General features: G+C 42.5%; 3 protein-coding genes across 6 annotated transcripts in view; 1 reads left to right on the top strand and 2 right to left on the bottom strand.

Moving 5' to 3' along the window:
- The window catches only part of ATP4B (ATPase H+/K+ transporting subunit beta), a 7,742-nt gene extending 2,512 nt beyond the window's left edge, over positions 1-5,230 (bottom strand). For both annotated transcript variants that reach the window (XM_063393560.1, XM_063393561.1), the window contains exons 1-4: positions 3,671-5,230; positions 2,123-2,251; positions 887-1,000; positions 1-110 (exon numbers count right to left, since the gene is read on the bottom strand). The exon at positions 1-110 is cut by the window's left edge and continues 90 nt beyond it. In XM_063393560.1, the coding sequence (XP_063249630.1) occupies positions 1-110; positions 887-1,000; positions 2,123-2,251; positions 3,671-3,782 (465 nt within the window). In that variant the 5' untranslated portion in view covers positions 3,783-5,230. The remainder of the gene's footprint in view (positions 111-886; positions 1,001-2,122; positions 2,252-3,670) is intronic.
- A 25,108-nt stretch (positions 5,231-30,338) lies between these two features.
- Positions 30,339-96,299, top strand: TMEM255B (transmembrane protein 255B). Of its 3 annotated transcripts, XM_063392716.1 has the most exons (10): positions 30,774-30,909; positions 37,463-37,605; positions 42,127-42,189; positions 43,256-43,323; positions 57,397-57,486; positions 80,950-81,030; positions 84,889-84,974; positions 87,754-87,913; positions 92,760-92,903; positions 95,660-96,299. In XM_063392716.1, coding segments are annotated over exons 1-10 (1,005 nt in total). In that variant the 5' UTR covers positions 30,774-30,907; the 3' UTR covers positions 95,828-96,299. The 3 variants fall into 3 exon arrangements, with proteins under 3 accessions (XP_063248787.1, XP_063248788.1, XP_063248786.1); XM_063392717.1 differs by lacking the exons at positions 30,774-30,909; positions 43,256-43,323 and adding an exon at positions 30,339-30,490; XM_063392718.1 differs by lacking the exons at positions 30,774-30,909; positions 42,127-42,189; positions 43,256-43,323 and adding an exon at positions 30,339-30,490.
- Positions 96,300-100,422: 4,123 nt separating this feature from the next.
- On the bottom strand, positions 100,423-140,660 carry GAS6 (growth arrest specific 6). Its single transcript, XM_063392715.1, has 15 exons — positions 140,343-140,660; positions 139,814-139,980; positions 125,867-125,891; positions 125,033-125,095; positions 120,470-120,592; positions 118,751-118,870; positions 116,631-116,756; positions 115,269-115,390; positions 115,036-115,154; positions 114,462-114,651; positions 108,861-109,025; positions 107,188-107,356; positions 105,417-105,589; positions 104,390-104,615; positions 100,423-101,007 (listed from the first exon to the last, which is right to left on the bottom strand). The coding sequence occupies exons 1-15, from the start codon at positions 140,410-140,412 to the stop codon at positions 100,856-100,858; spliced, it is 2,010 nt and encodes a 669-aa protein (XP_063248785.1). The 5' UTR covers positions 140,413-140,660; the 3' UTR covers positions 100,423-100,855.
- Between the last annotated feature and the right edge of the window lie 3,519 nt (positions 140,661-144,179).

Below are 144,179 nucleotides of genomic sequence, written 5' to 3'. Positions count from 1 at the left end.
GGTAAATTTGCAGGACAGTTTTGTTTTATTCGGGCCATCAAAGGTGTCCTGGATGAAGTAGGTATTATTGGTGCAGTTGATGTTCAGATGCTGAGCAGCTGGTGTGTATGCTAGATGTGTGAAGGAAGAAAGAAAAAAATCCCCTCTGAAGCTTTTCATATGCAAATTATACATCCCTACATCAGGCTGGAGATTCTCTCATGGGAGACTGTACTTCAAGTGAAGTTGGGATTAGATGGAACAAGGAAAGTTTAAACTGTTTAGGGCTTTGGTTCAGTTTTGGTTTTTTTTTAACATCCAAACAAAGCAAAAGGAAAGATCGAATTAAGACTGGCAGCTTGTGTTGATAGCTCCATATAAAGTCAATTTCAAATATAATTTTTCTCAGTATGTGTGTGAGAAACATGAAGAATTAAGGCACAACAGGAATATAAATGTGCTAAGATGTGAACAGGCAAATGGAGCACATAAGCTACTTTAACTGTATTCCCTGAAGATACCATGCTTTAGGAGATTTATTGTGGCATTTTGATGTTTGTAGTCATAGACTAATTAGATTAATTTAGATGAGACTAATTTTGAAGACCTTTTGTCTTCCCTCTTCCGCCAGACTTTCTATTGGTCTATTTATTTTAAAGCTGTTTAGGAATAAATGAAGTAAAAGCCCTGAAGCAGAGCCTGGATTTTAATAGATGTATACATATGTTTGATTTATAGATTCATGAGGTGATTTGCTCATCCCTTTTGGAAGATGCACTTTCCACTCAGAATCTGTGATTTGAGACGACAAATGTAAAATGGAAGCACTGACTTAAGGTCCTCAGATCTAGTATGGGAGATAAGGCAGCACATTTTTTCAGTATTATGCAAGAAACTTCATTTTTACCTGTCAGAAAAGTGTGAAGAGTTGTCACTAAGCCTTCCCAGGTTTTGTTGTCGGATACGTTGTAATAAATCTGTAGTCCTCTGTACCCGTACACATCGGGTCGTAAGGTTACACCTTCATGAGGAAGAAAGGGGAAGACAAAGCAGAGGAGAGGTGCCAGGCACAGATTTGTTTATTCAAATTGACAGTAGCAATTGTGCTGCATCCAGACTCATTTGAAGTGTATAAGATCCTCCAGCCTTTTTGGGGAGGATTTAACCATGTACAGAAACCACCTCAGCTGTGAGTTGTTCAACCAAAACCCGAAAGCCTGTGCTGCTGCTGAATTATTTTCTTTTCACATATATCCATGCTGTTACAAGAACAGCTTGTAAAATCATTCCAGCAATTGCACTGGATTTCCCCAGGACTTGTTAGCAATGTTAGCAGCTTTTGAAAAAGACACACATAATATGTCACAGGAATTATTTTCCTAGCAAACACCAAACTTGCTGAATACTGGGAGTGGAAACTTCAAAATACAAAAGCATCTGGCAGAATCATTTTTAGGGCTTTTTTTTCCCCCTCCCACTGTGAAAACAAGCCATTGGGGTGTGAAGTTTTAGCAGTGTGAACTGATGGTCTCTGGTCATCTCCCTTGTCTCTATTCATGTCCCACAAATCTGTATTCCTAATCCCACATCTTTGTTTTATTTTTACTTCCTTGACTGCTGGCACAGCTCATCCTGCTGGCAAGATATGTCTGCTCTCTCAGGGACTTTCCATGGTGCTGGGCAAGCGTGGAAATACCCACCCCAGGCTGCTCACCCCATTGCCTCTACGTCCTGCTGGGCTCCCCAAAGGCCTCTGTGGTGCTTGGGGGTTTGGACTAGAACCTAGGACTTCCCCAGGGAATGACCCCTGCCCGTGGGGAGAGAAGGTGACCTGCTACAGGCAGGCATTGATTGTCCCAATAGCAAGATGAAATAAATGAAATATATATATATAAAATTTTCAAATTACATATTTATAACTATGGGGATATATAAATATATTCATACATCAATATGCAAATAAATGTGCCAGATTTTTTTTAAAGCCTGAAAGTGTTTTCAGGCAGAGGTTAGACTTTGCAGGGATTGTCTGGGCAGAATTGACCTGATTTATTCCACGTTGGTCTCCCCTCAGCCCTGGGCTCTGCCAATGCCTCTCAGCCCAGCCCAGCCCTGTGCAGCTGCTGTGGGACCCTGGCAGTACCTGGGGATTTCAGCTGGTCTTGGTAATCCGGCTCGTACGGATTAATTGTACTCATTAATGAATAAAGGGAGAGTGCAAACAGCCCCGACATCACCACGTAGAAGGCCAGGTAGTAGAGGCTGATCCACACTGTGGGAAAGAATAAGGGCAGAATTTCAGATTTTGAGCAAGGCCTTGCAGTGCTCTCTCTGCAGCCAGGATGATCCTGGCAGCAGCAGCTGTGTCCATTCCACCCTTGTCCCCAGGGAAGTTCTCCCTGTAAAGAGACAGGTGCTTTGGAGCATTTTCTCTACACTCAAAAAAAGATTCTTATAGAAAAAAGTTGTATAGTTTTACAAGGATTTTTGAAGGGGTTGGTGCCGTGCTCAGATTATTTAAAGTTTAAATGTTATTTGGCATCTTGAAATAATTCCAAGTATTAAGAGCATTTATTTACTTACACATGAACTAAGCAACACATGATGAGTTTTTTCTTCAACAAACACAATTTGCTCCTCGTGTTATTTGGGTGACAGATGACAGTACTTCAGGTGTGTTGGTTTTAGACCTGAATATTTTCATTGCCTTATACAGCTGAAATCACCAACAGCAAAATGTGCCATCTTGCTGCTTTATTGTGCTGTGAGGTAATGTAAGATTATCGATGTGTTTCTGTCTGAATGTGCCTAAAGTGTCTTACACGCGGCTGGTGCTGTATGAGCAGCCAGTGGTTGTTTTGGAGAGGTGCTATTAGAAACCTCTGCTTGAAATCATAGGTGCCTTGTAGCACCTTCTTTACCAACTGGAAAGGCTCACATTTCATCTGTAAAATTCTGGTTTTAGGAGTGGTCAGTAAACTACATGCACAGGCAGCAAAAAATCACTGGAAACTTGCAGCTACTCCTACAGTCTGTGGGAAGAGTCTGGATCTTCCTTACAATGGTCCTGGCTTCCCTTCCCAGAATAGCTCATAATACAGATCATCATTGCAGACACAAGATGAAGTTTGGCTGTGGGAAGGGAGGCTCAGCTGAAACACTTGCTAGTATAAAATATATGCTGGTATGAAATACCTGCTAGTATGAAATACATGTTGGTATGGAATACATGCTAACACGCAGTGATGAGACACAAGATCTACTGAACAAACAATAATCCAGAAAGGAATTTCAGAAAAGCAAAACTTATTTCCAAAGAATTGGATAAACTCACCAATTAAGCAAATTTTTCCATGTACCTGAACCCCCTTTTAATTAGCAATGTAAAACCACACTATAACCATCAGCTATTAACCCCCAGCTATTAATAAGTTTCCTGTTAATGTGATTATTTTTCTCCTTTTGACATATTTGGTTCAAAACCAGTTTAAAGTCATATATTTGCAGAACTACATGGATCAATGTTTTGATCTACTTGATCCAGCTCATGGAGCTGCCCAAAAAGTGGCTTAGAAGCACATATGAGAACTGCTGGCTTCATTGTGTCCCACTCTTTAGGACGACATCCCCCCACAGCCCAGTTTTGAAGCATACCAGAAGGGAGGGAAGAATCTTGCTCGTGAAAACCTACCCCAGTTAATCAAGGACCTTCCCAAGAAGAGCTTTGTTTCTGGATTCCAGACAAAACGACGGAAATCTGCCATACGTTCGCTGCAGGTCTTCTTTTCATTTAAAGTTGCCATTTTCTCAGAAAAGTTCCCAAAAATGTGTCCACCTTGGAAACTAAGAAATTCAACTGGTGCCCAGACAGTCGACCAAGAAAAAGACTTTGGGTTTTATACCTTCTTCTCCACTGAAGGTCACTGAGATTGCTTCCTGTGCCAATGAAAGCCCCTGCTGGCCACTATCAGCCTTTATAAAGGTGTTGATAACGCTGGCAAGGGAAAGTTTGTTCCTATCAGATGCCCTTCTCCTTTCTCTTGGCTGCCTTGGCAGGTCAGCAGAGTTACGCATTTTGCCCAGTGCCCGTAGGCTCTGTGATAGACTCTGTGTGATAGCCATTATCAGAGCAGATAAGGCAACAGAGAACTTGTTTCTATCTGGGTTTTCTTTTTTTTTTCTTTTTTTCCAAGTAACCTGCAAGTAGTAGACACAGTTCTCCCACTACACTATGTAGCCATTTGTTGGGACATAGGGTATTGCAGAAAATAATTAATGACTTGTTAAATATGCAACTACTTTTGGGAGCTGTTTGCAAGCGGAGGGAAGACAAGAAGGTGGTTGGGATTTACTAAGGGTGCACCTCATCCAGCAGTCTGTGAGACAAGTGGGCTGGTCGGCAAACACGGAGGCTTTCCAATTCCACATCACCCAGTTTGGCATCAGCAGAGCGGGTGACACAGCAGCCAGGTGGGGAGCTGAGCTTTGGCTGGGGAAGGGCCAGGGGACAGAGGGCAGCTGGATGGCAGCTGGGACCACAGTGCAGCACTCAGCACACGGACATCCAGCTGCAACCAGTATGGAGTGGTGTCCCTGAGGGGCCAGTTCTGATACTGGGACACAGACCAACTCAGTCAAGCCAGAATCATAGAGTCACAGGATGGTTTGGGTGGGAAGGGACCATAAAGATTACCTAGTTCCACCCCCGCTGCCATGGACCAGGACACTTTCCACTAGACCAGCTTGCTCAGGGATCCATCCAACCTTGTCTTGAACACTTCCAGGGATGGGGCACCTACAGCTTCTCTGGAAAATCAGTTTCATTGTCTCGCCACCTTCACAACAAAGAATTTCTTCCTAGCATCTGATCTACACCTGCTCTCCTTCAGCTTGAGGCCATTACCCCTTGTCCCTGAGCATGCAATAGGGCTCTCTTGTTTCACATCACAAAACACCCTGATGGGCTGGCCTCCCCTCTTCCATGACCCAGACCTGAGAACGCAAGCAAAAATATCAATTATATGTTTGGTGAGATCCAAGTGGCAGCATGAGGGGCTCAGAGGGGACACTTGGCTGTGTGCTGCATGCTGTGTATGTGGACAGCCTGCTCCCGTGCCATGCCACCTTCATGGACTTGTTCCCTGTCCCTCCTCTGTTTTGCAGCAACAGAGACCATGAAGAGAGAAGGGCCATCAGGAGCAGAACCTTTGTAAGTACAAGAGTTCTCAGTATAGAAATTTCCCATTGGGAACCCATTTCCCATTTCCACCACCTTACAAACAAGCTCACTTGGGACTTGGTGAACTGCCAGATGCTTGGCATGGCTGAGCTATGGGCAGCATCCATGGGCAGAATCTGGGATTCTCCTGGCAAATTTGCACATGACTGAAAATGTGCTCTGCCTGCCTGAAGTGGTTTATCAAGGTAGGATGGAGCAATTGCTGTTCTGTGGGCTCTGTTAAAGGACTCCTGGACACTGCAGTAATTTGTCAGGGTACTTTTTACTGACTAGTAGGCAACTCTTCATGGTCCCACAGGAGGGCTGGTCTAAGCTCATTCTTGCTTTACAGTCCATTAGGATTTACCCAGCGACCCCTTCCCTCACCTGCCCCACAGGGCTGTCCATCCCTGCCCAAATGCCCTGGCATTGTGGCCATTGTAGCCAGCCCTGGTCCCATTGCAGTGCCAATCCCTTGTCCCATAGCCTTTTTTTGTGTTTAATGTGTCCCAAACTGCCCGAGGAGGGACTAATGTTTGCTTTCCTTGGCCAGTTTTTAACGCCTGCACCACTGACCTTGGGCTGGCCACTGAGGGGAAGGACAGCTGAGAGGAAAGGTCACACAGGGGAGAGGGAAGGCTGCTCAGGAACATGGAGTGGCACAAGGCTGGAGGGGAGACTGTGGGCTGGCTGCTCCTCCTGCACATCCCAGGCATGGTGGTGGGCAGGGCTAGGCAGGATCCATTGCACTTTTTCTCTCTTGCTGATCAAGGCACCGGCAAGACAAAGCCTGGGCTCAGGGAGACCAAACTGCTCCAAAAGAAACCAACGCAGAATGTGTTTGCAAGGATCACACTCCTGTGACCAGAGTAGCTGAATGATTTGCACAGACAGGGAGGTGAAGCCCCTTCCTCCCTCCATGGTTTGCACAATTAACAACTTGAGTAATAAGCTTGAAGGCCACTTTTGCAGCACTGTGCCTAAAAGGTTGGATCCAGGCTGAGATGTTATCCCTTGGAGATGTTGTCCTGAGCAGACCTGTGTGCCAGCACTCCTTGGCACACCAGGCCTGGCTTTATCCCAGGCTTCTTGCATGCCATACCAGCCTGAACTGCTCTAAGTTCACCCAGCACTGACTGGGAACTCGGTGTCAATGTTAATAAAACATTAACTTTGTTTACTCATGATAAGGGCCCTTACAGATTCCTCCCTCTTGTGGAGGCTGTGCAGGAGGTGGTGGTGAGTACCAGGAGGGACAGCTCGCTGCCTGAAGCCTCACTGGAGTACTGCCAGCACTGGGATGGGGCTCAGCCTGCTGGGTGGCTCTGTGATGCTGCCTCTCCTAGCACCAGCATTGTCTCCTGAAGGAGGCGTTCACCCCCTGATCCCTTGGTGACTCCCCAGTGTGCAGCACAGACTGCATCAGCTGGGAGGAGAATCCATCCTGGTACAGCAAGGTGTGGGGGGGCATCCCACGGGCTCCCTCCCAACCTGGGGGTTGTACACTAGGCTGGCATTGGAAGTTCATCTCCCTTCCATGGCAGAAATGAGGTTTATGCCTCTGCCTTTGGCCCATGTCTGTCTTCTGTATTAAAAAGTCAGAGGCTGACTGGACATGTCAGACTTTCTCTGCCTTTCTCATGGAGGGGGCAAAAATTTCTCCTGAAAGTTTTCTGAAGTAAAAAACTTAGTATGTAAGAGAATCCCAGTCCCTCAGACAGTGTGGCACAGTGAAGGAACAGCCTTTGCATCCAGCTTTCTATCTAATTTCAGAGTTTGAGGTGTGATTTTTTTGTGTGTGTTATGTTTTTTCCTTTGCTGCATTGTGTTTCACTAATAACCCCTCTCATTTGCCTCTCCTGTATTTTGCAGTTTGACAGAAGAAAATACACTGGCATTTTTTCAAGCTAGGGAACACAATTATTCTGTGTTTGAAATAAAGACATCTGATCTGCAGCCTGAGCAATTCAGGGAAGCAAAACAGGGAAAACGTCTTGGAGTTGAACTGAACTGATGCTCCCATTGTTTTCAGCCTCAGGGAAAGCAATAAGAGCAAGGAAGGCAATAGTGCTGTGCTGGGTTTATGATAGCTCAGCATGGTCAGGCAGTGGAAAAGGCAAAGCAGCCTCTCTTCAGGGCTTGGCTGGTCTCTGCTCGTGTTTGTCAGGGGCTGCAGACCCCATCATGAGCCTAGCCAGATCCCTCTACTCCCCCTCTGCCTCCTGGGAATCCAGAGGAAATTACTGCTATGAAAAACTGCTAAAATGAATGCAAAAATAAACCTAGCAAAGCCCAGAGGTGTTTCTTTCAGACACAGTTTAGTGCCAAATCCTGCTGTTTTGGGGCAACTTACTACTGCTTGAGGTGTATTTCAGATGATGGCAAAAACCAGGGTCCTTGGGAACATTAAACATCCCATGAAACATCTCCAGCTGTTCTGACTTCATCACCTTTCACTGAAGGGGTGTCTCTTCTGCAAAGGCTATCACAGGCCATAGAGTTTCAGGTGGTGTTGCAAGAAAATAAGCCACATGCCCAGCTGAATACCCATCTGCAAAGCTGCACCCTAGCTCTCATTCCACTCAAAATCGTGTTTGTGGACCACAGGGATGCTCATCAAGTAAAGCCAAGAATTTATTGATCACATAAATGAAATTTTAAGAGTCTATTCATTATTACTCCAAATCCAGCTGTTACAGGAGAGAGTAACACAGTAGAAACCATACCCACATTTTTGGCCTCTGCACTTTTTTCTTAATTTTCCATTCCCCCATCCACCACTTCTTGGGGCCCTAAGGTGGTGGGGCATTGTGGCTGGCAGGGACAGCCAGAGGCAGGGATATCCAGGGACATCCATAGACATCCCCCAGCTGGCTCAGCCTTCAAAGGTGGGCTTCTCCCAGCCTGACCTCCCCATGGCTGTTGTGGCACTGTCACCTCGTGAGATATTGCTCTCCTCTACCTTTTGTTCCTTCCTTTATCCTCCTTACTTCGAGGACTGTTGCCATACTGCTTAGCCAAGATATTAATAATTTAATAACTTTGCAGTCTTACTCTCTAGGCCAGTTACCTTAAACTCTGTTACTGCCATTTTCTGTTGAACTTCTCCCAGCTTGTCAGTGGCTTGGGGGTAATAAGGTGTCCAAAATTGAATGGTGTTCAAGATGTGGCCTCACCAACCTGAAATCCTCTAAAATCCATGGCAATGTGCCCACTGGCTTAAGTTTACTTTGGGATCTGGCCTAAAGAGAAGAATATTGCTTTGTCAGCTTGGTAGCATAATGTCTCAGCATGAGCCACTCAAAATTACATATGGATTTTGTTTTTTACACAGCCCTATTAAGTTGCATATTCAAGTGTATTTAGAGGATGTAACCTGATGTCAGTCAAAGTGGACACTCCCTGACCATGGTGGAGCCTTGCCAAACCCTGGTGAGAAGATGACTGGTTTCTGGTTTTTTGTCACATACTCAGAACCTGGTCCCCAGCAGGCACTGAAAGCTCCTGCCCCACCCAACACCACTTAGTTGGGAGCCCAACTAAGGTAAGGAAGGCTGGAGCCATCAGGGTTTGCCTGCACACAGCAGGTTTGCAAAGCCTTTGGCTGTGTTGGTTTGGACCTTAACTCTGCAACAGACTGTGCAGGGAAAGGTCAGCTCCAACCAGGTGAGAAATCAATGCCAGTGGAAGGCATTGTCTCAAACTGTGGCTGTTAAAATGTCACTGGGAAAATCTGCTTTTACAGATGTCTGCCTTCATTGAAAATTGCCCTCAAATATGCATGGCTGGTTCCTCCATTGATGTCAGTCTGATTAATACCATATTTGTTAAGAGCTAAATCCCCATAGGCCTTATTTCCCCAACAGATAACAATCAAGTATATATATGTATATATATATATATAAATATTTAACAGAATTTTTAAAAATACATATATATTCTTTATTTTCCCTCCAGGCTGATATCAGGAAGCAAGGGCTAGAAAGTGTAGAATTATCTTCCAGTACAACCCCAGTGACTGTTCAGCTGTTAATGAGCTCAGTTTAGCATGCAGACATCCTTTTACAGTCCTTGTCCCTCTGCAGCTACTCAGCTGTCCTCCTGGCTTTGTTACAACAAACCAATGCTCTTTTTATTGATGTGGCTCCTGTCGCTGCATAAAAAAATACTTGGTTGAATAAAGTATTCTGAGTTATCAAAAAGATGGAATGGTGCTATGCTATAAAGCACCCCAAACTCATTTTCTTTTTTCCAAAGACTCAACTCCCACTACAGCAGGGCTGACAGTGGGGCTGTGTGGTGCTGTCCTGCCCCCACACAAGCAGCAGCAGTGGGGTGCTGGCATGGGCAGCCACCACAGCATCCCTCTGGGGCTGCCCACAAGGCTGGAGGAGAGGGGGATCAGCCCCCAGGGCCCTCCATGGTGACCTGCACATCCCTGCACCGCTCTAGACCGTGGCCAATCTCACTTTGCACATCTCCAGAACAAGGGGCATTTTTAACTGGTGTCTAAGTGATTCAGGAAACAGCCAAAAGAATGCGTTCAGTCTTCATCCAGAGGCAGAAATATTTCTCTTGTTCCAATAAATGTTGGTCAGTGGGAAAAGATGATGGGGACTTTTCCTGACAGTGACTGTAAGCACTAAGATCCTCCAGAGAAAAGGAAGTGAGAGAAATTTGAGGACAAGGGCTGAGAACAAGCAGATTTTAGTATCAAATTATCTCTGTGTTGTACCTACTTGTACAGCCATTAAACCTAAGCTACACTGTCTTCTGAGAAAATCTTATCTTCAGCAACCTGGCATTAAAAAGGTACACAGTTAAAGATTAAATAGTTCTGCTTTTGGCTACTTAGCTACAGGACTTACAAAACTGAGTTTTCAGAGAGGCAAGGTGAACAGTTTTAATGGAGATGCTATTAATTCAAATGTTGTCTGAATCAACATTTCAAAGGAAGGCTAGAAATTAGAAAAATTATATAGAAATTATAATTATAGAAATTTACTATAAAACTGAGGTTTTCACTAAAACAGGTTAGGAGCATTTATGGCACTTTTATGTTCCACTGTCATCCTGCTGAGATTGGAACATTTCAGAATATGGCTATGCATTTGAATTTCAGTATCAGTACATCTTAATATTGATCTGAGTGCCTGGGATCAGCATCCATAATGGATAATGAAGCTTATGATCCCAAGGCACCCTCATGAAATACCATTATTTAGAATTTACTACTGCTATAAGCAGAAATTGTGAAGATATTTGTGAATGGGTTTCAAAATACATTCCAGTTGTTATAAAGAACTTGTTCTGTTCCTAAGCTATAGTACTGGATCAAAGATGTATTTTTTTGCATTTATAAATTGCTGTGAATGTGTAGCTAGATTTATTCCTTCCTAGAAATAAGTATTAAGGTTGGTGGATTTGGCAGAGTGTGTGGCAAAGACCACCAACCACATCACAAAACAATGAACCTACTTCTGATCTGACAAGTACAGCATTGTCTGAAAGCCAAACTTGAACCTGAAACCCTCAACAGAAGAGAGAAAACAACTGATTCAGCCTTCAGTCTACCCCAATTACTTTAAAGACCCTGTCTGAGACTCATGACACAGAGTTCAATAAAAATCCCACTCCCCCAGCCACTCATCCTGTACTCCTGCTGGGTAGGACTCTTCTTGCTGAGGATGTTCTGTGGAGTGAGAGACATCTGTATAATGACAGTTCTCAGAAAACTGCTGTTATCAGGGGAAAAAAACAACAAAGAGAAGGAAAGGGAGAGATCACAGAATTGTTCATTGGCATCTTTTAAACAAAGGAGCCTAATTTATCTTTTTAGGTAGTTTGTACAAACAGCAATCAACCAGAGGCACACATGGCAGGTCTGTTGGGGGAGGGGAGACACAGACATAGCAGGCATTCATGAGACTCATCAAAAAGTTATTTTGGTCATGGCCTTGTTTGATAGTTCCAGAAAGGCTTTTTTCAGCCCTAAAACACACATGTCCAGAAATAGATTTTATCTAGTATTTTTATTTTCCTCCCTGGCCAGATTTTCATAATGTTTTAAAATTCCATTGCAATCTCCCTTCTTCAGCTGTGACAACAGTAGCATCATTCAGTGCACCAGGACAACAGAGCTGAGCAGGCTATTCCTTCCCACGGCCCCAGGGACAGCAGCACCCTCTTAAGGGGGTGTACAGGACAGAAGGTGTCACTGATGATCTTTGATTTCTGTGCCCCTGTAAACAGCTGCTTTTCCTCGACTCAGTAAAGTCACTGTAAATGCCAATACTGCAAAATGCAGTTATCGATGTATGAATCATTAGCAGGTGGCTCTGAGGATGGGTAACATGATCTGCAGACTTTCAGTAAGAGGTCACAGGACCTGAGGTGAGGCCAAGGTGCTCTTGGGGACACACAGCACTGTGGTTGCCTGCTGGGCTCCAAAGCTGGGCATGGGATGCAGCTGGGTGGGAGAAAGGCTGTCAGCTACTCCTGCAGAGGATGGCTGGGGTCTGAAGCTCCACAGTATTTAGCTGCTCCCCTCCAGTCTCCCAGAACTACTGCAGCTGAGACTGTTTCCAAGCCCTCCTATGTCCCAGTGACCCCGTTTGCCTCAATGCACTTAATTGCCACTTTTTCTAACCTTGGATTATTTCCACAGAGGTGTTTCTGCTGCTGGGCTGGTGGAGGCAGTATCTGGCAGTGCTGAGTAGATGGAGAGAATGTCCCTGGACCTTTGGGGCAGCAGCCTGGCCTGCAGCCCCAGAGGGAGCTGTGGGGCAGTGCTGGGGCTGCAGCAGCTCCTCACATGCCTGTTCTCCAGGCAGTGCAGAGCCACAGGCACACTTCCCCAGGCCCCCTCGCAGCAAGAGGCACCCTGATGACAATGACCATGTTACAGCCAAAAAGCTGGGGAAATGTGGGTTATTTCTGGTTTCACACACATCCTCAGAGACCCAGAGCTCTGGCACTGAGACCTGGATGAAGCTGATGAGACTTGAAAGAGAGAAGAAAGCTTTCAGTGCACCTTGAGGATAGCAAGGAGAGCAGTTTTGCTGCCTAATGAAGTTGCTTATGCTTTCTCCTCACTTCTCTTTCTGTTGGTCTGTTTCTCTCCTGCATTTCGTCTTCTAATCCCTTGCCCCTCTCTTCTGCTTTTACAGCTGCTCAGAGATCCTGCTGCCCATCCAGTGTTCTCTCCCACCACACATCCCACTTGTCTTTGCCTGTGTCCAGCTGTGCTTTGTGCTGCTGTCAGCGGGGTGCAACTGGCCTTGTTCCTGGACATAGCAACCATCCTCACATCACACATTGCTGTTGATTGCTGGTTTGGGGATTTCCATCTCAGTCATATTGGCTGTTCCAGGGGCAGTCAGAGCCCAGACCACAGGGCAAAGTGCATTCATTACCTGTGCACCTCATAAGCTGCCACCCAAAAGCCCTTCATAGAAGATGTGCTTGTGCTCAGCAAGTGAGAAAATGCTTGCTAGGCTTGTGATGGAAAGTGTTTGTTGTCTAAGTGCCTGAAAAATGTGGGCTCCCTAAAACTTTGTCTTATTTAGAAAGTAATCTAAAATAATTTTTGGAAGTATCCAGAATGTTCCTAGTCAAATATCTATTTATATCCCCAAAGTGCACTGCAGGACTCAGAGATACTAACACTCATCCAGAGCTGCTGCACCCCCTGGACATGCTGGACAGAGGCAGGGTAGCTGTGTGTATACATACACACCCACTGCTGATTCCTCTGTGGTGCCATTCTATTCAAATGGCAAAAGTCTGGCTGTTTGGATCCTATATTGCTGGAGATGCGGGAGGGGGATTATGGATTTAGGCTGACATCACTTCTCTATTTATGTCCACAAGGAATGCATGCACATGTGTCTGGACCTTCCTAAACATTCTGCAAACACATTTATAAATCAATGTCATTTCAGCCAGCCAGCCAGGAGGATCAATATTCACCATCAGTGTCCTGAGCAGCATTGATCCCCCTCATACCTGCACAACAGGGACTAAAAGCTGTGTGGTAGCTGTTAGAAGCTGTCCTTCAAGCTATGTGTTTTAAGGATGCACATGTGCACTGATCTGAAGGATTAAGGGATAACTTGGTGAATATACACCTTCCTCCTAGACAGTGAGAAGGGATGAGAAAGCAGGTTGTAACCTACTGTCACATCTGTCACCTGGTACTGTACTTCCAGACCAACAGCATTAGTGAGACAGTTCAGGGTGGAGAAGAGCAGATGGAGAGACCTGTCAGGCAATTTTTTTCAACATGGGAGTAATAGCTGCTGTGGGAGGACCCACCAGCAAATCAGCCCTGCTTCTGGAGGTGAGGATCTGCCTGTACAGGTGACCTCAGCACAGAGCAGGGAGAAGAAAAGCTTTTTCATATTGGTGTGTTTGACCCTAATTATTGGTCACCTTGCAGAAAGGACATGATTATAAGAAAAAAATCTATATACTTATTAAAAATTGTGCAGTCATTTTTACATTGAAGCTCCTTTTACTGCTACTTAGAGGACTTTACTGTCTCAAAGCTAGGGAAATTGAATTTCTCTGCATCTAGGTGTGAAGCACTGAGTATCAACATTTTATGTGCTTATGCCCTCCTTGGGAACTTTATCCACAGGTTTTCCATTCAGTTGTAAATAGTTTCTGAAACTGCAGTTATGAGCTCACTGTACAAAGACTGGGAAGCATTTCTTGATGTGTGTTGTACAGCAAGGAATAGGGAAACCAGGGTGGCTTCCTCTAGCCAAACTAGGGTGGCTTTCTCTGGCCTCCAACAGCAGTGTGAAGCCAAATGGAAAAGGTAAGGAAGAGCTTTTCAGGGACAGCACTGAAAGCAGTCTCTCAGCATCCCTCCCTTTTTATTCTCAGGGTTGATCTTGAATAGACTTTCCTGTTGTCAAACCAATTACAATCAGTAAATAATGTCAATCTGACTATTTGAGGAGCAACCTGGGCAGGGCAGATAAGGTGTCACCAGTGGGGTGCCAAACGAGCTGAACACGATCATGTGTCCTTTGGGTCCCAGGAGCAGGGCTTGCAGGCTGGGATGAAGGCACAGTCTCCCCAGCACACACTTTGCACACAAAACGTTTTGGGGTTTTTTGTACCAATGGTTTGCAGGACATCTCAGAACAGCAATGTGGATTTTTCCCCTGCTCAGGTGGCTGAGCCTTGTGGGGATTCTTGATCTAACACCCACCAGACTGGGAACTGCTCTGCATCCTGAGACCCCTCTCCCAGCAGGAAACAAGGGGGGACCCCTCTGGCTTCATCAAGCCCCACTATGTGCCACGGGGCTGGAAGCCCTGGAGCTGATTGCTCAATCCCTGTGCTCAAGCAGCCACTGCAGGCTGGGCTGGGGGGGAGAGGCAGCATGTCTGGGCATAAGGTGAGGGCCCAAATGACTCCAAGGGATAACCAGACAGACAGACACTTTTATCCTCTGAACCAGTGATGATGACTCTCTTTTCAACTGGTCTGTGTCTTTCTGAGCCCCGGTGATCTTGGAGCCTACAAAGAAAATATCTCTGCAGCCCACAAATTATGTGCATATTGTGTGTATAGGTATTTTTCTATCCTTTGAAGCTTCTGCCTGACAGGATCATTTGCTGCCCTGTGCTGCTTGGATTAGAAGACACAGCTGGCAACTGCTCCCTGCTGGCTTTCTTACTGCCATTCGTGCACTTACTGATCTCCCTCAAGCTATCCCCTCTCATCTTCTCTTCAAACAGAAGAGCATTCCTGGATTTATTGGTTTCTGGTGCAGAAGCCTTTCAGTACCTTTGGTTATCCTCACTGATGATTCACTGGTGCATCAGGAGCATCTTCACATCTTTTCCAGTTCTGCTGTAGCTTTCTGGATGTGGGGAGCAGCACACAGTATCCAGCTTAAGAAACATCTGCCCCTAAAATCAATGTGTCTGTTCAATATTACTGGTGCCTATTGGTGATGTACAGAGAAGAAAGCAGGATGCATCCAGGAGGGGCATTAAATCCCAATAAATAAATGATACATTTCCCAGCAGACCAGTCTGGGCTATCAAATGTCCTTTCATAAGAAGGGAGTGTAAAGCTTTCTGTCCTGCTGGGAGAAGGTCCCCCTGCAAGCAGCATTAACATCCTGGGAGGCATCACCAGCCACTGTGTGTCACTGCTGGATTCTGATGGGAAACTTCACCTCTTCATTCCTGGACCTCCGTAGTTTCTTTAGACGAGTTTCAGTTCTTTCAGGACATTGATGAAATATTGTGACACAAATCAGCATATTTGCTTTCTATTCAGGAAACCACCCATTATGCCCCCACTTTTCCTCAACATATGCTGTATGGACTGTGTAGAGAAGAAAAGCCATGCTCTTCTGTATAGTGGGATAAACTGAGAAGCACAATCCATGACAAGAGAGGAAGGAAACTGACTTACTTTTTACTAGATATCTCCTTCTGGAAGTGCTTGGTTGCAAGACCTCAGCAATTGATTCTTGTAGGGATCAGTGCCAGGGCTGCCTGCTGAACAGTCTATTAAAGCTGTTCACAGAAGATCAAAACTGATTTTGTAGATAAAAGAAAACTGAGCTGGACTGAACTACTCCAGGACACCCATCTGTTTGTGAACCTACTGGAAAGCTGGAAAGGAAGCTGGCCTACGTGCAGACTCGATGTTGTCTCTGTGAATGGCCCATCTGGGTTTTTGAAGCTGACACTCCTCAGACAAGCTGCCCCATGATGAGCAGAGTCAGCAGGGGCTGTTTCCCATGTTTCTCTCCCTGTATAATTTCTCTGGTGCTTCCCAATGTGATTGACCTCTCCTTGAAACCCTTCTGCAGTGAATGCATTTACTACCTCTCCCTTCATTGTCTGGTTGTTTTTCCCCAGATATGTTATCCTTGAGATTTCCAGCCCTCTGCAAAGTGTGATTATGTTTGGCCACTGGGTTCAAGTGTTATTACAGGGGATTGATAGGCAGCACAATTGCATAAGTCCCAGCTTCAGCAGAAACAAGGATAAAAATGCCCCAGAGAGAACAAAAAGGAGAAAAATAACCTCACTTAAGAAACCTCCATACATTCAGTGGTTAAAAGCAGAGCCTTCCCAGGCAACTTCCACTTAAAGAAGTGGAAGAACATCCTTGCACTGCAGGCAGAGTTATCACATGAGGCTTGACCTTCAGATGCTGTATTAACAGATAGATTATCTTCCTACCAGCTAATAATCTGCAAAAGAAAAGGGCCTAACAACTATTCATAACACAGACACTCTAAAAGAACCTGTTTAGCGCCTCTGATGTCGATTTTGGAGTGCAGAAGAATGGTAGGCGTATCACTTAGTGGGACTGCAGTTTCGAAGGCGCCAGATCTCTCCCAGGTTTCAACAGGCAGATCAGCTACATGGAGGAGTTTCATCTGGAGCTGCACATGCAAATCCCTGTTGTACTTTATTCACCTCACCTAACCCAAGCCCACCAGCCCTCAGCCTCTGCATATGGGTCGGTGTGCCTGTGTAGATGCTGATGTACCATGTCCTACCCCAGAGGTGTAAACTCTGGTTTATTTCTGCCAGGAACCAGCTCCTCTCAGGGGGTTGTCAGGGCCCCTCAGAATGCAGGGGTTTGTTTTCTCAGTTCAGTAAATGTGACCCTGGAACCAGGGTCCTAGAGACCAGAGCATTTCTGCAGGTGAGCTCAGCTTCTCGGTGACTGACATTCTGGGGGGTAGGTATCTCTGTTTTCACCCAGGAAAAGGGGCAGAAGATCTCAGGTTTCTTCTGATACAGCATGAAAAGTATTTTTTTCCATGCAACTGATTCTTCCTTTGAGGCCTTAGAGCCTCTTTCTTCAGTGATGCCTTTTAGAGCACATAACATATTAAGCTAAGGTTTTCTAAAGGAATAAGATACTACTACAGATAGTCTTAGGGCTCCTAACTGGCAACCTAAGCAAGCCAGCATTATTTATAAATGAGAGCAAAGTAATTGATAGCAGCAATACAGACTTGGTATTCAATTTCTCTGTCTGAAATTTCTGGCACTGCTGTACTCAGCACTGCAACTCAAAACTGGCTGCCACAGGGTATTTAGTGATCTAATAAGCAATATTAATTTTATTTTCATTGGGTATTTGCTATCTATTAGAGTAGCATGCTTGCAGTACTTAGGGATTTGAGGTATTTTTGCTCCTCTGGAGAAGTCTTGCTCCAGTCTTTCTTGCTCGTTTCCCAACTTCCAGACCAGTTTCTTACATGGCAGATGCTTGCCAGTTTTCCCCTTTCATGATCTGTAATATGAATAGAGGGATTTATTATCTCTTTCATTTATTCCTTTACTCTGCTCCAGGCTCCAAGTGATGGCCTAATGATTTTCCTGGCAAGAGGAGCTGTCTCCTAGGAATTTGAAAAAGAAATGTATTTACTTCAATGGCTTTAATGCAGTTCCTGTCTGGTTGCATGGAGGGTTGATGTGAGGGTTTTTAGAAGACAATGACTGCATATATGAAGCATTTCTTAGGAGTCCTTTTCATAACCTGTGGCATGCACTGCTTACACTATGCCAGAGTCTCTGGAGCACAATTCAAAATCCTTGCTTCACCTAACACCTGTGGGCTGGCAGCCCCCATGACATTTTGTATTTGCCCTGCTGAGGACAGGCAGGGCAATGATTCCCACTTTGTAGCTCACAGTGCCTTTGCTGTGGGGCCTGCCCAGCTGCTCGAGGGCTGCCACCACATGAAGCCCGTGCTGGTTCAGAAACTTCACCAGCTATCATCAGTGCCTGTAGGAGCTGCTGCTGCTCTTGGCCAATGCTGGGTTGCAACAAAGAAAGGAAAGGAGTTCCAGAAAGAAATGAAAGTTTCAGGAAAGAGCAGCACTATGACGAGCAGTGCAGCCAAAATCCCCAAACAATCTGTGGCAAAAACAATAGGAAATCACTCATGGCCTTGGGGCAGGTCAGTTGCAATTACAGAGAAGCAATGCAGAAGATGAAAAGCAGATAAGGGAAGAGATGGAGCATGATCAGAAGCAGTTAATAATCAGACAGAAGGTACAATTAAGAGTGACTGTTCTGTGATGCCAAGTAGAGGAAGGGAGATAATTCAATTCCAGTTGCACTTCCAGAGCACCACAACACCCTGCCTTCCATTTATTTAGACAGCACTACCAAATACACATCATCATTATAGAAAGAAGAACTATTTTCTCTCTTATTCACTGTGCAATTAATGGAAAAGTTATCTTTTATTTGTAAAGTCACTGTAAGGTTGGGGTCAATTTATGTCTTGCTGAAAGCACAGCTGCTATCTGAGGAGTTAAAACAACAGGGCATTTATTACCTGTCTCCCACATGCCTCTTCCTAAATCATTCCTCCACCATTCTCCCTCCCTGCCAAGGTCTTGTCCTGGCCTCTTGTCCCATATGACACTTGTACCCTCATGTCTGTGCCTGCCCTTGCACAGACACCCTGAACACCTCAGAGGGTGTTCAGCCACTTGTGTTACATGCTCTGAGCTGAAGTGCAGGTGTCCCTCTTTGGCCAGGGTTTGAGCATTGTTAGTGAAGCACCTGCCAGGAAGCCTTCACAGGCAGCACGGCTGCTTCAGCTACATTTCAGATGAGAAAATCAAAATTGAAACCCCTAGGATAAGAGGCACCAAGTTATGATTTTCATGTCCCACCTTCCTTTAATTTGTGTTTCCCCTTGGGTTTAGGCTTTCTAAAGCAGACTCTGGTCCTTTTATCCTCACATGAGAAGTCTGTACTTGTTGGATGCTGCATGTACAGCAAGTAAGCAGCAGACTAATTCTACGTGAAAAGAAGTTTCCACAAATATCTGTCATATATAAATAGATGAAGGGGTAATATTAGATTAAAGACCTGGTAGCCTTGCTTGGTAGGGGAAGTGTAGGGTGCTGTGTAGTAGAACATTTTTAAGAAAATAAGAAAATTGTACCTTGTAAATCAACAAGCAGCTTCTCGTTAAAAGCCAAAAGCCTAAGTAAGAAGTTAAAAATGTAACAAAATATTCTAGGAAGGAAATTTTTCATGTTAAGTGCTTCATGCTTTTATTTATGTTCACTATAGTTGAAAGGGCAATAAAAAGGAAGACATAGATGTCCAAAGCAGAGCTGAACACCCAAATGCATGCACATGAAGAATTTCTCATAATTAAAAGTCTCTGAAGGCTGGGTTAGATTAAGCTTTGCTGACAACAGGTGGTCATAATCTTCCAAACTGATGAAGGCAGTTTTGTTCTGATGTATGCAAGTCCTCTAGATTTATAAGGATTCTGTAGTAATTAAAAGTATTGAGTGTTTATGTTTAGAAAGAACAACATAAATAAATCTGAATGTTTTATTTTTTAATTTGACTTCTTCCAAAAGCTGTTTACATTATAGCAGGAGCCTTGGTCTCATCACTTGTTTTATTCCTATAGTTCATACTGCTTTCATTTAATTTTTCACATTAAATGGTTTTTTTCCCAGTGAGCTGGAAAGGCCTTGTGTTTATCTTAGATAACAATTACACACATGAACAAGTCAGGAATCTGATATACACATAGAATTTTAACTCTTCAAACCATAGCAAACCGGATGTTTCATCATGAGCTAAAGATCCTTCAAATTCTGTCCAAATTTAATTCAGACCTCTGAAAGAGAGGCAGTCTAGGGGCTTTTATGCAGGGTATATGTATTTAGGCCTTCCCCCAAGGCATTTCAAATGTTGAGCACACCGAGGAGGGACAATGTAGAGTGGTTTATATCCCCTAATGTAGTTTCAGTACCAATCCTTAAGCTGATTCTCCTCACCCTAAAAGACCATGGCATTTCATACTGAGTACTCAAAACCAACTTAAAATGGCCAAAGGAACAGAAGGAATTTGTCTTTGCAGGTTGGATTTTGCAGTCATCATGTCAGATGTAACATAGAAACATCTCAGATTGGAAGGATCCATAAGGATCACCAACTGCAGCTCCCTGCTCCTTGCAGGACTACCTAAAATCAAGCCATGTGACTGAATGCATCACTCAGATGTTGCTTGACCTCTGATGGGTGTGTTGCTCTAACTACTGTCCTGGGGAACCTGTTCCAGGGCCTGACCACCCTCTCAGTAAAGAACCTTCTGCTATTCTGAACTTCCCTGACAGCTTCATTCCATGTTCTTGTGTCCTACAGTTGAGCAGCAGGGAAAGGAGATCAGCACCTCTTCCTCTGCTGATGCCCTTGAGGAAGGTTTGGACTGTGATGAGGTCACCCCTCAGCCTTGTCTTCTCCCAGCTGAACAAAGCAAGTGACCTCAGCCACCCCTCCTGAATCTGGCACTCAAGGCCTTTCACCACTCTTGGTCACCCTCCTCTGAACATACTCTAATATTTCTCCTCTCCTGTACTACAAATGAATTAAATTGGGGCTGAGTTTCTGCCCAGAGATGCTTGTGCCAGAGACATGTTCCAAAGGCATCCAGGAGAGAGAAGCTCTTGTATTTCTGTATCTCACCATGGCCAAGGGTTACTGAGGACCTGAATCAATGTGAGCCTGCTGTTAATGGTAAGGACAAATCATTGTCCTGTTACTCTCTGCTCATAACAAGGTAAATAAAAGATTTGAGGAAAAAATTGCCAGCGGCTTGCAGAGAGGTTTCCCATGTGCTGATATCAAATAACTTTCACATTAATGCCACAGTTTCTGTTGGTGTTCCAGCTTAGTTCCAGCTCTGAGTGTGTTCAGGAGACCTGTGTTCACTCTGAACCCCGAACAACACCAATAACTCCCTTGTTTTGTTCTGACCTGTGTGAACTTCTGGTTTCCAAAGCTTTAGGCTTACCTCATTTCATCTGGCTAATCTAAAGTGTGCCAAATTCTGACATCATGTATAAAAACTCTAGTATGGAGAAAGGGCCAGAATCAAAATCTTGAATTATCCTAAGTGTACTGTCAGAATAAAGAGCCCTTGGAACTGATGCCACTTCCCTGATGCATGCCATTGTACTTAGCAGGAACTTGGATGCAAAGGAAATGAAAAATAACAGCAGACTTGGTTTTGGACATAAATGCACTTGAGTCGCTAAAAAGTGACATTGGAAATGTGCATCTTCAACCTGTGTTCAGGAAGCCCTCCAGGGACAAGGGTCAAGTGAATCAGTAAACTTGGTCATTACTAAAGGAGTTGTGCTGAGAGAAGAATGCCTTTAAATTGGAAGAATCTAAATCTAAATTTAACAGTGAAATGAAGGCACTTTTGAAAGTTTTATGAAAGGACAAAAGCCATTTCTTTTGTCTGTGAGGCAAAAGGAATGTCCCATTTATCATGCTATCTGTTTACTACAGTCACCTCATCTCCAAATACCACCTATTTTTGCCTTTAGAAATCTATGAAATCGAGCACAAATCTGGGCTCCATTTGCACACTTATGTTCGCAGGTGCTTCGGTGTATCCAGCCCACACAGTTTCACCTCTCACTCTGCTTTTACCCCATCCATATTTCAGTGACATTTCTTTTCACTGACACTGAAAAAACATGATAGGCAGACTGATTTCCTGCTCTCATTCTATTCCTCTTATGCATCTGCTTTCATACATCCACAGGCAAAGAATATCTCTTGTTCTGCTACCCAGTGCTGTAGTTTGTTTGCTGAGGAGGAATAGAACAGCCAACTAAAAGGGGGCTCTCTTCAGTGGCTGCACAGAGTGCACCACTCCTCCTATGCCACAGCATTTTGTCTCATTTTGAGCTGACCCTCCCACTCCCCTGTGCAGAGTTTTATTCCAGGGTAGCAGAAAGTTCTCCACAGAGACCAAGCAAGACTGAAGAGCTTGGATTTTGTCCTGGCTCCTTCAGGAGCACCCTCTTCACCTCTACACAGAATACATCTGGTGACTTGAGGGCTCCATCTGTGGAGGTGCACGGACAGAAAGCGGGTCTTATACTGAGGATGCAACCCTTGCAAATACCAGAAACTCTTGGTCATTTTAATCCAGTCTCAACATCTACTCATGGCTTAGATCTTCCCAGCTTAGAGAGATTTCTCTTGGTTTCTTGTGTGTGCTGTCCTGTCCTGTTGAAAATTCTGTCTTTTGGTCTAACCACATAAGGCACAGTGACTCTGCTGCTTAAGTGACAGCTCTGTGGTCAGGAGGAGTGTCTATGACTGACACCCAAAGGACAGAAAAAAATTAGGGGCAGAAGAAACAAGGAACTGATAAGTGCTTCCTAGACTGAGTTTATTGCTATTATTAGCATCAAAATGTGATAATTTCACAGAATACTTTGGACAATGAAGTCAAAAGGAAATAGAGGAAGACATGTAATATGTTCCACTTAACCACTCTGAATTTGAGGGCTTCAGAGCTGTAAAAAAAAAAAAAGGATGGGGAAGGGCCAGGATAGGAGAACATTATTAAAAATCTCCAAATAAAGTTTTCTCCTTTGTGAAACACTTTGGGCTGCAATGGCTCTACATCTTTTGTCTTCCTGTATGTCTAAACATCCATGGCAGCAAGCCATAGTCCATCTCCTGGACAGTTAAATCTCCCTGGCAGCAAGTCATGGTCCACTAACTACTTTTAACTCTTTTTTTCCTTATTGACAACATACCATTTTACAAAACAAAGAACATGTAAGACTCTGAACTGCTGCTGAAAGTGTCTTTGCCTTGACGGTAGAGAATGCATTTTAAAACTTGTCACCTTTTTTTAATTTCAACCCTACATCTCCTCTTTATCTCCATAAGCAGCCCATGTCACCATATGCACCATTAATTCTGGTACTTTCCAATCAAGCATAAGAAATAAACTAGGCTGTAGCCCTTCCTTTGTGCTGCCATAATGAACCAAGCTAGGCATTGGGAAGACAGAGTGCTGGCATTTCAACTTTTAATGGGAGAATTTCTTTCCCACAGAAAGTATCAGCAGGGAATGGAGGATCATCCTCCCTTTCAAAACTAAAGGCCAAGTTCCTCAGCTTTTTTGAGCCAGCATGGTACAGCCACACATGGGATGGTTTAGAGGTGACTCTTACAGGGCTGAAGGCTGAGCTGAAGCGGTGGCCACTGTAACTCACTGTTCTAGCTGAGCAACCTCGGATCTGACACTCGGAACCCACCTGCTGTTTGCATGTCCTGTATAGTCTCCAGCTAAATTCCACTGGTTCATCTCATTCACTGCCTTATTCTATCAACTAGCTAGGAATCCTCATCCCCCCAAGCATGATGCAATGTCCTGCAGGAGGACCCAGCCTCCAAGTCAGGTTTTATGGTCTTTCCTCTGTTACACCTTCACATATTTATTAAATCCTAAACACAAGCACAACTGTAAGAATTGGCAAGCTGCTTCTCTCATGTATCAAAGAAGTGCTGCAGTTGTGATCTTTTCAATGGATGTGAGTGCTGTGAAAATGCTGAAACACTGGACTGTGGTAATAGCCTTCCATCTTATTCCCCTCTAAATAGGTGGCTGGTTCCTAAGGACCCTCTGAGAGGGAGAAAGAGACTCACTCAATAGTACTGGAATACCTCTCCATGGCTGGTAGATTTTCTTCTAGAACAAGCTTCAAAGTTGACCCATCTGTCTCTACTCACCCTCTGCCTCTTCTCTCTCCTTCCCAGCTGAGCCACCTGACCACATCCTACAGACTTTGCTGTTCCCCTTACCAAGACATTTTGGATTCAGAGGAAACTGCAGTGCCTGTCAGAATATGGCTCTAATTCCATATTTCATTGTCCAGAGTTTATGAAGAGTACAGCGAGTTCCTGAAGTTAAAGGAGTACATCAGTGAAACAATTAGGAGATCTGTTTGACAAATGTTGCGGTACTTTACAGCTCTTGAGGGGTTGTCAGTGTGGAACTTGGCTCTTGACTCTCCTCATTTCCCATTAAACTTGTGAAACTGCCTGTCCGGGGAAAGGAGAACTTCATAAGTGAGACTTTAAAACTCAACCAAGCAAAGCTGCTCAGAATACACAGAGGAAACAACCTTGCCTGGATGGCATAAGTGAGGTGCAAGGAGCTCTTTTCCCTCACTGAGACTGTGCTACACATTGTCCTTGACTTTGTGTCACTACAGCAGACAGGGATGGAGGGCATCTAGCTAAATAAGGCACCAACTGGCATGAGAAAATGTACAGGGTGTCTCACTTAACTTCTGGGCTTCAAAAAACTGAATTTGAAAGGATAGTATAATTCACTGTGCTACCAAAGAAAATTTTTAAGATGTTTTGAACTAGGAAAAATAGTTAATCAAACTTTATGTTAACTATTTCGAAGTGTAATTGAAATTATGCCTGTTATAAAAATTTCTTTACTACATCTGCATTCCAGATTGATTTACTCTTTTGGTAATGGCATAATTCTGAAATTCAAGAGCCATTTTCCAGAGAAGTTTCCTCATGCATTCCAAAACTTGATGTTTTATTTATACCAGTCCAAACAGTTCCTGTTTGGACTGGTATAAATACCTCTGTGTAGACACTTCCACCCATATACAAATTAATGTAACTATTCACAATACCAACCAAGATTTTTTTTGTTTTTTTCTTCAGTCATGCTTCTGATGTGTTATTGTTGGTACCTTTCAAACACACCTTTATCAGTCATGTTGCAGCTTATATAAACTTAGGCTCTATCAGTATATTGACAATATTTCAAAAACAGGTACTTCTCTGAAAACCTTTTCGTTACTTCAGTTTTCAGAGATTTGTTGTCTTGATATGGTTATGAGGTACAGCACAAGAATGGTCTCCAGTACATCATCCACACTTTCCATTATCTAGCTTTATTAGCAAATAAATCAAATAAATAACACAATGGCTTTTGGTACCATGTAGCAGTTGTTTGTTTGTTATTTTCTTGGGGTGTTTTTGTAAGGGCAATGTACCTGTCCTCAGGTATATTCTCCTGTGACTTTAAATCTACTTGACATTTAACTTGACTTTTATCTTGCTCTTTTCTGTTTGCCTCTTGCTCCCATTGGGATATTCCATGTCCTCACACAGCACACATGGAATTCCTTGTCACAACATGTGAATGCTGAAAGTTTATAGAATTCAAAAACTGACTGCACAAATAGTAGGTGAAAAGTGTACTGTAGGAAATTAAAGAATTTAAACCTGCTTTTGACAAACATAAACCACAAATGAGTGTGTCATTCACTTATTTCCAATGCCTCCGAACAATGTTGTAAATAGCTTCACCTTTTCAAGTCCCTTTTAAAGAAGTGAGGCAGAGTTTTTTAAATCTTGTGCTAATAAAACACCTGGATACTGATTGGCACCAGGAAACAGAATTTTTGGAGAGAATTGCCCAGAAATTGTCTTTTAATAGCCATATTTTATAACCAGTAGTCAAATATTCAGTGGCCATTTATCTCAACCTGAAGGCTACTTCTGTTGTTACTTTCACTTCCTGCATGATCCCCTTATACTGCTTAGGTGAACTAAGGCAATGCACTTCTCAAGGGACTGTACCAGTAACCATGCCAATAAATACTATTTATGTACTATGAACCAAGTTTTTACTTGCCTTGCTTTCATGACCCTGTGTGACTGGGCAAGGCAGCTAATTAAGCATCCTGAATTTCTCCTCTGCAATGACTGGCTTACCTTTCTGCTGGGCATCCAAATAATGAGAGGAGGAGACAGTTCCCAGCCTTTTGAGGGATACAGTAGTAGTCCAAGTACTGTGGTGTAGAGTTAAGAGAGTTAAGTGCATTGGGCCATTTAAGCTGCCTCACACTGGTAGTCTCTGTGACTGAGTTCAGAGTTCTCAGTGTACTTTTCCCTCACTGAGACTGTGCTACACATATATATACTGGTATAAATAAAACATCAAGTTTTGGAATGCATGAGGAAACTTCTCTGGAAAATGGCTCTTGAATTTCAGAATTATGCCATTACCAAAAGAGTAAATCAATCTGGAATGCAGATGTAGTAAAGAAATTTTTATAACAGGCATAATTTCAATTACACTTCGAAATAGTTAACATAAAGTTTGATTAACTATTTTTCCTAGTTCAAAACATCTTAAAAATTTTCTTTGGTAGCACAGTGAATTATACTATCCTTTCAAATTCAGTTTTTTGAAGCCCAGAAGTTAAGTGAGACACCCTGTACATTTTCTCATGCCAGTTGGTGCCTTATTTAGCTAGATGCCCTCCATCCCTGTCTGCTGTAGTGACACAAAGTCAAGGACAATGTGTAGCACAGTCTCAGTGAGGGAAGAGAAACACTGGAAATTACAGTAGTACAGAAGAGATGAAACAAGCAGCTGCAGAGTAATACTTACCAATGGTCCTGGAATATGGAAAGTGCTGAGGTGCTGTCTGGTATTGTTAAGTCTGGTATTGGTCACTGATGGCCTTGGATATAAAGTACATTAAAATAGCAGAAAATATGAAGTTAGGAGAAAGTCTTGAGTATTTTGGAGGAATTGTGTTGTTAGACAGACTTATACTTCAAAATTATCTTGAAAAATATTTGTTTTGGTTGTGGAGTTACCCACACTGGAGATACTCAAGAACAGTTTGGATGTAAGCCTGTGCAATGTGTTCTAGAATGATCCTGCCTGAGCAGGGAGGTTGGACCAGGTGATCCCCTGTGGTGCCTTCCAACCTGTGATTCTGTGAATATTGCCCAGTCACTGTGTGTCACCCTTGAAGGAAGATATGGCCCACAAAGAGTGTGATGACACAGGCTTGAGGGAAGCAAAAGGAATGTCTGCTAGCCTAGAAAATGATCTGAAAAGAAAGATCAAACAGATTGATCATGTCAAAAATAAAGAAGACAATACTTCAGGAACACACAGGATTGAAATCTCACGAATGACCAACCACAGTTCCAAAGAATGCACTACAATAGTGATGGCCTGTAGGAAAAAAGGCAAAAATCCATAAAACCTGCAGTGTGCCATAGAAAGGGAGGAGAAGAAATCAAGGACATGATGGACACCTTCAGGCTTAGCTCTGACAAGGCACTTTTTGGGTGAGAATGCAAACATTATCTTGACAAATATGCCACAAACACACATATTACAAGAACTCTTAACAGCCTTTGCCAGCCTAACCCTGCAGTGTGGGAACTCCTTCTGGGCCGAAATCTAGCAAATTTTTTAATTTTGACATTTGAACAAGGTACATGAACCAGGCACCTGAGAAACAAAGTTCTTAAGAATACTAATTAAGAAAATTCAGGTCCAAGTTACACATCAAAATGGTGGGAAAACCTACAGATTTTTGGCTTTTGAGACATTCAGCAACATAAATATAAAAAGAAGTACTATCACACTTGTGATGCATTGAACTAATTAACAAGGATTACATAACATCCAGAACACACCTGTTGAGCACTATTCTCATTGGTATCATGTAGTGATACATAGATCCTTCCTCAATTTCACTGAAGTGGGGTGAGGGGACTCCAAAATTACACTAAAAGCTCCCACTGTTAGTTTTTAAGTGTGTAAGCTCCATTTCAACACATTTTTAACATGCTAGTATGTTCCTGTTCCCGCTGCCCTCAGTAACAGCAATTGTGATTGCAGCAATAGAACTGTGCCTACCAACTTTGTGATGGCCACACACTTTATGACCAGATGTACATTCCTTAAACCTCAAAATATCAGTGATCTTGCCCCCAGACTGGTCCTTGTGGTGCCCCTCAGGTGGCCTGCCTTTATCTTGGCTGCTCCTTAGCAATTGCCACACCTGATGTTGACCCATACTTGCAGCTGTCCTCCCCGTGTTGAGACTTCTCTAAAGGACCCTATTAATGTGTGGGCATCCAGACAGATTTGCTTCCCTGCAATGCTTTTGCCTGAGCAATCACCTTATCAGACATCTTGGTAGTCTGACATGATCTAGCTTTGATGAACCATAATGTAGCTGAACCCATTTTTCACTTACCTCTAAGAATTTTCTCAGTCAAATTAACAGGGCATGGAGTTGCTGTTTCTCTCCCTCCCTCTGCCTTTTTAGAAGACAGATTTCCTGTTCTCCAACAGTCTCCAATAACAGCATTTCAACCCCAATTTCACTGATTTATCAAAAGTGTTGCTCAGGACTTGACACCATAGATACCAATTTTTTCGACATTTGGGGTGCGATTTTCTAGGACCTGTCACAGGAAACAGCCCACTTCACATCTGCTAATATAATCTTTTACATTATCTTGCTTACTTTATGGTCTCTGTAAATACTCTCACCTTAATTTTTTTCTTTTCATTGAAAACTGAGGCAATGTATTTATTCAATATTTGGAACAGCCTTCATCTAATCCATGGTATTTAGCCACCACATATCTTGCTTCTTTGAATCACTTCTATTTATGTAGTTGAAGAATTCTTTGTTATCTGTCATCTTTTTGTTTGCAACATCTGGTTCAGGTAGATTTTTACCCATTCTTTTTCTCTGATCCTGCAGTTTCCAACCCACCAAGCTGTACTTCTACAATTTCCTGTAGGTTCATTCGTTTTCAGGTAGTTACTTATCCACTAGCTCCACAATTACTCTTGATCTATTCCAACCTCTTTCATGGGATGTAAGTGCTATACAGGATTTTCCATTTTGGATTTAAAATAAGTCCATGATTCTTTCACACTCAAATGCCAGGTCCATGCAGCCTCACAGACCATTTTTCACAGTTTCTTCATCTTTGCCCACTGATATCCAGGACTGTAGGATATTCTTGTAGATCTCTTCTTGGTTCTCAAGAAATTTGCAGTCAATAATGTTAGGCATTTATCAAAGGTTCTTTTTTATAATCAAATTATTTTAAAAGGATTTATAATATCCTTATATTTTATTGAAAAGAATTATAGAACAGCTTCCCTTTAGGCTGTTGAGTCTGATCAGTGAATGCTGGTAAATAAAAGGTTTACTGCCCATCAGACCTGATAATACATCATGCATGTGGTCTTTGTCTTGCAGCTGTCTAGGGAATTGAAGTCTTCCCAACATTGCTGTTATTTACTGTTGATGAAATCTTCTATTTATAGCCATCCCCAAACCCAAGGGTCTTTACCAGATTTTGGGGCATTTGTATCACTCTTATTTACAACCACTTTCAAACAAATTTCTTATTTGTACCATCACCATGTCTGTTTTCTCAATCTATAACTTCATTAGTTTCTATTAAAACTAGTAATTAACAGTACAAATATTACCTCTGCTGTATTTTTTCTCCTTTCTCCTATCTCTTCAGGTTAGAGGATGCAAAGAGAAAAAAGTGGATTTGCGTTTGGTCTTAGCTCCTAGTTTACTTATCTTCACAGACTACAGGCGTAGTACCAGAGAAAGTTGTCTCTTTCCATCTAACCATTTCCTGAGGAAATCTGCTAAAGACTGAAGAACTTAAATACATAAATACATATATATTTAGAGGCTGGAACAGAAGAAAAACAAGAATGTTAAGCAGAGCTGTGCTTTTCACAAGTAGAACACAACATAAGCAAAGCACTTGGCAGCCTATCAAGAACATTTTTCACAAAAAAAAAATCATTATGTTCTCTGTTATAGGGAAGTCAGGCAAAAGGAACAGCGGCCACCAAAACAGCACAGTGCCTTTGGCGATTTCTTCTCAGTTGCTGCTAGACTCTGTTGCAGGCAGAAGTCACACACGCTGCAGTCAGTAGCACAAGAAGCAACAGCTGGCAGTTCCTGGGAAGCAGCAGGACAAGAGTCAGGATCTGCAGAAGCAATAAAAACTGAGACAGTAAGGTTGAGAAATTGATTGAAAAAGAACAGCCCTGCAGCATCTCTTGACTATTGACATTTGTCTAAGCCTACACCTGCCCTAACCTATGTTTCTGAGATGCCAGCTTTTGTAATTTAATTAGCATTTCTGGTTGCTGTTGCATTTTACTTCTGATTTTTGTATGTAACTATATTCTTTAAGGGAAGAAGAAAGCTGAAGGAAAAGTTCGGGACCATTCTGATCTCCATCAGGTGTCAAACTGGCCCAGAAGAAATCCAGAAGTGACGCCGAGGCTGAGACGCGGGTAGGACATAGAACGAATCAAGCAGTGGCGGCTGCACAAGCACAGCCCCGGTCCGTGCTTGCCCCGGGGGCGGCAGGAGCGGCCCCGGGAGCTCCAGCGGGGCCAGGCGCGTTGTGCGGCCGGGTTCCCCCGGGGGCAGCGCCGCTCGCCCCGCCCCGGCCCCGCCGCGCCCCGCGGGGCGGACCCGCCGCGCCCCGGGCAGCGCCGGAGCGGAGCGGGGCCGGAGCCCGCGGGAGATGATGGCCCTGCCGCCCGCCCCCGCCGTGCCGGGCCCGCTGGCCGTGCTGGACCCCACAGGTGAGCCCGGCACCTGCCCCGCCGGGGCGTGAGCCCGGGGATGCGGCGGGAGAGAGCGGCAGCCGCGGCGGGGCGGCACGGCCGGGATGCCCAGCGCTCCGGCCAGCGGGACGGGAGGGCGAGGGCGGGGGCTGTGTCCCGGGCTGTGCCCCGGGCTGTGCCCCGAGCTGTGCCCCGAGCTGTGCCTGGGCTGTGTCCCGACTGTCCCCGGGCTGTGTCCGGGCTGTGTCCCGACTGTGCCCCGCGGAGCGGAGGGGCAGGGGGCTCAGCCCGAGATCTGCCGCTCATCCTCTCGCTCGCCGAGGTGTTTTAAAATACCAGCTCCTCTTCAGAGCTTTCAGCTGCCTTGGTGAATCCCTGTGCTGGAGGTTTAACATTCGGAGGAATGGCTTGGTGCGGGACGCGGATTGGAAATGAATGTAAGAGCCGTGATGCTGGAGCAGGCGGAGGTGCCCGCAGGTGCGGGGTGGGCTGGGGCAGGTGTTGGGTTAGTTTCCTTCCTCCCGGTTCTCCTAATTGAATGGCTTGTGTTTACAGCGTGCGTCCTGAAATACAAACACATAGGCAAAAGAAAGGTCAAGTGTTTCCTTATTCCAGCGGAATTTGTTAAAGTTTAGAAAATACAGAAGTTACTACTGGGAATTACTCTGTGTAGCATTTGAAAGGATAAGCAGAGACTTTGCTATGCTCTCAAGGATCTTAACAGCTGGATGAAAAATGTATCAGATCTTAATTTTTCTCTTAAACTCGGAAAAAAATTATGTTGGTATTGAAAATGTGGCCGTGGGAGATGTGTGCTGTAACTTAAAAATGTTTTCAGGTAGTCATCAGAAAAAGAAGAATCTGTATGCCAGCTTTAAATTAGTGATTAGCTGCTCATTAAATTATTTATTGGTGAAACAATTGCTGCCAAAACAATGAGGTCATAGTGATACTGCATGGTATCGCTTACTATAGCCATACTACATAGTATATGTGGGCTTGTGGGATTGCTTTTTCATTTTGTTCAGTATCGATATTTTGTAGTAGAACTGTAAACTGTTTCTCATGGCCTTGAATATATAACCCACCCATAGAATCTTACTCAACAAATTAATAAGAAAGGTAAGAGATGGGCCTGATAAAAGCTCCTGTCTTGTGGCTTGAAATGAATGCTGTTGCATCTTAATGCTGGTTTAATTAGTTCAGCACTCTGGACAAGTCAAGCATTTAATCAGAAAAGGGAAAGTAATCACCACCAGCAGGTGTGAGTATCTCTCTTAAGCATCTCAATCCATCACATTTAATTTTGGGAGGCAATGTAGGATTAATTCAATTTCACTGGCATGAAACAGTTTTTAAAATACACAAAACCTGTAGTTGGGAGAGAAATGGCACTCTCACACACAAGTGAGTCTTGCAGTAATTAAAAATTTATAATCCAGCACCAAAAATCTCCTAAAAGTTTTCTCAATAGCAGCAAAATAGTGGATACATTTGATAATAAGATTTGTCTATAGTGAATTTCCACTTAAATTATCTTATTCTGTGTGCTTAATGCCACTCTCTGTAACATGTCACAATTTTTAATAGTATCCATTACATAATGAAAATGCACTATTTTTTCCTGTTACAAAACTTTCCTCCTTTTTCTCATAGTAAAATGCTAATAAACATTGGGCTGGGGCATTATTTGAAAGAAGTGTTTCCATTTTGATCACCAGAACTAAATCAAAGAAGAAGGTATGGAATTATGTAGGGCTAATATTCAGCAAATGTGATTGTAATCCCCGCTGACTGCTATATCCTATAGTAAATGTTTTCCTCACCAAAAATTATGCCACACTTTTTAACATTATGATGTCTGAAGATAGATTTTAAAAGTAGTGAAGTTAGCAAAGTATAGTTTCTTTGGTCTAAATGTAGACTTTTTTTAGCTCAGTTGCAGATTGTATGGAGGTTTTCCAAGGTGGAGAAATGCTTTTTCATTCTATTCTTTCTTTCCCTTGGCTCCTGGACGCATTCTGTGCCATGGACATGTTTCATCATTAGTTCATTCTCCTTTTAAACTCACTGTTTGCTTTGTTCAAATCCAGACCCTACTACAAAAAACATTCTTTTTTTTTTTTTTTTTTTGCCTCCCCAAAAAACCATTCATTTTTCCATAGTCTTCCTACAAATTTAATTTAACCCCACCCACTGCAAGCAGAGCATTGTAATACAGTTTTGTTTTCTGCAGCTGATAAACAGAAGTTTTTTCTGAGTGCAGCAGAGTGTGGTCTTCAGGAGCCACTTTTTCTTTTTGTTCTCTGGAGGGTGATCTCAGTTTCTCTCCTCACAGGCCTTTCTCTGTCCCAAGGAGGAGGCAGTCTGGTGTCTCTGTTCCTTGTCCTGGTGGTGTTTTCTCACCTTCCATTGTGGAAGCAGGGCTCAAGCAGATCCTTTTCCTGACAGATGTTTAGTAAGCAAAGCAGAGAGTGTTTCTGTGACTGTTCCTTTTTGTGCACAGTTTAGGTCTGTGCCAGGCAAACCACAAGCCAGTGATGTGGAAGTTCTGTTACCTCTCTAATTTATCTGTAGTGCCTATTTCTGCAGTTAATACTGCAAAAAACTCAGTGCCCAAGATTCAGTCAATACTTCACTGGCCAAAACTGCTGAAGAATATTGCCAATAGATGCTAATAACATATTCACACCCTCTACTGACCCCAGCCTCAAGCTAATGCTAATAAGGAAATGACAAGGTTTCTTCCTACAAGCTTGGGTTTTGGTATGCTAAATATAAGAATTTTAAGTTATAATTAAATTGCATTTAGGTCCAGACTAGGAGTTTAATAATATTCATATCAAATCATTGTTAAAGAAGTTGAAGGTAATAAATGTCAAAATTATTCTCAGAGTCACTTCAGTACTAAAAGATTGGAAAGCGAATAGCCTCCATTAACTGTTTCTGCACTCCAGGAACATTGGTGTTGGAAGAAAAACCAGGCTACAAATATCGACTGCAACGTTTCCTCTGCTCTTAATTTAGCTGCTATTCTTGTATATGGCCAGCTTGCAGCCCAAGCCTTGCCACAGAGTGTCAGGGAAGAAGTCTGGGCCAGGCACACTGCCTGAGCTGGAGACAGGGCTTCTGAGGCTGGCTTTGGGGTTTGGCTGGCAGGTGCATTAAAAACAGATCCAAATAAACAGCCTGGCAACTGCTACAAACAGCAGTAAACAAAAGCTTGAAAAAATCTTGGGACCCAGCATGACTGAAATTGCAAAAGGAAGCTAACAGTGGAACCCCTTGCAGCTGGAACTTCTGAAGATATTAAGCTGCTTTGCAAATCTTATATAGGCCTCCCAGCATGCTGGTGGCTTATATGCATGTAATTACACATAGTTTGGTAGAGCAAAGATTTTTACTGTTCTGACTAAGGAAAGCCAAACAGCCATGATAAAAAACAATTTAGGCCTGATTTCTGCCCATTTTCTCTGAGCATGTGGAAGTCTTTGAGAATCAGTCTTTGCATGTGCCAGCCTCTTCTCCAGAAAGGGCCTTTCTGTGCTCCTGCAAGTAAGTCATCTCTCCTAAGGGTGGAGTTCATAGCTAACGACATAGTTATCTATCAGAGTTTTCAAACTCGTCTATGAAGAAGGGTGAAAAGGGTTGAAGAGTGTTGCATCCATAAATTTCTTCTGGTATGTGTAAATTTCAATGTCAAAATGTAGTTCATACCAAAAATGTCCCTGCAAATAATGACATATTTTTCTATTCTGTCTCACTAAATCCACATCAGATTAACTCCAATTACAAATAAGGGCATGCTTTTCCTGAGACATCTTCCAGCAAACTCAGGGGAATCAAGCTCATGTCTTTCATTATTCATAATAACAACTCAGGAGGGTGAGTTGGACACATAGTTTATCTCCATCCAATCTTACCAGCCTTTGCCAGTACGGGTGCTACTCTGAGGAAAGTGTGGAGGCTTGGCTCCTCAGGCACTTTTCAGTGGTTTCAAGAAGTCTTGGCTGAGGGGCATCTGCCCCACTGGCTTTGGGAAGGTTTGTGTTCCTGTCTCCCTTTAGAGTATGTCTACATTGCAGCTCAGTTTCCTGTCAGTGGATATGAGCACATATACCCAACCCACTTTTAGTCTAGCTGTCTTTGCTATCATAAAACCATAGAAAAATTCAGGTAGGAAGGTACCTCAGTTGCAATTCCAACCTCCTGCTCAAAGCTGGGTTAACTGTGAGGTCAGGCCAGGTTGCTTAGTGCTTTTTCTGCTTGAATCTTGAAAACCTCCAAAGTTGGAGAGGGCACAAGTTCTTTGGGCAACCTGTTCCAATGTTTGACTGATTTATTTTCTTCTTATACTCAGTCTGAAACACTTTTTTGTATTTCAGTTTGTCTGCTGTCTTTTTTCCTCCTGCTGTGCACCATTATGAACAGCCGGAGTCCGTTCTCTTGACAACAACTCAAAGAAAAGGGAAGACTGCAACCAGCCCTGCCAAAAGCCATCTCATCTCCAGGCCGAGCAAGCCCTGTTCCCTCAGCCTCTTCTCACACAGAAAGTACCAGCCCCTGACCTCCTTTGCAGTCCTCTGTTGAATTCATTGCTGTCAATTGATGTATTTCCCTGTACTGAGGACCCAAAACTGAGAGTAATACTGTGTGGTCTAAAAACTGCTGAATAGAGAGGTGTAGTTTTTCCTCTGATCTCCTAGTGATGCTCCTGTCAGTACAGCCCAGGATTCTGTTGCTAGGGCACACTGCTGGTTCATGATCAGCTCATCACCTACCAATACCCCCAGGTCCTTTCCAGCAGAGCTGCTTTGCAGCCTGGCAGTCCCTGACCTGTACCATTGCAATGCATTGTTCCTTCCTTTGCTCAGGACTTGGCATCATGTTAGAAACCTTGCTAGAATTAAGGCAAAAGGCATCCAGTGCTCCTCAAGTCCAGTCTTTTTGCCACAGCTGGCACCTGGGATGGTCAGACATGACTTGGCTCTGGTAAATCCATCCTGACTGTTGCCAATCACCTTCTCCTTCTGTGCCCAGAAATGCCTTACAAGAGGGCTTACTCCACCTTTTTAGTCCCAGAATCCCAGGAACCAAAATGAGGTTGGCTGGTTTATGATTCCCTGAATCTTCATTTCAGCCTTTTTAAAAACAGGTGGAGCATTTGCCTTTCTCCAGTTTTGGGGATTCCTTAATCTCCATGATGTTTCAAAGATGATGAGGTATGGCAAGGGCATCAGATATTATTTACAATCTGGTAGATATATTGAATGAATCATTTTAGTTTGTAGGAATGACAGCTGATTTGGGGAGCTGCACATCTGAAATCTAGTTTTCCCTCTTGGCCGTGTGAAGCCTCCTGACTTCACTGGAAGAACTGTCTTCAACTCCACACACTTGGTGAAAAACTGATTCCTAACAAAGAACCTCTCTGCTTCCATGTGCCCAGTGACCCTCCATGGATTAACAGGGAATTGCCAGAGGAAGACAGCAGGGACACAGGCTGAAGAAGAGGTGTTTTGAGAGTCTTAGGAATTATTTCTTTCTCTTTAGAAGGAAGACTTTGTATATGCAGGTGAAAGACACTTGTGTAAACTCAATAGATGGTATTTGTCTTGAGGAAAGTTGCTTGCGGTTCATACTGAAAGACTGGAATCATTTTGACTGATTGTTCTGCTGGAGAAATGTTAGCAAAACCAGCTTGTTATTATAATTTTTTTTTTACTGATTGAAATTTGACTTGGTTTGCAAACATCACTAATCTTGTTTGGCTTTTGAACTATAAACATTTAACTGAGTTACATGACTTTAAAATCGCCCCAACACTCAAGTGACTCATTGCAAATGGCTTCTGCTTGTGTTTTGTCTTTCCTGCACTTCCCCTGCTTTTGCCTCCAGCACTGCCTGCAGAGCCTGCCCCACACAAGCCTGCCTTCCCTCTCACCTCCTCCCTCCTGCTGAGGGCTGCTGCTCCAGTCTCCAGTGCAACACCACAGTCTTGCCCTCTCCGAGGCTGGGCAGGCAGGCAGTGAGGCCGCAGAGGAGAGAGGCTGGCCCTGCTGGCCAGGTTGTGCTTTCTCAGGAGCCCATCCTGCCCAGCTGCAGTGTATGGTACCATGGCATCACCCAGTGCTGCACCGTCATCCTGCACACTCCTGCCTTGCCTTTCAAAGTGACAACACCAAAAATGGGGCCCACAGTTTGATTCACTTGGGTGTCTTTTGTTAGTTAGAGTCATGTATTAATGGATTTTTAAAATCAGTCTTATGTAAGTCTGTGCTATGGCTGGGGCCCTGGTGTGAGTAAGCTCTGGCCACAGCTCAGATCTGCCACTGGATAACAAGGTTAAGTGCCTTGGAGCAGGCTGCAAGCTGGAGATGAGCGTGCTGGTTTCCACTTTGGGGTATCTGGATCCAAATCCCAGTGAGACTGGAAGGATTTCACTGAGCAGCCACTTAGAAAAGTCTCATGTATCATTACCTGATAAACTCTATTACAGCTTTGCTTCAAGGATACAGATTTCTTACCCCAGTAAATATGAAGAGCACATTCGTTTTCATGATGGCATGCAGAGCGCCTGCTAATCTTGTTTAAAATATTCATTTTTATATTCAGGCCAGATGGAGTCAAATTGGCACTTCACACAGGTAAGAATTTAGGACCTGCAGGATCTCCCTTACCAATGTGAACAACAATTAGAAATGTTACTGAAGACAAGGCATAATTGTCATTGTCACTGACTTACAGTTCAGTTTCATAAAACTCATCTCCTGCCTGTACCCAGTGCGTATGCATTAAGCTACACTCTAGCTAACTCTGCGGGTGTTAATTCCTTCTTTTGTCTGTCTGCAATTTTTCTTAGTGGCAGAACAACAGAGGGTTATCTACAGAAAAGATTAACAAAAGAAAATCTTTCATCGTTTTGTATTTGTTCTGCCGTGGTCGCAATGAAAAGCTCTTTTTCTTTTTCCCCTTCCCCATTCCCTACAGGACAGTTTGCAAAAAGGAAGAGGACTTCACTTTGGTTCACAGTCGCACTGCTGGTGGTGTCTGTTTTCATACTGACCATAGGGCTGGCAGCTACCACGCGAACAGAAAATGTTACTGTGGGAGGCTACTACCCAGGCATTGTTGTAAGTAAAAAACCCATTCTAGAATATTAGGGACATCCAAGTAAATTATTATCAGTTGTAAATGGGAAGCTCTGACTGATTGAAAAAAAAGAATAAATAAAGACCATTAGTCCTGTGTCATTTCACAGGAGAGAGATGCTGATTTGTTTTGATCTGGTTCTGGTGTGTTGTAAGGCAGGGGGGTAAATTATTTTTCTGAAGGGGTTGCACTGCACTGCACTGTGCAGGGCTCAGGGAACTGTGTGAAAACCTGTGCTAGACTCCCACTGGTCTCCATTACAGGTGGGTGTCTGTGTGACTGGACAGCAGGCATGGGGTAGATTTGAACAGCCTTTTAGAAGTTTGCTGCTTTGGTGGAAGGGAGAGCCACTCTGCTCCTGAGTCTGTGTGCCAGGAATTCTGCTGTGTCCATGGCAGGGAGAGCCCTGCAAATGGAAGAGGCTTCTCTCTAACATCCTTTCATGCAGGCTTGCTGCCAGTTCTCTCATACAAGATCCTGTTTTCAAAATCCTTAGTCTTGTTTTTGCCTTTGGAACAGACTGCTTAAAAGCATCCCTGCACTGGGCACAAGGTTTGAGCTCTGCCTGCTTTGCCCTGTGGTGCCTCTGTGACTTCTGGGGAGGAGTAACCCTGCCAGCCCCTTGGTGGTTCAACCCCCAGGCCCTTTCTGATCTCAGGAGAAGGGATCAGTTATATCCCAAAGTGTGTAAATGCCTGGAGTGAAAAAAATAGTAATTTAAATACCTAGGCTGAGTTTTAAATTCAAGAAGTACGGGCAGCAAATAGGGAAGGGCAGAGTCAGCCAAGGGCAGGTAGAGGCTGCAAGGTGAAGAAAGAAATTCACATGTTTAGAGTAGGATGCTACTTAGGTGTGTGGCTCCACTACTGCCAAAATATGTTGCGAGGTACCATAATTTCTTGCTCTCTATGGAATGAAATGCCTAGAGAAGAGGGATATGCATCTTCTAATACTGTGCATACACCATTAATAATTTGTGAGTTAGAACTTCCACTTACATCTTAGTGTTATGTTGAGAACAGGACTTTCAGAAAGATAATTTTAGGATAATGATCTATAAGGAGTGGTGTTTTAAAAATAGAACAAAAAGCAGTACCAAGAATAAGACCTTAAAAAAATGATTTTCCCTTTCATTAACCTAAAATAGATAGATTAATACTGAAAAAGTTCTCTTCTTCTTCCAAAATTTGACATAAAGTCTTTTGTAAGACCACATTATCTGCATTCATCCCTAGAAAGAAATTTCATTTTTAAACTGCTGTTCATAACAAGTGTAATAAGTTATGTGCACAAAACAGCATTTAGTTTTTCATAAAAATAACGCAATGTCTACTCGCTCATCTGAAAAATATCACCTGGTAAAATATTTTTGGAAGTCTTGTTTTCATTAATAAACAGATAGAAAAGCAAGAATTTATTAGAATCCTTTGAAAACAAACCTTTTATTAATAATTTTCCCTTTCAAAATACCGGAGCCAAGTAATTTTCATAAAATGCAGAATTCTTTTTGTGCACACGTGATTGATTATTGACAAAACTGAGAAAGAGTAATAGGTAATTGCCAGTGTAAATGTCATCAAGATATTAAATATCACAAACATTTAGCAAGAATTTAAAGTGGTGTGCAAATCTTACATGGTGTCTTGCCAAAAGCCTGGTCAGAGGTGTGTGACAGCACTGTTGTGTTTCTGCCTCACTGCCAGAAGTGACTGACTCCAGTGCAGCATTGGCAGACAGACTGGCATAGAATGGTGGAATGGTTTGGGATGGCAGGGACTTTAAAGTCCTCTGCCATGGACAGGGACACCTTCCACTAGACCAGGTCCTCAAAGCCCCATCCAACCTGGCCTTGTACATTTCCAGGGATGGGGCACTCACAACTTCTGTGGGCAACCTATTCCTGTTCCGCCGCCTCCACAGCTAGGAATTTCTTCCTAGTATCTAATCTCAACCTACCTCCTTTCAGACTGAAGGCATTACCTCTTGTCCTATCTCTTCATGTTTTCTTGTAAGGCACCTCCAGGAGCTGGAAGGCAGTAAGTGGGCCTCCTCAGAGCCTTCTCCTCCCCAGGCTGAACAACCCAAACTCTCTCATCCTGCCCTCACAGAAGAGGTGCTCCGGCCCTCTGATGCTCTTTGTGGACCTGCTCTGTTCCCACTCCAGCGTGTCCATGTCCTCGCTAGGCTGGGCACCCCACTGAAGGCAGCACTGCAGGTGGGCTCTCACCAGAGCAGAGCAGAGCAGAGGGGCAGGATCCCCTCTCACCAACACCTCTTTCAGAGTGTACTGAACAACCCTCAAAAGGTGCTTCTCTTCTCTGCTGACAGTAGAGGGAGCTTAGAAAACCAGCACAGCCCTGATCCCAGACTCTTAGACACCTAAACAAGTGGAGTGAATTTGGCACTACATACTTAACTGCTGGGCTCAGAGAAAAGCAAGAATATGAGGATAGACAGCGTTAATTTAAATTAAAAATAAGGTCTAGTTCTCATAGACTTCAGTAGTAAAATATTAATTTCACAGCTGGTAGATGAGATGAAACCTCCACTGACCTTAGGTGAGCAATCTCGGTCTTAAAAGCCATGCAGAATTAACCCTGCCTATGAAGATGAACACTCTCTACTGGCATAGATTTACTTGTTTCTAGAAGTATTTACAGAACAGATCTTCAGGTCTTCACTTTGGCTTCTGCCAAGTTCCCATTGGCTTCAAGAAGAGTTAAGTGCCTTAATTTCTCTGCATATATGGTCACTTGTAATTTGTTTTGTAAAAATCTTTTTTTTAAATACATCGTTAGAGTGCTAGGTATTACCTGAACTTATGCATCCAAAATAATTGAACGTAAAATATTTCTGTGTGTAGATGAGTTAATATAATCTTATGCTTTGGAAGGTGTCTGCATTTAGTAGATTACTGCTTGAGCATCAGTTTGGACTGTGAGTTTGGAATGGTCTGCAAAGGCAGAGTTGGAACTGCTTCTGCCTTGTTTCCTTATAAATATTGTTTATACTTAAATATTTAATGTCACTTCTCTGTGACTACTTACTGTTTCATTTTTGGTTGCTATTTTTATACTCTTTCAACAGGGTCCAGTTGTCCCAGCACCATACTGACCTGGACTCCCAGAGCTCCCAAACAGCCTGTTGTCTAAGCAGACAAAAAACTAGCTCATATGACCCTAAAACAATCTCAGTAGTGCTGTGGCTTTCATCATGATCTCTGTGGTTCTGCTTGTTCTGATTTAATTGTTATTGCTCTGTGTTTGGTCATTCTTTTTATTCACATGGATATTACTCATCTCGTGTTCCCTGCATCAGCCATAACTGAGGCTTTATGGATTGTTCCTGTTGGAATGAAAAATGGGGCTTGGAACCAGATGTCATTTTGATGTAGTTATCTTAATTTACAAAGTTGCTGTCCCCTGAACAGTGTCCTTGCTCAGAGTTCCAAGTATCCCTATGATTTCGCTGTCAGCATGGGTGCACTTGCCCACTCTTTCAAAGTCTCTGCTCTTAGTCCTTGTGCCTTCCTTTCACATAAATTTTCCCAAAGCACTCAAGAGCAAATCTCCTTTCCCTACACTGGCTTTCTTGAAAGCGAGTGACGGATTCCTCCTGTGATACTGAGCGAGCAAAGTGCTTGCAGGGGATTTGCTTTCTGCTGTGAGCAGTTGTGCGTAACAGCAAGGAATTTATGGGCACTGCTTAAGCCCTTGGCTGGGACATGTAGTCCTTAAAAACTTAATTTGTGCTCAGAGGAGAGGCTCTGAGCTCGGTTCAGAGGCCTCATTACAGAGAGGGGCTGGAACTGTGAATCCAAAGAGTTTCTACTGCTCCAAACCTTCATGGGCCCATCATAAGGAGGAGGTTTTCCTGCCATCCTGATGGTGAAGCAACACTAGAACATTAAGGCCAACTTACTTCAGTGTCCCCTCCTCCCCTCTCTCTCCTGTGGCTGTTGGTGATACAGCTGACTGTACTGGTCCTTTTAGCATTTTAGCAAGGATTTTTTCTGGGTTGTTTGATAGCGTCTACTCATTAAAATCAAACAAGTACAACTCTAAGGGTTTGAACTTTGGGGAACACATCAATCTTTTGAGAAAAACTGTCTGCAATTGCCTAGAGCTTTGCAGTTTTCAAAAATTATGGTGTGTGAACGAAATATAAATGGCTTTCTCTCCTACTTTACTTAGTTTCTGCTTTACAGTGTGTAAATCTATATGTGACAATGGTAACAGTAGTCAGGTTATAGATTCATGTCTGTACAGACTTCTGTTTACTACATGACAAATTTTGCACTGAACTATCAAAGAGCTGCAGTCCTGGCCATTTCCCATTATGTTATATGATTTATGTCCAACAGTAACTTTCCCCTTTTCCCTTGACCTGCCCCATTTAGCCTGTCTATGTGGTGCATTAGCTGAGATATCACTGTATGTGTTGGTATGTTGTCCAGATGAGCTGACCTCATGCATTTCTGTTGGTTTTGTTCTTTGCCTTAGCTTGGCTTTGGATCTTTCCTAGGGATTGTTGGAATCTACTTGGTAGAAAACAGAAGACAAATAGTAAGTAACAGCCCTTTTAATTTTTCCTTTTTTTTTTTTGTATCAAACTGTATTAAATATGAAAAGCAGGGATTTTTAGTTGACTTAAAACTGCTTTATCTGCCTCAAATTGTTATTCATTTATTTCACCACTTCTGAGACGTTTTAGAGAAGCATGAATGGGCCAGTAAGTTCCTTTGTACAAGGCAAAACAAAAGCAGCTTACTTTGTTTTGCTGATTTTACTTTCCTGCTGGTTTAGTGAGTTGAATTGACCAAAGGCAGAATCACTTAAGTGCCAGAGCTTGGCCAGGACCATGTAACTGGGAAAAGGATGGGAAGAGAGCAAAATAGCAGTTTGAGCAGCAACAAGCTACATGATCAGCTCCACCCTAGCAGATGGTCTCATCCTGTGCAAGAAGTTTAAGTCAGGAACACTTTCCTGAAGCTATATGTGTTAAATGGAAAAAAAAATTCTAGAGCTCTTCCTGTCAAGATTGCCTGGCTATGTCAGACAGGATCTGAGATACCATGTGATTTGTTTGTAGATTTAGCTTGGCTTCCCAAATCCTTTGCTTTTATTTCTGTGAGGAAGTAATTGGAAGTCCTTGGGGTATCTGGGTAAAAGAAGGTGTAAGAAGGAGGAAGGAATTTGTAGAAATTCTCAACAATTTCCTTCCTCTCTTTGCAAAAAGTAACAGTCGTGGTTGAGTAACAGCATGTCTGATGGGCACTTCAGAATAGATTGATTATAGTCAAGCGTCATGAAATATGATTAATTTCATAATGCAGAGCTTTCCCTGGTATAAATCAAGAGCCATGTTAAGCTCAGAGGAGGAACTGATGGATTTAGCTTGCATTTTACTGACCAGTAACTACTTTACTTGCAAGTAGTCATAATAGCACTCCATAGTATCACTCCTTTTTTGCATTACCTATGTTAGTAGTGTATCTGCAAGAAATCCCTTGCTTTTGACTTCTCTTTCTAGCTGGGTTTCACAAAGAAATAAGATTTATAAAGCTGTGATATTTGTCTCTGTCTTTTTCTGTTGCCTATTCCATTTTTTGAATATGTTGACCAATTTCAGGCAAATTCAGGAGGGAGGCAGAGATTTCAAAGGTGTGCAGTTCCATCAAGTTTCATGAAAATTCACAGGTGGGTAGAGGAGAGACTTATGAATTAGTTCCCCCATAGTGGTAAAGTCTGCAATGTCAGCTCACCACTATTTAAAAGTAGAGAATCCAAATGGGACATGACCTGTGAGACAAAAATCTGCAGTAGGTTAGGGGTCATTAATTTTGCTACTAACGAAACAGCTTAATTAAGAACTATTGCTTCTGATTTCTACATCAGACACCAGGATGAACAGCAGGTTCCAAGTTGCAGGCTCAGTACTGGGCAGATGAAAATAGCTTTATCTTCCACAGTATTCGTGCTACCTTACTAACAGGCATAACATTTTAGGGTTCTTTGATTTTTCACTTTTCTTCTGATCTACCTCATGGTTTTCTGTGCTTCTGTCCTTAGCAAAAGTAAAATGTCTGAAAAAGCCATAAGGTGGGTAAGCAGCAGTTAAAGTAAGTATTCCTTGACATGTTGTGTCATTTACACTAGGACTGTGGAGACCTAAGAGCCAGTAGGCTTGGGATTCGTGCCTGTTTGCATTTCCAGCCTGGAACAAGGAAATCTGCTTTCTGCTTATAACATTTACAGATGATTTGGCTGTTGGAAGATTGGTTTTCTGGGGAACAGACTAAGAGAATAACTAGAAAGTTTAATTATGCTTCTTGCCTTGAGAACCATCCACAGTGGGTCTTTTAACACTCTCTTTGCTGAGGCTGAGCTGATGGTTTTAAAAGTTGTGGAAATGAGATTGAAAAGGTTTCCAATGGAGTGTGGTAGTTATTTCCTGGGATGTAACTGAGTATATTTGATTGGAAGGGTTTAGGGCAGCTTTAACAAATTTGTAGCCATCAGTAAGATTGTAAAGACTTGTATAAGCACAGAAATGTAGCATAAATGTTATATTCCTGTACCTAAAAATCATATGCGTTGCAGCAGGACAAAAGGGAGTGGAAAGGAAGAGAAATTGCTTACTCAATTGCTTCTATTTTAACTAGACTTCCTTTGAGCAGTTACTGCAGAAGAATTTGAATTTAACCCAGTGTAGCTCTGACAATTATCTGGTCCCTGTAATGACGCAATACTTAATTTTTTATTTGTTATTTAAATTGAAAATGAATGCAAATTCTATTTTATTAGGAAGAAAATGTCTATTTCAAATTGACTGTTCTACTTAAATCTGTTTTTCTTTTTGTCTTGAAGTTCTATTTTACTGTGACCCATCCATTTTAAGTCCAGGTTCTTTCATGGTTGATGAAATGCTAAATGCAATATAAAATATATCATGATTAGCAGAACAAGTACAGCAGAACCCCAGCACTCAGTAACTGATGAGCAGGGAGTCTGAGAAAGAACAAAAGCACAGTTAGGCGGAGTGGACAATGGTTTGCTCTTAAAACATGCCATTAATAATGTTGCACTTCTTTGACCTCCTTCTTGGCACCCCAGAGCCCACAGTGGGAGTTCAATGTGCTGACCAAGGTATAACCCTTAATTCAAAGGAACTGCTGCTTGAAGAAGCAGGCTCTGCCTCATTGACTAGCATGACTTCACTTCAGCTCTTAGCATTTGTGCTTGGCTCTGATGTGCAAAGCTTGGCACCAGCAGAACAAAATTTCCCTTTGACTAAAGATCTGCACTGATTTGGGATGTTTCTAACTGGCAAACAAGGCATTTCAAGCAAAATTCCCTTTTGCCTCTCTTGCACTCTGCAAAGCAGGTGCAGTGTATAGCTGTGTGTTGTTTTGTTCCAAAGGCACACTTAGTCTAGCCAGATGAGTGAAAAACATGATACTGCTCAAATCAAATGGATTTGATTGTAAGACATGACGTGTTCTCTCTTGTTTGCTTGCTTGCCATCTCCTCACATTACAGTACAAAGCATTTCCAGCTAGGAAATGGGATGCTGAAATTACACACAGGAGTGGGGAAGGCTGGGTGTGCAGCAGAGTTGAGCTGAGAGCAGTGAGTAGTGCTGAGGGAGTGCTCTAACAGGTTTCTCCTCAGAAGATATGTGGAGGTGGCACGAGCTTGCACCCAGAAATGAGTCACTCCCTAAATGTGCAATGTCGACCTGACACCATGCATGCAGTTTTAGCTAACCCAGTGGATACACCCAGCAGTGGCTCACAGTTTCCACTCACACATCTCTGCCATGGCAGCCTCACCAAGCCATACTGTTTGCAAGGCTGGAAATGAGCACCCTGAAGCTGTGGTGCCTACAAGAGTGGGGGGAGGTTCAAGAGCAGCATGATAGCTGCCGGGGTTGGAATGTTTGCAATAACACTGTGCTGCCTCCAAGAGCCCTCACCAGGGCTGTGGGAGCTACAACAGCAGCAGCACAGCTGTGGCAGAGAGCAGGCAGGAAGAGCAGGGGAGGAGGTACAGGAGAAAAAGAGACACAGGGAAGGTGAGGAGGGGTCATTGCAGCAGGAGTTTGTGCTTACTCACCCCTCGAGAGATGGTGAGTAAGCACAAACCTTGGTACTTAGGATGGAAGAAATTGTGTGCAGCGGGTCTGACACGCAGTCATCCACTGCTGAGTCTTCCTCATGTTTTCTTCATGCTAACAAATTTTCTCACTGACATGTCTAGGATATACTCAGATATAAACCTAGTGCTCAACCTGGTCCTTAACCTGTACAGAGAGATGGAGGCAATGCTTCCAACAAAGCAGAATTTGGAAACATGAGGAGAGTACAAACATGGGGCTCTACACACAGACAGAAAAGGCAAAGCTGTTTATTCAGGCTTCTTTAAGGGATGCTAAGTTTAGGTCCCTTAATATGCTTGCTTCCCAACCTCTGTCAACAAGAGGTAGATTTCAAATGAAGTGTTGAAAAGACACTATAGCTGAAGTTGGAGAAACAAAGCAATAATTTTCTCTTCTGTTTTCATTTGATACTTCCCTGACACTGCAAGCGTCCCTGCCGTGCATTGACATTTTGTGAGGTAGCATTTTAACATCATCTCTGATTATTTGCTTGACACCAGACTTTACATCTGTTTCAGAATAGAGGATTTTTTGAAGCAGTTATGTGTGTGAACCAGCTTTCAGAAGAGCCAAACCTCTTTCACTTTTTTCCAAACCTAATACATCTTGTAAATGATGTCCATCAGAAAATGTCCACTGGGCATTTTATGTAAAGGTGATGGTTATTAATATATACGCCCCCCCAAAAATACTGCTCTGTATACACCTAATTAGCTCTGTTCAAACATGTTCTGATTCATTTGCTGTTTGCAAATCAAACATTCTGGAAAAAATCAGCTTTAGTGAAGGTTTTGATCAAAGATACTAATTACTGATTGATTGCATATCACATATTAGGCTAATTAAAGCAGCTTGTTTTAATACAGAAAGACCACTGATATTCTGTAGATCCCCTGAGACTATCTTTGATGTTCCTGTGCAAAGAAATGGAAGAAGCCTTTACTGTTGCAGGGGAAATGCAGAAAATGTAAAGGCAATCTTCGTAATTACCAAGGTATTATCTGTCTCCTAAACTCAATTTTCTGATGAAGTTAACAACACTTCTTTCTTTCAGTGTTGATTTTCTGTATGCTCATATTTCACTCATTTCAGAGAAAAGCAATTAATGCTGAGGTAAAAACGATAATAATGGAAGAAATTAGTAATCATCCTTCTCTTGTTTAGCACCTTTAAAATGATTGAAACTGAAAAGATCTACTAATTCCTTTTCAGGCACAAATGTGTGCTAGGTTTTGTGGTGTAATCTAACTGCACATTCCAGAAACAGACAAGATTTTATATAAAGATAATCAGAATAGGTTGACACTAACACTTGAATGAGCTTGAGTGGCTCCTCTTTATGTATCTGCATTTTTTTCAAAATATAACAGCATCTTATTAGCTGTTAAGTTCAAGCAGCAGACATTCTTTGAGAATGTCTTCCTGCTCTCATGATTAGCTTTTCAAGGCTGTAAGGAGGTGCTCTTCAGAGGCATCTTGTTCTCTCCTTAGGTTCTGGAAGAGACCTTGAAGGGTGATTTAAACTAGATTCTGGAGTTTTAGTTAGCTAAAATGTGGTAAGAAAAATCCTGTGTTAAGTGACAGTTATATTTCTCTTCTATAATATTGAGGATATTACAGAAGATACCATACTGTGATTCTGTCTGGTTTCAAGTTGAGAGCAAAGCAGCCTATGTATAGATGGCCCATAAGCATGATGTAGTTGTGGAATTAGCTGCTTTATTTTGCAGGAATCAGCTCTGAGACCCCTTCTTAAGCCTTTTTGGAAGGGTTTTGGAATGTGGTCTATCCGTGGTAGGTCTGGGAAATCTGTGTTATTCCCTGTAATGCAGGAGACTATGCCACAAAAACAAGAGTAGAAGTGAGAGGAATAACTGGAGATGTTTTGGAGGGTAACTTATTTCAACTGCAGAGGAGGAGGAGGATAGGTATATCAGCTGGTATGAAAGCACCATCCAAAATGAAGAACAAGTAAAATTAAAAGAAGTTCTGTGGGCAAGTAAAAAGTAAATAAGTGGAAAAGTTGTTTCTAATAGTATAATATTATGAGAGATATTTTGCTGTTATATTAGTGTTCTATATTCCATGAATAAAGACTAAATAAAATGTTTTGGATTTCTTTATGCAGTTCTTTGACCTTGTGCATTTAATGTGCGGATTTACAATTTATAATAAATGTAAATACCCACTGACACCAAGAGCTCTTTTCCCGTCCCTCCTTTGCTCCTTTCTCTGTCTTGCTGACTCCTTCAGCTTCTCTTCCCTGCCCTGGCTAAAAATTCTCTCCATTGGTTAAGAGAGTAAAAAGGTTCACAGCCAAGTGAGCATCAGACACAGCAAAAGTTAACTGGTGGGTAAGGGTAGAGAGGAATCTGTGGAAGGAGGGAACAAGGCTGGTCCCCTTTGCTGGGAATAATCTGTGATATCAACTCACTATGGCGTGAAACCATCATCTAAGTGTTGGCAGGGAGTTAAATGCCTGAAGAAGGATAGCATGCATTTCCCAACAGTGTTTGAGAATTTTGAAGTTCAAGGACTCAAAGACAAAAATAGATGCTTTCACTGTGTGAATTACCAAAGGAAGTGTGGGAGATGTTTCAGCTCTTCCCTGATCTAGTTCCTTATGGACTGGCATTTCATATTACATGTCTACAGGTGTAGGCTTTCAGATTTTACCAGAGCAGATTCATCAGCTGGACATGCAAATATTTATTTATATGTAAATATTATTATATAGAAATGTCCTATGATATTATAACTATATAATACATAACCTGTAGTATATGCTCACGCATGTACATGTATGTATTTACAGCTGACACATCCTGGCAAATGCCTGTAATAATGGCAAAGAAGTCTGTGCCACTCTGCCACTGACTTTATTATGTCTTTATTGTAAAAATGCTTTTTACACTCTTTGTAGATGTGTGTGCCAGATTGTTCCAGCTGGTGAAGCTCTAATGGGAAGCACAGTCAGGTCTGTAGCAATCTTTATGCTCCATCATCAGGGCTGTGTCTGTGTGACATAGCTAGAGAGATGCCACCCCCACCTGCAGCCTAGCACTGGAGTTCCTTCCCTCCCACACAGACCTGTGCTGGTTCACTGGTTGTACCAGTCCCAGGTCTTACCCACCTCAGCTTTCTCACCTCATTGGAAGAGATGGAATACTGGTTGCAAAGGGGAGAAATGTTGAAAGAGATTCTTTGGTTTCTATTTGAAGAGCTTCCTTGGCAACCAGAATTGCTTTAGTTTACTGCTGGAAGCTTAAATTCTATAGAAACAGAAAGAAGATGCATACCTGTATGAATGAAAACATGTCTTTCCACCATCAGAGCTTACTTTCCATGCTGCAGTCTTTAAAGGCTGTCACCATTCTCTGGAGTCAGAGACTCAAGCCACAAAGTCAGTTTAAGTTCTCTATTTTACTAAGTGGTAGTCTTTTGGGATGTAGTTCCTTTCAGATCTTGCTTGGGAACAGCACACAGGATTAAGAGACAGTAATAGGACACATTTTAACTGCCAGTTTGTTTTCTTGTGCTGTTTATGTAATGAGTTTCTGTCACACAGTTGAAAACAAAAGTAAAACTTATGGCCGTTAAATGTGTTTGTGGAACAATAAAGATGTCAATTATTCTTCCTAGCAAGCAGGAGCCCAGGATAGAAAGTCTCAGCAAGGAATCTGAGTTCTGGTGTGTGCATGGTAAAGAAGGTGAGGTGAGGTGTGCCCTGTGAAAAGGACAGGCAGTTTCTGAACCTCTTGTCAAAGAATTAGCTCAAATTAAATAGCTGAACATCCTTGATGGACTGGTACAGTCTTCAGACTCTGCAGGTAGAATTTCACTACATGAAAACTTATAATTTATGCATTTATAGAAAGAGTATGTGTGTTTGTTGAGAAACCAATGCAGTCACTGTATAGGGAAAGAGGATTTGTGAAAACTGAGATTTTGGTGTAAAAACAGTTCTAGCTGCTAAAACAGGCAGCTCTGACAGTCTTGATCTATGTAAATTTTATATGTATTTTTTACCAGGAAGCATAAGCTTTCATGACACATGGTATGCTATGTATTTTTGGTTTATTGTTCTCATACTGCTCTGAACAGCTGTTTAAGTGATAAAATGACCTTGTTCCAGCTTCAGCAATAAAAGAGCATCCATAAAAGGAAATATGTGATGAATTCCTATAATGTCAGCACTGTTGATCAGTGAATCTAAATTTGTGTCACTTTTGTTCCCTTTCCTTTAATGCTGTGTTTGGCTTTTTCTTCTAGACTGAATTTAATGTCCTTTAATGTGTAATAATTTTTAACTGTTCTTATCTAAGTGCTTTTGTTGATGTTTGCAAAGGGGAATTCTTACCAGTCTGAAGTGCCTGCTGGACTAAGACTTGATTAAGCTGGTCCCAAAGCCATTAGCATTTCTCCATCTGTGTGATCCAGATGATTTGTTTGTTCTGTAAAAAGGAGGCCAGAGAGTGGCACTGTCTGGAAAGACACACTAGACTGAACTGCCCTGAGAGGCCCCAGTGCTGCCCCACAGCAAGGGTCTGAAACAGAGGGAAGGGGGTTGATCATACACTCAGCACCTAATTTAATGGGATGGAAGAAAAGTAGAGCAGCTATTTAAAAAAAATCTCCCTCAAAGGAGCAAAACCACAAGTGGAGCAGAGCATATGCACTACACCTCCTTGAAGCAGGGAAAGTCAGCCAGTAGGGTGATTGGATCAGTTCAGACTTGGGACAAAATCCAGCATAGCTGTTTGAGTGAGCTGATTATTGCTGAGATGTGCTGCTGCTAGAAGGAAATCAGTAACTACAGTAAGGGTTACTGGGATGATCTGGGGTGCTTAGGTGTTGTGGAGGCTTAAAAGAGCACGAATAATAAAGCTAACCCTCCACCAGGAAAGAAAACCAAAACTTTTATAGTTTTCCTTCTGTTTCTTGTCTTAGAAAATGTAAAGCAAGTACAGTTCAGTCTCATTTTTAAAAAAATTGTTGTAGTAATATCTGTTGGACTCCAATGAAGTCTCAGATTGTATCAAAATCCCAGGAGACTTGATAGTGCATCATCAGTGGTGGAATTTTTAACTGAATCAAGACAAGCATTTTACTCATCAGTGAATGAATTATCTTGAATTTAATATGTGTTCATTTACACATATATCATATTCATTCTCTGATTGCAGTGTAATGGTGACTTCTGTTTCAAAGTCTTAAGTGCACAGAAGCTGCTTGATATAGGTTTTTTATTCTGTAGATTGGTCATTCTAGTAAAGATTTGCTTGTAAAACAATTTGAAACAATTTCCTAGCCATTCTAAATCTGGTTTTGTAGCTGATATTAGATTATGAGAGAAGAAAGAATGTATTAATCAGGTAAACTTTCCCAGTAATTTTGTTTCATGTTTCATAATGGCTATTGATTTAATTCCCACCAATCTTTCATTGAAGACAAAAATATGGGAAAATTTGTCTTTATTTCGTATAACATCTTTCCCAGAAAATGTATCTTTGTATGTTTTATCAAGGTAGAAACAAAAGACGAGTTACAGAAAGAGTAAAGCAAATACATTCGTATAAGTTAAGGATTAATGCTCAAGACAACATTTCTAGAGGGTGAAAACAACAGAGGGACATAGACCAGGGAACTGTTAGAGTTAGCATACAAGGTTTTATTTGGACAGTACAATACTAAGGCAAAATGTTTCCATGCTACTTTTCCAGGGACAGTTTTGAACGATGGGCTATCGTGCCCTAAAGGGAGCCAGCAAGGCAGGGGCAGTGTGGGTGAGCCCTGCTGTGGTGGGGCCAGCACACAGCCCCAGGCGTGTGTCAGTGGGGCAGAGGCTGAGCTGCCCCTCTCCACAACAAACTGCCAAGCAAATGGCACAAGGAAAGCTCCCAGAAACTCAAGGGGTCTGCTCTTCTGGTCAGTAAAGAAGTAGTCCCTGTCCCAAAGATATCTCTGTGTGCCTTTAGCAGCTGTTGTAAGCAGGCTCAGAGCCTGTGCTCCCTTTCTTTTCTCACTCAACTGTGCTGCACAAACCTTCTTGGGCTGGGGGAGAGCCAGGACTGCTAAGTCACCCTGTTGCACATTTCCCATCCTTGGATACTTGTGCAGTCCCTTGCCATTGTGTGTAGCCTAAATGATGAATTATCTACAAAAGTTGAGCAGCAATACCACTGGAAGAGAAAAAGGGAAAGCAGTGTGCTACTTTTTTACTGATGCCTACATATGATAAAAATTAACTGTGAGTACCTGAGGTGTAACAAAAGGTGTTGCAAATCCTGCCTTTCACAATTTTGCCCTTCAGGATTTGGGGCAAAGGAAAAAAGATAAATTTTCCAAATGAAAATGCTAGGTTGATTTTGATCTTGTTTTTTTCTCTTTGGCACAATAATTTATACCTCTCATGTGGTTTCTGTATTCTTTCCCCTTTGTTTATCTAATTAATTCGACCTTTTTATGCATGTGAGATTGCTTAAATTTCTCATGGGACCTCTCTCCTGCCTGTGTTATACCAACTGGCCTTTTCATGTTGCTATATTTCTTAATTATCCCTGACACAGTACTGGAAAACACCAGACTTCTTCACAGACAGTAAAACAAAAGTCTCCTTGACCACAAACAACAAAATAACTCCAGTCCTTATGATTTATTCATTACAGCTAAAACACAGCTTTTACTTTGATAATCCCTAGGACTATAAACTCTATGGAACAGGTGAAACAATCTATTAGTTGCTGTCATCACTTCTGCCTCTTCCTTTCTGTCATGGCTACATGGTGTCACCTTCTCCCTTGCACTGAATCTAGTGCTCATCTCTCTGCAGTCTTCTCATTTAACTCATTTGAGGGAATAATTAATTTCTGCCCATGGAGTGAATTTCACTGGCTTCCTGTGTGTTTGGGTAAGCCCAGGAGCTGGCATGAAGGGATGCAGCCCTTTGGGACAGAGAGCAGGAGAAAAGGTTGGACAGCAGGGAACCAAACAAGGGATTGGAGAAGATGTCCTTTGAGTTGACAGTGAGCAATCACACAGGCTCAAGTCTATGCCCTGAGGTGCTATTAACAACAGAGGGAAAGAAGTCTGAATCAAAGATCTTTGGTTTTGCTGATAATGTTGAACAACATATGACTGGAGCTGCTGAATTCAGTGATTATTGGAGGCTGTGCCATGCAGAAGTGGCCATTTAGCATGAGCAAAGTGAGTCTGTTAGATGTAATGCACCTTGCATCTATTACAAGGTGATTTCCAGAACATGAATCCATGCATTTTTCTGTCTCAGATCTACTTGGTCTAAATGGAGAGAATGAGGCATCTCACACAGCAGCCCGTGCTAGAAATGACTGTCGTTATCTGAGAAGTTGTGCTTTTTGGTTGAGGATAGCTAAGGGCTAAATTAGAATCATGAGTAAATCAGGAGTGTGCCAGAATTGAGAGTCCAGCTAGCTCCCAGAAGTATTCCACAGGGATGCTGGAAGCAGCCAGAGAGGTGGCAGCCTGCAGGCAGCATGTGCTTGTGCTGAGGAGCAGTGTTGTTTCCTGTGTGTCTGCGGGCAAAGGCTGGCTGAGGTCTCAGTGTGCAGGCGGCAGGGACAGGGCACGGCCGGCGGGTGACTCAGCACAGCGCCTGGGGGGACCTGAGGTCCCTGCTTGTGTGCAGTGTGTTCATGAGAGCAACTCCAGGAATGGGAATCGCTGTGGGAGACTCAGCTGCAGCTCCCTGTGCCAGGTGCATGTTTGGCACTGAACAGGTCTGTGACCAGCATCCCTGGCCACTCTGTGTCCCCTGTTGCCTTCGCTAGGCTTGCTTGTGTAGGAGGGTGACCATGCAGGTAGTGATGTTGTATGCCTGCTGAAGGACAGGAGGTTGTCCAAGACAGGTGAATGCTGAGAAAAAATGCATGTCTTTTCTGAAAGAAGGCAGTATGCAAGAATTTAGCAGTCCAGCCTTTCACTAGTTTTGCATTTTTGAGTCTTTTCATGTTCTGTGAGACATCTGAAGATAGATTACAGCTCTTCAGTTAATAGTGTGTACAAAAGTCCCTCATTCCATGTGCTATTTTGTTCTCCCTTTTGCTCAAACCCCTCTGTTAAACATCTGCCTTTTGAGTTTGATTGTTAGGCCCACACAGTACCGTTTTCAGTGTTTAATAACTGGTTTTATGGCTCCCTTGTAAATAACCAAATTATTGTATTCTATTCAAGAAACAGGAGTAAATATTCTGACGGCAACAGCTGTGGAGAAGCCTGGCTGCACACCAATGGACTAGCAAGAGCAAAACTGTTTCTTGAATAACTGTTTTAATGTATTGCTATAAATAATGAATAATTTTCCTGACAAAACATAATACTGTTGAAAATGGAGATAAGATGATGTGATGGATCAGGATTTTTTTTTAAAGTGCTATTTCTTTTGCCTGTCAGCAAACATTCTCTATCTTTAAATGAACTACATTGCTTCTATTTCTGGACAGTCCTAAGCTTGTGAACTCACTGCTCCAACAATCACCTACTACTCGAGAAAATTAACTTTTGAATTTACAACAGCTCTTCATTTGGTTGTCTTGACAATTTTCAGAAGTAATTCATTTTGTACTTGGTTTTTTGTGTTTCTCACATTCTTAATAAGCAATGAGAGATTTGAGAGGGAATATAAATCTGTAATTTTATTTTAAGGAATTTTTGTAGTGGTGCTCTTGTATTATTACTTCTTTTTGTCATTCAAACATATATAAGGCAATTTAAGTCATAAAAAGCTCTCAGTGTCATGTTCTGCCACTTTGGCATTGTGATAAATATTATTTCAGTCAAGAAATGATATTGATTCTAAAAGGACTGCTCATTGAAGTAGTTGCTAGTGGTCATGGATAAGAGCAGCAGGCTCTGGTTGTAAACCTTTGACTTCCACACCACTCCTTGGAAGGGTAGATGATCTCCAACATGACTGAGGAGTGCAAAACCAACTCTATAGCTCCTTTCTATACTGTGATTTATTGCACCTTTATATCTGGTCTTCTAAGGCTCTACAGTTGTCTGAAAGGCCAGCACACTCATTAGGTGATTTAAGCTATCTCAATGAGTGGAAAATGTTGGTTTGGGGATTGTAGATCATCAATAAATTGTTCATGTGTGAAATGAAAGCCACCTTGAGGTCAGCTCCCAGTAAATTCACCTTGAGCTCAGGCGATTTGGAGACACCTGGCTTAGCCCACTAATTATTTGACTGACCGCCGTGACTTGAAAAACAAGACAGAGGTATCAGACAATAATGGCTTAATCAGAACTTTTAAACACTGCTGCTTTTTCAAATAAAGAGATCAGGATCTGTAGCAAATGCAGTTGCCACAGGGCAGCAGAGCCCACTACTCTGCAGTGATAGGAGTCCACAGCCTTCTATATCTGATGAATTGCATGCCAAGATCTTTAGACAACTGGATTCATGAGACATGAGACATGACCTTCCACACTGCAGAGCCACAGGATAGCAGAGGTGGAAGGGTGATGCAGCCAACAGTGTTTTCCTAGGGTTTCAGCAAGAGGGAGCTGGCTGCAGGGGGAATGCAGCAGCTTACCAAGATCAGCCAGTACCATCAACCTCTGCCATATTTGTGTGCCCCTTTTCTCCCTGTGCTGAGGATTCTGATTCCACAGCAATCCCTGTGGCAGTGCTGACTCACCTCTGATTGCATGAGACGTGAGCTAAGGGGAGATTCAAGGAGTGTGTCAGAAAGCATTGTGATTCTTCTGCTTTTAAGTTGTACTTTTTGCCAACTCCCCAAGCTCTTACCTCCAAGTGGGTGATATTGCTTTGACCTGTACATCCAAGCTGTGGGCTTATATGGTTGTAGTTTCTTACTTGCCCAGTATAAATATTTTTGAGAAAATCACCAATGCTGCATCCCCAGAAGCACTATTGACATTGTACTGTTCTTAACATAACACAAGCTAAAGAGTCCACTTTTCAAGTGAGTTAGTGATGCCTTACAAATTTGTGAAAATGACATCTAGGTAATGCAGATTTTGTATAGACAAAAGGATATATGAACCATATGGATATCATTTTGGTAATCTGTACCTAGGCATTTCAGGAATACATGTTGTGAAGGGGCATTTAATGACTAGTTAATAACCAAAAGGTTCTATATTTTTAACTGAATCCCTTTTCCATGTGCTCTAACAAGAAAAGAATGCTGTTCTGTCAGTTTTCAGGAAAAATGTTAATCTGTTATTATTAACTATAACTTAATACTGTTGTAAATTGAAATCAACCTATGATATAGGATGTTTTAAAGGGTTCCTCTTGTGACTTTGCCTGAGAAATGCCAGAGACATGACAAGTATACATTACATTACATTAAAAACCAGCCAGAGTGTGCATGTTAAGTTCACCTAAAGCCCTGCAGGAACCCACTCCTTCAAACTCAGGGTGCAGAGTCCTCAACATCACAAAGTCCTCTAATCTGGGAGGGGAAGGACTGTCAGCATCTCTCCCTCGTCTGATGGCATTGGGGCTGACAAACCCAGGGGGAGCCTTGCCAAGTGCACAGCTGGTCTTTCAGGGCTCCATCTCACCTGGCTCACAGGACTGCACCCTTCAGATGCGACCTCAGAAGAGGCCACTGTCATCTTGGAAGTGTGTGCCAACAGCACACGGACTGGTCCCTGGTGGAGATGCATTCCACGTTCTTTCCAAGTCCTGTAGCTCTCTCCAGAGTGAATTGGGCAGGAAGCTCGTGGTGTCTGGGCTTATTCTAGCCCTGCAGCTGCTGTCAGAGCTGCAGCACAGTGAGCAGGGGGCTCAGCATGCCCAACCTGCACAGCCTCTTCCCCCAGGCCCTCCATACCACCACTGCTTGTGCCAGAGCTGTGCTCCAGAACTGCACCAACCACAGCTGGAAGAGAATTGAAGTGCTTAATGAATGAAGCAGTTTGGGAGGTGGAAGGAGGTCTGAAGCTATGGCTAGTAGGTTGATAAAGACATTGTGCTGTCAGTGCTGCAGCGGGGACACTCACTGAGCTCTGCTGTGCTCTGCTCTGCCCACTCTGAGACTGAGGGGCTGGAAACCCCAGCAAGGGTCGGGCCAAGGCAGCCCACCCCAGCCCATCCACAGGTACCAGTCCTCTGAATCTGATTTTGTTGTGGCATGAACCATTTGGGATGATAAAAGATTTCTGATCATTCACAGGCTAGTTACTAACTTACTACAGACGCCTTTATCTATTGATGTGAAATACTACCACGTAGTAAAGCTCTAAAGATTTATGTGAGCTGACGGGAACATGACTTTTTGCCATGTCCCTGTGGAAGCACTGCTGTTTTATTAAGTAAGTTGATTTGGAAGAAATCACTGTTGAATTTCATTCTTGCAGCTGACCTAATTTTCTCTTGAAAGATTTAAACTTTTCTAGTAGGCTTGATGATCTGCCAACTCAGCATCAAGAATTTCTGCCATTTTACTAGTGTATGACTGTCATCCTGACACACTGACCTAAAGTGAATTACAGCAGTGGGAACCATCATTTCAGAATACTAGAAAAACTAGTGTAATTGTTTTACTTAAAGAATTATACTGAAAAGATTGGTCAATCTGTTTTTCTCTTCTCAGCTGGTGGCCTCCATTGTGTTTATCAGTTTTGGTGTTGTAGCAGCCTTCTGTTGTGCAATAGTTGATGGAGTGTTTGCAGCACGACACATAGTAAGTACAGTGATTTTGTCATCTCTCAATTTTGATGATTTATGTCATTTCTAGCAGGAAAGTATTTTCTTTTGGTTTATGTGTAGCAGTATATTAGGGTTTTTGATAGTTCTTGGTGGAGATTCCAAATAGAAAGGTGATATAAAAGCATGAAAAGCATGCTAAATGGTATATCTGCTTAGAAAAGGAAGACATTTCCACCACTACCAGCATTTGTTTCCTATTACACAAAGGCTTTGTGGGCACAATAAGGATTTGGAATGCACCCAGTGATGAGCACCAGAAGACCTGATGGGATTTGAATATGCTAGTTTATCTGTTAGAAATGTATTGTTTGCTGTTCTGTCTTTTGTGATAGAATACCTAAAAAATCAATCTAAACCCTAGCTTTTAACTGAGCTTTGATTTCCAAAAGCATCAGGAAATAAGTAGTCATATGTGTTAACAGACATTAGAGGTCAGATGTAGCATGCTAAATAGTACAGTAAGTGTGATGGTGTCCAAGCCTCTCTCTGCTGTGAAATACCATGGACCTGCTCATCCTTCTGCTTATGTTCACTGAGGGTTAGCACAACTCCACTGGCATCAGTGAGACCCTACCTGAATTTCTGTTAGCAAATTCCTCAGAACAATTGGGCTTTAGATCAATTGGAGCATAAAGTTATAAATGAGTTATATTTTACTGTTACTGAAGAGGGCTTTAAACCAAATGAGGGTTTCAGAGCCTCAAGTGCATTGCATTAAGACAAAAGACATCTGTTGGTATAAACAACTGAGCTGTGAGCATGGATAAATGCTCTGGACTGTGGTCATGTTTTGTGCTGTACAGACCAGGATGCCAAAGTGGTCTGCTTTTTCTTGGATTTACCCTGTAGTTGGTCTGGATGACACCTGTTTTAACTGTCTCTGGCTAGCATAGGCCCAGAGAGCCTTTTCACAGGAGCTGCTTAAAAGATGAGGGGAGCAAATTCCTATTTAGATTCCTTACTCCAGAAAATTCAGTGGTTGTGACCTGGAAAACCACTGCCACTTACTGAATTTTTGGATCTGTCCTGGAGCAGCTGAGACAATTAGGATTGTTTAGTCTGGACAAGCAGACGTTATTTATCTGAAAGGAGGTTATAGTGACATGAAGGTCAGTCTCTTCTGCTAGTTGAAAGTTTGAGGAGATATGGCCTTAAGCTGAGTCATGAGAGGTTCAGATTGGATACTGAGAGAGTGGGTAAGCATTGGAGAAAGTTGCCCAGGAAGGTGGTGGACTCACTGTTTCTGGAAGTGTTCAAGAGGCACCTGGATGTGTCACTTAGGGATATGGTGTAGAGATCACTTAGGGTTGATGGTTGGACTGGGTGATCCTGAAGATCTCTTCCAACCTTGATGATTCTGTGATTTTGTAATTTCCCAGGAACTTGACTTATTTCTGTCCTGCTTTAATGTGATCATTAGGAAGTGTTCAGATGGCACTTGTCCAGTCTTATGCCTTATAACTGCAGTGCAGCTGTGCAGCCACAGCCCCCACTGCTGGGGTAGACACAGCTTCTCTGAGGTGAGGTGCTGTGTCAGGGGACAGTGTGTGCTCAGTGTCAAGCACAGACACAGGCATCGCTCCTCGCACCTTCCTAGGCACTCTCAGTAGGAGAACACCAAGACACAGAGTCATGGCACTCACCCAAGGAAAAAGCATCTTACAGTCTGGGGTGCAGTTCTGTGCTGGTTGAGTCAGTGACTGGGTATGACTGCATGCCCTGTGCAGAGCTGGAGGCTGGAAGGGCTGGGCACCATCCAGCCATTCCCCAGAGTGCTGGAGATGTACAACCCCATGACATGATCCTTCTTCAGTCACATCATGACAGCCTTCATGGAAATCCATGACCAGTTGTTTACCTTTGAGCTTAGTTCTGTTTGTCACATCTGTATCTTGCTGTCTCCTTCACCTATTACAGAGCAAAGAAATACTAAGTAGCACCATTTGTTGGAAAATTAATTTGCATCTCAGCATGATCATGCTCACTTCAACTCATTCTTCTCTGTCTAGTAAGGAACTTGATGGGATGAAGTGAAAGTGTACATCACCAAGTTTCTCTAATACACCTGGAAAAATCTGTAGGGATGATAGTGTAAGTGTGCTCCCAATTTAATTTACAGTCATGGTGGGACCTTACCAAAAGAACATGTGCCATGCAGACTATGGTGTCACTGCCACTGTGTTACACACTCTTTGCATCACAGCTCATTTCCTTCAGGAAGAGCAGCAGCACCACGTTCAGTCCATTCCCTACAGGCAGTACCAGCCTTTTTCAGACCTGGGTTGTACTGTTTCCTTTTTGTCCACTGCCTTTGGGGTGTACCTGCCTTTTCCAGCCAGGGAAAGGACAAATTCATGCCATGTCAGAGCAAGTGTCTGGTCTGTACTAAAGCCGTAAACTTTTGTGAGAAAGGTAGCTGAAGCCAAGCAGTCTTCAGACTAACTACAAATACAACACCTTTCACATCAATTGGGAATAAGAAATGTGTCCCCTTTTTCATTTTGTTTTTAGCTTCACTTGAGCGGGGAAGGATGTGAAGAGGACAAATCACATAATTACAAATTTTTCTTAGTATGTACCAGCAGTGTAATGGAGATTATTACTATTGCACATTTTCTCCTGCTCCTGTAAAACTGTGAATAGAATAATAAAATACTTTTCTCTGTTTTATTTCCTTCCCAAGAAGGCATGAAATTGACAAAAATTCTTCCAGGAAATTGATGTATTTCAGAAAAGAGATACTTAAATTATTTAATACTTACTTTGCTTTATAGAAAGCTCTGGATCACACTATTTATAAAATTAAAAACACTGAAAGAAATGTAGCTTGATTTAAAATAGCAGTAGCTTATTTTAAAAATAATGCAGATATAATTCACCTTAAAAAACCACAAACAACCAGACCAGGGTCAAGTTAAATAAATCAAAGTTGAAATTGAAGTGCAGTGATGTTATTTCAGAAAAATACGGTGATTAAAGGAATTTATGTGCATTTGTGTTTGCTTGAGACATGTTGTTATTTAGCGGATGAGAATAGTCCAAGTATTCTACTGGAGATAATTCAGCAGCCTCCTCCCGCCAGACAGGGAGATCCCTGTCCCACCTCAGGTACACATTCTCTGCAGCAGCTATGACCTCCTATTCATGATTGCAAGCCTTGACCATTGCCACATGATCTTTAGCTTTGCAGTTGTGCTCCAGGAAGAACCTAAAATAGCCAACAGCAAGAAATCCAGGTATGAAGTGAGGAGTTGCCTTTTCCAGTGGGGTTTATTCTGTGATTCTGTGAAGAAAAAGCTGAGTACTGTGGAAGGTAGAGATGCTTGTCCACTGTGAGATCTAAAATGCAGACCAAAGCAAGCAGTGTTATGTTGTTCCTCTCCTCTTCTGCAAAGCCACTCCCGTGTAGCATTGATTTAATTTAATTTTCAGCTGACCTGGTTTCTTCCTCTTGATAGTGATGGCTTAAGGAATTAATTAAAATAGGGTAAATCATCAGGTGCTAAGCCCTGAAATGAACCTGAGAACAAACCCAACTGAACTAGAGGACACTGAAGCTCTCCTAGATTTGGATCTTCACCCATATGGTTTAAGTGTGACTTGTGGACTGCTGAAGTATATCAGCTGGATAATTACTACTGATTTGAGAGTTTAGAAATTAAACTTGATATATTTGTTTTCTCTTCATATATCAAAATACTGTTTAATACTAAATAAAAATACTGTTTAATAGTGCTAAGCCCTGAAATGAACCTGAGAACAAACCCAACTGAACTAGAGGACACTGAAGCTCTCCTAGATTTGGATCTTCACCCATATGGTTTAAGTGTGACTTGTGGACTGCTGAAGTATATCAGCTGGATAATTACTACTGATTTGAGAGTTTAGAAATTAAACTTGATATATTTGTTTTCTCTTCATATATCAAAACACTGTTTAATACTAAATAAAAATACTGTTTAATAATACAGGCATTATGTAAACTCACTTTCTATGCGACACAGAGACAAGGTGATGGGAAAATGGAGTCTTTGATCTGGGGGGTGCTCATGCAAATTGAGCTCTGGCTGGTAGAGCTCCAAAGCTGCTGTATTAAGGAATGTCAAGTTGGCAGCTGTAGTAAAGTACTCCCACCTTAGCAGGTGTTCCCATGTTAGGAAAGGATTTGGGTTTCATTCTTTATTTCACTTGTAAGGCAAAGAACCAGACACTTCGATGCTCTTCTCACCATAATTGGCCTTGTGCCAGGACAAAGGCACCTGTTGGATCCTTGAACTGTGTCTCAAGACCTGTAGCTATGTCTATTGGGCAAGGTGCCGAGAAACCTCTCCTTGATTGTTAGAAACTTAAAGGAGAGCACAGAGATTCTCGGGGCATTTTTGGGTCGCCTTGGCAGCTGTAAGGGACGTCCCTGCACCATGCACATCTTGTTTCTCTTTTGTTTTGTACAGTTTGTTATTTTTGCCTTCATTAAAACCTTTTGCTTTTCCAAACAACTCCCATCTCTGCAGCTTCTCATGCAGGTTGCAGACACTCAGGCAAGGGTGACACATGGCAGCAGGGGTGACAGGCAGCTTGGCTGGCCACTGCTGCGTTTTACTGCAGTGTGACTTCACATACCCATGGCACGTAACACAGGCCAGAGTCTTGCACAGGCCAGATGCTCTAAAAAGCCATTTGAAAAGGTTCTGAGCAGGCCTGTTGGCTTTCTCGTTAAAGAAAAAAAAACAAATAGTTGTGTTGCATGTCTAACAAAGTTGTTACCTTGACAACTGGTGGTGGAAAACACAACTCAAAGAAAAATTTCTCACTGGAATTAAGTTAGGTAGATTCTCTGGAGAACAACATTAAATGCATTTTGTGTTCTACATGTTGCCACATGAAACAAAATTACACCTAATTACTTTTAATTCCGTTTCCATCCTGCATGACTCATTACCATAATAGCGTGGCATAGCATGTACCGTACAAAGCATCAAAAGCAGCATGTCCAGCAGGTCAGGGGAGGTGATCTGCCCCTCTGCTCTGCTCTGCTCTGCTCTGCTCTGCTCTGCTCTGCTCTGCTCTGCTCTGCTCTGGTGAGACCCCACCCAGGGTGCTGCATCCAGCTCTGGAGTCCAATCAGCAGAGAAAGGGTATGGATCCCTTGGAGCAAAGCCAGGCAAGGGCCACAAAGATGATCAGAGAGATGGAGCACCATTCCTATGAAGACAAGCTGAGATAGCTGGGGTTGTTTAGCCTGGAGAGGAGAAGGCTCCATGGAAACCATACTGGGGCCATCCATTACCTAAAGGGGCATATAAGAAAGATAGAGACAATTTTTTTAGCAGAACCTGTTGTGATAGGCCAAGGGGTCATGGTTTTAAACTAAAAGAGGATCAGTTTAGATTAGATATAGCGAAGAAATGTTTTACAACAAGGGTGGTAAAACACTGAAACAGATTGCCCACAGAGTGGTAGGTGCCCCATCTCTGGAAACATTCAAGGTCAGGTTGGACAAGTGTCTGAGCACTCTGAGCAGCCTGGTCTAGCTGAAGATGTTCATTGCTATTAGATGGACTTTAAAGGTCTCTTTCAACCCAAACTATCCTGTGATTCTGTGAAAGGCTTTGCAGTTGTATTTTTCTTTTTCTTCTTTTTTTTTTTTTTTAGCAGAGTGAGTACTAAACATTTATAACTGAAAGCTAGAACTACTTCAGTAGTGATTTTTATGTTGATGGTCCACTGAGGTAAAATTGTTTCGTTGGTGAACTTCCTAAATACAGAGTGCTTAAGTTTGCAACCAGTACATTTTGCCAGTGGTCAACTATCCCACGGTATTAATTCTAGTATTAGACCTTGCATCTGACATTGAGATGGGAAGTACAGACTGGATTCCTAGAATACCAGCCATTTAAAGGGATTGGTTCTTTGGTTCTTTTTTTTCTGAATTTAGTTCAAGGGTGGGAGCAAAGGAGGATTCTTGCAACTAGCTTAAGCCCATCTGCCAAGATTTCTCTTTTGTCCTTCGAGACAACCCCATTCACATACCCAAATGCAGTTTACTATACTTTAAATCAAAAGGAAAATACTTTGAAAAAGAATTTTCCTGGAGAGCCTGTAAACCTGGGACCCTGATATACTATCATTTTTGTTCCTGTTACTCAGATATATTTTCCTTGTGAAGCACATTAAAGCTTGGGAGTGCCCAGTCCTGTGAAAGGCAAATTAGTCAGAGGTTGTCTTGGTTTGAAAGACAGATATCTGCTAGGAAGGGGCAGGACCTCCCTAGAGATGGAGAATTCAAATCCCCTCCCTCCAAATTATTCCAATTAAAAGGAAAATTAAAGGAGCTTTCAGGCAGAGGTATGGGGGTAGGAATAACAGTTCTTTACTAGTATATAGGACAAAACGACAAACAAACAACAACTACAGCATCAATAATAAACAGAACCAAGAACCTTGAGGGCTTTCTTTTACAAAAGCCCAGAGCAGTTTGATCTGGGCGCCCCTGCAGGACTCCGAGAGGCCGAACTGGAAGGAAGGAAAAGTCCCGGGCTGGTGGATCAGATGAGGAGCTCTGCGCTGGCAGCTGGAACAGCAGGGGTGTCCCGGCAGGGCTGGGCAGGGCAGGGCTACAGAGTAGCAGGGGAGCCTCAAAGGTCCGAAGAAGCAGCGGCGGTGGGGGGAGAGGCTGGAGAAAGCGAGTTCAGGATTCCCGGGTACACAGCAGATGACGATAGATTTTCCCAGGACGAGGCAGAGGCAGAGGGCAGCCTGACCGTCCTCCTCGGCGCTGAGAGCAAGAGTGCCTCCCCCTCCCCCAGATCTGTCTTTTTGCCTTTCCCCAAAGCTCATCCTCTCTCCCCTCTGAGGGACACTCCCAGGGACTCAAAAACAATAGGTGTAGCTTCGTGCTGCTATATCCCTCAAGCACTCTTTTTGTCCTGACTAAGTAGTCATTAAGGCTTCTTGGAAACTTATGGGAAAAAATTCTGTGAGAAGAGGAAAAAAAAAAAAAAACCAAATCTAACCCCCAACAGAGGTACATGAGTCAAAAGCCTCACAACAGAAGCCAGAAGGAAATCTAGTAGAGGATACTGACATTACAGAAGAGTAATGTCAGTCACCCCCACAAGCTATTTTGAAACCAGATCTGAGCTAGACATATAATTCTAAGCTGTGTTAGTGTGAGCAAAGTGGTGGGAGTGTGTGGAGTTTGGTCTCTGGCTTTTATTTGGCAATATAGGAATAGCCTGTGGGACCACTGCTACATGATTCCATAGCTGATATTTCTTGGTGCTTTGCCAAAGACCTTACTGACTTGGAAAGAGTTTGGAGAAGACAAATCTGAAATCTGAAGTGGTAGCTTCTAGAAAAAGTACTCAGAAGTTTGATTTATTTCGTTTAACATAGAAAAGGTTGTCAGGTAAATTGATCATGTCCTTTCTATGGTATCTGTGTAGTCAAAGGTTATGTGATAGCAGAGGGCTTTTAGTCTCAAACAAAAACAAATTAAATGCAGTGAGTTGAAGTCAATGCTAAAGAGATTCAAACCATGGAGCAGACATGGTTTTGACAATAATGAATTATGGAAGCAGCTTTGTCAAGGTTATGGATAATTCTCAATCACTGAAATATTTAAATCCCAAACTTCTTTTTGTGTAATCTTGTGAAGCATATCCAGAGGTTATGAACTTAAAGTATATATCTTGGGGTGAAATTATTTAGCCTTTGTTATTCAGAAGGTCATTCTAGAGCAGGGTCTTCAAGGAAGGCTCCTGTAAACTATTTTTACAGTCAGGTAGAAACTCTATTACCTCTTGTAAAACCTGTCTATGTGGTGCCAGGATCTGTTCTCTGCTGGAAAATGTTTAGGATTTGATAGATTAAAAACACTTGAAAACCATTTATCAAGATTTCTGACCTAGGTTTGCTAGTCTTCAAATCAGCAGAGGAAATGCAATCTTTAACATGAACATAACTTAAATAATATCTCTACTAAAACCACTATTCCTCACATGCTGGATAACATACAAGACAACCCAACGATGAATACATTCAATATAATAATATATGTATGAGAACATATATATTGAGTATATTGGATGCATCCAGGGACTTGTCAGCAAAGCTGCCCTCTTGCTAATGTTTTCTGGCCTAGAGCACAGATACAGGGGTTTTGTACCCACAAATCTGCATTCTGATATTCCTCTGTTTCCTGACCGATAAGTATTATGCATACAGCCTGAATATACTGACATCACAGAGGAGCTGGTAGTATGAATTAGTTTATATTTTGCAGTAAAAATAATGGCAATTTTTTTTTTTGAGAACTTCTTATGATTCCCCCTGGAGTCTGCAGAGCCTCTCACACTGGCAGGGACAAAGCCCACAGTTTATACAGTTTTCTTTTCTTTTCCTGAAGAAACCAAGGATTGGTCCAGGATTCCCTAGCTCCCTGACATAAACACTGGTCCACTGGCTTCCCTCTTTCAGATGTAACATCCCAGACTGAGACCTCTCAATAATGTCATTGCTTTGGTTGTTCAAAATGCAGCAAAGCATTTTTTTGGGAAGCATCTTTGAGGGAAGAGTTCTATGAAGATGCAGTTAGATCATCTTACTACAATTACATGCAATAGGGAGGGAGGAAGACTACTCTTTTATTTTAAATTGGGACTTTGTACTGTGGGAAAATGTTGCAGGAATGAGCCACGCACTTGAACATTTGAAAGCTGATGGTTAAATGCCATTGTCATTTAATTGCATGATCCTGTTGCACAGAGACCACAATGTCAGTGTACAACTGGGCAGAATTTTTAGTGCATTGGGGTAGTACCAGATCTGGCATTGCAATTTCTTTGGCTCTGAAAATTTAATTATTTTCTTTTAGCTTTGTTTCTAATGTACTTAGATAGACATTAATTCCTTTGAGTATATCGTAAATCAGCTCCAGAAATAAGGAAATAGGATAGGAAATTCTACACATTTTACTGATATTAATAATCATATTATTAATGCAAGAAATAATATGAGATGTGAGAAAGTGAGGAAGATTTGATCCAAATTTAAAATTACACTGGTATTTTAGTTCCCACAGATGATAGTCTTCTGCATTTGTACATAGGTTATTGGCTTCTGCATCTGTGTGGCTTCTATCCATCCAAAAATCAGGTGAGTGGCAGAGACGGCAGAAATCACTCAGCAATGTAGAACAGCAGCTTGGGTCAGGGGAGATTTGTTGTCTACTTCCATCTGTACTTTGTTACTTGGCAAAGCAGGGGCCATGATAGAATTTATACAAAGCACACAAAGCAAGTTAACTACACTTTAATCCTCAGAAAGGTGGGTGACAGGGGCAAAGGACTTGCAGTCTGTTCTGAAAAGCATCATCTACTTCACTCTGATGTGCTGCCAGCTGAAGATAATTTCCTTTATTGTTTCCAATTCTCAGAAATGTTTGTAGACACACAATAGACGTTTCTTTTCTATGAAAAAAAATCAAAGCTTTTACATAGACATATAGAGCAGGAGAAAGTAACCACGTGCAGACTTCAGATTGCAGCAAAAATACTTCATTTTTTTTTCATTGTTTCTCAAAGGAAAAAACATTGTTTTCAGTTGCCCAGTGCAGAAACCAGTGGAGTTAAGGAAAAGGTGTTGTTTATTCACATGGATCTGAAGTACTTAAATTCTACTAGAGTAAAAACTAAGGATGTTTTAGTATGATGCAATTTGCCCTAGCAATTTGCCCTTGCTTCACCTTTAAGAAGAAACCAGGATAAGTATGAATAATCATATCACAGAGTAAGAATTTCTCTCTCTGTGATGATTATTCAGTTGCATCCATGGAAAGTATGTTCCTAGGTATTCAACAGTTTTGATTGATGATTATTTATGGCTCTGTTAAGAGCTTATTCAAATGTGTTGCATCACTGCTGCTAGATTATGGAACTTCAAACTTGTAATATATTTTTGTCTTTTATGATAAATTCCAAGAAAGTAACATACCTAATTTTTTTTTACTAAATCTGCCTAGAATTTTCTTGTGTGGCTCAATGCAGTTCTCTCCACATTCCCAGCCATCAGTATATCCAGTGACTTTTTTGTCTCTGAGGCACTGAGCTCCATATATTCAACATTTCTGGTCTTCTGAAATGCATGTGAGCTTCAAAATGAGAAGCCAGTGGAGATGGGGAGAAGCTAATTGTACCTGAGCAGTCTGGGCATTCATGAACCATTTCACTAATTGTTTAGGCTATTTTACTTTTAAAACTCATGTCTTTTCATTCCTCTCGAGGTTTCTCTCGTAGACTTTTTCCATTCTCACATTTTGGGTCCCAGTCCTGCAGTTCTTCCCATTTGGATGAGCCCTGTCAGCCTGGCTGATGTGTGTCCTGTGTTACAGGAGTGATAGGGAGCTTTGATGGCAAATTGCTGGGCATAAACACCTGCTTTCTGATCAAAACCTAACATAGAAATGTCATGCATAAAGTTGTTATTACAATAACTAAATTATAATAGGGATATGTTGTGCCATGCCCTGAAAATTAAACTCAACACTGCAATGTTAATTAAGCCTACAGCATTTTATTTGTCCATGTAGATATTCAATATATTTATATATTGCACAGTTAGGTGTTTTTAGTACAACCTCTTTTCCTTTCCTTTGCTATAATATAAATGCAAAAGAGCATTATAAATTAAACACCTGTACATTTCAGTCAGCAGGATATTCAGATGATTTCAGTCATCTTTTCAGATGTCTAAAGACTAATGTCTTCCACAATGACATTTCTTCCAATAATATACTCAGATTTATATGATATTAGCACAGCTGTTTGAAGCATGGTGCTCACAATGCCAAGGTTGCAGACAGGTTTCATCCCTGTGTGGGATCATTCCAGTCACTTAAGAGTTGGGCTTCATGATCCTTGTGGGTCCCTTCCAACTCGGAATATTCTGTGGTTATGTGATTTCTTACATATTCTGATGGCATTAAGGCAATAGGAAGGAGCTGGAGCAATTTTCACGTGTTTGAGTTACATTACCAGAGACAGAATAAACAGTTCTTGCATTCTTGTGGAAACGTTAATTACTCACATGGCACAACATCATTACAATCAAGACAGAGCAATCAGTTCATATAACAAACCCTATAATCAAAGTAATGTAATCAATGCAAGTAATCAACTATAATAAGCAATTAAATACCTAACTGCATCAAGCAATAACTAAAATTACAGCCTCGAATAGTATCAGCTAATTACATCACTAAAAACTTGTGCAAAAGCCAGTGGTAAGTCTAAGTTTTTAACTATACAGCATAGATATTGCAGGTATTATGGAAAGGTCTGTAGCCTCATCCTGAGAGACACTGGCTAGCAAGGCCTGAGCAAAGCAAAGCAGACCTGTTCCTGAGGCAGGGTTGGGTTTGCTGTATTAAGGCAGGAGTAGGGTTCCTCACTGGAGCCTTGTGTGGCCCTATCCCCAGGGCAGGCAGAGCAGCAGCCCCGAGGCAGGCACGGTGTCACAGCAGCTCTGCACACACATCCTTCCCTCCTGCCACCAGCCTGGGCCAGCTCAAGGCACTGCAGCCACTGAACCTCCGGGGGATGTGCAGGGGAGTCAGCACCATTTCTTTTGTATGCTCCACTGCACTCCACCCGTGCCATGGAGGGTGTGGCCAAAAGTCATTGAGAGAAAATCACCTGTTTGAAGAGGTGATTTTCTCCTAATAATTCTGTATCCATCTGAGAACCGACCTGTCAGTTCACATCAAGAAATATTCTGTCTGTACCCATTGTCCAACAGTGGGGCAGCTCCAGCACCTGGAGGCTTTTCATTTGACTGTAGCAGTACTACAAGAGCACAAACCTCACCAAAATATAGAAGAGTAAGACTAAGGCTACCACTGCAAAGTATTTACATAAAATAAAAATCAGTGAGGAAATATAAAGTAAGACAGAACCCTATATGTGTGTTTCTCGGCCATGACAGTGTACAGATATTCTGAATATTTACTGGTTTGACAGACCTGAAATGATGTGCTGGTTTGAAAGCAAAACCAGTGAGACTCCAAGTCAGAAATACAATTTAATAGAGAAAGAACAAAACACAAGAAAGATAAAAATAAAATAAAATAAAAATAAAATAAGATAAATGCAGTTTTACAAAGGACCACTGACAGAGTCAGAATGCAAACCTGACACCCTGTTGGTCAGGGTGTTGGAAGCAGCCCAAAGTAAGTCCTCCCAGAGTGACAGTTGTGGCTCCATTGAAGTAGAGCTGATGCTCAGGAAAGGGTCCAGTCATCCTATGGGAATCCAGTGGAAACAGGCTCCCTTGGTGTTTGAGATTGCTGGTTTTATCTCAGAGGAAAGGTTTTGGCTCCTCCCACTGGGTGGAGCATCTCACAATGGAATGAGGTGATGTTATCAGTCATGTGAGAGGCCTTAAATGGCCCATTCACAGGTGATGTCCCTGAGAGGAGGATGGGTGGAGGAAGAGATAAGGAGGCACTGCCTTATCTGGTGTTATCAGGTGTCTCATTAACAGAAGGCATCTCTCCTCTTCCCCCCCTAGAGTTACAAGAGGTAAAGAACAATATCTCCCAACTGACTTCAACAGATGAAAATAGAATACACTTTTCTGGTTAGATTTTTCAACCCAAGACAAATGAATATGTGCTGCTACCAAGTATTAAGAGAAGAGGATTCTGTAGGATCCATTCTTTCCGATTAAATAGAAATCCTAAAAGGAGCCCCTGGAAAGCACAATGTGAAATAAATCTTGTTTGTGAGAGTAAAGTTTTAAGCCCCACCAGCTGCTTTTCCTATTTTTGCCACTGAAGTTGGGTTGTTTCAGCATAGCAGACAAAATAAGCAGGGGCTCTAGGCTGGAGTGTAGCATTTCTGGAAGAAGACTAGCTCTTAAATTCTTGCAAGGCAGATGTAGAAGCACAAGAAAGGGTAAGTGCTGTCTGCAGTCTGCAGTGGAATTGCTCTTATGGCATGACCTCACCCAAAGAATGTAACCAGATGCCGTGGGGGCTGCCTCTGAAGTACTTAAACAACACTGGGAATGTATTATTTGCACCAGGGGATCACTAATATGCTGTAGTGACAGTAGCAGTATGGCATGAACAGAAGCATGTCTCTGTCTCCCTCTGCATCGCTTTGGAGGGTTTGATAACTCTGCATTTCGGAACCCTCAGCTCCTAAGGCATGGGAAATATGTGTAGAAATTGAATTAACACACGCTAGCCATGTCTGCAGCTTAGGTAAAAAGAACACATGAAAACCCAATTCTAGGGCTTAAAGTTTGTTAATATACTTTCCTAATTATTGGATACATTTTGAAAAAAAAATAGCAAAAATATTGAAAGCATTCTGTTCCTGACAGTCTGGTCCATTGCAGCACCTGGCAGCAGCATCACCTTGGGGCTGGGCTGCTGCACTCACACAGGACTGTGGGAGCCCAGAAATGGCTCATTCTTTTTTTTAGCACTCACCCTTCCAAATCCCACCCAGCATGCACTATGCACACCCTGATAGCCTAGGACTTTCCATGTCAACAGTCAAGGTGGTGCTCTCAAGAGGGCAAAATATCAGAAAAAGTAGGAAACCACTACCATTACAGAGGAGGCAAATGGCTGAAATGCAGAAATGGAGAGGCCTGGAGGCCCACTTAGTGAGGTGAAACTGAACTGACACATTTGGATTCAAAAGCTGATGATGACCTCGGTGGCTATGAGAAAAAAGTTGTTAATAATTCTAGAAAAGACTGTCCTGGTGCATGGTCGAAAGGTGAAAGAGGAAGGGATTGTCATAGAATGGTAGAATTATTTAGGTTGGAAAAGACCCTTAAGTTCAACGTAAACTTAACACTGCCAAATCCAGTAGTACCATTAATTTTCTGACCATAACTGTACTTTGCCAACTTTCTTAATTTAAAATTTAAAAATTGTTTGTTTGTTTGTTTTACAATTTCTGTCTTTCAATCATCTCTTCATAATGTCCATGACTTTATTTTCGAGCACCTGGACTTCCTTTTAGGGTCACAGCGGTTTTTAAACCTGAGGTTTTGTAGCAACCACAGCATTCCAGATAGCTGCCAGCCAAATACTTACTGCCAATTTATTATGTGGGTTGAAGTTCTTCATGAATAAGAGAGGTGGAGGTGCAGTGGCAGCCTCTTTAGAATCCCTGGCACTGACTGAAGAGCACGTCCTGGCAAAGGGCAGGAGCTGATGCCTGGCACTCCTGTAAGAGCTGTGCCAGATATTGAAGGGAGGCAAGGTGCGGGAAGGTGCGGGAAGGGGAAGGGGAAGGGGGAGGGGGAGGGGGAGGGGGAGGGGGAGGGGGGGGAGGGGAGGGGAGGGGAGGGGAGGGGAGGGGAGGGGAGGGGAGGGGAGGGGAGGGGAGGGGAGGGGAGGGAAGGGAAGGGAAGGGAAGGGAAGGGAAGGGAAGGGAAGGGAAGGGAAGGGAAGGGAAGGGAAGGGAAGGGAAGGGAAGGGAAGGGAAGGGAAGGGAAGGGAAGGGAAGGGAAGGGAAGGGAAGGGAAGGGAAGGGAAGGGAAGGGAAGGGAAGGGAAGGGAAGGGAAGGGAAGGGAAGGGAAGGGAAGGGAAGGGAAGGGAAGGGAAGGGAAGGGAAGGGAAGGGAAGGGAAGGGAAGGGAAGGGAAGGGAAGGGAAGGGAAGGGAAGGGAAGGGAAGGGAAGGGAAGGGAAGGGAAGGGAGGGGAGGGGAAGGGAAGGGAAGGGAAGGGAAGGGAAGGGAAGGGAAGGGAAGGGAAGGGAAGGGAAGGGAAGGGAAGGGAAGGGAAGGGAAGGGAAGGGAAGGGAAGGGAAGGGAAGGGAAGGGAAGGGAAGGGAAGGGAAGGGAAGGGAAGGGAAGGGAAGGGAAGGGAAGGGAAGGGAAGGGAAGGGAAGGGAAGGGAAGGGAAGGGAAGGGAAGGGAAGGGGAGGGGAGGGGAGGGGAGGGGAGGGGAGGGGAGGGGAGGGGAGGGGATGGGGAAAGGGAAAGGGAGAACGGAGAGGAGAGGAGAACAGAGAAGAAGGGAGAAGCCCACTGAGCCCTGTGGTGGTGGTGGGCAGCCCAGGACACTGGCCTGTCCAAGGAGGCAACATTTCCTGTGAGGGCACATGATCTGTCCTGCCCAGAGGCTCCTGGCACAGTGAGCAGTGACCCCTCTCTTCCTCTATTTCCATCAGCTGTCTGAAATATAGAGGTTTGAAAACAATGGTATTATTAAAGAAATAAGTTTTCATGAAGTATATGAGGAATACTATGTTACAAAACAAACTGTATGTAACTACATGAATACAAAAATTTGATATCTCACGAATTATGGGTAAGACATTCTGTTAGACTACCAGGTAGTTAAAATTCTTTAACAATACGAGAAGATACAGGTCTTTAGGAGACTGGCTGTTTTAAAATTGTTATTTTAATTAGTTTTCTGGCAGTTGATGTGGGTTCAGTAATTGGAAATATGGACATGGAGATTTCAGAAGGTATTGTTTCTTCTTTTTCCATATTACTGTGAAATTTTGCAAGTTAAATTGTTTTCTGAAAGCCATTTCTGCTTTAGAAATTACAAACTGAAAACCGAATTGCAGGTTTATCTGCCAGTGAGTAAAATCCCAAAACACTTTTCAAAAAAATCCACCCTTGTTTCTGATTCTGGAGAGGTGTGGTCATGTGCTCTGTGTGGGAGTCACAAGGCTGGGGAGCAAACAGAGGTATAAAATGTTTTGTTCTGCAAAGCTGACTCCCCCTCACTGCAGTATTGATGATACTGGCCTTGGACTCAGAAGTTCCTAATATCAAACTGGCCAGAACCAATGTGGAAACTGTTCATAACAGTTTTTTAAATGGACATGTTTCATTTGTTTATGGTTGAAAGCACAGAGATTTTTGTATTAATCAGTCCTGTGAATCCCTAGAATTTTCTAGCAGTCTTCCTCAGGAGAATTCCATCTCTTTGGGAATGCTGTTGAAAAAGCTGGAGAAACAGCCCTTGGTCAGGGAGAGACAGGAATTACAAAAGACCTGTAGCATTTCCTCTCATTGTTTGTACAGGGCAGGATCCAACCAACTTTAGTTTGGGCCCCCAGACAGTGATGCAGTCTGCCTCCTTTCCCAGGCTCCTTCTTTTAGGGGCTTCTTTTATCTTTGGTCTGAAAGCTCTCAGGTTTGTATGCTCCCATGTGCCACGTGCTCTCAGCCCGTGTGGGGCAGACACAGATACCTGTGCTCCATCTAGCCCTCCAGAGGAGCATAAAAGCTAATTGCTAATAACTTCTTTGTTCATATTTGCATGCCTGTTTTCAGAAAGTTAGAGAGTGTGATCTTGAAGGGAATTATAATCCCCAGAACACCCAGCTGTTGGCACAAGGCTGAGCTGGCACTGAAGGGTGATGTTTCAGTTTGGCTTTAGGATTAAACTTGAGAAATCTTGGCAGCTATCCCTCTCCTATTGCTAGCTTTGCTAGTAGATGAAAACAACCAAAACCAGAAAATTAAAACTTGACGCTAATGGGACACTGAAAACATTATTCTGGTTTTGGACTCCTCAGTTTTATCTATATTCATCTTTTACATGTGACCAGGATGGTTCCTTGCTCCCAAGGCCAACTGGCATGGTGAAGCCCACGTCCTCACTCTCAAAGTCTCTTGGAATGTAAATGGCAATGTCCAAATTACTTACTGGGAATGGTTCTTGGACCATACTAATTTACAAAGCATGCCCAGAAATTATTTTGGAAGAGTGATAGTTTGCCCAGGCCAAAGCACAGTTCTAACAATTTAATGGGCTTGATGCTCGAGTTTCAGGCCTGGGAACATTCCCTGGCACTGATTAATCTACACCTCTCTTGATGCAGCTTTGGAAGCTAAGACTAAATAAATGCTGTAATTGGAAAAAAGTATCCCTCACTGTATAATTATTTCAATAAAATATTAGCTATGTTTTGTAAAGTATGGCATACATTTCAGTCAATACAGTTTAAGCTATATCTCCATTCTCTGAAAGTGAGTTTACACTTAAGGGAGATAGAATTTTCACTGTGTTATCCAAAATATATCTGTTCTCCAAGGAAACAAAAACTGGCGCAGAAAAAACTTCTTTCCATACCTCAGCTAAGAGCCTTTCAACCTTCCCACAGACATTTTATCAAATCCACCAAAGATACTGTTAAAAAAATACTTCTCTTACAGAAAAAACATATTGCAATGCTCCCACGATCAAAGAGAATGTGGAGTTGCTATTGTATGCTCTTAAAATAAAGCAATCAGCCTAACCAAACCTCTCTATATTTGGACCAAATCTTCTCTTCTTTGGCATAAAGCCTTCCCTCTTGTCTGTCTGTCATTCTCAGATTTTAATACACATACTAGAAAACAGTTGAAATACAAAATTCAAGAAGAGGCAAAGCTGCAGTTTGCCTTGTAGGGTTCAAGGCTGAGCAGTTCTGATTTGTCTGAAATGAAAGGGAAGTACTGGGTGTCCTGGGTTTTTTGGGGCAGGGTGGGGGGAGGGTTGACACATCTGAAAGTTTTCTAAACTTAGCTTGATAGTGTTCTGACTTTACCTGACCAGTATACACAAACTCACTCAAACGTAGTTAGCTAAGAAATCATCTTTTCCAGTGCTCAGAAGGATTGAATAAAACCTGTCCATTTTTCCTTTGCATCAATAAATAAACAAACCCAAGAATACAATTATATTTTTATATAGAAGTCTTTCTCTTTTTACCAGCCTACATATTTTATCCTCTGTGTGTATCAGCAGAGCTTTAATCAACACAACTTTCCCACCTGTCAATTTCCACTTAAAGGGACTTACTCAAAGAAGCAGAGAAAGGGAATGCATTATTTATTATATATTAATATTACACACTAGTGGGAGGTATTGCATAGCTCTGTTTCGATAACAGTGGTTGAAGAAGTTCTTGGAATCAAGTGATATTAAATAAGTCAAAAAGAATATTGTTGCTATATACTTTAGGGTTACTCTTAATAGATGAAATGTATATATATACATACACACACATATATAGTATTTAAAAGCAGCTTTGTTTCAACTACTGTTTCTATAAGCAGTAGAATGAAGAAGAAGCAAGGACTGGTAGGTATATACTAGATTCATACACAATCTGTTTTGAGCATTGTCAAGTATTTTAAGAGCAGTCTGTCAGGAATGTTTTTATAGCTTTAAAGTATGTCTCATTTGCCTTTGGTATTAGACACTCCTATAAAGTCCTGTGGCTGCTTATGTGGTGTGACATACTGTTGGATAACTTTTCAACACTTCTTAATATCTGTGTGGTGCCTTATTCATATAAACACCTTAATAGACAGACAGACAGACCACAGCACCTCTGTGGCGTGAAAATGGAAGCTTTTACCAGTGCAACCTTTTGGCATCCCCTTTACTTAAAGGCTGTGTGGTTTAGGTGTTAAATTTTGTAGGTGTCTGGACAAGGCCAATGTTATCTAATCTTTGTTATTTTTGTACACTTGATCATCACTCATTTATCTGATTGCACATAGGGATTCATTTAGAAAATGAACTGAATGCAGAAGGCTGGCTGTACTAGTGCAGCAGGCTTGCTGTTCAAAATCAGGTGCATGAAGGAGGATACTCACTTGCCATGATTGTGCGTGCAGATGTAATAACTGCATTCACTGTGGTTGCTTCCAAGTCACAGCTCTGACCTTTTTGCTGCACAGCAGTATCAAGCCATAATAGCTGGTATGGATTAATCAGTAACCTCTTTCCTCAGGGAACAGTGCTGCTTCCAGTCACAAGCACACTTGGATGAAAAGTGTGCTTGTCTTCTCCATCAAAGACCAAACCAATAAAAGGACCAATTTATTTTTTAAGAGGAAGAAGGTGTAAGAGGTAGAAAAACCATGTAAGCCAAGAGATCAGGGCCAAAAGTAAGGGTCTTCCTGTACTTGATGGAGGCAGATTAGACAGCTTTCTCGCTGCCTTTAAGAAGATACAGTGGTGTCTGAGGGGAGTATTTTAGCATTCGGGGTCAGACTCAGCCTCGTAGTGTGATGTGGTGGTGTCACTCATCAGCAATCTGTAGTAAGATATGAATGCCCCAAAGATAAGGCCAGGGAGCATCTGTCTCCAGGTGGTAAGGCATATCTGCTAAAGTCATAACCTATGATCCTTTGAGAGAACTTGTTAGTCTGCTCATAGCCTGACATAGACTCTGACCCTCTTCACAGAATTGGAGTTGAATTGGGCAGAACCTCTGTAGATTTCTAATCCAATCACCTGTGCTTAGAGCAATGTCAGCTAGCACAGGTCATTCAGAACCGTGTCCAGTTTGAGTATCTCCAAGGATGGATACTGCACAACCGCTCTGGGAAACCTGTTCCGGTGTTTAATCACCCATAGAATAAAAAAGCTTTACTTCTTATGCTTAAATGGAATTTTCCATATTTCTGTTTGTGCCCGCTACATCTTGTCATTTTTCTGGATGCTACTAAGAGAAATGTGGCTCCATCTTTTTCACTTCCCCATCAAGTATTGATCTGTATTAATAAGGTGCATGGGAACCTTCTCTTGTCTAGGCTGAACAGTCCCAGCTCTGCTTCTCTTATGACAGTCTGTTAATTCAAAGGCCATGTCCATGGTCTCTCTCCTACTGGGGAGCCAAGCACTTTATCCAGCATTCCAGATGTGTCTCTTTAACTTGCTACCCACCAGGACCCTCTGTAAAGCTGCTCTCCAGCCAGTCATGCCCCAGTCTTTTCTGGTGCATGGGAGTATTCCTCCCCAGGTGCAGGATTTGACATTTTCCTGTACTGCACTTGTTGAGGTTCCTGTGGGCCATTTCTCCAGCCCAGGCCTCTCTGAACAATGACATGATCCTGTGGTGTTTCAGCCACTCATCTCAATTTTGTATCATCTGCTATCTAGCAGAGGGTGCACTCCACCCATCATCCAGTTCAGTAATTGAGATGTTACACAATATTGTCCTAGTAGTGACCCCTGAGGTAGACAACTATTGAGTCACCTCCAGCTGGTCCCAACACTACGACCTCAGCAGTTCTGCCAGCTTTCCGTCCACCTCACTCTCCATTTATTTAGCCTATATTTCATCAGCTTGTCTGTGAGAATGAGAGACTGCCAGAGGCATTAGTGAAGATAAAGATCCAGAATCAGGTGAGCAAGAAGCTCCACTCATCCACCAAGCCAGTCACATCCTTGTAGAAGGTCAGCAGGTGGGTCAGACATGACTCTCCCTTTGTAAATCCATGCTGACTACTCCAAATCACATCCTTGAGATGCTTGGAAATTGTTTCCAAGATTATTTTCCTTCCCATCAGTGTGTAGTTCCTTTGATTGTCTTTCTTGTCATCCTTGAAGACAGGATGTATCACCAGTCTGTTTAAATGTTCTCTAAACTGATCCCCCTTTGGCAAGGGTAGTCCTTTCTTGTGCCAGATTTTCCCATTGGTCTCCACTGTAGACCAAGGTAAGGAAGGCACTGAATACTTTGATCTTTTCCATGTCTTTGTACTATGTTGCCTGCCTTATTCAGTGATGTGCACATATTTTTCTGATTTCTTTTTTGCTACTAATATACCCAATAGAAGCCCTTCTTCCTGCCCTTTGCAACCCTTGCTAGACTGAATTCCAAAAGAACTTTGGCTTTCTAACCCCATCTGTGCATGCTCGTATAATTTTTCTATTTTCCTTCCTGGTGATTTCCCCTTTTATTGCCCTTCTCGTAGACTTCCTTCTCATGCCTGAGTTACATCTGGAGCTCCTTGTTTATCCACACAGGCCTCATGCTGCCTTTACTTGATTTTCTGCTAGATGGGATGAACTATTTCTCAATTTGGAGGAATGAACCTTGAATATCAACCCACTTTCCTGAACCTCATTTCTTTCCAGGACTGTATCCCATAGGATTCTTCCTAACAGATCCCTGAATAAGCTAAAGTCTCCTTTCTTCAAGTCCAGAGTTGGGATCCTGCTCCATCCTCTCCAGATTCTGAACCCCACCATATCATTAGGGGCAAGGCTGCCCCTGATCTTCACATCCCTGAGCAATCTTTCCTTGTTTTTAACTATGATGTCCAGCAGAGCTCCTCTCCTTTTCAGCTCTTGTTCTGGCAGAGAAACTGCAATCTTCTTAGACCTCCCAACCAGGTCTGTCCCTAGAAGTCATGGCTAAAGGCTAATGCTTTCCCAGGACTGTGGAAGAATGTTGACCTAGTTCAAGACATGGCATGCTGTTCGTGTGGTATTTGCTTTTCCTCTAGAGAAAAAGATTTACTGAAGCATTTTTTCTTACACTTGTGTAATATAAATAAATATTTTTGGATGCAGGAAGCTAACCTTTCTCTAACCCTTGAGAGTTGGTGTCCAAACTTGCTTAAGTTTGCTGGAGTAATCAGAAAGGCAAACAAGCTGATGGAGGAGCTTTATTCATTGATCTGTCTGCATTCCTGCCTAACTCTGCATTTTAACTAATTGTGTATTTTGGATCAGCAGATTTATATAGTTCACACTTCATTATCCAACAAGCAGAGAATACTCTGTGATCTGAAGTAGTGCAGATCTTTCTGCAAAATCCGGTTTATTCCTGGATGGATCTTAAAGCTTTAAAATGCAGTGAAAGTTAATCAGTGAAGATTTCTGCTAACAACTTAAATAGTCCTTTACTTATAAGTTGGCATGGAAAGAGGGGATGGCAGATAGTGGGTTTGCATCTTCTGTATTGGATCTGGTCTGACTGACATTGGACAGCAATAAGCACTTGAATGCTTTCACAGAATTACAGAATTACCAGGTTGGAAAAGGCCCTCAAGATCATCAGGTCCAATCCATGCCCTAAGACCTCAACTAGACCATGGCACTGAGTGCCACATCCAGACTTTTTTTAAACACATCCAGGGCTGGTGACTCCACCACTTCCCCAGGCTGATCACTCTTTCCATAAAAAACTTTTTCCTAATATCCAGCCTATATTTCCCTTGGCACAGCTTAAGACTGTGTCCTCTCATTCTGGCAGTTGCTACCTGGAGAAAGAGACCAACCCCCACCTGACTACAGCCACCTTTCAGAGAGTTGTGGAGAGTGATAAGGTCACCTCTGAGTCTCCTTTTCTCCAGGCTAAACAACCCCAGCTCCCTCAGTTGTTCCTCACAGGGTTTGTGCTCCCAGCCCCTCTCCAGCCCCGTTGCCTCCTCTGGATGTGCTCAAGCGTCTCAATGCCCTTCCTAAACTGAGAGGCCAGAGCTGGACACAGCACTCGAGGTGTGGCCTCACCAGTGCCCAGGACAGGGGAAGAATGACCTCCCTGCTCCTGCTGGCCACACCATTCCTGATCCAGGCCAGGATGCCATTGGCCTTTCTGGCCTCCAGGGCACACTGCTGGCTCATGTCCAGCTGGCTATTGACCAGAACCCGCAGGTCCCTTTCTGCCTGGGCACTGTCCAGCCACACCATCCCCAGTCTATAATGTTGCAGGGTGGGGGGGATGGGGGGTTGTGACCAAAATGCAGGACTCAGCACTTGGACTTATTGAACTTCATCCCATTGGACTCTGCCCATCCATCCAACCATTCCAGGTCTCTGCAGAGCCCTCCTACCTTCAGGACTAGATAAGTGATGGAAAATTGAAAAAGCTTTTCTTTTTTTTTTTTTTCAAATGTAAGTAATTCCAACACTGCTTTAGGATAGACAGTGGATCGATCACAGAGGACTCAAGTTGTCAAATCCTCCCAGAACAAATATGGTCTAGTCCTGAAACTGACTGAGGTATGCACCCTCCAGCCTTCGAAGTGGCTGTTTGCCAAGGTCAGGAGCACACATTTTCCATCTGGCCAAGGATATTTCATTGTGTTCTTCCTTTATATCAGTTTGTGGGAACTGTTACAAGCAAAACATGAAATATGAGCAGTGAATGCATCTTTTGCAATAGCATAAATGGAAAATAAGGCAAAACCAAACAATGTTGATTGCTTTCTCTTTATGTCCTAATTTCTTCATTATTCTTTGTTTTACTTCTGGGGTTTGAAGTGTGTGTTATAAGTGGAATACTCAAACTATTATCTATTTTACTTTGTTCTCACCATGGACATTGTTGAAATTCTTCAAAAAGAAAGTCCTTTAAAAATAAAGTATCTTGAAAACAACCTGCAAAATAAATCTGGATTCTTAGGTAAGAAACTGTACCAGAAAAAAGAGTGATTGGACCATCCTCAGAGCAGGACTATTTGACATCAAGTGTGGTTAAATGACATCAAGTGGTTAAATGCCACTTTCTGAAAAGAAACATAGGGGGTGTGAGCCATTTACCCAAGTGACTGCATTGCTTCAGCTCCACAGAGCTGTCAGCATCTGCATGGGGGCATGGGACATGGTGCCTTCCATTTCCTTCAAACCAATCACTTTTCTGGCTGTTTTTCTCCTTACAGGAACCCAGACCTCTGTATAACAAAAGATGCCAGTTTTATTCAAGTGGAATAGGATTCCTATATGATGCCTACCAGACTGAGGTAAACAAACTCACCACATCATGTGTTCACTTCTGCTGTGCTGGGGAGGAGTGAGGGAGATGTTTGAGAGCATGTCTGTCCACATGGGTCATGGGTAGAGAGAAACCCCACTGCTCTTCTCCCACAAGTGACTCCCTGCTTGTCCAAGCCTCTGATGATTGCAAATCACTACACTCAGTGAGGTTTTGAGTTATCATCAGTGTTTGTATCCAGTACATTACTCTGGGACTGGAATGATTCCTAGTCCATCTATGCTGTACAATAACTGTTTGGGATATGTTTGTCACGTTGGCATTTTCCTCTAAGAAGGCTTTTGTAGACTCCAAGTGGAATAGGAAATACCTAATCCATTTGTATCACCTAGAAGACTTCAAATCTCTGTATTTATCCAGCATAGACCAAGAACATCAGTGGTTTGAATGCAGCATTTTTGTTATCTCAATGACAGTGGCATGGTCAGAAGTGCCCATATCCAAATGGCTAGCTTCCTGAGAAGTCCAGATTTCGTTTCTTTTCCTATTTTATTATTGTTGTAAATTGGTGGGAGTGAATAGAAAAGCAAAATGGAGAACAGCTGAACAGAGGTATAACTTTCAAGAAGCCAGTTGTTCTTCATCACTATTCCTGCCATGGCTAGGAAAAAGTGTATGGGGAATGTTACCACTAATACTTCTAGAAAGCTTAGCAGAGTACACTACCAAGATGGGCAGCTCCTTAAATCTTGCTGCCAGGGCATCCTGTTGCTGATTCCAGAAAATGTATGACAAAAATATTTGACTGATCTCCTCATGTAAAGACCAACCCAGACAAACTTCTGGCGTGTGACAACACCCTTTCCTGTAAGATTTACTCCTTCCTCTTCTAACGTGTGCGTTCACACTCAGACACAGACATGGCCTGAGAGATGCTTCTGACTCCTGTAATAAGCATGTGGTTGGCGTCACACTGACCACAGCTCCTTGCAGGTGACCCCAGCCTCAGGCTTCTGGCCAGACAGTTTTCCACAGCTCTGCTGATTCTGGGAATGTCTAAACTTGGGCCACCCAGAACTCCTTCCTCGATTCTGGAAAAAAACCAAACCACACATCTTATAAAAGTGTAGGTAGTTTCTAACAACATTCTTGTCTGGTTGTTCACTGATTTAGACTTAGGGTATGCTAATTCAGAGTTAAGGATCCGTGGCATTTATACTTGCCTTTTGCTTTTCCACTAGCCAGCTAGTGAGCACAGGACATGCTCTGCATGTCTGGCAAACACTTAACTAGGAAAGCAGATTGCTTACTGACTGCAAGTTTCCTTTTGATTGACATCTCTCACCTGTAAGTGGTCTCCAGCTCACTGTTTCAGTTCTCTTTGCTCAAAGCAGGAATAACTTTATTTTCTTGGAATTACTATGAGAGGAGAACATATGTTCAATTTCTGCTGAGGACATAATCAATCATAAAAGTCCAGGACATGAAAAAGTTGTATGTCTGGTCACTGAAATTAAATAATAGGTCTTGACATGCAGAACGCCCACAAATTACCTGTTTCTACCACCCTTGCTCACACCACATATTGATTTGTTTATTTTGGTTTATTCACTGTTCTCCTAAAAAGGAGTGTCTTGTTCTATGCATGTTTTTAAAATGCAGTGATAAAAATAGATAATTACTGTAACTTCCTTGGCCAAGAATATGTGTCTTGTAGCGTAGAAGCACATAAAAACATGTTTAAGATAATGCTGATCTCCCTGTTTTGTACTTCTAGCCTTCTCCATTAAAATGGGCAGACTGACCTTAATATTGCTTGGAGAGGGAAAAACTGCTTTTATTTCCTATCAAAAGTGGTCCCCAAACCAGGCATGAGAACAAACCAGTTTTTAGCAGCCCATTCCATCTTACAAAGCCCTCCTATCCCAATCATGCCTGTGTAATGGGAAATGGGTATTTAAACTCTGCAGGCCTCAGGCCATTTTCACTGCATATAGGAGGTCAAAACCAAAGTCTGAAGATTCATTCAAAGCAAAAGCATCCCACAGAATGGCTGAGGTAGCACCCTGTGCTCCAGGATTGTTTTTCAGCCTGCCTTGAGGTGTAGCCAGGTGAGATGGTTCAGTCACTGCCTTGATGAAGCTGATGCAGTCAGTGGCAGTACAGGCTCCTCTTCTGCAGAAAGCAGCAGCTCAGGCTGACAGCTGCAGCTGAATGTGACTTCAGGCCAACAAAGCCCTTAGGTTACACTCCAGCAAGTTCAGCCACAATAGAGCAATGGTGTTGAAACCAGGTCCTGTCTCAGGGTGAGATGTCCTTGTGACAAGTGGGATGTGTCTGTATCAAACTGAGCTCCATTTCCAGATTGCAACCTAGACAGAGACTGTCCTTTTATAACCTACCATTTTGGGATAAAAGAGCTGATTTATATGAGACACTAACCACAGGTACAGCCTTGTTCTGAGCAGCAAAACAGTCCCAAGGAATCATATTAATCTCCTTCTTACATTAGTTTTCTCAGCCATCTTCCACTGATCAAATCCGGCTCAGGACAAGTGTGGCAAGTTGAAGACCAGTTGTGAGATGAACTTCCTCTGTTGCTGAGTGTGTGTGTTTAAGGCTCTCCTTTTTGCTGGGAACAAGCATATGAGGAGTACAAACTCATCAACAGTGACAGTTTTCATACTAAAAGTACACACAGATCCAGGACTTAGGAAGTGAGAAACATTTGGTTTAATATCTCTTGTGGACACTATTCCGTAGAGTAACACATTCATGGCTAAGCCAGAGCTGTCTGATAAACTTGTCAAAAGCAGGAATGTATTCCTAAGCATGCTCCTTTTGCTTTTTCATTATGAGGAGTTTTTCATTCAATAATACATTTTATTTGAATTTTGTGAACAAAATAATTCTCAGTGGTTACAGAGATTTTTTTTTCCTATCAAATAAAAGCTATAGAAAGAATGTATTTTCTGATTGCTAGCTTTCAAAACCTGACAGCTCTCCAGGATTTCAAAGTCAATAAGCTAAAACTCTCAGAAAAAAGAAAAAGAAAAAAAAAAGCCTTACATATAAAGTATTTGAATTGGTCTGTAGTGCCAGATAGAAGTGATTAATGCTTACCACACTTAAGGAGTCATTAAAATGATTTTGCGTCTGGATGGAGAGTGGCTTATGTGCCTTTATTGTTCTAACATCTGTCCGTCCCTGCAATTCCTCCTCACATAAATAAACCTTTTCAATTTTGTATTTGAGAGCCTGCAATAAATGGTACTTATTTGCTGGAGTGCTTGGATCTTTTCTGAATTATTCTGTTTGTGGGTTTGAAGATTGTTCTTGCTGTTGTTCATAATCACTTCCTTCTTCAGAGGGGTTTCACTGAAAGGGGAGAGCTCCCATTTATTGGAAGCTGTTCAGATAAATTGGCTCCCTTGCCATTTCCCCACTATAACAGGCTGGTTCTCTCATCCACTTCATTGTTTGCTGTGGTGTATCTCTCCAGACCCACAGTCAGCTTGTCACAGCTGTAGGGATCTGAGTCCCACGGCTGCACACTCTGGGTCCAGCAGAACAGCACCAGGCAGTGCAGCAAAGTCCTTCAAAGCTCTGGCAGCCCTGGCTGCAGGCTGCTGCTGGGAGCTCTGGGTTCTACAGTGCAGATGCCCTCAGACTCAGGGGCTCTCATCCTGGTTAAAACTCCCGTGAGCTCAGGGATGTCCTTCTGGCTTCCAGTCATGAATTTTGGAATTTCAGGATCTTTCTGCACCACCGGTAATACAACTTGACAATGTTGTAGTAGCTGGATTTTTTTGTGGTCAGTACAGTAGGATGATTCACACAACACTGAAACATTGAGCATAAAAGTAAGTTTCTGCTTTTTTGGCAGGTGACATGTCATACCTTGAACAGCAAGTGCCAGCTGAAAGTGAAGAGTAACACATGCTATTGCTGCGATCTGTACAACTGTGAGAAGTAAGTACCTGTGTGCATTCCATGGCCTCTGAGAAATTCTTGGTTGGTTGTCCTTACTCATAAATGGTAGGGCCTGAAGAAGTAACACAAGGAGCTTGTATGCTGAGAAATCCAGTTCCTCTGCAATTGAAGTCCTGATACCAACATGAAGTAGGTCAGTTGTTTTTCATTAGTGTTGATATTATTTCAGTTTCTTTTTCTTTAAATACATCCATCATTCAGTTACGTCCCTGTTCAGAGATATTGTTGGACTGGCAATGCATTTTTCCCATTAAATTTACTGAATCTTCTGCTTGGCTCACCCTTTGCACATCTCACTGTCTCATTGAATCACAGAATGGTTTGGGTTGGAAGGAACCATAAGGACCACCTAGTCACATGGCAGGGACACCTTCCACTGGACCAGGCTGCTCAGAGCCTCATCCAGCCTGGCCTTGGACACTTCTGCTGATGAGACATCCACAACTTCTCTGGGCAATCACCACCCTCACAGTGAAGAATCTCTTCCCAATATCTAAATTTTCCCTGTTTTTGTTTAAAACCATTTTGCCTTGTCTTATCTCTACCTGACCTTGTAAATCATCTTACCATGCACTCTCATGCAACCTCTGCAACCCTCTACAGTTCAGCCACAGACACTTTTCCCTCTTTCCCCCTGTCTATTTCTCATTTTTCTTCCTTCCTACATCTATTTTGTTTTAGTTTTGCCTCCACGTCACATGCTAGCAGCCCTGAATAACCCCGCTCCTCTGTAAGACTTGGCTAGTGTGATACCAAACATAAACATTTTAGGCACAGGGCAACAAGGTGTGAACAATCAAGCTTCTATACAAAAGCTTCTGCATGAAAAAGTAGCCCTTAGCCAGATGATAACTAGAGAAGTAAAATGACATCTGGGACTAGAGGGAAGTGATTTATGCATGCACATTTCTTATGCAGATGGGAGACACAAAGTGAATGAAGGTCTATGGAACGGATTAAAATCCTATGTAGAGTCTTTTGCTTATGTAGGAAGTGTTAAATCTGGACATGATGGAGGTATACGAAACAAGTGGGAAAGGTAGAGAATGCTCAACTTTAGTACCTTTTCTATGACAGACAGATGATGGAACATCGTATTTGTAATGCACTATGTATATAGTGAGAATGCTTCCTTTGGAGTGCACAGTTAATACCTGCATGGTGACACTGAACCAAACAGCCCAGCTCAACACAGAAAAGGATAGGGATGTTAAAGGGGTGGAAGTATTTGGAATTGTCAAAAAAAGTGACTGAAACTGTTGCTAAAAGTATAAAGTACCCACAAGGAGAGATGAGGCATATTTCCCTTTCAGATGGAGATCCTCAGTGCCATTTTTCTAAGACATTGAGTTTGTTTGAAACACTTGGGTCTGATCACTGCTGTGACATTATTCAATGATATAATTATAACACACAGTGTGTGTTCTGCTATTGTCAACATTCTACAGTGGACATCAAGATCTTATGGCATGGACAAATCCAGGGTAAATAAGCAGTCACACTGCTCTGGAGACTTGGCAATTCCAGTTCACAGGATGGCTAGAGAGAAGTAGGAGGAGACACAGGCCCACAAAGTGATTTTTTGTCAGCCATGGAATAGACCGATATGAAGGCAGGATTGTAAATCTGATTTCCTCACCCTCATGGCAGCAGAAGCTGTAGGTTTGTTTAATTAAGATGGGCTCATGGCAGGGCCCAGGTGAAGTCAACAGTAGTAGTACTTCTTCAGTGCCAGAACCATGACCTGAACCATTTATTGGATTGTTGTGGTTGCTAACCCATGACATGGATATTTCCAAAAGTTACTGTGCCTGGATTGGTTCTTCCCAGAAATGTTGTGAACTGCTCTGCAGAGCTTTCCCTAACAACCATCTCCACTGCTGCCCCGTGCACTGGGGGTGGAGGAACAGAAGAGTGAACACAAACTGCTCACTTCTGGTTTCCACCATAATCTGATGGCAATCTGGCAATTTCCTAACAGTGGAAAAACAGGCTTGGCATTTAAAAAAACCTTTCAAACTCAAATAGCTGCCCTAGGAGCTCATTAGTGGGCTCACATTAAGGCAGGTACCGGAAAGAACTGCGGGAACCTGTGGTTTCAAATTTTGCAGTAGGATATTTCTGGCTTTTGGCAAGACAGTGAGGTGTAACTTCACCACATACCTGATTTACAATAACTAATGTGGTGTAGAAATATGAACAAAGATTTCTGGATAGTAAAATCCAGAGTGTAAAGACATCTTTATACTGTAGTGTGTTTTATTACTTTGGAACCACAGACACCATAAACGAATGTATGCTGGCAATATCTCCCTTCCTGTGGTTGAATTGATGCTTAAGCAGCTTGCCTTCCCCAGTTTCTGAGATGCCAGATTTCTAGGTGAGCTAGGAAAAAAAGCAAAGCCAAGCAAGTTTTATCTGGTAACTAAATGACAAGGGCAGCATCCATGTACCAAGGCTATGTCTCTGTTTAGAGACACTGAACAAAAGATAAAGTGTCCATGCTGGTAACCATCACAAATGGTTAGTCCAACTAATACAAACCAGGGTTGGTATTAGTTGGACTAGATTTGATGCTGGCCTTAGCAGAGCCAGTTTTTCAGCAGGGCTTTCTCCAGTTCTGAGCAGTTTTTGGTGGGAGCAGGGATGTAGTACTTTGCCAAAGAGGCAAACAAGCAGGAAGGAGTCAGACCCTGTAGTGCTCTATCTTATGTGCAAACCCATTCCCACCGCAGTGGTTGTCTGCATTCTCTTCCAGTTCAGACCAGTCCTCCAGCTACTATGAGTTTCTGGGCGTGAGCAGCTGCCAGGACGTGCTTCACCTGTACAGACTGTTGTGGTCCTCCACAGTCCTCAACATCATCGGGTTGTTTCTGGGCATTATCACGGCAGCCATTCTGGGGGCATTCAAAGACATGGTAAGGCTCACAGTCTTTTGCCTTGCATGAGGGCTTTCTGCTTGTTGGCATTATCAAATTAGTTAAAACCAAGGAAGTATAAATGTACAAAGGAGGTGCTTTAAATTTGTTTCCTGGGTGTTGTGGGAGTCTGGAGTGTTATGAGCCACTGCACAAAGTGAGTGTAACCCAGGTTCTTGTTAATAGCTCCTTTGGGGCAGATTAGAATGAAAGAACACTGAATGATCAGTGGTTGTAAATAAACAGTGTAGGGTTTATTACAGAACAATTTGGTTGCAAAGGAACACAGGTATGGAGCCATTTTATATTATTACAATATAATAATAATTATATTATTAGATAATAATCTAATACTACAGATCATTATCTATAGTAATATTACAACACAAAAGCATTGCAGATGGATGCAATATGAAAGCCCAACAACATCATCCGAGGACACACACAAGGGAAAAAAAGACTGAGAGAAAGTATGAGTGTGAGGCTCTCACCACCCACAAGATTTGGTTGCTGCACAATCTTGGTTAAAGTGGTGGTTGCTGGCCACATCTGTCTGGAGGAGGAAATCCCCAGAACACAGCATCTCTTGGGTCTATATTCACTCAGGTTCAGGTGGGAATGCTCAGGTAGCCCCCACTAGGCGGGGAGCTTGATCTAATTGTGTGAATCATGGGATGCTTCAGGAGTCCTTGACACCTTCTAAGATAACACAGCTGCCCATCCTAGCAGCAGCTGAGTAAGTTAAGTCCTATCAGCAGAGAGAAACATGCTGAGGCCACAGGCAAATGTCCTGAATTCCCTAATACTTCCCTGGGGGAAGGAGGGGAAGTCCCACTACCCAGGGGTCTGTGCAAGGGAGCACAACTTAGCATGACAAGGGGCACAATCCTCTGCACAGGATCCATCTCCTGTCTCACTCACAGCCCATCATTCTCCCTGTGCCTTATCAGATCAGCGGTTCAGCCACTACACACTCGAAAGTTCACCTGCTCCATCTCAACCAAGCACCCTGGGGTCTCAACAAATGGGATGTTTTGAGTTATTGTCCCTTAACAATTCAACCTCTTTCATGGATTTATACCTTTAGGCAAAGCTGCTGCCAGCTGTTCAGATGGGTGCAAGTGCAGCTGTGAGAAGTGTGCAGAGAGCCTGAGTCCACCTGACCTGTCTTGCTCAAACCTAAGCTTACATGAGATTTGGGCTGATGCTTTGATACAGCTCTGTGCTTTGCCATCACTGCACTGCTGGTAAGGAGCACTGAGCCAAGATGTTCCTGGGAGAACGGCAGTCTCCATGATCTGGCACATTCCCTTGCTGGGAGGCAGAGCCCGGGTCGTCTGACTGGGTGGCATAAAAGCATGGAGGGAAATCACAGCAGCTGTGGATGTGCAGCTTGACCCCAAGCTTAGCTGGAGTGAATCTGTCAGGGCTCCAGCTAAAAACCTCATCTGAATAAGCTGTTCAATGTCTCCACTGAGCGTCAGCAGAAGAAAGATGTCAGTTCAAGAGAAAAATGAGTTTGTGCCAGTCACCTCAGCTTGTGAAAGTCTTACTAAAGCAGCAATCCAAAATGCAATGACCACTCCTTGCTTTTTTAGGGTTCTTTTGAGTTAGTACCAGAGATAATTTGCTAATCTGCTGCTCCCTTTTCTTACAAAAGGAGTAGCTCCTGGGGGAAGACAAGGACCAAGAAAACATCAAGCAGAAGAGGAAAAGAAAGGGATTTGGGACTGAAATAAAAAGGGCAAAAAGCCCCATTAAAATGTATGAGAGAACTATTTACTTTGCTTTAAGATTTCACCTTCTTACATAAATGCTTACTGGCATTCTGCAGGTAAAACTGCAAAGCCCCCTGAAATGCCTCACAGCATTGCTTTGGGTTTGACTTCCAGAAAGCACAAGGCCAGGCTGACTAGTCAAACAAAAAACATCATGTTTGTATCTGGGGAATGCTGGCAGTCAACCCATGTTACAAAGGGGAGAGTTTGCAAAACAGTGCCCTTTCCTTTAAACCCATCATATTTCCTGGACATCAAAAAAAAAAGTTTATTTTGGTTATTTCAGCTTTTCTTTCTTGTGACAAATTCCCTGCAGACCCTGGCACGCTCCCTGTGGTTTTGCTGCCTGCCTGAGGGCAGTGCTGGCTCAGTGGGAAATGTTTCATTCTCCCCTGACCCTCAAGGTGTCAGCTCAGTGGCTGCAGTGTCACCCATGGGGCTGCCCTCTGTGGTCTGCAGGGTGCTGGGGCAGCTGCTCTGGTTGCATTAGGAACCCTCCTTTTAAGATCTACAGCATGCTTGGATATGGGACATAGAGGTAGTTACCTTAAAGTCACCTCTAACAAAAAGCAGATGAAGATATTACGTCAATAGATGTAGCTGGACTACCCAAAATGATAACACACTGTGATTATTTCTTACAAAAGTTGCAAGTAAAGAATTCCATGGAAAATTTCCCTTGCTGATGCTGAGTTAATCTAGAAACTCCCTTCCCTGGCCTGGTATTCATTGGATGACTTCTGGATGTTTTTCCAACACACCTTGCCAAGGAATCTGCCTGCCCTGAGTTTAGGGCTGTATTAATCTGAACTACTGATAGTCCTGAGGGGAGGATGGGGGGAGCAGGGGTGTGGGAAGGGGATGCCTGTTAAATTTTTTTTAATTAGTCTCCTTCTTGCAGTTCTTAAAGAAATCTGAACAGATTAAATAGCATTGCTTTATCCCCTCACTTCTTCCGTCACCCTGCTCTAAGAAGGAATGCAAAACTAACCCCTAATTACTGAGCTACTTGCCATGGGTTTATGTCTTAACACTCATGCAACTAAAGGTGCAGCCTGACGTGAAAAGCATCTGGAGGTCAGTCATAAATACTCTGGCAGGTCTGTGTGAGGCCAGTGAGCTGACACTGTTAGCACTCCCTGGCTAGTTCATTACTCCTCATCTCTTTGACCTGGGTGTTGCTGCAGTTTAGAATGTCTCAACCTACCCATGCATTTTAGGTGAGTAATTTAACAGAGTAATTACTGGAATACTTGATAAAAGCTTCCAACCAGCTTCAGTAACCACAAATTGTTGCTGGCCCTGGCTGAGAGCAGATAGCATGATAATAAGGTGCTCTGATTAGTAGATGCAGCGTGGATGACTCCCCAGATTTGTCTTCTAGGATTGTTGAGATGTTCATCCTTAGCAATCAGAGAGCATTGCTCTGTGGATGGATGGAATGTGAGAGGACTGAGAAGAGTCACCAAGAGAAGAAGCCAAAGGGGGTCAAACAGCAGCATCCAAAGAGACTCACACCAGAAAGCTGGTGACAGATGCAGAACAGGCATCTGTATTTCACATCTGTGGGTAAATCAAGTGTTTCTTGGCTTATTTATGTCAGAGGGATTGGATTTTATCCCTCCTCTGAGGGAGGAAGGGCGCACTCTGGAGCTGTGACACTGGCCCCAAATCCTTGGTTCTGAAACAAGCAGGATACCTGCTCCTCCCTACTCCTGAGACAGTCTTTTCCTCTGTCCCCATCATATCCACCCAGCAGGGCAGGTAGAAAGCTGGGTACCTTGCAGATGAGAGTATTCTGAGTAGGGTGCCTTGAAGATGAGAGACTTGCCTTCTCCCATGAAATAAGTTCTCTGCCTTTGATCCTAGCCTTTCTCCATGCCAGCTCCTGAAATGACAAATTTCTCCAGAAAACTAAGGCCTAGATTTTTCAGTAACCTTATATGGTACATCAGTGACCTAGATGATATTTTCCATGTACAAACACAATTAATATACTTCTTTCTCAATCACAGAGAGATCTCATACTGTCTCCAGAGGATGCAGTGGTTTATATCTCCCACTGGTAAATTTGAAAGGAAATGCCAAAACAAAACAAAAACAAAACAAAAACAGAAACAAACACAAATTAAAAAAAAAAAAGAAAATAAGGAAAAAAAAAAAGAAAAGAAAAAAAAATCCTGGCTGCTGCTTTCAGCATTTGTCTGGCAACTACTGTATTTCATTATTCCAGTGAAAAGAAAATTCCATGCTCTCATGTGGAGGAATCTGCTAACAAAAACACAGGAAATAAAAGAAACCACTGGATTTATCTCATGAAAATATTTCACAAATCTCTGTTGGTCTGCTGTTCTTCACAAATTGTTATATAGCACAGGGTTTTAGGGTTTAACACAAAACCTCTTTCACATTTAGCTTCTGTTCTTTTTTCCTGATGCTGGTTTAATGTGAGCTATTACTTCTTCCTGCAAGCTTCATTTTGCATTCTAATTAAAAGACATGCCAATAAAGCCACGAGAAGGATTTTCTGCAGTAGGAATGAGGTAAGCACATTGCAAGTGATGCTGGAGAGCCAGCAGCAAACTCCATTTCCCAAGTGAGACTGAGCTGTGAAAGAGGAGCAACCGGTCTGGAAAGGGAGATCTAGGTAAATCTGTGTAGGGAAGCAGAGAAAAAAGACTTGAGGGAATCAGGTAGCTGCTATTGGAAGTAGTCAGCAGCAAATGGTGAAGGACTTGGTGTTTGGTGCTGGATGAAGAAGAAGAGAAAGCCAACACTGTATGCTGTGCTCTTCAGGGTGTCTCGGATCTGGAGTGGTGCCAGTGCTTCTGCAACTGTTGCTAGGGAAGCACCAGCAGCCTTTTTCCAAGGAAAGAAGATTAAAATAGCTGTGTATTTTTACTCAGAAAATTCATTCCGGATACACCCTCCTCTCATTCTGTCTGCTCCTTGGTTTTTTGTACTACTGGTATTGTGTTGGAAAATAGAAAGTTGTTGTGTTAGGAGCAGTTTCTGCTCCAGACCCCTCTACATTGTACTGATACACTGTTGTCTTCTGTGCTCAACAGGTACCTCTGTCCCAAATGGCTTTCAGTGCTGCACCTCCTCCTCAGATCCTGTACAATCCTGCCCAGCAGATCCTGACATACGCTGGGTTCTGTCCTTCCACAGCAACAATTCCTGCATATCCATCCTACCCATTACCCCTTCAGGTACAGTACAAAACCTCACCCTTCTCAGCCCTCAGGAAAGCATAAGTACAAACTCTGCAGAGGTAGGTCTCAGCTGGATCCCAGCTCCCAGGTTTGTCTGTGGGATGGCTTAGTCTGTGCCTAGTTTTTTGGTCTGTTCTCAGACCTCAGGCTTTCTCTGGTTGTCCTTTGGACTCTTACCTGCTGATGAGGTAAGAGTAGCCAAGAGGAGAGAGAGAAGGGGATAGAAACACATGGAATTAAGCTGAAAAGATTCATATAAGTAGTCGTGAGGATCCATTGTGACTGTTCAGTCCTGTGTCCCCTGAGAAACAGAAATATGTTGCATTTACCCCAAATTCTTATCTGCACTCCAAAACAAACACAGTTATTCCCCTAGATTTCTACTTTTTCAAATAAGTGTGTTCCTTTCCCATCATAACATTCAGAGGCAGACACCACCAGCTGTCCCCAAGTCAGGAGAGGTTAGTAAGAAACACTGGGATCCACTGGGATGGTTAGTAAGAAACAATAGGAAAACTAAACTCTGTTCCTGGGGAAAAAATAAAAGTAAGCCACCTCCCTGTATGCATGAACTCATTATGTTGCAGTTTGGAAAGAAGTAATTTCTGCATCAGCATATGAATTTAAAAAAGCATAATAAACTTATTCAAAGGTACAAATAATGAATGATGGAAGCAGAAATGGTGAGGAACAGCCAAAAGCTCAACTTTGCTTCTGTTGCTTGAGAGCTGTGGGCTGAATCCATTGCACTGGAGGTCTGTGGTCCTCATGTCCCATTTAAGTGCTTCAAGCTGCTGCATTCAGACCTTCACAAGCCCTGCTCAGATGGTTGTAGTCCTTAATCCCAGTCTGGGTCTGGGATTCATCTGGCTGAACACAGGGGCTGTTGGCATGTAGGGAATCTAGTGCTGCCTGATAATGAGCTCAAGCAGACACCTCTCCCCTGCTGCTACTCTGAGAGGGTCCAGGTTCAGGTCCCGTTGTCCCTGGGTCACATCTGTGTGCACATCTGGGATATCCCATGGCATCCCAAAACAGCTGGACACTTAGATGTGGGAAACTGAATTAAGTTTTAGCTGTCCACAGAGTAGAAGACCTTGCCTGAGCTGGTCTGCCCTTTAGAGTCACCAGTGGATTATCTCAGGTTAAGGTATATGACATTCATTCCTGGTCCTCTGCTGAATCCAGTACGTCACTGAATAAATGCTTGCCAGAGGGACAAAGTCTATAAAATACATCAGCCAAATGGCAAAAAGAAAGGGTGATAGCAGGAATGCATTTTGAAAGGATGTAATCAGCATTTCTTTTGTTTACTGTGATGTGCCAACAAAAGGATACATCCCTTACTGGTACAGTTCAGCCACAACAGTCTTGGTAACAGGCCTGCCAGCCAGGCAGGTAATGGTCCTGATTAGCTGGACAGGGACTGGTGGTGATGACAGCAGGTATGGGCTGTGCCTGTTATTCCTGCTAGAGAAGAGCTCACTGCAGAAACAATTCCAGGCAAACAGATGGAAGCAGTGCTTGCAGTTTGAGAGGGAAGCAACAACTCCAAAGTAAATAAAACCCCAAGCCAACCCAAGCTCACAACAACTACGTTTGGAGCTGATGTATCTAGCAGGTCTGTCAGTATACCTGCAGTGCCTCAGAGAGTTAAAGGGCCTAAATGAGCCTTCCTGTTGGGATGTCCCCATTCTCACTCACTAAGTCACCCTGTGGTAGAAATGCAGGATAACATTCTCCTTGCCAGGAGAATTTGGCCCAGGGCAGCAGCCCCTGCTCACATGGACCCCATGGAGGAATCAAACAGCTTGGCATGGGGACTGCCAGTCCTGGACAGCTCTGCGATGCCATTGTCCAAGGGCCAGCCCTGCTCCTGGTCTTCTACATTGTGACTATTAAGTTTTTTTAAACATCACTTGCTCGGATTTTTCATTTCCCTTGAATAAGTGCCATGATTACTTTATCTTGTTTTTAAATTCCAGGCATTTTAGTTCACTTAAAGTCTAAACCTGAGGGGAGCTGAGCCCAAGTCTTCAGCTGAAGCCCATAGACTGTCATGTGCTGGTGTATGAGAGGAGGAGTAAAATCCACACCCTCTTGAAATCAGTGACAAAACTTGGTTTAAAGTAGTAGGATTTTACTTTACTGTATTATTCCCTACATGCATTCTTTTGTTTTAATGAACCCTGCTTGTTCCTGAAGATGGCCTACTTCCCAAACTCTGTTTATTTTTCATGCCTTTTTCTCCCAAAAGCCCCAGCATATCTGATTGCCAAAGAGGGAGACAAGCCCACCTGTAAAATATTCTCTTAAAAGGAACTTACATTTGGCAAAGGAGTAAGACCTTGCATTTATGCAAGTATTATAACTGAGATTAATTACATCTGAGGTAATTTAAATTTCACGGTGATGCCTGGAAACAGCAGCTACATGCAACATAATCAGTCAGTCAGGTGCTGTGCCTCACCCAGGAAGCTAAGTGTCTTTTCCTGCAGAAATTCCTGTTCTGCTCTATTGCCCAGCTGTCTGCACAATGTCTATTAAAAATGACTTGGGTTACAGATGGAATCTGTCTTGTTTCACTAGAGACCCTGCTACACTTAAGCAGGTGCTTTAGAACTAAAGCTAATGTGCTGCAGTGCATGAGAAATTTAATCATGGGGCTTATTATGTAACACATGGCAAACAACACAAAACTGCAATGGGGTTGTAATCCTTTACTGAAGAAGTTTTTTCTTTGTCTGATACAGCCTGCCAGCAATTTTCCAGGAACGTCATCTACTGACATTTCTTTATCAGAAGAAACTCAGCCTCCATCTCAGTCCAGCTCCAGCTATGGTCTCCCCCCAAATGCTCCAGCCCTCTATACACCAACTTACTGCTTGCCTGGAGAAAAACCTCCACCATATGCACCATAGAACAAAGAAGTTATTTTAGTAGCTGGTAGGCTTTTATTTTGTTTTAAAGAAACCTCTGGAAACTGTGCTGTGCAGGCACTAGACTTCCCAAAGCAGCCCAGCACAGAGTGTGTTACTGCCACTACTTCCAGGGCAGAGCCTGGAGCTGTAAGGGCAGGCACACCATCACTCTGTTTGCCTGCAGTCAGATGTAGTAGAACTTTCTGGCTATTGTAAGCATGAGATGTTTCCCTCTCAGTCCACTGCAGAATAGATTTTCTTCAATAGGAAAAATGAAGAAAACACTCTGGATATGTGTTCTGCTTTCATAAACAAATATCGAGGGGTTTTAGCCTGTGTTGTCTGAGTGGGTAGCTGGGAGCTCTCAGAATCAATCATTTTGGGTAGCAAGAGTTTGTTTGCTTGTAGTGTTTAATAATTCTTCTCATGAAAGTGTTGTACCAATAAAGTGTGGCAATTATTTTACAAAGAAGTTCACTGTGTGTATTTATACTATACCTAAGGCTGTGTATATTTGGAAGGAAAGGAAAACAAAAGGACAGAGGAAGAAGTACCCTATCAAACAGCTTCCCTTTTCAGATAGAAAGGCTAATTCTATTGGGACTGTTTTAGCTGAACTTTGTGCCAGTCTAGCCTGCATAGTAAAATGTCCCATTAATGCACTAAAAATACCATTTCCAGACATGCATTTAGGCTACACTTCAGTGTTCAAATTAATTCTTTTCTAGTCAAAAAAGCACCACAACCAAAACCATTTTAGGTTAAATGCTTCCTACTTATTTTTAAGGTAATCCAAGGCCTAATGCAGATATTTTTCAATGACTGAAACAGAGTGAATGAAGGGGCCTAAATACTTTTAAAATTTATTTATTTTCTCCAAAGGCTAAGCAGCAATACCTTTGGCAGTGCCATTGACAGGAAAAAGCCACGTCCCTGTAGTCTGCACTCTTGTCTGCTCACTGTGCACCACATTAGCTGGGATTCCTTTTGGCACACGCCTGCCATATTTTGGGACAGGAGTACTTAGAACCAGCATGAAAACCCTTCTAAATGCTGCATCCCTTCACTGCATTTTGCTCCTGCAGGAAGGGTGTTGGTCTTGTTTGCTCCATAGATCTTACAGACTAGACAGCAATGAAGATCTCAAAATTTCTCAAAATGCCAAAGAGTAAAACAGAGAACGGAAGGTATTGTTCATTAACATTTTAAGCAGCTGCTCTGTATTATGAAGATATAGAAAAAAACCCTGTATAAACAAAACTAGCTTACGTGACAGTTTCCTTTGAAAGAAAGTGACACCATCAGACGTGCGTAAAAAAAAAAATAGAGTGATCATCCTTCTGCATAATACTTTGCAACTTCCAAGAAATATCTGTTAATTCATGTGTTTTATCTCTATGTATAAAAAGCAGATTCAGTACTGATACACATAAGAAGAGAGATTAATTAACATGGACCATAAAAGCCACCTCTTGTTCAATTAAGGTTTTTCTGAGATGCAAAGTTTTAGGCCAGTGAGTAGTGATGAGGTGCCTTATGTTATACAAACAAGTTATACAAACGAGGCTGAAAGAAACAGAAGTCAGAGAAGAGACCACTGGTTTTGTTTTAAACACTTATTTAATCTATCCAAAATTCTTAGTTCTTGTGCAAATACATGCTCTGAAAAGCACAGTCAGTCTGATTATGAAATAAGTGAAGCCACATATTCACTTTTTTTATTTGCTATGAATACTACCAGGGGAACCACCTGGGTTCGTTTTGAGAACTCCAAGTCAAGAGCAGACTTGGTCCCTTTAGGCTGAGCACCTAGATTAACTGAACAAAGATAAAATCAATGTTTCTCATGGGTTGAAGCAAGTGAGAAGGAATGAAGGAATGCTTATGGCAGCTATCTCTTCCTCCAAACTTTCTCCAGTATGGTACTGTGATAGGGTATTAAAAAAAATAACCTTTACACAATCTCTCCTTCTGCCCCCACCTCTTCTACCATTCTCCAGACTGAGCAATTCTGAGTCTCTCTTCTAAACCACATTTTGAGTCAGGGTGCATTGTGGTCTGTGCAAAATATCTTCACATACATGCACACATATGCAAAGTCCGGAAGCAATTCCTGTTCTGACTTAGAAAATGAAATGCTCTTGTACATGTGACATTTATTATGGAACGGCAGAGTACCATAACATACCACAGGATTCACATTTCCAGGACCCAAAATAATTCTGGCCTCATAAATAGTGTCACTTACATTAACACAAAGGTCAGACATGTTTGTTATTCATTTATGCCACATGACAGCTTCTTGGGAACTACCACTGAGATTTTACAACAATACCAGACATGAAACTATTTTGCTAGCATGTTTCATTTGAAAAGAACAAAGTAAAATAGGGCTTGTTTCATCTTCTTGGTTTAAAAATAGGTGTCTTCCAAGCCTGTATTTTTTTTTCAGTGGAGTTACTCCAAGTTTAATTGATGGGAGATTTTTGTGGTTGAACCCCATCCAGCAGCCCAGGCCCAGGCAGCCGCTCACTCACTCTCCCTGGCTGGGATTGGGGAGAGAATCAGAGGGGTAAAAGTGAGAAAATTCATGGGCTGAGATAGAGACAGTTTAATAGGTAAAGCAAAAGCCACACACACCAGCAAAGCAGAACAAGGAATTCATCCACCAGTTCCTGTGAGCAGGTGTTCAGACATCTCCAGGATAGCTGGGCAATGTCCCGTGGAGCAGTGATTTGGGAAGACAAAGACCATCACTATGAGTGTCCCTCCCCATCCCCTTTTGTCCCCCAGCTTTATGTGCTGATCATGATGTGGGATATGCCTCTGGTCACTTGGGATCAGCTGTCCCAGCTGTGTTCCTTCCTAACTCCTTGTGCACCCCCAGCTCCCTCACTGGTGGGTGGGGTGAGAAACAGAAGAGGTCTTGGCACAGTGCAAGCCCTGCTCAGCAAAGGCTAAAACATTCCAGAGTTATTGACATTGTTTCCAGCACAAACCCAAACTAACAGCCCCATACTGGCTACTGTGAAGAATATCAACAAAAACAAGCAGAGTTGTATTCTAGTAAAGAACCAAAATGACCATGAAAAACATACAGAAAATAAAACACCGCAGTGTGGACATTCTATTAAACAGAGTATCTTCAGGATTTCCAGCTCTTACTAAAGATAACTAATCTATTCTTTCTTGGATAGTCCATCAAATCACAGATTGATCCAGAGTCATTAGCTGTAGCATAAAGCACTGTCAGGAACAAGGTGGTTTCCCTTGCTCACCTGAAAAAAAGAAAAAATATAGAACTACTCCTGGGTTTTCCTATCTATGCACAGTCTGCCAGTAAGTTATTACTGTCTAGTAGGAAATTTCCTTTTGAACTTGTGTCTGGTCAGACCTGACAGTAGGTCCTTCTCCAAGTATAAATGAGTAGGCTGGTTGAAAGTGTTAAAGTTCTGTTCTTTTCTGCCCTACTGCATTACTGCTGATTGATTTGTTCATGATAAGAGGCTATGATGCCCTGTGTAATGGCTAATAGACTACCTTCCTCTTCTCTGCTAAATAAAGCAGGCAACCTTGCCAGAAAACGTGCTTGGAATCGTCTTCCCCTTCTTTCCTCTTTTCCTCTGGGACAGTTGTATCTTCACAGTTCGGTCACAGATGTTGCCACACATGAGGATTATTAGACTAATGTGTCATCTCATTATCTGCTTAGGGAAAATGTAACATGGCTGGCCAAGAATAATTTATAATAGACCTTGCGGAATTAGACCTTTTCATGCTAATCCTCCAAAGGATGGTGTAACCTTAGCCACCCAGTACTTGGATTTTGCACCACAGCATATTGCAAGATTACTCAGTTTATTAATTTGATGAAAGACAAGGACCAAATAAAACAAGATTTAAGTGACTGAAGACAGGCTAGGCAAAGCCCATCCCAACCTCAGAAGGATGGCTGAAAAGCTGAACACACTTCATGACTCTAAAACCTTTCCTGCATAAACCCTCACAGATATTTTCACCTCGTGCAGTTCAGCCTGGCTAACTCTCACAGCTCAAGCCTCTCTGCTCCCACTAGGCTCACAGTGAATGAGCCAGCCTAAAAATGCAGCAGCAAAAACATATCATCACCAGATAATATTCCCCAATTCTTAACACCTCATCATTTGCTCCAGCAGCTATTGACACAAAAGCCGTATGGCTTTCAACTTATTGAGTCTTTTCTTCTAAATGTTTCCTGCTGACCCAACTTCATTTTCCATTTTCCATTTTCTGTTGACCAAGAGTTTTTCTAAAGGTCACAGCTGAGTCTTTTTTCTGTGGTACCAGAAAGACAAGCTCTAGCAATAGGAATAGCAGCCACCTTTTGCTCTGCAGCTGAGAAGATATGAAATACTGATGTAAACATATAAACCCAGAATCTCCAAAAAAATTAAAAGGAAAAAAACCCCCAAACCCCAAAAAACACCACCTAACCCCCCACCCGCCCAACAAAAAAACCAGCTCTTCCCTCTCCTCCCCTCAGTGTAACCTCCACATCAGGCACAGTCTGAGTCACTGTCTTCAAATACCCGAATACAGAATAACCTCAGTACAGGTAAATTAAAAACTTGTATGTAAATATTTTATTCTCTCATATTTTGCAAATCAGAAAGCAGTGTTTGGTAATAAAAAATAATACAGAATTATTATTTTTCTTCCAGTCCACACTCATATTACCAGGTTTCCCACATTACAGAATAAACTGTCTCTTACAGATTTAAGATAGTATTCACTTTCAGTATATTCTGTACTTTTGACTTATTTAACATTAGTCTTCTGAACTATTTACAAATATATTACAACGTTTAAACCTCAAAGCAAAGAGTATTTCAATAATCAATTTGACATAAGGATCAGTAGCTTCTACATAACTTCAGTGTTTAAGAGAAACTATACACGCAGTGCGGTAGATCTGAATAATTTATATCTTTTAAAAAAAGAAAAGCACTGAAAGTTTCTAAGTATAAAACTTTCGCATTGCAGTGGTACCTACTGACCCTCCTGGACCGGAGGGCAGGAATGTGAGGTGATGTCACTGTGCTTGTAGAGAGCCTCATCTAAGTCCAGTGCCGTGTTGCTCAGCTTGAGGGTCATGCAGCCGTGGTAGGATGCGGTGACCGGAGTGGAAGTGACAGGAACGTCTGTCGGAAAGGGGAGATAAATATCTCTGACAGCTGCTTGTAAATAAATACCTGCCTTACCTAGGCTCAGATGGCGCTCACTTCAATGAATTCAAGCTCACCTCTTTCCTTGCTAGGGCTTCTACCTCCCCCTACCCTCTCGCCAGAAGGCAAGAGCACAATCCAGACGTGAGGAAAACACCATCTGTTCTGGTGCACAAAAGCCCTTCTCCCAGGCTGAACCCTCCTCAGCTGCTCTGTGTGTCTGCAAGGCCTCCAGACCTGATGAAACCATGCAACTTTGTGCTGCACAGCAGCAAGGCTTCACTGCAGTGGCACAGTGTGCTCACACCACCCCATGTTTTCCCCCCTCCATCTCTGAACCCTCTGCTTTGTTATTGGTGGAGACATTAGACCTTCCCCTAAAGCTCTTTCTCTTCAAAATAGCTCCCAAAGTATTATATGAAGAATTTTATGACAGGAAAGCACTTCCCATATGCAGCCTCTACCTCTTGCTGGACTAATCTTTCCCATGATTTTGCTGTGTATGAGCACAGGAGGGTTGCTGGCCTTCATCAGAAAGGTGCTGGAATGCATCAGTTGAATTGGTCAGACTAATGAGACTAATTTTTTACTGTGGAGATACACAGTGATGTTCTTTTAATCAGTTTACCAGGGGCAGAAAACAGATGGCAAGGAAGAAGACACTAAGTACAATCCAATAGACTTGAGGAAATTAGTCAGTCTAACTACTAACTTCTGTAATATCATATACACACTGACCATAAACAAACAAAACCCCCCACACAGTAACATAACAACAAGAAAATCTACGTGAGCTCTGTCCTCTACCTTTCCCCAAAGGTCATTACTTTATTTACAACTCCAAGCTGAGCCAATCAAACTAGCTGTGCAATGGAAAATAGTGAAAGTCTCAAAGAATATTTAACTTCACAGTGATTCAGGTAGCTAAATAAATCACTTATCTTTACATCGAAGCAAGGACAACTTGAACAATAGGCTGTCCTGTTGACCCAAGATTACATGAAATTTAAAGTGCTCTGCCTGGAGATATGCAGGGCTGATGTGATCAGATACAGCTCAGACAGAATCTAGGACTGAGTGGGAGAGAGAACATTTGTGGGAGATCAGTAAGCCACAAAGAAATACTATAAATCTCTTCAGCTTCCTAGGAGAGGAGTACCATTGCTCGGTAGTTGCTTTAATTAATGATGTTATCTATTTCCCATTCCTCCTCATTTACCTAAGTTTGTCTGCAAAGTCTGCTTAAAGGAATGCAGCATTTCTGTTGTACTACCTCAGATGAATGTAAACTAAATTTTGAGTCAGAAGGAATTTGAAGTTGTGACTTAACAGCTTGAAGACTCATCTAAGGAGTCAAGCAGATTGCTGTTACATGTGCCACAGGGCTAAGTGAAAGACAGTATGGGCTTTCAGAGGGATTTGTAAGAGATTTAAAAAAAAATCTTTGTGTTGTAGTTGTAAATCTTTCATGTGAAATATTTCATTTTCTATTATGACTAGAAATGGATTGGTCTGAAATGTGGTCATGCAAAGATTTGGAAGCCTAGTTTAAAGGTTCCAGCATCTGGTGGAATGCATATTTTCTGCCAAATCACCTATGCATCACATAAATTAGGATTTATCAGAACTGAAAAGTCTATGGAAAATGTAATACATGTCTACATGTTCCCTTTTATCTGTTGCAACTCTAAGTAGTATTTCTTCCACATCTGCAACATTGGATGTGCTTAGGATCAGACTTATTACACATTTGAATCCAGAATTCTTTCTTTATTTGTGGCAAATGAAATAAAGACGTGAAGTTTGACCACTATACTGTTTTTTCCACAGGGTATGGGAGCACGGACAAACCAAACACTATGTAAATGTTTTCAAAATCTGAATGAGCCAAACTCACTTAGATGTGACCATTTGGTATTGTTACTCAACCCAGAGTGATTAATCCAACTGAAGTGCTGAAATGTTTATTTACTTGGCAAGTGACAGGGTTCCTCATGCCGGCGCTGGGTTCCTCTCGATGGCAAAAGCAGAGTGCTGGCAGAAATTCCCGTTGCTAAGCACAGCAGATCAAAGGGGGACAGCAGCTAAACCCACAGCAGCCAGCTGAGTCTGAGCTGCCACAGCCATGGTATCTCACACCTAGTTCTGGCAAATTAAAGCCAGTGCTGCACCCAGCACAGGTAGTCTAAGCAAACCACAGAGAACTTGGGATAGCGACAGAGTGGGATGATTTTTTCAGCTGTAGAAGTCTCTGCTGTGCATCTGAGAGCTACTTAAAAGAAAACAAGCAATCTCTCTTGCCTGTGCAATGCCCAGCTTAGATAATTCAATCTGAGACTGGAAAATGCCACATTTGGGATTTCAGCCTTGTTCCTGCTTGTGTGTGACATCCCAGAATATGTGGCGTCCCCCTTTCAGGTGTGACTGGGAGGCATTTGCATCATCAGCATAAAACCTCTGTAAACTCTTGCTCATGCTGGAGACAGCTGCACTGTGTGTCCCAGTACATGTGGCACTTCAGCCACCCTGTTCCAGCCTGATTGCTTCAACACCTACCAAGAGGCCAACATTTGTACCTCTCCCTTGCTTGGGCAAGTAAGGACAAGATTTTGTTTAGCTGCTGGCATCATGTGCATCAGAGACAGAAGTGTTCCTTTAATAGCATTCCTCAGCAGAGGGGACTGATAAACCTGTTCAGGCAGAACAAGAAACAAACTCCCAAACTTGGCCAAAATTCAGGATTCAGATGAAAGTTTGATCTTACATGTTCAGAAGAGGAGCAAGCTGACCTCCCAGAAGAAACCCTGTTGTTGCTGAAAAGCCAGAGGCACCATAAATGGTGTTAACCCCTCGGTTGTGCCCTACATGCCCTCTGCTGGGAGGCAGTCAGTTAACTGTGTCGTGCTGTGATCAGTTCAAAGAGCATCAGCCAGGGAGAATCACCACACTGGGGTTCCCAAGTGTCAGGCAAAACAACTTGGGGCCCTAGTACTCCCCTCAAGGAGTGCTCCCATGGGTTCATTACGTTAATGAAGCACTGCAGGAACCTGCAGTCCAGCTCCTATGGATTTTACCAGGTTTAAGATAATAACCCAGTTTACAGCAATCCTTCAGATTAAATCATTCCTATTGTTGAACAAGCAAAACCTCCTTCCTATTTTTGCCTTCAGGTGCCCTCAGAAAGACACGATCATTAAAGGAAAGTGCAACCCCAGATCCATTATATTCCTGCATTGCAGACAAAGCCTGCTCAAGCAGAAACAGAGGAGTGTCACAGCTTGAACAGAAAGTTTTCCTAACTCCCAGCTCAGCAAGGCATGTTGGAAGTGTGGTCCATGGTACCAAACTAAAGGCTCACCTGGCAATCCTCCCACGTATGTCTTCGTTGACTGCAAAGAGCTCTCCAAGATGGACAGACTGTCCTGCAACTCAGAGGTGCTTAGTTCACTCTCTCCTGCTACCCCATCTACGCTCAGGGATAAGTGATCTTTCCTGAGGAGGATGTCTATGGAGTGTTCCTTCTTATCACAGAGATTTATTGCCAGTCTGGACACAACTGTGCTCTCCAAGGCCACGATGATAAACTGAACAGCAGGGGAAAGAAAGAAAGAAAAACAGGCAGTGAGCAGAAAAATACCTAGCTACCCTTACCCAGTACCAGGATGGGCCCAGTGTGCCCTTCATTACAATCATTTTGCAGAGCCTCCAGAGAATTAGGCTTATTACTATTGCTGATTGTGTTCTGAGCTCATTTGCACAGATGAAAAAAACAATAAACCAGTGGGACTAATTCTTAAAACCATGTTTTCTCAGAGAGAGTTCTTAGTGAACTCTCTTCTTGCAGAAGTCATTATATTGCACTAGAACCAAACCAACTGGAGCTGCTGTACTATAAATGAAAATTGGCTCATGGGATTTAGTGAAATCCTCCCTGGTTTACCCTGTTGAAATGCCAGAATCTAGCCCTTTGTTATGAATGCCATTAAATAGTAGCTTCAACACTCCACCACGACTGGCTTTTCCCAGCACCTTTCCCACACCTCAAGCCTATCTCCTGGCTACTTTGGGGCAGTTACTGATAAGTGAGAATGGAAATCCCTGGTTTATGGCACTAAACAGCTTCTGTGCCAAAAAAAAAAAAAATGCCTGCATTGAAGATAGTTCTATCTTTTGCCTAGGCCACATTTGGCAAGAGCTCCCCATTAGCATCTGTCACACACCTGTAAAAGGCAGAACTTCAGGCAAGCACTGTTGTTTCAGACCACGCTCTGAACAGGTAGGACAAATAACGAGGCAGGCAGCAAACCTGACAACTGGTTCTGAAATTGACTTCCAGTTACCAGGAGACAGCAAGGAAACTTCTCTACAAAAGTACTTGTTTGTACCTGTTGCTTCAGTTTCTTTGTGGAGTGATAGTCAATCAGAGATAGTGACAAAGGGACAGATGCTTCTTCTGTAACTAGGGCAAACAGCACACCAGTATCTGTTGCTGGTTGAATTACAGCATTTACTTCAATTTCCCAAGTTGTCTTGGTTTCATTTCCAGAAGAAGGTTGCACTGCAGAAAAAAAATTTCATAGGACAATGTGTCAAATGGGTAAGCTGTTCCATTTCTCCCTGGAGAAGATCATAGGCAGAGGAGCATCTGGAGGGACTGCCACGTTTATTTTTTAATTAAAAAAAAAATAAATCCAAGGCACCTGAACATAAAATTGGACAAGAAAATAGCACCAGTTTCCTCTTGTTACCTTATGCATTCTGCTGCTTTTCAGAATGTCATAGGGTAACACTAAGCTGTTCTATCACAAACAGTTAGTCCAATTCCCATGGTTATCAATCTGACACATTCAAAGAACTGTTGCAAGATAGGTCAATCAAAACTCAATTTTTGAACCAGTCTGCCCAAGGATCATTGAGAAATCCAAGTTGAAATTTGACACGCAGGAAACATTTGTATGAAGGCCTGTATTAAACTCAAAAACTGGATAAGCATACTACACTCATCACCTACTCAAACTTTTCCTGATCACCAGTCTCTCAGACATGTTTTATTTCACCTATTGAACCCTGAATTAAACTTTCTAGTATCTTCTTACTGCCTCAGTGCCCTTATAATTTAAAAGGTAATGGCAGGCTGCAAAGAAAGATCTCAGTCCTGCTCCTGCAACCTCATTAGCTTTGTTAGTTCACCACATCTTGAAGTACAATAATCCACTCTTTATAAAGCTTGCCACCAGGGAAAAAAAAAGAAAAGAAAAAAGGAAAAAAAAAAGAGAGAGAATAATTGCTCGAAAAAGAAATGCAGGAGCTGAGACCTTATCTTGGCTGAGTCCTGCCATCTGCACTCCACATATACTTTAGATACTGCCTTGTCTTTACTTTGCAACTTTTGAATCCATGTGCTAAGTAACATGACAGACACCTGGTACTCCCTAATTTACCATGGCACAGCAGAAAAATCCACATAGTGCTGAACAGATGGCTCCTGCAGAGCAGGACTTACACACCACACTGAAATAGAAGGTCAGCATTTGTGTGGATTCAGAAATACTGATAGTTGATTACACAGATAAGCAAACACAGTAATCTAGAACAATAAAAGGTGCCTTTCTGAGTGTTATATTAGTATGGACAAGTTTGATTTGAAACTTGTTATTACTGTATGCCAATTTCATTGGCCTCTATCAGAGATTTGCTTAGTGCATTTGTCCCAAGTGTAAGTAATGACATGCCATTATTAAAAGTAAATCCAAGACAACAGACAATAATAATTTTTCTGTCTATCATAATGTCAAGATACAGTTGTATGCCTTGCAGGCCTCCCTTTTGAGTAGGAAAAAAATGGTAAGGACTGGAAACACCTAAGCTGCTGCCAGAGAGATGTAAAGCCTCTAAGGCTGAGGATGAGCTGGAGCCAGTCCGGGTGTGAAATGTATCGCTGGAGCTACACAGAAATATCCTAATCCATGCTGGGTGTATTTGCACTGGCTAGAACTATCATATATGGGCCTTCCTGCACTAAGAACCACAGGTTTGGTCTTTTCTGCATCAATCAACAGTGAGTCTGGCATACATCTAAGTTTTATACTGTTTATTAAGCAGGTACGGTTAATGGCAGGACAACAGGGCAGAAATAAAAAATCCCAGCCTACTTACTGTAAGTAAGATTAAACACAGCAAAACCTCGGCCAGGATAGAAGGAGCCTCGTCCTGCTACAGCAAAGCACTGCATCTTTTCATTCATCTTTATGGTCTCTTGGATAGAGGTGTCCTCCCCATTCAGCCAGTTCCATGCCCGCATGCAGCCATCCAGCCGAGGGTTTATCTAGGAAGATAAAGCAGTATCTTATACCTCAACTGTTCAGTGAAGAGGAATTGTGTGTAAAGGAATACTGAGTTACATTATGATACTAAATAGCAGAAGTAATTTTGACTGCACATGCAAACCAACAGGCAGAAACCCCAATCCTGCAACCCCAAGCAAGAGTGGTCAGTATTTCTCCAGGAAACTCCCCTAAGCTCAGCTTAACTCCACAGGTCAGAAGGGCTCTAGCTAGGGCAGGTGCTGATTTGGTTGTATTGATTCTGTAAGCTCCTCTATGTGTTGCCCATCATTAGTACAATTTATTTCTAAAGCTCTGTATTCAAAGCTCCGTAATTCTGCATTGCAAATGCTGGAAGCTAACTTAAGGCTGAAAATCCCAATCCTTTTTGTCACTGAAACAGCCTGCATGACACACAAGACAGACATTGGAGCTGATCATGGTATAAGTTTTTGGGTTCTGGCTCAAGGAGGGGTGCCTGCACCACAAGACCAGCACACCACTCTGTACACACCTTACTCCTTCCAGCTTCTAGTTAGGCTATCCTGTACCAAACATCAGCATTAAAATGTGGGTCTGTGTGTAAAGAGAAGGCTCCTTGCAAAGCCTCTAAATGAGCACCACTACCCCAAATTAACTGAAGGAGAGAGACAATTAAGTGTCTGAGCCAGGATAAAAACCTGAGGAGTTTCTGGCTCTCAATCCTAGATTCCGACTACACTCTGAGCTTACTGTTTCTGATATGCAGTAGCCCTGAAAGACTTTTTATGAGGCACAGGAGCTGTGAGGCTCAGCTGCTGCACTCCCAGTCACAGAGCCACAAGCTTGTCACCTCATTTAGGAGTAAACAGATGCAAATTTGGATTTCAAGGTTTTGAAATCTGTTTGTGGTGGACATTCAAACCAGCCTGAGCAGCAGCTATTCCAGAAACACAGCAATCACCCAGTCTCACCCAAGGAATGCCTTAACTATTAGTCATAAGCTGTATCTACTTCAATTAGGGGGAAATAAAGAAAAATAAGCCTCTGTTTTCCCTTGGGTCTCACTAAACTGAAACAGCTAACTGTGATATGTTACACATGAAGCACAAACTTTGGTTGAAACACAAAACGTGCCCCTGATGTTGGTTACAGACTTAGTGGGCACAGTGGCACCCTCACACAGCAATGTGCCCACCAACCCCTCCCCTGGGCCACTCATGCTCTCCAAGCCAGCATGACCACTATGAATTTTGTCATGTGCTCCAGCTTTGCTGTGCCCTAATTCTGCAGGTGGGATGTATCTCACCCAAACTTACCAATGAAAAAATCTGGAGTCTCAACTTTGCTACTGGCTTAGGCTCCTGCCATATTCAATAGACAGAAAGGTGTATCCAGAAGGTGATAATTCTACCTGTCTCAGGGCAGGTTGAACTGCTCTCAGGAAGGGCCTACATTACCCCAAGAGAAGATGAAATCAAGCCCTTCAAGCATGCAAAGGAGCACAAGCGTTCATGCTACACTTACCGGTAGAATAAGGTCCTTTGTTTTGAAAGGAATGCCTCCCACTGTCAAATTCAGCTGATACACTCCCTTGTCCAGAGTAAACAGGTCCCCTGAGACAGCTATTTTCATAACTGCATCCCTGTTGACCTTTATAATCAGATTTCTTTCAAGTTCCTCAACAGAGATCTGAAAAAGTAAAATTCAAAAATTGAGTAATTCAGAAAAATTGAGAAGAACTTAGTATCTGCAGTCTCAGCTACAGGACAGATGGCAGTGAAATCCCCAAAATAAAGAAATATTTTCAGTACCCAAACCTCTTTGTTCACCTTTTAAGTTACATTCCACCTTGATATGTAAATCTACTCTAGAAAGCAGTCTGTGATTACCCTTAATGGTGAAGACAGTCCATCTGCTTCAAAACAGCTGCAGAAAAATGTGACTGGGTTAAGCACGTGACTTTTGTAGGTTGCTTTATTTAAAATGTAAATGCAATAATGAGTTATTAATGGGAAAATTCCTATTGCAACTGCATGTGAAATGAAAAGCTGGAAGGACAAATAAGATGTCTTTTGTTGGATCAGTTGGCAGAAGCCTCCCAAGTCTTTGAATACCAACCTCTTCAAAGCACAACAGAGGATGTAATTTTTGAGAGGGTAACAAAAATGCGTAGTAGGCAATAATTTTTCTCTCAAAAAGCCATCTGCAGGTTTTCCCTCCATGTCTCTGAAAAGCTACTTCTAGGAAGATTCTATTACCACTGAAATTTTTAAAATATTTCATCATTTTGATTATGACCAGACTGCACAGAGTAGCACTATAACACTTCTGTGGAGAGAGAAGGTGAAGCCCAAAGCTGATGCACCAGACTGCTGATCAGCAGCCAAGATTCTGCTGCCTTGGGACATGGGTCCTGCTACCATGGAGTGGGGTGTTCTGTGGCTGTAGCAGAAGACAATCCCAATCTCTGTGTAGAGAAGAAGAAAGGAACACCTCTCTCCTATTTCATAATCTTCTTCCCCCTCTATGACAGGTACTCCATCTACTCACTCTTCATCTGTACAGCTCTTCCCTGGGACACCCAGGTGCTGCTTCCAGCAGTGAGCTGCTGTACAGAACCAATTATCTATTTCAGAGGCTGTTTAAACATGTCCTCCCCTCTCCCTGCTGGCAGGCCAGGTCCTGAGCATCATTCTCTCTGCATTTGGACTAGCTGTCCCAAAATTGTCCTTATCAGGCATTCTGAGCTCTTGCTCTGTGTCTGAAAGTAAAGGAGGGTTGAACAGTTTGTACATGGGCACTCCCTTTGGATTGCAGACTTCAGTAATGGAGACAAAGTGAATTTGATAGTAGAAAAGATTATTCACAGACTTTCCTCTTCTCATGAACTTTTTTTCTTCTCTTGTGGACTCCAGTACAATCCAGTTTCTATTGCTACAACACTGTTTATTCCTGGTGTGCTGCCCTGTGCCATATCCTACAGGACACAAATTTATTTGTCTGCAGCTTGTTTGTTTAAAGTAGCACCTACACTTTCAGACTGCATTCCATGGAGACACACGAGGCAGTCTCACACAGGCTTTTTTGGGTACTGGATGCTTGTAAAGCCCATTCAGTGTGTGGGAACATAAGCCCACAGGTGCTGGCAGCCACAGCCCAGCTGGCTGAGGTACACAGGCTGTGTAGCCAAAAACTCACACAGACACCTGTGCTCAGTGTCGTGGTCACCACCGCCCTAATGCTCCGGGCTGCGGAGTGCCACAGGGAGCTGGCACAGAGCATCTCCCTGCTCCTGGCACAGACACTGGGCAGGCACAGAGCAAACGGGAATTGGGAAAAGCCGGCTGCAGTAGTGCCCATGCTGTGCAGAAATACGGCTGCTTACAAGGCCACCAGGAATTCAGGGCCTTCTAAAATTTTATTAGATTGAACAGCAAGTAATAACATAAAAATAAAAAAAAGTCTGAGTTCTTAGCTGCATCTGATCTTTAATACAAGCAAACCCAAATCAGTGTAAACTTCAATTAGAGAAGGGGTTAATCCCTGTGTGAATTCTCAACAGATTCCAGTTTAGGAAATTACATTCTGACTACTTTACAATGCCCTCTGGCTGTTTAACCTCCTGCTTCTTATAGTCAAAGCTTAATTGCTGGTGCACCACCTTCACATATAAACCAAAAGAAGAAGCATTTCTGTATTTAGCATCCTGCTCCAATTCCCTACTCTTGTGGCAAGGAGAAGCTACTTGCTGCCTGCCACCATGGCTTAGGGACATTCAGGAGGACGGTTCTCATAACTAAGGGCTCCCATATGGTTAGCCATAAGGGCAGTCAGCTTTGTGTTTTAGATTCATGCCCTGGATAGCTCACAGCACATAGCCAGCCTGTCCACTGTCTGCTGAAAAGCAAGTGGACAGCACTGAAAAGGGACAGACCTATAGTCAGCTGCAGGGTTAAAACCAAATACCAATCTTGTGATAGCTTAACTTTCAGCCTTGACATTTAACAGTGCAGGTAAGTTATTATTTTTGCTAACCAGACTGTGCCCTCAGGGCAGTACTAAACTGAACACTGAAAATAAGACAAAATGATGACTGTTTTTGGAAATGCAAAACAAACAGAAGGCGGGTGCATTCTCTAGTATCATAATTTCATATGTGCCACTTCATCCAGCTGGATTACACACAAATAACCACATTAAAAGTCTTTCCTGGCGTTTGCTTGGTTTTGTTTTTAATGGTGGTTCAATGCTCATTTCAAAATATCTTAGGAAGGATTAACACCACAGAAAACACCTAGGTAGAAATATTGGCCTGAAGTTTTGAAAATGCCATCATATTTCCATTAAAGTATGCAATTTTGCACAAGGGATGAGAACACTGCTGGTGCTTTTGCATATATTTTGCTTTTAAACACTCATTGTTTTTCCATCCCCTGAAAGTTAAATAGTAAAATTGCTGTTTTCTCAAGACCCAAATGAAGTTCTCGCCAGTATCCAAAGTGCTCTGGTTAAGATCTAACCAAAACCAAGGGCTTCATTCTGTGCACACTGAAGCCCAGACTAAAACTCACAACAGCACTTGAGCCTGGACTGTGACGTCTGAAGATTGTTTGGTTTGTGCTTTGTAGAAAGTGAGGCTGCAAAGTACACACAAGTCCACGCTTAAAATGAAATGTGTGGCTACATGTTTTGCAATAGGAGACAGTAAAAAGAAGTCCTGAAACAGGATTTCCTAAATTAAAAGCCACACCAGACAGAGAAAAATGGAGAAATGCGGGAAGGGATAAAATGTAGGAATATATTTATAGTTGTATCACTCAGCCATATAGATTAAATTGCATTTAGAGGTGTGTGACCCTGGATGTCAAGAAGACAGCCAAGTATTTCTAGGGTGAAAGCAAGAGATAAAATACAGCAGAGAAAGGAGAAATCAACAGGCCCCTCAGCAATTCAGGCAAGGTCCCAGGACTCAAAGGTATAAACTATGAAGTCAAGAGACTAAAGGTTCCTTCCTCCTGCTGCTGTTCATCCGTGGGCAAATCCTTCTGCTTTGGGGCAGCATCAGCACTGCACTGTTGTACTGTGGGAGACAGTCAGCAGAATTATGGCCACTGACCTGCTCCAGGCACACATTCCTGTGCCAGCACTGCATGATGCTCTCTCCTCTACTCGTGCCATACTATCTATGCCTCTGGCAGCTGCCCAGCCCTGCTCAGCCCACATGCAGGGCAGCACCCCTGGCTGCAGGGACACCTCTGCCCCCACCCCATCTGTGGGGTCCTGCCCCACACACCACCCACAGCTTGGTCTGTACGTCCCAAAAAGCCTTGGGGAAGGATTCTGGGAGGATTTGCACAATCCCTCAGAAAATGCGCAGGGTGTGTTGCTGCAGCCACTCAGCCAGGCAATTTCTTGTTTAGGATAATACCTGGGGATAGGAGCCCAGGCACTAATAGCTGGCAGGAGACATTTAATTCCTGCCTAAACATGACACTTACTTTTATCACACTGCCTTCTCTCCCTGAAGAAAGAAAACACATTTCAGCTGTGTCTCCCCAAACAGATATGGGGTAGTTTGAAATTATTTCATGAGGTTTGGCACTTAACAAGTATGTTAGCTCCTGTGTTGAATGAATTAGGTTGGTAACTGCTGGTTTTTGTGACTCTCAAGTCACCCCAGTGGCATCCATTCTGCTTTTTGTATCTACTGTCACCATCTTCTCTTTGCAGGCAATTACAATTGTTATATTTCAAATTAGCAGAACAACTCTTACCATAAATTCAGTAAGAACTGGCTTGAAGTTATTCCTGTATGTAAAGATACAGCACGTCACACATTTTATCTACAGCTTCACTGAACCTCTACCATTCTCCATTTGGAATCTAAAATTGTTTAGATGACATAAAAGGAACTGAACCAAACATCACCTCATCTGCAGGAAACATTACCAAATGTCAGTAGCTGATAATGAATGTATTCAAAGACTTCTTCATCTATTAATTAGAAACAATTTTTCCCACCTTGCTTATTTCTTTTCATATAAATGAGGTTTTATATACTATAAAATGTAAACCAGAAAATGATTCACAGTTACCAGTATCTGCATTTGTCTCATATGTGAGTTAGCTGAGAACTTCCCACCCACTCCCCAAAAAGCACATCAACTTAAAAGAACTAATTATGTAAGAACAAATGAAAAGAGAGGAAAAGGTAGAAGAGAGAAAGCACATATAAACTGCTCATCTAGTGTAGATCATACTGCAGGATGTTTTTCATGATCCTGGCACAAATGGCAACAACCATAACTCTCCCAAAATCACCAGCTGATGCTCTGTGAGAGTGCCAAGAACAAGAACCCTTACAATCCCTACAATCTCATGAGACTGCTGGGCTTATGGTATCGATAAAAAGATGCTTTAGGGGTTACAGTGGTAGTGCTGGGTTGACAGTTGGACTTGATGACTTTGGAGGTCTCTTCCAACCTTCTTTGGAATTCTATGATTCTATAATAGACACCGATATCTTTACAAGGGAAACAGTCTATTTTGTGTATAAACAGATCTGAAGACTTTCTATAAAGTATAGTGTGGTATATATATTAAATGTGTGCTGGTATGTTGTACATTCTGAGGTGAGAATGGGATATTTTTTCTGAAAATCTGAAAAGAAAATCTGAGGCCTGTGACTAAACAAATGAACGAATAAACAAAAGCAACCACAGGGCTGCCCACACCAAACACACTTGGAAACTTTCTTAAAAGAACAGATACAGAGCTCCTCCCCTCCTGCTCACTTCCAGCCCCCAGGCCAAGGGCATCTTCTTGAACTGATGTGAAGTCATCTTAGCCCTACTGCATCTCAAAAGCACTGTTTGTGCGAGTGGTTGCTCTGGTTGTGCAAATTAGAGATGCAGTCTATATTACAATGGATATAAAGTAAAATTCAATTGATTAGGGAAAAATATCCCATTCTCACCTCAGAATGTACAACATACCGGCATGAATTTAATGGACAGATAGGTTGGAAAAGCATTTTCCCACGAATACACAAAGTCTCTCTGCAGTTGATGAGCACATGCCAAGCGAGCCAAGGAGGGACAGGACGTGGGCAGGGCCTGCACTCACCGTCTGCCACATGCCGTGGTTGATGAGTGGCCCGGTGCTGGTCACGCGGCCGATGCCGCCGTACTTCAGCTGCAGCTCGAGCCGTCCTTTGCGCAGAGCCAACACTATCCATGTGCTGTCTTGATGGCCTCCGGCAAAGAAAAGGATACCTTCAGGATCAAAGGTTCTAAAGTCGAACTCAGCCACAAGTCTGACCACACAGGTGCCAAGAAATAAATTAGTTATGCAGAGTTCAAAAACCACAGAGTACTTTCCATACAGATAGCATCAATTCTAGCAGCTCTGTTAAAACATACTAGCTTTTAATGCACTCCTGAAAGCCTTAAGATGTGAATACAGCTTTTAAAATATCATCAAGAATAAAGAACACAATACTATATTTCAGTAATTATCCTAGCAGCTCTGTGGTCAAGGCTGCCTTTCTTAATTACTGGTTTAGGTAACGTTTAGCCTTACGGGACTTCATAATCCAAGCAAATAATGAGGAATGTAGGGTCAATTATTATTGTAACAACTCCCCTGCATGCATCAAAGCCAGTCAGAGCACTTCACTGTCATTCTAAATTATCCTCACCTCGTCAGTTGTTTCCTCTTGAAGCGCAGCCTGATAACAGGAGTGCCACTGAACATCCTCCCCAGGTGCAAGGATTTAATACTCCTTCCAACAGCAAAAGGCACACACGGTATGATGTTCTATAATCAAAGCACATTTCTGAGTGCTTATTCTCCTCACACAGCAGAAAGAGAATCAGAGGGTGCTGTAAAGTGCAGGTCTGTTTGCAGTCACAGCAATGAACACTGACATACCTCACATGTGTTCATGTCCTGGGAAAGTTTCACTCCCCCTCTGCCATCACAATGACAGGTGTAACTCCCTGGTGAGTTGACACAGGTCTGTTCACAGAGCTTTTCTTCACATTCATCTATATCTGCACAAGACCGGAGGAGAGACAAAAACACTGAGTTTGTTTAAACAGGACAGAACTGAGGGAATGGCCTGAAGCTGTGTCAGGGGAGGTTTAGGTTGGATATTAGAAATAGGTTTTTTGCCCAGAGGGTGGTTGGCCACTGGAACAGGCTCCCCAGGGAAGTGGTCACAGCATCAAGCCTGACAGAGTTCAAGATGCATTTGGACAATGGTCTTGGGCACATGGTATGACTCTTGGGGATGGTGCTGTGCAGGGCTAGGAGTTGGACTCTATCCTTGGATCCTTGTGGGTCCCTTACAGCTCAGCTTATTTTCACAGACAGATTCCAGCTGCCCAAAGATACATAGCAAGTCAGTGGGAAGGCTGGAAGCAGAACTCCACTACTTGTCTGCTGGAGCAGAGCCCTGGGCTTTAACTTCTAGACAAGACTTCCTCCCTTCAGGCCCCTTCTGCTATGCCTGTGCTGACTGGCTCCTGCTCCTTGCAGTCAGGGACTGCATATAAAACCTGAGTTTCTCATTCACTGTTTTCTTTTCTTCGTCAGCTATTTTTTATCTTACTCACAAACAAATGAAGGAAAGCAAAGTGTGACAGCCCACAGGGATCTCTTCAGGCAGAGTTTAACACCTAACACCCAACAGGGCTGGTTGGAGTGTGGTTTGAGTCACTATGTTAACTTAGACAAAAGGCAGGGAACAATGCTGGTTTTGGAATACTTTCAAAACTTACTCTGTTGAGAAAGCTTGTGGCAGTGTAGCCAGCAGAACTGTGCATGCTTCCACTACAGATTAAGTTCCTAGTTCAGAGTAATACCTCAAGACAGGTTTTGAAAAAAGAACTACTGCTTTGTAACTATTCTTGTCCTATGAAGAGAGACAGCAACATCCACAGATGCTTCTGAGCTTTCACCAGATCTTCCACTTGTAGAAATTTCAAAAAATCTCACTACTTTGGCTCGTAAAGCTTGATTCAAGTCATCAAAGACGCCTGCAAATTCACTGAACTCAAAGATAACAGCAAGGTCAATGAACTCAAAGGTGACCCCAAAGTGCAAACTCACTCTGAGCTAGGGAAAGGGAACAGAACTCCAGTGTGTAAGCAAGATTAAAAAAGAAATAAAAAAACCTTTTACTGAAGCCTGAAACTAAATTTCTGGGGTTCTACAATTTAAATGATACAATAAATAACATTTATTATAATGTATTATAATTATAATAAATAACATATTTCTTGAGCTTACCCAGACAAGTTTTTCTCACGTCATCGTACTTGTAGCCTGCATCGCAAAGACATTCATACGAGCTTATTAAATTTTTACAGTGAGCTTCTCCACAGATGTCTGCTGATGCTGTGCATTCATCTATGTCTGCAAAACAAGCAATTAAACAGCATGACTTCAGGGGAGTATAATCACAGTTCACATCGAGTTAGCTTAGGGCAAAATTTTGGAAACTGAAAAAATCAATATCTTTAAGAATTTACTTTTAGGGTTAGCTAGCTATAAGAAGTGACTTCAGGCTCCAAAAATCAGTTGGTCTTTTTTAGCTTAAGCCATTAATCACTGTTGGAAAAAACAATGCAAAGTGAACCAGGAGAAAAACTGTAAAACAAAGCAACTATCACAAAACCAAAAAAGCCCCAATCTCGTCAGTCAGAGGAGCTGAAACTGCAGGTTTAAAAAAGCAGCAGGTAGAAACTTAGGAGTGGCAGCATAGATTTTTTCAAAACACTGAAGGAACACTCAGTCTGTGGCACTTCAGAGATTTCTGTTCTGTGTCCTCAGACAGGCAAACAATAAATTTTCATATATTCACAAAGCTAAGATCTAAATCTGCTGGTCTGTAGTAGCAAAGGAGAATTGAAGCAGCCCAATTTGTCACAGAGAACAAGCCATGCCAGAGAGATGTGGGGTTTTGCCATAAGGGAAGGCAATGAACTGGAACTGGAAGTCCATTAAAAAACCTGACTGTTTTCCTCACATGGTAACGAATACACTGTGGAATCCCAGTGTTGACAAAACATTTGCAGTATACCTAGAGTTTAATATTTACTTTTGCTTTCTAGAATGTGTTAAAACTACAATTACACATTTCTCTTGTTGATTTTCCCACGTATGAGTGAACTGGCTGAGTACTCCATGTAGCTTAGCCTACAAATCAAGACAAGAGGGAGCTTTTGTGTGTATGCCCATGATGACAGGAACAAACGCAAAAAAAAGTCAAAATGCAGTGATAAAACTGAGCTGTCAATAACCACACCTGATAGTAATCTCAACAGCTGGAAGGTCACACATTGAAGGTACAGAATGCTTATATAGTAGTGCTCACAGTGCTCCAGGAGACAGTACTAGGGTATGGAACAAATGTACATACACAGGAAAACAAACACATATGTGAGCCCCTCGCCACCCACCCGTCCATGCTGACTGGCACCAGAGGACAATTCAAAAGTGAAGTTGGCTCTTCTAAGCTGCTGCTCCCATTAGGAAGGCATACCATGTAATCTTTACAGTCATCACTTTTTAACGTGGAAGAAACAAAATATTGTTCTGTTTCTTTTTCCTGGTAGCATTAATAAGTTGTTCAGATCATGTATGCAAATTGTTTAGAAATATGTCATCACATCCATCTCTAAGAGACATATACCTGTTTTTTCATAAGATGAACATAACTTTAAAGCCACCTGTTGTTGAGTTATTGAGTCTGTCTCAGCATGCAGTTTCTTAACACTTTTAAAATCTTAGTTGCTTAAGTTTTGGTTATGTAAATTCATTCAGCAGTTTCAATCAGAAACTTCAGGTCCTCACTTTCTGTTCTCAGCTGGTATGTAAAAGAGCTGCCAAACTTCACCAGGGCCTTTCTACACCTATTAATATTGAGTTGCACTGAATTTAGCCATCTGTATCTATCTGAATTCATTAGCTGCTGCACACATCCAAATCTAAAAAAATAAAATAAGAAACACACAGAAGAAAAACAAATGGTTCACATACTACAACACTGTGAGACTGGAAAGAATCATAACACATTTGGCCAGCACTTCCTCCTCTCAATGTCAGGATATGAGGACTGATCAACTAAACCAATTTAGCACAATCCAAGCCACAAATCCTCTGTGAATCACGCCTGTGTTATGCTTTTGAGAGTATCATGGTCCAACAGCTGACAAGCCCAGGCATGTAGAAAGGCTGGAGCACCCAGAACAACCCCAGTGGAGTAAAGCTAAGAGGAGCTACCAGCAAGTTTCTGCCAGGCTAGGGAGCAGACCAGGAGTGCTCAGGGCAACCCAGCTCAACAAAACACAGACACAAGTCACACAGTATCCCCCCTGAAGCAAACTGAGAGTCCCAGCAAAGCTTACCTTCACATATTTTGCTGTCTTTAAGAGCAAAGCCACTGTAGCATGAGCACCGGTAGCTGCCCAGCTTGTTGAGGCAGAGCTGGTTACAGCCACCGTTCTGTGTTCTGCATTCATCGATATCTACATCAAAAGAGAGGGTCACAGTCAGCTTCTCACATCTGCAAATAATTACAGGGTGAGAATGGAATAGGGGCTGGGAAGGAGAAAGACCAAACAAAAAACAGTATTACAGACACAACACAGTGACAACAAAAAGCACACAAAGATTTCATTCAAACACTTCATGCATATAAGTTCAAGTTTGTATAACTTCCAAAAAACAGACAAACAAACAAAAAGGGAGAGAGAAGGATCTGTAACTGAATGAGCCTTCTCCTTCACAGCTCTGAGAATACATAGAAGTATCTTTAGTCACTGTGGAGGCAAAGAAGCTTGTTTGCAGAAGCAAACTAATTATGTATTTTATATAATAACTAAGTACTAAAATTATGCTATGGCCAGTAAGTTCAAGACAAAAGCTTTAAATAAAATGGGAACACTATATTGTTACTACTCATGAGAACAACAGGGAGTTCCAAGTTCACACCTGCTGAACATTGTGAGCTTAACTGTGCCCCACTGAAGCTGGCAGCAAAAGCCTGTAAAATCTAGCAGAGCCTGGGTTTCACCCTCAGTCTATCCTACCTGCTCATCATGTTCTGCTTGTCTATGGGACTCCAGAGTTAGCTGATGGATAGAACAGTATGTCATGGCATTTTATTGGAAAACAAGAAAATATGCTTCAGACTGATCAGTCTCTGAGCTCTCAAAGCCAACTGAATACTGACTGGTCTGCTTTCTGAATTGATTAAATAAGATGCTCAAGTGATCCTATAAACTCATCAAAGTATTTACATGAGAAGGAAAGGCTTGGATCTCCTTCTGCCATGGTTGCCACAATTCTGGACTGGCTGCATACGATTTCCAGTCATTACTTATTAATGACAAGCAAAAGAGCAGTGGCCCTGACAGGAAGCCTTTCAGGGAAAACAAAACAAAAACACCAAAACAAACAAAAAAACCCACCAAAACCCAAAGAAACCAGAGAACAAGAGGAGGGAAGATAACTTGTAGAGAAAGCTCTGTGGGCAGCTGGAACTTCTTGCACAAACAGTTTCTGTCTGAAATTCTCTTTTGAAGTGATGGAAATACACCAATGGAATATGTGGAATTAATTGGACATGGAATAAAGTCCTACTAGCAAGGAGGCTTTAACAGACTAATTTATCAGTTTGTGTGTCATCAGACAGACCTCAGCTTGCTGACTGAGGGTCACTGTTCACTGCAGGGATGCTAGATGGGAAGATGGGCCAGCTTCTCTGGCTCTGCAGTCTGTGGTCTGTTACACCAGGGCTCCCGGCAGCAGCTGACGCCGTTCTCCTTGAAAAGCCACTACTACTCTATTTCTGCTGCTGCTTTCAGAGGGGTGGAGCAGAAAGCTGGAGTGTAACTTCTTGGGTTACCTTGCCAACACCAAGCTGAGCTCCACTAGAGACATATAAAATGTTGATGTGAAAAAACTACCTGTTTCCCAGAAGGGTAAAAACACAAACAGTGTGCAGTCCAGGTTCAGTTCTGTGACTTTTGAATTGTGCAGCACATTATCAGTGACCATTTGAGAATACAGCAAAACCCAAAATACCTTTGTTACAAGAATAAAAGATAACAAAACTAAATTACCTTTTTCACATTTTTTTCCCTGCCAGCCACGCTTGCATTCACAATAGAAATCCCCCTTGAGATCCTCGCACTTGATGGTCCCTTCTTCATGACAAGGATTGGGAGAACACTGGTTTGGCAAATCTGATTTACACAAGGAATAAAAAAACCAAAACAAAACAGAACAATACATTGAAGTCACTAACAATGAGGTGTTTCACTCTCATTAGAAGATGGGAAACTAAACCAGTATTGGAGAATCACTCAAAAATATTTGCACCTGGCAAAACTATAAGCTAATTCTTAGTGCTCACATGCCAAACAGGCTGTGCCAGGAATTTACTTAGAGCACATACAGTGGAATTCACTTCATTGCAAAAGGGAGTAAGCTACCACCCCCACATAAGAAGGACACATCCTGAAAGAAACAACTCAAAGTAGCCTATTTTTCTACTCTCACTAATTTTTGAGAAGAAAAAAAAAAGCAGTATCAACTAAAGTACTCAAGAAAGGATGGGTATTCTTTTCAATCATTTTTGGTAGTTGAACAGAGGATCTTACCAGAGCTGATAGGTTTCTGGAAAGCAGAAGTTTATAAATGAAATTTTTTTTAGATCTTTTCTATTACATAGAATGAAAATAAAAAAGGAATACCCATATATCAACAGCCAAGGAACTGAAAACTGTGAATCCAGTTTACAGAGAGTACAATGTTCCTGTAGGGATTTTAAAGCCAGGTTCCAGGATTTGGCAATGAGTTCTCTCATTTATTTTCTTCAGAAAGAAGTAGAGGAGTTCACCACACTTTGGGAACAATTGAAGGAAGAAATCTCAAAGTATCACGTAACTACTCACTGACTGTAGTCACTTGTCCAAATTCACCTACCCACTTACCTGCACAACTCCCAGGGACAGTGCTTCACAGAGGTAGCTAAAGGAAGGATGAGAGAATGCCCTTGTTTCTACAACAAGTGAGTTGGTAGCTATCATGTAGTAGTAACATGTTGACACCAGTGTTCCAGATCAGTGGTCTTCAAAAACATTAAAGTGTTAACTGTTTCCACAACTTTAACCAGAAGGAACAGTGCAGAATCTCATTTTGCAGGTTGCAAAGCTCACCATTTCATGAGTCTTTCTTTTCACATATCTCCTCCCAGCATTTGAAAGTGCCCAGTGTGTACACATTAGGTGAGCAGCAGCAGAAAAGACCTGCACTGGTTTCCATGCACTGAGCTCTGCTGAGTCCTTGGTATCCTGAAACATGACTTTGTAGCATGGCAGGGAGGCTTTTAGGAGAGGAACTGTTCACAGATTAGTAGCCCCATGAGATTTCTCAAACTGAGAAAAGTTAAGACTCCTACTTTTGTCAGGACTATTCTACTTTTACATGTCTCTTCTTAGCTTCCTCTGTGTGATTCTTAAAGACACTGTCATGATGAGCTGCTTTGAAAGAACTTCAACACTTCTGTAAGTGCAGACAGTAGCAGCTCCATTTGATGTCTCATAAAGCACTGAACAGCACTTTTGTTTGCACTGACTGTCTCAGATTTAAATCTCAGGTGCCTGAGGTTGGCAGGCATCTCTGGAGGTCACTTGTGCAACCTCCCTGCTCAAGCAGGGCCACCTACAGCCAGTTGCTCAGGACCATGGCCAGAAGGCTTTTGATTATACCAGGGATGGCGACTCCACAAGCTCCCTGGGAAACCTGTGACAGTTCTGGTTCACTCTCACAGTGAAAAAGCATTTCCCAGTGTTCAAATGAAACCTTCCAGATGTGCAGAGCTGGGGCAAAGCCACAGCCAAAGAGACCAGGCCACATAAAACAAAACACAGCTACATGGGCTGTCTTAACATCCACCTGCCAGAACATTTACCTCCCAGTAAATCACTGCCCAGCTGACACTGCCCTGCTGGAGGTGGAAGAGCTGGGGAAGGAGAGGTCAGGTTAAGGTGGCAATGAGCCACAATAGAGCAAGTCTGTCCAGGATGTTTCTTTTCCTAGACAGATCAGAACGTGTACATTAAACAGAATGATTTAGGTATAGTACACCAAATATTTTTTTTAGCAGCACACACCAAACCTCCTAAATATGGCAGTGCTTTCAGTCATTTCATAAGCAAATCAAGTCAACAGGGTTATGCACAACTTATGTGATGTATCCAGAAACAAGTTTCTGTTTCTTCCCCTTAAACTGGATTCTGACATGCCTTACAGATCCACACAGCAGTAACACTGGCCAGCAGGGTAACAACCCATGGTATAATCCATGCATCTCAACCACAGAGACTTCTATCACATCAGCACTGGGCTGATGGTTTGCTCCCTCCCGTCACAAGAGTTTGAGAACATGGGACACACTCTTATACTCTTCTGATGGCTTCACAGTTGTGTAATTCTGCTGGCTTCACAGAAGATGCTCCTGATTGAAACCATTGCAAATGAAAAACGGAGCTTTTGTTTCTGTTCATTTACATGACAGAGTTTAGTAAAGCTGTTACAAGTAGTGATGAGCATGACCTTTTCATGTGCTCTGAGCTGTGTCTGATAGCACCTATGGAGTTAGTAAGTGCAGACAGAGAAGAGAACAACCAATTCTACCTTTGAAATCTGTGTGGAAACAAGACTTTGCTTGTGCCCACTGACTGTCACTTTCAGTTAACTACTTTGTTCTGAGAATTTATTTTTTGATACCCACAAAATGGTTCATATTGAAACTTCATAAAATGTTAGGCTGCAAATAATACTCAGTAATTTAACAGTAAAAAGCAGGCACATGTGACCTAACAAAATTCTCATTGTGTTTTTTAAGGCCATATGAAGCTTCATTTCCCAAAAAGTCCTGTAGAGTTTTCCAAAGCCTTGCAGAACCAAATCCTTAATTCCTACATCACCTCTCTTTTAGAAAAAAGATCCAGATATGCAGACAAAGTGTAGGTATCTGTGTGTAAAGTAAGCATCTATCTGCAGAGCAATTATACTCATTGCAGTCAGTGGAGATAGTACAATAAACAGAGCCTGAGTAGAGGGACTCAGGTCTCCCCAGAGCAGACACAATTTGGCTGGGGGAATCCCTCTAGAAGCAGAGATTGACTCTCTGCTAACTCTGCTGGGAATAGTGCTCATGTAACACCTATGCTGGAAATACCTATTTACACACTGTATCGAGTCCTAGCTGTAACCTGATCTCAAGAGTTTATGAAATTAGGAATCCCCACATATTCTGTCTAAGATGTCTAATCACTGTCATACTTAAAATTTCTACCTTATTTTTAGTATAAACTAGTGCAGGTAATCACCCTCCAGCTCTTAGGTGTTCAATATCAATGTACACCAGGTTAAAAGAACCTTCCACTACCTTGTTTTGAGAGGAGAAAGGCTGTTAAGAAACAAATTTCAGAATTGTCCTGCAGGCACAAATCCATAGAGCTACACAGTCTTTTGGCAGGATCTGTGAAAAATTAAGAGGCACACTAGAACTGGCCAAGCACAAAGCCTGTCATTCCTCCAAGCGCATTTCAGGCTCCTTCTCTGTTACTTCTCCTGTGAACTGATGAGGGCTAGCCAAAACTCAGCCATTTAAAAACCTTTTAGTATTTTAATGGGGGAAAATATTATCATTTTCTTTCTAAACCACTGCATCTGCAATGGGCAGAAATCCCTAAAAACAATTGTTCAGCTTTTATTTTTTTCAGATTTTTTCATCACTACCCTTTAGACTCTCATTTTTGAGAGACTGATTAGCTGTTTGGAGCAAGTGCATTTTCAGCAGAAACTCCTGCCTTTTTGCTGTGCCACATACACAAGTAAATGTGAGCATACTTTGGTAGCACTTGTATGAACACATGACTAAACAAATTTGATCACAATAGAAGATTGAAACCCAGGGCTAAAAAGAAAATAAATACCCATACATCTGATTTTCTCCAGATTTGAACTGCTCATAAGACATATTCAGAATACTTATGCAGTTTTCTACTTAGCTACTGTTAAGCTTCAAAAGGCAACTAGAAAGGTATCAGAAGAATTCATTAAATTCTCTTCTCTAGCGTCAATGAAGGACAAAAACCTCTTCACCCTCTACAAAGCTATCAGTTTGGCTTCAAAACTGATTTGAGGTTTTAAAGGTAGCAATGTTCAAAGCATAGTCACATGATACATTAACCGATCTCTTAATGCAAAGAAGGCTGACACAGGGCCTGGTTTGACTTTTCTTGAGGTTCCTTAATGGGGTGAGCTAAAGCTGTCCTTGAAGAGAATAGAAAATGAGGGGCCACACATAGTGTACAGCCTTATGGTACCTCCTATTTCTTGTCCCTCTGGCTTCTCATATTATTCAAACTTTGAAAACTGGTGGGAAAGAAACTTGCATTATAAAATATCAAAGCACTAAAAGATGACAGCAAGATGGCATTAGGTTATAAAATGGGAAAGGTTTTTTTTTAAGTGGGATGGAGTCTTAAGCCGAGAGAATAGGAAGACCAGTATTGAAATACTACCAAAAATAGAGATGGCTGAGCTAGTCCCACACCTTCAGGTAGAATGAGAGGACATTTAACTGCAATATAAAAACCAAAAATGCTTACTGTGAACACATGTAAGGAAATCTGGATTTCTCCTATACGGTGACCCATATTTCTCAATGCAAGCTGGAAAACAGAAAATGAAATTGTTATAGTGGTGAAGGATAGCTTTCAAAGCACATAAAATGATACCTGGTCTGCAAGGATTTGGAAGGTAGATGCAAAATCTATGCAATATTATCATCTCCCAGATGCCTTAAAATTCTGAAGCTCATTAAAATCTTTTAGCTTTGATGTACAGCAGTTAAAAGACATTTGAAGGGGATGATCACTTAACCAGATGCTACTATGATTCTAAAACTATGGTAGTAGCTACTGCAATTTGACCAACTAAACTTCTTAAAATATCTAAAAAGTACATTGTTTTCTCCCACTGTGGCATTTGTGATCTTAAATACAACATATTAAACATGAACAGAAAACAATATGATGCCATGACTATGATACAGTCAACAGAATAAGCCAGTAGTTCAATCAAACACCTTTTTTGTTTTTTTAAAGGAGATTAGTTAATAACTAATTTAATTAAAAAGAGAAAAAGGTAGAAAACTACAAATTATTTCATAACACTGCAAGCCACAGATATATACGCAACATCAAGGTTTTAACATGCAGAAAACACATAAAGCATCTCTGTCTGCAAATGTACACATAAGTAAAAACACACACCTCAAAGTACAATAAGCAACATAAAGTCTATCTTAAAAGTTGGCAATGCATGTTTATTGTAATCAGATTTCCATCACTTTCCTTTAGCAGAGACTTCAGCTGTGACAAGCACCAGTGTTAGGCACATACCAGCACTCCCACAAAGCAAAAATAAAAGCTGCAACTCACCCAGGTACTTCGGGTAAAAATATTCCTATAGAAGGAAAAAAAAAAAAAAAAAGAGTCATATTTGCTTCTATTTTCATGCTATTTAAAAGCTGGTGTTACTTTAGTGGTCTTGTATGGCAGTTGTTTAACAATTCCAAACACCTAATTTCCTTTTATTCTGAACCAGAAGCAGCACAGTATTATACACACATTTTGTCATTTGGAAAGGAGAGAAACATTAGCTCATCTCAATGATGGCAGCTAATCTGCCATCAGTGACTGAGCATGAAGACACCCCCCAAGAGATAAAGCTGCTGCTGATGGCATGAGGTAGGGGAAGGAATTGGAATCTAGGGGCAAAACCCCAGAGGGAGGAGTACAGGACCATTCAGTCAGCCCGTGCCTCCTTGAAGGCATTCTGCTGATGCAGTACATGGCCAGCACATGAACACCACAGCCACTAGAAAAAGTACACTTTGCTCTTACACGGAGCACCCTACAACTCAACCAGCACCCACTGCTGCACCACCCACACATCACATTCTGGATGCTTAAGAAGGGAGCAATGACACTTTGTAAGAGGGGGGAAAATTGATATCCATTGCTCTAAAACCAGACTGCAAAGAGCATTGCCATTCCTCTCGTGGTACATGGTCATGCATTACTGTTCCCTGCTCTGCATCAACACAGTGCATACAATACAAAGCCATACAGTGAGAGCAGCATATTTTGCTGATGTGAAGTGAATCTAACCTTGCATGTCAGAATAGTCAGCCCAGTGAGGCCTTGAGAGTCACATGACTGCTTGCAGCAACACAGGAAACAGCAGAAAATGCAGCTGTGCTCCATGGAATAACACGAGATTGGCTGAAGCTGACAATTGTATCACATTCTTAAAAAAAATCAAAATCCATGGCCAGAAAAAAAGCATTTTTTTCCACCTTCATGCTAGTTTTCATAATATATGTCACTAATTCAAGTGTTGTTAAAATGGTAATTGAGGCATTGAATGAGGAAAAACCTTAAGCATTGTATCAGTGCTTAATTTTTTTTTGTTTAAATAAACCACTTCTCAGCTAATTATGAAAGCACAGTATAATTCTCTTTTCTGCAAGAGGAGCAATTTCCATGTAACACTATCTTCAGTGAGATTGGAACAGAAGATATCCTGCATTCTACAAAATTAAATTGGTTTATACAATGTAAGAAAAGAAACTATTTTATCTTCTCCTCTTATTACAGATGTGTAGGTTGGATCTATATAGGCATGTATAAACAATAAAGACAGGCACACACCATGATTCAGTTTGATCTGGACTGTCCAATGCAATCAGTTGCACTGCTGTCATTTACCAGAAGAATCAATTGCTTCTGGCAAATATGCTCCAGTTACTGAAATGCACCATGTAAATATTCAGTCTAAATTATGAAAGTATCAGCAAAGAAGTAGAAGCAGCAGCAGTTTACACTTAAGTTAATTTTCAATTCTGACATGAGGGTGATATGCTTGGCATCTTCTGGGGTTGAGCTTTGAAATGTTTCTTTAGCTTGAAATGTTTCATCAGAGTGATGAGCTCAGAACCCACTATGGGCCTTGTTCCCTCTTTGTTTTTTTAAGGTTTAGTTTGGAAAAGACAAGTGAAGAAAATGCAGTCAAAATAAAAATAAATCTAAGCAGTCTAAGCATTCAGATGGGTGCCCATTTGTGCTATAATCACAAACTGAACTTCAACTAGCAATTGAGGAGAAAAAGATAGGGGCATGTAATAAAATATTCCAAACATTTCTTTCATTATTTCCCCTTTATTCCACATACTTCACAAAAATGTGCAGATGTATTTACCCACCAACAGGATAATCCAGGCTCTGGCAAGAACAACTGTTTTAACACTCACAGGACAATAAATAGGAGCTTTCATATTCATGGCTATCAGCCTAATTGTTCCATGCCAGTGGTGGCAAAGGCATTTTTTCCTTGACCTCTGATGAATGAGTTGAGTGCTAGAACAGTGGTATAGAACTTACTTTTGTAAAAGTAACTTCCAAATTCAAACTGACTGTATTGATTCAATGCCAGCTGAACAGCAGAAAAGTGAAACTCCAAGACATCGTACTACCACAAGCTTCATTCCACAAAGTATGTAGCCAAGTGATTTAAACAGGAGGCCATTAACAGAAATTTAACTCTTCCTTCCCTGTCTTTCTCATTTGCTTATTTTATACAAAAGCGCTTGCTGATCAGTAACACATCTTCAGGTTTACAAAACCTGCTGATATTACCATTCTAAGATAAAGACACGTGCTCACAGGTTCTAACATTACTCATTCTTGAATGATTAGCTTTTCATTTTTTTCCATACTCAATTTTTCTTACAGCTGGTTTCTGTAAATACAATGACAGTGTATTTACATTCAGAGAAACGATTAATCAAGAATGAAGAATGAATGATCTTACACCTTGAGAAAAGGAACCTGCCTAAACTGCAATCCGTTTTCAAAAAACACTGATGGGAAGTTTTCTTGGTTAAAAGTTCAAGCTGCACCTGACCTGACACAGATGCACATTATTTCTCATGTGAGCATTCAACTCTTCAATGTCTTTTCAGTCTTCTGTGATGTACTAAGGTTTAATGACCCTCAGATGTCAGCGAAAATGAAAATCCTATACAGGATTAGTTGGCTGTTAAAAGTGTGCAACTCATCTTCTTTCTACTAGAAGTGTTCAAGTTGTTCAAGTTGTATTTTCAGGATTCTATAAAAACACCAAGAGAAATGTTTGAGGCTTGCTAAGAAGGAGTTGGCAAAGATTCTCTGTTACTATTTTGCTGATTTCTCAACAAGCCACCTTCAATTTCAGGCTCAATAAACTTCTCACCATCTAGAAAGTCACACACTGTTCACAGGATCAAAACACAGGAAGTTATTTAACTGCTACCACTAGGGTGGCAAAAATTACCATAGAATTATGTAAGTGTTAAATGTTCAGGTTGGATTCTGACAAAAAAGGTCAATGTTTAAGTGTGGTCAGCCCTTCCCCCTTAGATCTGCTTCCTAATTACTGCTGAAAATAAATGCAGGAGCAATTGGCTTTTTAAACAAAAAGCTTTAAACAAATACACATTGGATATAAATCCTCTGGACAGGCTGCTGCACAGACACTGATTTCACCAAGCTCTCTAACCCATCTGTCCTGAGTAATGTCCCAGTGCAGGCAAAAGGAAGACAAAGGCTGCAGAAGCTCTGACCTCCACAAGAGACCAAACATCATCAATGTAGCTTCAAAAATTCCAACCCATGTGACTGTTCCCACCAAGAAAACTCTAATGTATTTCCACCTCTCTTCTTTGTGACCCACCAAACCTTCTGTCTGTCTGGTTTCCACATATCAACCAGTATGGCTGGGATGGCAGAAGCTACAATAGTCAAGGGCCTGGCAGCAGGACGCTGGCAGCCTGTGGTGCCCTAGTAATATGAATGGTCCTTCTGTAAATTACATCTTTTATCTGCTGCCATTACAGGTCAAACAAGTAGCATGAGCCACACAACAGAGTTGTAACTCACCTGTGAGTTACACCTCATGCCACCCAAAGCACAGCTCAGCAGAGATCTCAGGTAAAGAGGGAGAAGCAGGAGAGACTGGGAAGTCTCTCCTAACATCTGCACATCTCCACCCTTTCCGTGAGGTGGAAAGCACGGCATCAGACCAGTCTCTCCAGGCAGGTCCTGGCTTGCTTATTTCAGCTCAGTTCCAGAGATCTTTCTCTTGCTGCCCAGGAGACAGAGCTGTGCTTTAACAGAAAAGATTTAAGCTCTACAGCCTCCACCCCTTCCACACAAATTAATGCACACGCTAGAAGCAAGTCTTCTGATGCATTAAATGTAATTATTTGCTTCCACAATAGTGTTACAAGATCTAAAAGTGCATGCTTTTATTTCAAGGTAGAGTGACACCAGGCATAAGAATTCTGTTCATGGGGCTAAGGTGTTCCTCTCCCACCTGCAGCTGGTGCTCACTATTACCCTGATAAGACAGCCACTACAACACTTAGTCTGGATACCTAAGAGAGCATAATTTTAAACGTGTCCTCAAAAAAAAACTAACCCAAGCAAACAAATCCCCCTAAACTCCAGGTTGTTCATTTTAATATTTGGCTTTTATCCTCCAAATGATAAGAACAGTTTCTCTGGGGCCATCCCCACAGTGCCTCTCATTGAAACAACTGAGGAGAACAGCAACATGAAGGTAGGAATTCACAGCTGTGGAGTGGAAGGGGCACAAATACCTATGTCAGCCTCCCTGCCAAAGGAAACCTACATTGTGACTGGGGTCACCTCTATTTTCAACTCTATGGCCAAAGTCCATGGTGGTAAAATCCAGAAGTTAGTGTAATTTTATGGGGTATGCATTAGTCCTGCTGATTTTTTAGAGAAGAGGGAAAAATACCAAATCAGAACAGGCGTTAACATGAGTCACTGTATAAAAATAGCCCTTCTGAAGACATAACAATGACCCTGTCAACACCAGGAAAATGTTCTCACTGTTGCCTTGCTTTGAAGTAATTGGTAACATTGGAGACCTCAGAAAAAACGGGCCTGCTTACTGCTTCTGTTTATTTTGCTTGAGTACCAGGTCAGGTAAGCCTGTAAGGTACAGAATCTATTGAAAATCATGTTTGAGCTCTACAGGCCACAAATAAAATATGTAGTTTATAGGAAGGCTGCTTATATTTCTGGACATCTGGCTCTTGGTGGCCCTGCTTGGGCAAGGAGGATGGACCAAAAGGTCTCCAGAGGTGCCTGCCAACCTCAGGCAGTCTGTGATTCTGACTGCAGTGCCACTAACACTGGAGTATTTCACCGACTTGTGTTAGCAACGGTGATTTTGAAAAAGCACTTTCTTAGTTACCTAGCTACATCTAAGAGAGTAGCAACAACTCCCACTTTATGCCCTTTCCTCATTTCCGTATAACGACTCTCCCTTTTCCTCTTTCCTTCAGGACTGAATGTTTGTCTTGGGCATGGCCAGACCTCATTTATAAATGTTCTTCATGTTTCCATGCTATGGGCTTGCATTATCCCTGAAGAAATTACTGCTGTCAATCATAATTGGCTATAACACAGTGTTTGCCAGTTTTTAACTGTTACAACCTGAGAATGCAAATCTCAGTAAGGCTTGAGAACCCTCCTCCTTTTCAAAAAACTCAGCCCTAGACTTTGCACAGCAAATCTCACACTGCACGACTGGGCCCTTCATCTGTATCAGGGCACTAAGCAGTTCTGCAATTCAGAATTTTAAATATGTAGAACCAGTAGTTACAGAATTTATGCTCAAATGAATGCTGTGCTGCCTGCACAAGCTTTCCTTCTCATCATGAGGGACTCATCACTCACACAGGTTAATTTGCTTCCTATTTAGCTTTGTGGCAATCTGTATTCTCTATACAAAGAGCAGAGAGAACTTCTCTCCACAATTTGGCAAGTGAGGCATTAGAAAAACAAGTAGGTCACATTACAAACCAAAAGCAGCCTCCAAGTCTCATCTCCTACCACCCAAGTTACAGCTGCTCAGGGTAGCTTTTAGATTTTTTGTCCATTTGTCAAGTATCTACTTCACACTGTCCAGCTATTCACATGCACAAAAACTTGGACTGCCCCTTCTACCAAGCTGTTCAACTTTTCAAAATAAAAGCATTCAAGACCATACACTCCAGCATGATGTCTTCCACAAAGATTAGGTATCTCTGCAGAATTCTCAAGTCTGAAATAAAATCCATCTATCGTCATAACTCTTTTCTCCATTCTGGACAGCAAGACTGTTTCCCAATAGCTTTCTGAGGTGCCACTTCAGCAAAAACTGTTTCTCTGCAATGAGGAAACATCCACCAATGATTGGAATGCATAATTAAAGGGGAGAAAGAAAATACTGAAAAAGAAGAAAAGACTGAAAACAAAAGTTCACATATGTCATGGATACTTGACATTTTGTGAAGATGCAGGAAGCACAGAGACATTATTTCTATAGGTGGCCTGAGGCAGGGTTTGATTAGACAGTATATAGTGTGAAATGGATATCACTGGTGCCAAGTACTTCAACAAAAATAATTCCTAATGTGATTCCAATAAGTTGCATCTGCCTTGAAGTTATTCTGCAGAAATCTGATCACAAATGCCTTGAGGTTTCCTCTGTTGCTTCAGAACTGAAAGACTACTTTACCTCCAGCTGCAATAATGTGCAAGATCTCAATTTGATGACAAATGTTCACTAATGTTGCTTGTTTGAATACTGACTTGTTGCAAGGGTTACAGTATCTGGCAAAACATGTACCATAAGCAAAAGGCTATCTCTCCTATATTTATAGGAGATATATATATATATATCTCCTATATATATATAAATAAATAAATAAATAAATGTATTTTTATATATTTATAAATATTTATAAATATATATTTATATATTTATCTCCATCTATATTTATTCTGTAATTATTTTAGCCATATTTAAAACAGAACATGTCATATATCCCATCAAACATGATTTAAATATCAATAATCTCTCATAGGTTCTGTGACATTTTATTCACTGAAGTTTTTCCCCTCCTTGTAATGTAATCACACTGTTTCTTTGGATCTTGCCTATCTGCAGAGGTTGCAACTCATACTAACAGCACTCAATCACATCAAGGCATTTAAGGATTTGGACTCAGAGGACACAGAAAAGTATGGAATAGGGAAGTGACATCTTAGATTACACCAGGCTCTTGTGACAGAATGTGATCTCATACTTCCCTGTTAATTATTTTAATAATTAAGTAACTTCTGCTTTTCTGTTCATGTCCTAAATATTTTCTGGAATTGAACTAGAACTCCCTGTTCCAGGAATCAGCCAAATATGGTAGCTTTCCAGGTACATGTGATTCTGTGCAGTGCAAGCATGACCCTTTCTCCTTTTATCTCCTCATTTATGTACCCTTCTGTCCTGGCAGGTGTGCAGAGTGAAGACAACACCAACACTTGTTCTCCTCCCTGGGTGTCCTCTTACTTCCCAACATTGCTCTTCTTCTAGTCCCTGCTGCTGATGCTCAAAGGAACAGGGAGAAAACACAAACCCGTCAATAAGTAAATTTCCCCACAGATGTCCATTCGTGGGGAGCCTATAGAACAGAAGTCATAACAAAACTGTGATGAAAGCAAAGATACAGAAGAGAGACCTGCTAAAAACTTCAGTCAGATTCTCCAAGGCTTGGCTGTTCATTCATTGCTTTGACAGGCTGAGCTGTGCCAACCATTTCTGTTTCTCTTCCAGCACCTGGCCTTCCCATCCTAACCTCAGGCTGTCCTTTCCAGTGTGTCCTTCCCCGCTGGACTGGGGACACAACCCAGCTGCAAAATTACCATTGTTCTCTGCAGACTACTTTTCTTTAGGATAAGTTACTTCAACTGGTCTATGCAGTCACCCAAATTGCTGTGCAAGAGGGGTGAAAAGAACAGGCAAAGGAGTTGTTCTATGCTAGATCAGCTGAATCCCCAGTGTGAAACCAATTCTTGAGAAGTAATGTGAGGGGAAAAGCAAACCTTGTTGCTATGTTCCTTCTCACTTTCTTCTAAATCTGTGGTAGTGCTTCCATACTTTCTCTTCATACTCAGTGCAAAGGGACTACTTCTAATTCATTAAGCTCATTCAGAATATGGAACACCCTAAATGACAGCTGCCAATTTATACATATTCAATATTTCTCTTATCTGAGTCTTAAGCAGCTACACTAAAAATTGTATTAATTCCCAATAAGGTGCTCCTTTTTTTTTTTTTAATTTAAAAAAGGAAATTAAATGAGCTTATAGCCACAGAACTATATTCCTAATTTTTAATTGCCTTCTCCCCCCTCAAATATTTATTAAAACTTATTGTACTGGTCTAGAAAACTGACTTACCCAAACTTCACCTACTTTTTCCATTATCATCCATCTTGAAACCAGTATAATCCTCCCCTTCTGTTTGTCATTCTTAGCACCTTTTTCCACCCTATCTTCAAACAGCCCCTCAGCAAAATATTAGTCCCTTTTGTCTCTCTTGCTCCTTCCCTCCTGCTGCACAGGACATTTAGCATATACTACTTCTGTGATGTGGTGTGTAAGTATCTCCAGGTCTATTCTGAATTTTTGGGCTGCTCTCCCGTGAGTGGAAACTGATGCAGATCAGGTAGGTATGAGTCCAGCAGAGTTGATGGAGCTGTGTCTGCTTCCACTGACAGCAAACTTTGTTCACCATTCTCAAAAACTTTTGATAAATTCAGCCAATAAATACATAACCTGCCTCCTAAGGCAGGCAGGAGTATTTTTGTCATCCTCCTGCTACTGAGCACCACCACTGCCAGCAAATGTTGAGTCTGTACTGCAAAGTGCATCCTGGTCCACAGACCCAATCATTTTGCCTTGCAGATCAGTTAGACCCACTGGATTTTGGTACAAAGCTCCCTTGTCTTTTATACCAAACTACAGGGAGAAGGAAAGAAAGGGGAGGGAGAACACTTGGTGGACACCCAGATCTCATCCCAGCAGGCTGGAGTCCCACTGTGGTACATACCTGGGCACCCAGATTTTTACTTCCTTTTTCTCTCCTTCAACCCATTCCTGGACAAAAGTCTAAATCTCCCCACGTTTTCTCTCTCAAAGCTATTAAGCAGCTACCACTGTGCCTGGGAATCCAATCTTCCATGTACTGAGTCCAAGCAGGTTAAAACATCAGCACAGAGTTTTCCAATAACTCTTTCTCTCTCTCTGCACCAACAAGAAGAGATAAAGAAATTTACACCAGCTATAAATCTAGCTCTTTCTCCATGCTCTGCCAAAATGTCAAAACAAATCAGTATATTGAGAAGAACTGTCACAGCAAATAAAACCAGATTCTTGCCTGGATCTAGAAAGGAATATTCTATGCAGGGATGATGACATCTGTATCTAAAGAGGATATCCGTATTTTTCATGTTTACACAACATTCACTAATTACTTAAAGAAATTTTACAGTGCTTTACTCTCCCAGTAACTCCTCTCTGCCCTCTACATGCCTTCATACTTTCCTGATTAATATTTACAAGTGTATATCTACGTTGTTATTCTTAGAAATAACATCTAAACATTAACTGACAAGCATGCTCCTAAAAGATCAGAATGAAGTTGGATGACCCTATTCCACAGATGAAGCTCATCTGTGTTATCAAGACCATGTCACATTATGGAACACCTAAAAAATAAAACCAAGTGAGCCATCAGCCTGCTGAAAACCAACCAAACTGACCCTTATCACACCCCCTACATTGCTTCATCTGCATTTCAGCTTCTCAACAAACCCAGCCTAGCAGAAAGAATGCTGACATTGCTGGAGGTTTTGATAGGATCAGTAATTTTCAAGACAAGATTGCTAAAAACCCCCAAAAGCTTGATCTGGTGTCACTGCTGCCCTTGCCATGAGTGGGAGAGTGGAGCAGACTCCTCTTCAGTCCCAAGTTATGCTGTGATTCTCTGCCAGTGTTTTGTGTATCTGACAAGCCGTATATTTTAATAACATTAGGATGCAAGTCCCTCAAAAACCAGAATTTTCACATGTCTGCCTATGAATCAGATGTCCATTCTGCACACACATGGAGACCAGCTGGCTTTTCACAGTGCTCTGCTGAGGGCCAAATCCATAAACAGTAAACACAGGTGGCCAGGCTGACCTACATCAGCGTTTCTGGTGTGCCTAACAGTGTTCAATGCATTCAGTATGGTAATTTCAATGATGAGCTGCAGGAAGAGCAGCAATTCTTCAGCAGTAACAACAGCGAGCAAGATGTGCAGGGACTGATGCTGTACTATGGTACCAAAGGATAAGAGGCTGCATCTTTGAACATCTCCCCTCTGCTGAGCCTTTCAAAACAGAGAAACTCCTTGCACAAGGACACTTTTTTTCTCCAGTGAAATACAATGTTTCTGAGAAGATCAGGATCTACACGCCCTTCTGCCCTTTGTTTTACATGCTTGGATGACCAGATTTTTAGAACAAGTCAACCAAATTCCAGAGTAGTTTATCAGTCACTTAACGAGCTGCAATACCTTGACTGCCTACCAAGGTCAAATATTTCTGCAGTGCTGCTTTTATAAGGCCTTGTCAACATCTTTAATAAGATAACATTCTTATCTCTGTATCCAAGATATTTTGCAACTTCATCCCATCTATCACACCTAGCATACATTTTGAATAGATCACATTTAGAAACAGTCTGCATACCTCCCATCAAGATGTTTTCCATCCTTCTTCTTTTTACCACTATATTATCTTTTAATTTTTCTGTTTGGCACCTCTAGCATAAATGAAATTACAAAACAGGAACGATCCCAGAATTCTGCAGTAATTTTTAAGGATGTTATAATCAGCTTCATGAAAAAGGTAGGCTGCAAGGCTCATTAATCCAGGCTACTGGCTTTTACCATGTATAGTCATACAAGTGGCACAGACTGAGTTTTGTTCTGCCTCTTAAAAAAAACCCCAACAATCTAAAAATGTTTCAATTGATCTTCCTTCCTCTAGCCTGAGTGAGCTGATATTTATATTTTCCGTCACATAAAAGACAAAGGCTGCACTGCCCTGCACATGAATGGCCCTTGGGCCACGCCTGACACACTATTCTTAGCAGCTGATGTAAGTAATCTCACATGTGGCAAAATCCTCGTTCAGGTTTCAGAGAATGTGCATCTTCTGCTGACTGCCCGCAGACGTTGCTTTGGAAAGCTGATCACTGAAACAGTGGAAGGCACAGAAAAAGGGTGCTCTGCTATAGGTATGTGACACTTCATTTCATTTGCTGGTCTACCAAAAAATAGGTATCTTTCTGTAAAATTCTTGGCTAGATGTTACAATCGGCTGCTTAAAGATATGGTTTTACCTGGGAAGCATCACATGAGCTACATTACAGCCCTGCTTCATCTCACCTCAGCTTCTGGAACTGTTTTATTGAATCAGTTAATGCAATTTCCTATCGCTTCTTTAGGTCATAGGTCTTGAAATTAGGCCTTGAAATTCTCCACACAACCACAGGATAGTCAAGAATGGCAAGCTGGGTATGGAAGACTCATATATTTCATTAGCATCTAATGGAGGGGAAAAGGGAAGAGGGATAACACTTCTGGTCTGACATCACAAGCCTTTCTTGAGGTTGAACTAAAAAGCATCAAGACTGATTAACTAATCTGAGCCTTGTTGTCAAGGCTGCAAGACCATTGCTCCTGTGGGACAGTAAGCAGCCAAATGCCTTCATAGATGCTCATCTGGTGCTTTAAAAGCATAAAACCTGAGAGATGCAACAGGACAGATTGCACTGCTGTGTTCATCAGGGCTTGCCTGCATATCCTCAGAGAGCTCAGCACAGGGCAAAAAGTGCTGTAGCTGTTTCTTTCTGCTACAACCTGAGTAGTTAATCCCTGTGACCAGGTTCAGCAGGCACATGCAGGAATTTCAGCCTTCCAAAACTACAAGGAATTGTCTTCTGTCAATAGCAATCTGTACATTTCCCTGGTCAATAAAAGCTCACTTTTACCAGCATGGATCAGCTGCAGCCTGGCAATAAGCTGAACCATGAAGCAGTCACTGTAAAACTTCAAAAAGCTTGGTGTGGTTTACAACAGTTTTTGGGTTTCCTGACTCAGGTCTGTCCCAACTAGCTTGCTTCTTCAGTCAGCCACTAGGACTGGATGTACAAAAGCACATGAAATGACAGCACAACTCCCTGCTGTTTAAAATACACCTCCATTGTGAATTAATACTCTGTCCATGAAATCCACAGGTTCTGCTGGAGGAGTAGTCACCTGTGCACAACAAAACAGTGAAGTCTTCCAGTGCAGAGTAGCAACAGCCCACATACATGACCTCTGCCACCATGCATTTGAAAGCTGCTACTGAACAGCAGCTGCTGCTTTCATGTCACAAACTGATTGCAAAAGGGACAGGAAGCGCCATAAATCCCCCTGATATATTATGGCACACTTGCTTCTCAATCAATTGAAGCAAGGTAATGCAAGGAGTAGGACATACTGCACTTAACAAGAAACTTCAAAGCTCTTGGGAGGTTTGTCTCAGAAAAGGTAGGATCTTATGTCACTGCAGATCTAAATGCCCTGGTGTAGAAGGACATGTTAGGGGAACAGACACTAGAAGCCCATCTAGCCCTTCTTCAGGTTTTCAGAATGGAGTGAAACCTGCCAGCAATAGCAAAGGAAATGCACTAAAAAGTCAAAATCACTTGCAATGACAGAAAGCCAACGTTGTCCTACAAAACACACTGAAAGTATGATGGTATCTGAAAGAATTTACATGTAAATAGATTTTAAACCAAAATTATTTAATTACTGTCCTTTCAGTAGAACTGTGTATTCTTTATAATTTACAAAATCAGTACCAAATACTGTTAAAAATACTCCTGACATATTTGTACACTATCCTACCCTTAAACTGATCTATCAATGCCTTGCCTTTGGCTACTTTCTTGGCCAGCAGCCAGTTAGTAAAATTAGTGACCTTAGATCACCTTTGTTCCAGAAAGCTACGAAATCACACTCATCATGGTGCAGTTTTCCCTGCACCCATGGCTATGTGATGAGTATTTATATTGAGTTTAAAGTTGTATTACTCAACACGAATATGGAAGTAGCTGTGCCAGACACTCTCACCCCATTACAGTTATCCACATTCTGAAGTAGCTCAGTTTTTGCAGAACAGAAGCAAACACTGCTACATGCAGATGTGACTACACATACACACAAGAGGTGTAACATTAAACACTGCCTGGGCAAGTGTTCCATACTAATCTCGAAAATAAAGACTGTCAAAAATCTATCACTTTGCTTTTGCTGTACTTACTACTGCCTTGTGACAGCAAGCTACTGCACTGTCTATCCAGCACTGAGGCTGCTAATGAAGCACACATGTCAAGACTTGCCTTAGTGAAGCATAAAACATCTCTTCTGCGTCCCTCCCTTGCCTGTGGTTTGTGTCTCTGTGTACACACACGTGCTCGCTCGCTCTCTCTCCCTCTCTGTCCTATCTTCTCCCTAGAGCATCATACCATTAACAGGAACATGCTGTGCAGAACTGAGCTTCAGTTTGAACACCAAGAAAATCCACTTCCCACTGCTAAATCAATGCCAGATAGTCCTTGCAATGAGAACAGCCTATCCAAAACAGTGTTGAGAGGAGGTGTAAAGTGACTGGAGGACTAAGCCAAGCTTAGTAAAGCATCTGCATGCTGCTCGAAGTGAGAAGACTGAAGTGAAAGTCAACCTTGATAAGACTGGAAAAGACAGCTCCGTGTGTAGTGTGCAGTCTGTAATTGTGTGAATACACAGTGTTAGAAGTGCAGCAGTACCACATTCCCCTATATGTGCCCTCCTGCTGCTGTAGTGACAGGTCCCAAACCCACTGATTCTAAGATGCTGGTCAAGCTGAATTGGCCCCCATGGATTTAAGACAGTTAGGACATTCTTGTGAGAAGCCCCAGTTGTGACATATGCTGCAACACTGAGGGGATTTTAAATACAGCTGGGATGGGAAGCTGAAGGGAAGAGCAGGGATGGGAGGGTATCCAGACAGAGAGGCTGTATCATTGTGTTGCATTGGTCTTGCTTCATGGATTTAGACCATGGCCGAACAGGACCCTTCCACCCTCCAGTGACAGTCCTGCCAGCCGGCGCCAGGCTGGGCTGCTCACCCAGACCACGCTCCGGAGGCGCTCCCGACTGGACAGCTCTGACACTGCCCTTGTGCGGGCTGAGCACTCGGGTGTCTTCCAGTCATTCACCGAACGGCCCTGCGTCCTCCTCCTCCCCATGCCTTTCCCAGCCGTGCCGGTAGCCGGCATCCAGCCGAAGGTGGAGGGTGGGCGGGAGCGCAGAGCCGGACAAACCCCCACACCTCCGCGGCCGCTCCGCGTCCTTACCGTCTCTGGGTCATTCTCAAACACCTCCCGGGCCTCCTCCTTGCTGCAGTGCTCCTCCACGCACTCCCTCTCCAGGTGCCCTTGCCGGGTCTCCTCGAAGATCTGGTAGGCTCGCCGCTGCCTCTGCCGCAGGAACTGGGCAGCTTCCGGGGCGCGCAGCAGCACGGCTGGGCGGCGGGACGGCGCGGGAGGCCAGCAGCAGGACGAGGAGGACGACGAGGGGCAGGGGGAAGGACAGGCAGCGGTGAACAGCTGAGCCCGCCTGGTGGCCCCGGATCCCCCAGCCTCCACCCCGCACCCCGGACAGCGCCTCCGGGGCGCTCCGAGCGCTCCCCCTGCTCGGGGCGCCGCCCGTGGGTCGCCGCGGCCTCAGCGCGGCCCCTCTCCGCATGCCCTGACCCCGCCGCCGCCCTCACCGCATCGCCCGCAGCCCGGCCCGGCCCGGCAGCGCAGCCCGCGCTCGCACGCACGCAGGGCGGCGGGGGATGCTCGGCGGCGTGTGCGGAGGGAAAACCCCGCGGGTACTCACTCTGCGAGGAGTCCGCCGCCAGCAGGACGAGCAGCAGGGCGGCCCCGAGGGCCGCCGAGGGATGCGGCATCACGATGCGGCGGCGGCCGGGGCCGGGCCGGGCGGCGCGGCGGGAGCGGCGCGGAGCGGGCGGCGAGCGCGCTGCTGCTGCGGGAGCGCGGCGGCGGAGCCCGGCGGGGGAGCCGCGGAGCCGCTCGGCCGCCCTGCCCAATCCTCAGCAGGCAGCGCCGAGCCGCCGCGCAGGCACGGACACACCTCGCGCGGAGCGGCCGCCGGGCCGGCCCCGCGTACCTGCCCGGCCGCCCGGGAGCGCCGTGCAGAGCGGCGGGGGCGGGCACGGGGAGGCGCGCCCAGGGGCGGCCAGCAGGACGCGGGGAGACTGCGCCCTCACCTCCAGGCACAGCTCTTTAATAGCTCCGGGGCTCTCACTAGGAAGGGATAAGCTGGCACCAAACCCAACCCAGTCCTGCCATAAATTAGAAACTTGGGCTCTCCCCACACACCAACACAGGTTTTCGTCAGAAATGCATTTTCGGTTTGTTCCCGTGTTTGAGGATGAGCTCCCCTGGAAAGAGATGAGAGATGAGTGTCGTTTATTACCAGCATTTTGCAAGCCATGCTTTACTGTCCCTTGTCCATACCAGTTTATATACCTCTCTCATATGATTTCAGAACCATTCTTTTTCCTGAACTGCGGAGCTTTGGTCTCTTACTTGTTTCCAAACCCCTTTGAGATGGCATTGCTCAAAGGAGCAGTCCTTCCAGTCCCTTTTGCTTTTTCCTGTCCTTTGGCCACATCCGTTTCTTGTGCTAGCATGCCGCAAACTCAGTCAGAATAATCCAAAAAAAATTATTAATTTTGTTTCAGATCAGTTCCCCCACTGAGTTGCTGAACAGCTGCACAAACACCAAAAGGGAGAGGCTTGCAGGGGTGACAGCGAGTCGCTGCAGGCAAAGGAGCTTGGGCCCAATTTCATCAGCAAAGCTGGCCAAAATGCTTTCTAAAGCTACAGCTGAGGGCAGAGGTTTCCCAGGACTGGCTGCCACTTTCCTCCCCCTGTGGTGTGCTCCCCTGCCCACGTCCACAGATGTGGCTGTGCCATTTCAGCTCAGTCATCTGCCAGGAAACTCTTCCTTTTTGTGTGTGTGTGTGTGTTTTCTACCAGATTACTGTGCTGAAACAGCTCAGTGACAGCATGAAGAAGTGTGGAGTGAGATTGCAGAAATAAATCCATGGAATTGCAACCCGAGCCCCTCCAGCAGAAACTATTCCCCATCTTTTCATCCTGCCCTGTATGTTGTCTATTTATACTTCTTTTCAGGCAATGTGGACAAAACTACACGCAGTATTCAAGATTTGACTTTATAGCAACAGCATCCTGGTCCTGCTTTTTTCTTACTTCTGTTTTTTTCTTACTATTATCAAAAATTGCATGGGTCGCTTCTGTTCTTTCCACAGAGCCATGAACAAAAGATCTGAGATCTCTCCCCAGAGTGGAAAACACTGTCCTGAGTGCTGATTTACCAGTGAATGCAGAAGGTGAGGCTTGTCTTTCATGAGTGTGTCATTTGGTGTGTCTGTATATTAAAATTCACTTGTCATTTATTACCCTGTCACGTTAAGAGTGTTATTAAGTGATACAGCCAAGCCAACTGAACATCTTCTTGCTAGCAAAACAGGTTGTCCCACTCTGCCTTCCCTCTATGCTTCCACCTTACCCCTGATGTACAATCTTAGTATGCTTTTGTTACTGATGTGACCTCGCAGCAAGTCAGTCCAACTCACTAAGCCAAGATAAAAGTGGGGGATTTTTTGCTAAAAGTCTTCTGATATTCTTGATTACCAGTTGAAGATTTGTCTGTTCAGATGAATTTTGTATTAGCTGCCAACTGACCTCATGGCATTAAGCTTCTCCATAAAATTTCTGAAGATGTTGAACAGCAGAGATTTTTGTGGGTTCTGGAAACTGCATTATATTGTGTAATCTAATGATGAGGTCTCTTTCTTTCAGATTTTTTTTTATCCTTTTCTGTTTATCCCATATGATCACACTTTGAAATCATATGGTAAAAGACCAGCTCAAAAGTTTTTTAAAATCCAAGTATCTAATATTATCAGAACCATCCTTACCTAAATCAATATCAGTCCTTGAATCTCAAATGGCAAAACAAGACATCCTTCTTGGTATGCAATGCTGATTCTTCTCCAACATATCATTCAGTTCACCAGTTCTATTCTTTATTATGTTTTCCAGTAAGTTACTTGGCACAGACATCAAACACTGATTTTGGTGAGCTCAGAAGTCTTTTCAATAGCTGTATTTTCCACCTTCCATTCTTCTGGCATGGTAGCATTTAAGGCAGATTTAAGCAGTGAGTTGAATAAAGCAACAGTTTAATTTTCTTCAGAATTCATGGACTTTTTTGTTGTTGTTATCTGGTCTCAGCTGCCCCAGTAATGTCTTAGGGAACATGGAAAACAGGATAGAAAAATAATGCTGAAAATATTAAAACAATGTTATATGAACTGTTTGTACTCTCAGCATGTCCCATTTTAGACTCTCTTTTGATTTTAGAGTAACCTAGACACAGAGGTTTTCAAATTTAAATCTGAACCTGTAGGATTAGCTTCCATTGGTTTTTAGATACTAGCCAGAAACGTGCACCAAATTTGACAAGTTTTGAGAGAAGTGACTAAAAATACAACTAGAAGGTGTTGGTTAAGGATCAAAAATCTGAAAGTGATTAATCAGTTAACAGACCTCGAGACGCTTACTCCAAATTCCAGTGAATGTCCTTTGGTTTCTCTTCCTTAATTAGCCCCCAAAGAAACCCATGCATAGTGTGTAGCCAAGCTGCAGAGGTGTAGCAGAAGAAGGTTTAACTGAGCAAAGTTTCTTTAGGTTCCTGCAACTAATTACATTTGTAGTCACCAAACTGCAGAATGAAACTAAAATGTCCTGAAAAGAATATATAGGAAAAGACCTTACAGCTTTAGAGTTGAAGAAGCAGGGCAATGAAGCATTTAAAGGGACTGGAGCACAAGTCTTATGAGGAGCAGCTGAGGGGCTGGGATTTTTTAACCTGGAGTGAAGGAGGCTCAGGGGGCACCTACAACCACCACTACCTGAACGTAGGTAAGGTGAGGTGGAGGTCAGTCTCTTATCCAAACCAACAAGACAGAGGACAAGAAGAAATGTCCTCAAGTTGTGCCAGGAGAAGCTTAGATTGGATATTGGGAAAAATTTCTTCACTGTAAGGACAGTCAGGCATTGGCACAGGCTGCCCAGGGGCAGAATCACCACCCCTGGAAGCGTTCAAAAAATGTGGGGGTGTGGCACTTGGGGACATGGTTCAGTGGTGGACCTGGAAGTGCTGGGTTACCAGCTGGATTTGATGATCTCAGCGTTTTTTCCCAACCTAAGCAATTCTATGATTCTATATATTCATTGTGGACAACAGGATGGGATCCCCAAGCCTGCCCTTCCTTCTCTCTGTCAGTCATCTAGCCAGGGACACTATGAGGTGCACAGTTCTTAACTTTTGAAGGACCCTCTCTTCTGTGTAAATTACTTTTTTGACCTCAAGGAAAAATTAGTTAGACACTGAGTTGTCCCACACTGCCAAAGTATCTCAGATTTTAGAGCAAGTGACTGCTTCACATGCTCCTTCCACATTAATTTCCTGTTATTTTTCCTTTGAAAGTGTTCCTAAGGTGTCACTCCTATCTTTTCTTGTATTCTATGAGTAGGGAGGCGTAGAAGGATATGAGATTACCTCAGTATATTTAAGAAATTAAATGATTGAAGGCAGCATACTTAACCAGAAAGCCCTTCT

The sequence above is a fragment of the Prinia subflava genome, chromosome 3 (genome assembly GCF_021018805.1).
Source record: "Prinia subflava isolate CZ2003 ecotype Zambia chromosome 3, Cam_Psub_1.2, whole genome shotgun sequence".
Lineage (NCBI taxonomy): Eukaryota > Metazoa > Chordata > Aves > Passeriformes > Cisticolidae > Prinia > Prinia subflava.
This window is presented reverse-complemented; position numbering and strand designations above follow the sequence as displayed.

Coding starts and splice junctions, on each gene's coding strand:
- TMEM255B (XM_063392716.1), top strand. Junction 37,606..42,126: donor GCTACTACCCAGGCATTGTT/GTAAGTAAAAAA, acceptor TCTTTGCCTTAG/CTTGGCTTTGGATCTTTCCT. Junction 43,324..57,396: donor AGTTTCATGAAAATTCACAG/GTGGGTAGAGGA, acceptor TTCTCTTCTCAG/CTGGTGGCCTCCATTGTGTT.
- GAS6 (XM_063392715.1), bottom strand. CDS start 140,412: ATGCCGCATCCCTCGGCGGCCCTCGGGGCCGCCCTGCTGCTCGTCCTG. Junction 114,652..115,035: donor AAGAGGAAACAACTGACGAG/GTGAGGATAATT, acceptor CTGTGTGGTCAG/ACTTGTGGCTGAGTTCGACT. Junction 101,008..104,389: donor ATACGTGGGAGGATTGCCAG/GTGAGCCTTTAG, acceptor CCTTTCCGACAG/ACGTTCCTGTCACTTCCACT.